The sequence below is a fragment of the Cibotium barometz genome, chromosome 44, assembly GCF_041138505.1.
Source record: "Cibotium barometz isolate CiBa-2024 chromosome 44, ASM4113850v1, whole genome shotgun sequence".
Lineage (NCBI taxonomy): Eukaryota > Viridiplantae > Streptophyta > Polypodiopsida > Cyatheales > Cibotiaceae > Cibotium > Cibotium barometz.
In genome coordinates this window covers 9,516,477-9,660,655 of record NC_141089.1, presented here as the reverse complement: position 1 = coordinate 9,660,655, position 144,179 = coordinate 9,516,477, and the positions used below count along the sequence as shown (strand labels likewise).

General features: G+C 43.1%; 3 protein-coding genes across 5 annotated transcripts; 1 reads left to right on the top strand and 2 right to left on the bottom strand.

The window, feature by feature from the left end:
• Positions 1 to 22,400: 22,400 nt before the first annotated feature.
• On the bottom strand, positions 22,401 to 25,178 carry LOC147612935 (large ribosomal subunit protein eL19y-like). Its single transcript, XM_086782212.1, has 5 exons — positions 24,941 to 25,178; positions 23,485 to 23,607; positions 23,086 to 23,399; positions 22,932 to 22,984; positions 22,401 to 22,655 (listed from the first exon to the last, which is right to left on the bottom strand). Exons 1-5 carry the CDS (start codon positions 25,050 to 25,052, stop codon positions 22,631 to 22,633), a joined length of 627 nt encoding a protein of 208 aa, XP_086638338.1. The 5' UTR covers positions 25,053 to 25,178; the 3' UTR covers positions 22,401 to 22,630.
• Positions 25,179 to 63,146: 37,968 nt separating this feature from the next.
• Positions 63,147 to 118,085, bottom strand: LOC147612933 (polyadenylate-binding protein RBP47B'-like). 3 transcript variants are annotated; one of them, XM_086782208.1, is made up of 8 exons: positions 117,724 to 118,085; positions 74,965 to 75,433; positions 74,681 to 74,775; positions 74,448 to 74,578; positions 64,218 to 64,314; positions 63,914 to 64,081; positions 63,732 to 63,817; positions 63,147 to 63,512 (listed from the first exon to the last, which is right to left on the bottom strand). In XM_086782208.1, the coding sequence occupies exons 1-8, from the start codon at positions 117,916 to 117,918 to the stop codon at positions 63,422 to 63,424; spliced, it is 1,332 nt and encodes a 443-aa protein (XP_086638334.1). In that variant the 5' UTR covers positions 117,919 to 118,085; the 3' UTR covers positions 63,147 to 63,421. The 3 variants fall into 3 exon arrangements, 2 of the variants coding, with proteins under 2 accessions (XP_086638334.1, XP_086638335.1); XM_086782209.1 differs by having other exon boundaries at positions 74,965 to 75,463; positions 117,724 to 118,024; XR_015263330.1 differs by having other exon boundaries at positions 63,374 to 63,512; positions 63,654 to 63,817.
• Positions 111,616 to 112,990, top strand: LOC147612934 (uncharacterized). Its single transcript, XM_086782210.1, has one exon. The coding sequence runs from the start codon at positions 112,066 to 112,068 to the stop codon at positions 112,840 to 112,842; it is 777 nt and encodes a 258-aa protein (XP_086638336.1). The 5' UTR covers positions 111,616 to 112,065; the 3' UTR covers positions 112,843 to 112,990.
• Positions 118,086 to 144,179: the final 26,094 nt, after the last annotated feature.

Sequence of the window (144,179 nt, the reverse complement as noted above, 5' to 3'; positions counted from 1 at the left end):
ACATCACTTAGGACTTCATCCTAACTTGCTACCACACGCTCTTGAAGCGGGAATCGCCATAAATACTCCGTCACACCATTGCCGGCGCTCGTCCAAGTTGTAGCTTTGGACACTATTGCTTTATATCTTGAATGTATGACCCATTGAAGACATTTGTGTGGGAAGAATGAACAAGCTTGTCGATGGCTTTGATGTTGAATGATGTTCAATGGTCTTTGTTTCTCTGGAGGAAATAAGAAAAGCTATTTAATAAATGAAGAGGTTAGTTGTGTATTGGGAATTCCTAAGGATTGGAGGGTTTTTCAAATAATTGCATTTTTATTTTTGTGTGAGCCCTTTTTTTGGCCCACTTTGTTTTTGGCAATCATTGGCAAAGTTACATGTGAATTTTGTTAGTGGGGACACTAAGAGATGTTAATAATGGGAGAGAAGAGAAAAGGATCCGGAGGAATGTAGACTTAATCATCAAAACGAGATGGTGATTCTCAGTTCCTCATTTGATTCATTGAAGCGACATTCATCATTTGAAGTAATTGGCTTATGATGATGTCTCGTTGTGTGGCAGGATTCTTGTCAAATGTTATTGAGTAGGACCTGATCCTATCTTCTTGTGCCCATGTGCTTTTTATGTTTTTATGCATAATTAAGTTCTCTTAGAAGCAGATTTTCATGAAGTACAAGAATTGAGTCATATAGACTCTTATTGAACTGCTCTGTGTTGAAGTAGCCACTTGTTGGTGAGAATTGAAAGAATTACCTCGACTTGCGAGGCTAATATAGATATCTTCACTAAGGATTGAAGATCATTGATTTTTGAAGATGGTGGCATCATTTGGAGAGGTTTATAATTTGAAGGAAAATTTTAGGCGATGGGTTGTGCCATTGACCAGGCTTCCACCCACCATGGCCCCCTCATCCGGAGATGTACCTAGAAGTTGTCGATAGTGAGGCTTTGGTGCAAATGTTCTCCAGTGCATGAGTATGGATATGTACTCATGGAGCAGCTGCTACATTAATTTAGCCAAAATAATAGTAAGTAATAAGCTTAACAAATATATAGTGGGTGGCTACTGTGTGATATAGCTTAATCGGTGATGAGGCTTAAATCATGAAAGTGCAGGTTCTTTAGTTGTGAGATGGAACTCCTTGAATTGTAACTCCGTGAGATGGAATTCCCTGGCAGGGTGCCAAAAATGTTATGGCTCACCCTAACCCTCCTTGAAACGCATCCAAAAAGAGATTACCTGGTGAACCACAACTGTCGTGAGGATCTTTCCAATGGTCGAGCTCATAACCCTTGAGGTCTCCAAGCTCTACAACTCCTTGAGAAGCAACTTGTCACACCGTCGCGTTGCACTATGGGTCCTCGTCCCTCCTCTCACCTCACTTCACTCACACACACTCACTAGCATGCATTAGGGAGAGAGATTAGCAAGAGTATTAGCAAGAGCGTTGCACTATGGGTCCTCATCCCTCCTCTCACCTCACTTCACTCACACACACTCACTATAGCATGCATTAGGGAGAGAGTATTAGCAAGAGCAAGACTCAATTGCACAATGGGAGAGTATGTTGTATTATGAGAGAAATTCACTTATATACATGGCCATAAGTGTTTACACTCACTTAGACTATGGCGGACTGGGCACTTTAGGCTCATAAGAGGCCTAATGCTATTATAATTTACTACTCTCATAATATATATACATGGCCATAAGTGTTTACACTCACTTAGACTATGGCGGACTGGGCACTTTAGGCTCATAAGAGGCCTAATGCTATTATAATTTACTACTCTCATAATATATCCATGAAGTACATCACTTAGGACTTCATCCTAACTTGCTAACACACGCTCTTGAAGGGGGAATCGCCATAAATACTCCGTCACACCATTTCGGGTACCTGTCCAAGTTGTAGCTTTGGACACTATTGCTTTATATCTTGAATGTATGACCCATTGAAGACATTTGTGTGGGGAGAATGAACAAGCTTGTCGATGGCTTTGATGTTGAATGACGTTCAATGGTCTTTGTTCCTCTGGAGGAAATAAGAAAAGCTATTTAATAAATGAAGAGGTTAGTTGTGTATTGGGAATTACTAACGGGGTGGATGGTTTTTCGAATGATTGCATTTTTATTTTTGTGTGAGCCCTTTTTTGGCCCACTTTGTTTTTGGCAATCATCCGCAAAGTTACATGTGATCTTTGTTAGTGGGGACACTAAGAGATGTTAATAATGGGAGAGAAGAGAGAAGGATCCAGAGAGGAACGTAGACTTAATCATCAAAACGAGATGGTGATTCTCAGTTCCTCATTTGATTCATTGAAGCGACATTAATCATTTGAAGTAATTGGATTGTGATGATGTCCTGTTGTGTTGTGGCGGGATTCTTGTCAAATGTATGTTATTGAGTAGGACCTGATCCTATTGTGTTGTGGCAGGATTCTTGTCAAATGTATGTTATTGAGTAGGACCTGATCCTATCTTCTTGTGCCCATGTGAGTAGGACCTGATCCTGTCTTCTTGTGCCCATGTGCTTTTTATGTTTTTATGCATAATTAAGTGCTCTTAGAAGCAAATTTTCATGAAGTACAAGAATTGAGTCATATAGACTCTTATTGAACTGCTCTGTGTTGAAGTAGCCACTTGTTTTGGTGAGGATTGAAAGAATTACATCGACTTGCGAGGCTAATATAGATATCTTCACTAAGGATTGAAGATCATTGATTTGTGAAGATGGTGGCATCGTTTGGAGAGGTTTACAATTTAAAGGAAAATTCCAGGCGATGGGTTGTACCATTGACTAGGCTTTCGCCCACCATGGCCCCCCCATCCAGAGATGTACCTGGAAGTTGTTGATGGTGAGGCTTTGGTGCAAATGTTCTCCAATGCATAAGTATGGATATGTACTCATGGAGCAGCTGCTACACTAATTTAGCCAAAATAATAGTAAGCAATAAGCTTAACAAATATATAGTGGCTATTGTGTGATATGGCTTAATCCGTGATGAGGCTTAAATCATGAAAGTTCAGGTTCTTTAGCCATGATATGGAACTCCTTGAATTGTAATTCTGTGAAATGGAATTTCGTGAATTTGTAAATTTTGAGCCCCTTTTTTTATTTTATTTTATAGGTCATCTAGGTCATGATTTGCAAAAGCAACAACTTCTTGTGCAAGCACTCATTTCTCACTTCTAGAAGGGTGACAAGAGCATTGTTATTTTGTTCTTGATGTGCTCCTAAGTATCCGTATTTAATCTTGAATTTCTTGCTGAAATGATGTCGAGGCAGTAGGGAAGACTGTTGATTGTGTGCTTGAACACAAGCGCTTGTGTTGGTGGTGAATGCACGACAGTGGTTGAGTGATTTGCTTGTTGTTGCTTGGGCCTCCATTCTTGTGTCGAACTTTAGGTGAAGTTGTTGGGATTGAAGTCGGTGGTGAGGTTTTCTTCACATTGTTTGATTTTGGCAACCATATGATGGAATTACCATCATAGTATCCTTGTTGTTGAAGTACATGCATAGGCACCCATCTTTCACGAACACTGAATGCTAGGAACTTCCTAGATGGAAGAGGAGGTCCTAAAACCTATTTTCCATCACTGTCTCAAGACAGAAAAATCGTCAATAAATTTTTCCCTGTTTCGCAACACGTTTTTTAGGGTGTTCCAAAAGGAATTTTGAAAAATTCTGTATGAGAGAGTTGTAGTATTTTTGGAGTACTATAACTTTGTTTCCCTAAGTCATCCATGATTTTGTAGTCTAGACCCTCAAAAAGTAGCCCGAATATGGCTCGTCATTGTTTTCGTGCTAATTTTTACGATTTTTCGTGGTTTTTGCGTTATTTTTTGACTCGATTTATGGGTCAAATTTTGAGGCTGCTGGTCAGAGGCCAAAAAGGTCGATTTTGACTTTGGAAGACTTGTCCAAAGTCGAAGAGCTCGATGCCAGCTTTCCGATGAGCCCTAGAGCGCCTTCATCGGATATATGGTTTAGGAGATACAAGCCTCCAAACAGGTGGTTTTTAGAGTTTTTTTTTGCCAGAATTTTTGGACCGGAGTTCTTTCACAGCCGGAATTTTTCACCGGATTTGCCTTTAACGGCCAGAAAATTTCACCTAATTTGCCTTTCACGGTCAGAAATTTTCACTGAAATTATTTTTCATGGCCAGAATGTTTCGCTGAAAATGCCTCACGGCCAGAAATTTTTGCCGCAATTGTCTTTCATGGCCGGAAATTATCGCTGGATTTCACTTCCACGATCGGAAATTTTTCATCGAAATTGTCTTTCACGGTCAAGAATTTTCACCGGATTTGCCTTTCACAGCCAAAATTTTCGCCGAAAATGTTTACCGCATTCACGGCCGAAAATTTTCACCAAAATTGTCTTTCACGGTTGGAAATTTTTACCAAATTGTCTTTCACGACCGAAACTATTTTGCCAGAATTGTCTTTTCACAGCCGGAATTGTTCACTGAAATTGCCTCACAATTGAAAATTGTCGCCGAATTCGCCTTTCATGGTCGAAAATTGTCATGGGAAATGCCCCGGAATTGTCTTTCATGGAATTGCCTTTTACGGCCGAAAATTTTTGCCGGATTTGCCTTTCACGTCCGGAAGTTTTTGCCAGATTTGACTCACACTCGAAATTTTTTGCCAGAATTGTCTTTCACGATCGAAAATTTTCACCTCACACCTGGAATTTTTCGTCGAAATTGTCTTACGATCGGAATTTTTCACCAGGTTCGCTTAGCGGCCAAAATTTTTCGCGAGATTTGCCTTTCACGCTTGGAAATTTTTGCTGGATTTTTCGGCCAGAATTTTTCACCAAATTTGCCTCACACCTGAAAAATTTCACTGGAATTGTCTTTCATGGCCATAATTTTTCACCAAATTTGCCTTTTCACTCACTGCCAGGGAAAATTTCGTCGGAATTGTCTTTCACAACCACAAAATTTCATCGGATTTGACTTTCAGGGCTAGAATTTTTTGTCAAATTTGACTCACGGCCGAAACTTTTCGCCAAATTTGCCTTTGCGGCCAGAAATTTTTCGTCAGAATTGCCTTTCACAGTCGAAGTTTTTTGCTGGATTTACCTTTCATGGCCGGAATTTTTCACCGGATTTGCCTTTCACGGCCGAAATTTTTTTGCCGGAATTGCCTTTCACGACCGGAATTTTTTGTCGGATTTGCCTTTCACAGCCGGAATTTTCGTCGGAATTACCTTTCACATCCAAAAATTTAATTTTTTTTAATTTAATTTTAAAAAAAATAATTTTTACTTTTTTTTAGTCTAGTGGGAAATTGTGAGATCCCCCACTCCGGCGGAAGTGGCGTTGGCCTCCCACGCAAGGATCCACACTCGAGGCCTCGCCCGCGAATGTTCGGGGGAGGACGAGAGGCTAGCCCGGGCGGTTCCTCCGAAACCAGGCCAGAAAAGACTCCCCTCACCCGGAAGGCACGGGCGATTCCTCCTTAGGAAAAATCTTCTAACATGGGAATTGTTCTAACGAGTCAAAGTCTTAGCTAGGTAAACTAATCTGACCGAACCTGAAGTCACATGGTCAAATCAAGAAGAGACTTGCACTTGGTCCATGGAATCACCGCCCTTTTCCTCCTTTACAAGGCACAGCCACTGATCCCCTCCCATAGAACAAGGTCTTCTCAAGATTTAATCTAGTTAACATAACTAATCGTATCTAGTTGTTTCACAGGAATCCTCTGATCCAGCCTATGGCCCATGGGTTAGCCAACCACCCGACCACTGTATTGGTGGGATTCCTTTATAAGATTTGGTTGTGTTTTTGCCTAGGTACTGAGGAAAAGAGTTCCCAGGCCCCCTAGCCGGCGATTCATGCAAAAATTAAGGTAGGCATACCACATACATACCCAATATGAAATTGCCATTTATAACAGGTTCGGCTTTAAACAATCCTTCAATAGAAATCATAATATTACTGATCATCATCTTCCAAAATTTCGAGCCATTGTATTACAAAATGTGTCCATTAGACTCTTCGTTGAAAACCAGCTGGCCAACCAACGAGATCCAGTATCAAAATTTGGTTCCCAAAAATCTTTCCTTTTAGTCCATCAGAATCTTCCTCGACGCACGCATGGGTGTCCTAGCAACCGCGAGCCCATGCATCGCCTGGTCAGAACCCTCTAGGATCCTCCTTAGGTGTCCTAGAACTTCACTCAGAGTCGGTCCTTGCCCATCGTACCGAAAGCACACCACTTTAACCGTACCGAGGCTGGTCAAGACCTCGGCACGCTTTGCCCCGCGAGCGACGTCCCTCAGCAGCTGTTGCAACAACGAGCCTCCTCTTAGTAAAACACATGCCAAATGCTTCCTGCAGCATTCTGGCGCGTAAAACAGTCCTTTAAATGAAAAAGAGAGGTTCCAATGCAAGTAAAATTCCCAATTTGAGATTGATTCCACAAAACCCCTTTTTCCATAATTCCTAGTTTCATAATGAGGATCCTTAATCTCTCATCAGGGTAATCTACCCATCATTGACTGATTGTCCAACTAGATTCTTGGTGATTTCGGACAAAGGAAAACTAGTTTAGTTCAACGGTACTCTACTCTTTGTATTTAGGAACTAGAATTGGTCACAAAGTTTTTGCTTGATTCAGATCGAGAGATGGACAAGTAGGTTTATTGTCTGTCCCTCTCGTAGTCTAACCAAATTCATTCGGTTTAGTTCTAACAAGGATTCCCTTCAGATAAACATCTATTTTTGGGTAAATACCGATTTAGTGATTTAACCAAATAAAATATCTAAAGATATTGTTTCTACCACTTAATTTCTCGACCTTAATTCCCTAAGTAGAATTATGGTGGAAATTCATCTTTTGACACTAAAAATTAATTCAAATCCTTCTTTTTCTCATTTAATGAGTGCAATCCAAATATCATGGGAATTCCTCTTTTATCATAAATTAAATCTATCTAAAAATTTCTCTTTAAATTAAATAAAAATATTCAATATTCCAATATACCAAGAATTCTTCTTTTTCCATTTAAATGATTGAATTCCAAATATGATGGGAATTCCTCTTTCATCATTTAAATCTATTCATGGATAAAATAATTTTAACTAAAATTTCTCTTATTTAATTCCAAATATGATGGGAATTTCTCTTTCATCATTTAAATTTATTCATGCATAAAAATAAATTTAACTAAATTTTCTCTTAAAAATTAAATAAAAATTATCCATTAATTCCATTATACTAGAAATTTCACTTTTCTCATTTAAATGATTGAATTCCAAATATGGTGGAAATTCCTCTTTTATCATTTAAATTTATTTATGCATAAAAATAAATTTAACTAAAATTCTTCTTTAATTTTAAATAAAATATCCATTATTTTAGTATTCTAAATTTTTCTCTTTCTCCATTGGAATACATGGATTTCCATTGTCATGGAAATTTCTCCAAATCATTTAGTCACACTTTACCTCTTGTTTTACTTGATTCTTTAGGCTATTTTGATTTTCTGTTTCAAGGAAACATATTTTTTATATTTGTATAATTTATATATCCAAAAATATCTCAATATTGAATTGCCACTCTCTAAAAATTTTCATCTCACTAGGCAAAAACAAGGAAAATAATATTTTCTTGTATTCAGAAATAGGGAATGATTACAAGGTATTGAGGTAAAGGCTTATTTATTATTCAAAATGAGGAGGAATCTTACAGAAATACAAATTTTCTTTTTTGGAGGGGAATATTTTTTTAATTTAAAATAAAACGGATATGGGCATTTTTCCAAAAAAGTAAGTGGGAATCAAAAAAAGTCAACCTTTTAATGACACCCCTTACACCCTTCATTAATCTTGAGTCATTATTCTTTTCCTCTTTTACACTAATCAAGGACTCTAATTAATCACTAATCCCTAATTAATTCACACAATTGAGCACATCATTGGATAGAGCAAGGGGAATCTAATCTTTGTGCATCAATAATTGTGTAAATTAATCTAAATTAGGAGATTAATTAGACTCTTAATTATAGTCTCCTCTTTTAAGGTAAATTTAAGCAAAGAGAGTCAAATTTCTCCAATTGATCAAAAAATTGATGTGATTAGGTGTTTTGATGCATCTAGATGCTCTCATCAAAACACTCAAAAACCCAAATTTCGACTACTCATATGATCAATTTAGACCCCAATTAACATATTTTCTAATTTTTTGGCCTCTTGAACAAGATTAATCACCCTTAATGACAAAAACCAATCCATTAAGAGAAATTGGTCAAATTCAAGGGTTTTTTGATGGTTTTAAAAAAAAAATTGAAAGATTAAGCTACTCCCAATGTTTGCTAGCACTCTAATCCAAACAATTTTAACAAAAAACACACAATTAAACTAGAATTAATAATCTTAGATCTATGTTTAAACTAAAGAGAGCTAACATTCACTAAAAATTGCATTCTATTGTGTTGTTTGATGCAATGGATGCAAAATAAGCCTAATACAAACTATGTGCAAGTCCTAAGAACGTGAGAAACCACCAAAACAACACTCTAATCCAAACAATTTTAACAAAAAACACACAATTAAACTAGAATTAATAATCTTAGATCTATGTTTAAACTAAAGAGAGCTAACATTCACTAAAAATTGCATTCTATTGCATTGTTTGATGCAATGGATGCAAACTAAGCCTAATACAAACTATGTGCAAGCCTAAGAACATGAAAAACCACCAGAACAACAACAAAAACAATAAATTAATCTAAAAATTAAGCAAAAAAATATTCTTTTCAAAAACAAAAAAGAGAGCTATTCTACACCAAATCTCACACAAATCACCACATCAAATACACATCTTTTTCATGGGAAACCACTAATCAAGATAATGGGCAATGGGTTATGCATATATTAGAGACAAAACGATGGAAAAAGCCAAGGGATGGCTCCCCGGCAGCGGCGCCAAAAATGTTATGGCTCACCCTAACCCTCCTTGAAACACATCCAAAAAGAGATTACCTGGTGAACCGCAACTGTCGTGAGGATCTTTCCAATGGCCGAGCTCGTAACCCTTGAGGTCTCCAAGCTCTACATCTCCTTGAGAAGAAATTCCACTGCGTCTCCCACGAGCGTTGTCACACTACCCCGTTGCACTACGGGTCCTCGTCCCTTCTCTCACCTCACTTCACTCACACACACTCGCTAGCATGCATTAGGGAGAGAGATTAGCCGGAGGATCAGCAAGACCAAGACTCAATTGCACAATGGGAGAGTATGTTGTATTATGAGAGAAATTCATTATATACATGGCCATAAGTGTTCACACTCACTTAAACTATGGCCGACCGGGCACTTTAGGCTCATAAGAGGCCTAATGCTATTACAATGACTACTCTCATAATATATCCATAAAGTACATCACTTAGTACTTCATCCTAACTTGCTACCACACACTCTTGAAGCGAGAATCACCATAAATACTCTGTCACACCATTACGGGCGCCCGTCCAAGTTGTAGTTTTGGACACTATTGCTTTATATCTTGAATGTATGACCCTTTGGTTTATCTACCATGACCTTTTGATGTAAGATAATGGCGGTAGCTCTTGTTAATCCTAGAATTGGATTAACAACACTCACGAGGCGCATGCATGACTGTTTGACATTTATATCACTGGGTGGCGGGTTTAGTAGCTAGCACCGACATATCTTTGCCAAAGATTCTACAGCTAGACTAGTCCACATCTACCCACTCCTCTTAGCGTATTCACATTATGGACCGCTTGTATATACTCTATTGTGTGTGTTAGTCACTTTATCCTCTTTGTAGACCTCTTTTGTTGCGTGAAGAAGAAGAAGAATTTTTAGCCTCTCACCTTGTGTGCTCTCTTCTAGGGTTTGTGTGAGTGTGTGCGCGCTTGCAAGAGCTCAATCTCTCTTCTCCCCTGCATCTTTTCATGGTATTAGAGCATGGTTCATGCTAAGGGCTCAGCAGCAAGCAAGAGAAGCATAGGAAGTGGTACAAGAAAAAGAGCTTCATCTACTCTTCCCCTTTTGTGTTGGCTACTACACCCTTGTCGGGAGCTCTCTTTGGGAGGAGGCACCGACAAATGAACTCCGATTGAGGATGTGAGATCCCTCTGCCCCCTCCACGCACCAGCGGACTCCCGATAGCTGATAGAGCGGAAGCAGCCCCCTCATGCGCGGGGCAGGGTTTCTCACTCGGGGCCTCGCCCACGATTGTTCGGGCACGAGACTAGGCTGGTGGTCACTCCGAAAACCAAAACCGGGAAAATTTCCCATGCCCGAAAAGCGGGGACGATTCCACCATTTTGAATTTTGTTAATAACGAATTTTTCTAACGAGATCAATTCTAAACTATCCTTCACCTGAATAAACCAGATAGACCTATCACTGATATAATTTGATCATCTGAGTAATTTCAATGCTTTTTTCCTAATCAAGATCAGGCACAGCCGTTGATCCACTCAATTGAGAAATTTATCAGAGACTTAACTAGCTACTCGAATCCTAGCGTAATCCTAAGATTTTTCAATTTGATTATTAAAACTCCACTGATTCCAGCCTAACCCCATCCGGCCCATGGATTAGCCACCACCCTACCACTGGAATCGATGGAACCAAACAAGTACTCACCCACCCATAATTGAAATACCTTTCTTAACTTTAGCTTTAGAAAACAGATATGCATACACTCCTCTTTGTTGAAACTTTAATATAAAAATAATCCATTGACAAAACAGATATGATCACAGATTTCATAATTCAAAATTTCCATTCAATCCCTTGTTTCACAAAAACAGTACCACTCTGGACTCTCTGTTGGGACCAGCTGGTCAGCAACAACGAGATCCAGTTTAACAGATTACAATAATCACTTCGTCAACATATATATATATATCTTCCTCGACATACGTATGGGTGTCCTAAGCACCGCGAGCCCGTGCATCGCCTGGTCAGAACCCTCCAGGATCCTCCTTAGGTGTCCTGGTACTTCACTTTAGGGACCGTTTCGTCAGCCCTCGCCCATCGTACCGGAAGCACACCATTTTTCACCATACCCATGCTAGTCAAGACCTGGGCAGGTTTTTACCGCGTGAGCTATCCCTCGAACACTCCCCGCCAGCTGTTGCAATCGAACTTCCCTTAGATAAACATATATGCCAAATGCTCCCTCCAACATTCTGGCGTAAGACAGTCCTTTAAGAAAACAGGGTTTCTATGCAAGTTTTCAGTTTTGATTTTGTTTAAAAACCATGAATAATCTCTTCAATTTTGATTTTGTTTTAAAACCATGAATAATCTTAAATCCATATCTCAATACTTCTAGATCTAGGTCTGAATTCTAAACAAAATTCCTCGAATTCTGTTAACTTGATCCTCAGATCAAAATCAAAAGTCTTAACTTAGTTTCAGATTCGGTGGGGGATTTGAGTACATTTTTCCTGAACTGGGCACATCGTCATTGATTGAAATTGACGAAGGAATTAAGTCTTGGTCAATAGTCTGAATCAGAGTTTGGATCTGGAAAGGTTCTTCCTAAACTATCTTTCTCGAAAGGTACTATTTCAATTTCTCTTTTTCTAAATTTCGTTCGACAAATATTTGCTTACAGATTTCTAAAACATGAATTTCTTATGAGAAATAAAATAATCATTTATCTCGATCTCCGACTTCGATAGTTAATTTGAATTTTCTCATTCCCATCTTAGTGAATATGAAACGGTAGAATTTCCTCTCACATATTATCTACTTATTCATTTTTCTAATTTTATGAAAATTAATAGAGAATTAAAGAGAACCCTTATTTAATTATAAAGATTCTATATGGATATAATTATGCATAAAATCCAATTCTGATGAAAGTCACACTTTTATCATCATAAAAATCATTTATGATGAAAATCACTCTTTAAACATGAAAGAATTTCTTTTATGCATATGTTTATGCATACAAATCATTTATGATGAAAATCACTCTTATAATAAAAAAAATATCCTTTATGCACCCATTTATGCATAAAATCCATTTATAATGAAAATCACTCTTTTAATAAAAAAAATATCTTTTATGCACCCATTTATGCATAAAAATCATTTATGATTAAAATCACACTTTTAATATATAAAAAATATCTTTTATGCATATGTTTATGCACAAAAATCATTTATGATGAAAATCACACTTTTAATATAAAAAACTATCTTTTATGCATATGTTTATGCATAAAAATCATTTATGATGAAAATCACACTTTTAATATAAAAAATATCTTTTATACATATGTTTATGCATAAAAATCATTTATGATGAAAAAAACTTTTAATATAAAAAAAATATCTTTTATGCATAAAAATCATTTATGATGAAAATCACTTTTTTAATATTAAAAAAATATCTTTTATGCATATGTTTATGCATAAAAATCATTTATGATGAAAATCACACTTTTAATATAAAAAATATCTTTTATGCATAAAAATCATTTATGATGAAAATCACACTTTTAATATAAAAATATCTTTTATGCATATGTTTATGCATAAAAATCATTTATGATGAAAATCACACTTTTAATATTAAAAAAATATCTTTTATGCATAAAATCATTTATGATAAAAGTAACACTTTTATAATTTAAAAAATATTCTTTTATGCATACTTTTATGCATAGAAATCAATAATGATAAAAGTAACACTTTTATAATTAAAAAATATTCTTTTATGCATACTTTTATGCATAAAAATCAATATGATGAAAGTAACTCTTTTATAATTAAAAAAATATTCTTTTATGCATTATTTTATGCATAAAAATTCATAATGAAGAAAGTAACACTTTCATAATTAAAAAATTATCAATATGTATCTTTCTATACATAGAATTTAATTCTATTGAAAATCATTCTTTTATAAAAATTAATCAATATGCATCTTTCTATGCATGAATGAAAATGACACTTTTTAGAATACTCTAACGATGGGGATTACTGTTTTTGATTAAATAAAGATAAAATTTATTTCACAATTTTTTAGAAAATTTTACCATAACCTCCTTTGTATGGTTGACCATTTTTCAATTTTTTACTCTCTAAAATTAATTAGAAGTTCACCAAGAGTATTTAATCATTCTAATGTAAACATTTTCTACTTCTTTAAGATAAACATTATGAAAAACTTGATTTTATCCAATAATCAATCATCTAGGATAAATAATGGTTGGATTTACTAAAGAAGAGAGGGGAATGCCTTTTTTCAATGAGGCATAACATCATTTCATTTTAGAGAAGACAAAAATCATAAAAAACCATAAAAGAAATAGAAAAGAGAAGAATCTCCAACTTACATGGATAATTTGAGAGCTTTCCTTTGGCTTGATGGTTTGAGGGTTCTACTCTTGTTGAAACAAGAGTGGCCACCAGTCTTTTAGCAGAGGGAAAGTCAAAAACTAATGAATTGTGAGTAAAATTCACAGTTTTTGGCACTTGGGAGAGGCAGGGTAACAGTGCAAAACACTATTGAGTTACAACAAAGGGAAAGGCTTCTATTTATAGGAAAAAGTGAGCTTCTAACCAAGCCAACTGATTCTAGAATTTTCCAGAGCAATTTGGTCAATTTTTGACCATTTTTGGGTCAGTTTAGTCCACTTTTTGGATCTAGTTGAAACAGGAGAGAGGAGAGAGAAAAATATCTCATTATTAAGGATTTTAAAACTCATTCAAGCATGTGAAATAGGTGCCTCCTTCATGAGGGAAATTCCCCCATACTGAGGTGTCAAAAATGCATCATTACTTCTAAATATCTCTCTTTTTTAACTATTAACCTTGTCCTTAGTCAACTCTTCATCTTATGTGAGTATTTACTCATTTTTGGGGGATTTTCCTTTTATTCTTATATTTATCCCCTCCCTACATTTGGATGAATCTTATTGGTCCATAGGAGCCTTAATTTAAAATTTTGAAAAAATCTTGACCCTCAGGATAATGCCTCTTGAACAGATTATACTTAATTTCTAATGCACCTTCTGAAAATCTTTTTGAACTTATGTTTTAGGGGAACTTATTTTAATATGATGAGATATTTTTCTATCCAAAACTATTTAAAAACTAAATTATCACTCTCTAGAAGATTTTCTCTCTCTAGGCCAAAACTTGTAGAAACAAGATCTTTTATATTTTTGAAGAGGGATTTGATTACAGGGGAAGATGCTGGACATCTTGAGAGGCTGTGGAGGAATCTTACATTCTCTTCCACTTGAAAAATGCAAGATGCCCTCATCTCTTGCAAACTGGGGGTAATCCCGCAACGACAGATCAGTTTCATTCTCCTAGGTGGCATCTTCAAAAGGATAGAACTTCCATTTTACCAATAATTCTCTGAGAATTCTGTTCCTGAGAATCTTTTCTCGAACATCAAGAATTTCTTCAGGTTGGAGTTCCATCTGCCCTTGGGTTGAAGAGGTTAGGATTTCATCATCAAGCACATGATTTGGGCTTGGCACATATTTCTTTAGAAGGCTTACATGAAATACATTATGAACTTTGAGATGAGGAGGCAGAAGAAGCTCGTAGGCTAAGTCACCTACTTTCTTTGTAATCAGATATGGCCCACAATATCTGGGGGATAACTTCTTGTACTTCCCAAGAGATAAAGAACTTCTTTTGGGCCGTACTCGAATGAAGACCATATCTGCTTCTTTGAATTCTCTGTCTGTCCTCTTCTTATCAGCATATTGCTTCTGTCTATCCTGGGCAGCTTTTATATCTTTACGAATTGCCTGCATCATCTGTTGCTCCATGTCGTCAAGCATCTGTTTGGACATCTCGACCCTAATCAATGAGTCGGACCAAGTTAATGGGAGTTAAGCAATCTTGTCCATACAGAGCTTTAAAAGGGCTCATCCCGATACTTCGGTGATAAGAAGCATTGTAGGCGAACTCAACTAGGTGCAGATAGCTTAGCCACTTCTTGGGTTCCCTGCTGTCACAGAGCATGACCGAAGTATATCTTCGATTACTTGGTTTACCCTTTCAGTTTGACCATCGGTCTCAGGGTGATAAGCTGTGCTGAGATCCAAGAAATTTCCCACTACTTCGAAAAATGTAGTCCAGAACCTTGAAGTAAACTTGGGTTCTCGATCACTTACTATTCTCCTGGGTAGGCCATGCAATCTGAAGATTTCTTTGAGGAACACTCTGGCCACATCCACTGCAGTGTAGGTTTCTTTTACTGGGATCAGATGGGCAACTTTGGTTAGTCTGTCAACTACCACGAAAATGGAGTTGTAACCTGATTGCACTGAAGGTAATCCAGTAATAAAGTCCATACTGATACATTCCCACTTCATCTCCAATGGATGTAACTCCCCAGGTATTTTTACTCTTTCAGCTTTGACTTTCTGGCATGTCAGACATTGACGTACATGATTCAGTACATCCTTTTTCTGACCAGGCCAAAAGAATCTTTTCTTTACAGACATGTAGGTTTTGATGAAACTTGGATGTCGTGCTATAAGGCTATCATGGGCTTCATTCAGAATTTGACCCTTGGTTCCCTCATCATTGGGAATGCATAGCCTATGATTATAATACATAATGCCATCATCGAGGCTGTACCCTTGAACTCTGTTCAACTCCTGAGGAGTTTTGCTTTCCTGCATAAGTAGGGTAGCAATAGGGCCAAAGAATCTATCCTGCATGATCTTCTCTCTTGCTTCAATAATCAAAGGATTTGATACTACAGTAATTGCAAAGCAAGGAGGCTTTTCTGCTGAGGGCATCTGCTACCACATTTTCTTTGCCTGGGCGGTACTTGATTTCAAAATCAAACTCCTGTAAGGTCTGCATCCACCTTCTTTGGCGCATGTTGAGGTCCTTCTGAGTAAAGATCCACTTTAAGCTCTGATGATCTGTCTCATCAAAGTGAATCTTTTTCCTAGTAGGTAATGTCTCCACAACTTTAAGGCATAGACTATTGAAAGTAATTCCAGGTTGTGGACAACATAATTCCTCTCATGCGTTCGGAGCTTTCGGGATTCATAGGCCATTGCATGACCTTCCTGCATGAGTGCACCTCCGAGGGCAAAACCACTTGCATGAGTTACTACCTCAAAGGGTAGAGAGAAATCTGGCAGCTTCAAAACGGGACTGGTGGTTACCAAGGCGGTCTTCAACTTATCAAAAGCACTCTGGCACCTGGCAGACCATTGAAATGGGGTATTCTTTTTTAGAAGGTTAGTCAAGGGGAAGCTATGAGAGCATACTTTGGTATAAAAATCCTATACCAACTAGTCAATCCCAAGAATCCTCTGACTTCTTTCACTGTCTTTGGTTTAGGCCAATCTATGACTGCTTGGACTTTTACGGAATCTGGAGAAATTCCATCTGGCAGCTTCAAAACGGGACTGGTTACCAAGGTGGTCTTCAACTTATCAAAAGCACTCTGGCACCTGGCAGACTATTGAAATGGGGTATTCTTTTTTAGAAGGTTAGTCAGGGGGAAGCTATGAGAGCATACTTTGGTATAAAAATCCTATACCAACTAGTCAATCCCAAGAATCCTCTGACTTCTTTCACTGTCTTTGGTTTAGGCCAATCTATGACTGCTTGGACTTTTGCGGAATCTGGAGAAATTCCATCTTTGGATACCAGAAAGCCCAAGTATTCAACAACATGGTCGGCAGAGAAAGTGCATTTGCTCTTTTTTGCAAAGAGTTGGTGCTTCCTTAGAATCTCAAGAACTTTTCTGACATGAGTCTCATGGTCAGCTGCATTCTTTGAGTAAATCAAAATATCATCAAAGAAAACAAGAACAAAATCATCTAAGTATTCTCTGAGAATGTCCTGTATTAAGCAATTGAATGTAGTTGGGGCATTTGTCAATCCAAACGGCATGATAGTGAATTCATAATGCCCATACCGAGTATTGATGGCTGTCTTCGGGATATCTTGCTCATTAATCCTGATCTGGTAATACCCAAATTTGAGATCTATCTTTGTGAAGATCTGGGCTCCATTTAGCCTGTCCAAAAGCTCATCAATTCTTGGGATAGGATGCTTATTCTTAACTGTCAGCTTATTTAGACCTCTATAGTCCACACAGAGTCTAAGCGTTCCATCTTTCTTTTTCTGAAAGAGAACTGGCGCACCCCAAGGTGAAACACTGGGTCTTACAAACCCTTGTTCTAACAGCTGTCTAAGCTGTTCCTTGAGTTTGATGGCTTCAGGGAACTAGCATTTTGTACGTGCGCAGGGCTACTAGCTGAGCTCCGAGGGTCAATTCAATCACATGATCTACTTCCCGAATTGGAGGCATTTCCGTTAGTTCTACTGGGAATAGATCATCAAATTCACTTAACCATTCTGGTTCTTTAGCCTTAAGCTTTGAGTCTACTGGGTTCATTTTGACAACATAAATTTACTGCTTCTTCCTAAGTCCTTTCAGCAACCTGGAAGCTTTTACTAATTGAAGGTCTGGGGATCCGAAAACTCCAGTTCCTTGAACTTTGTTCCCGTGAAGGTCGTGGTCTTTTTGAGCAAGCTTCCACTTTATTATCATTGCAAGACCATAAAAATATATACAAAATTTAATAATTAGAGATATCAATTTTGTTGTCATCACCTCTTCCCCTCCCCCCAGTAAATCCACATGCCTATCTTAGGCTTCTGCTAGCCATGGTGTACGAGGGTAAAATATCTTTAGTTGGTACTCATTAGAATGTCCAGGAACCTCCTGGGTGGCCATTTGCATATTTCCAAAGATAGGTGTTGTTTTTGAATTTTTGCTTAAAGGAGCCTTCCCAACGTTTTGAAGAAGCTTCTTATCTAGCCGCTTCTCCACACGGCCAACAAACCTCACGACCAAGCTTCCTTCCTTGGGTTCTAGCTTCTTCTTCTTATTTTTGAGAGTGTCATACTTGCCTTGTGCCATTGTTGTGCTACCTCTAAATTTTGAAGTGAAAGAAGCCCCGCTTCTCATCCAAGGTCTCAAATTGTACACTAGGCATTGGTGGGCATGATTTTCTTCTTCATTACTCATGCATGCAAAAGATGTATGAAGGCTTGTGATTTCCAATTGATAGCGGGTAGCTTTTGGAAGTTACCTTGACAAAATATCTTATAATTCCTAAGGTTTTATTTCATGTGTCAATGTGCACATTGTAACTACCGCAAATATGCTCTTTAAATACTTTGGTATGTTTGTTTAGTCTAGTGATATGGATATATAAGTGGGCCTTATGCCTACATGTCTTAGCAACTCTATTAAAATAAGATGGTAACACATGCCAACTTGTGGATGATAGCGTGTGGAGATCATATGGAGGAGTGTGGAAGGACTATAGTTCTAAATCACCCCCCTTGGCATAGAATAATCCAAATTCTTGAGTGCCTTATATCTAAAGATACATTTAACTACCTGCAAAATCTTAGTTCATGGGCAATGCATAAAATTTAAAAGCCGTAATACACCATATTGAATGTATGACCATGAGTTGCACAAATATATAAAGCATCCAACAGCTTGATCATTAGTGGTTATCTCGAATGGTTCTCCAAGATCTTGCAAACTGAGCTTTTACACCAAGTTCCATTGGTGTGGGGATTAGTTTATAACTTTCCATATTGAACCTTTTGAGAAATGCCTTGCTGTACTTAGATTGCTTGATGAATATACCATTATCTTGCTATATAAACTGCATACCCAAGTAGTAGTGCAAAAGACCAAGATCTGACATCTCCAAATTTGAGGCAAGGTCAACCTTAAAGGCTATGATTAAACCCTCTATTGGTTCTTATCAATAGCATGTCATCAACATAGAGAATGACAATAAGCAAATCATGCTTGTCCTTTTTTAACATATAATATTGTTTTCTGTAGGACTATTTTGAAATCTTTGTCCAATTAAATAGGCATGAATGTTTTGGGTACCAAGCTTGGGGACTTATTTTAAACCATATAAATCTTTCTATACTTGCATGCCTTTCTTGACTAGGTTGGGAAAATCCAATTGGTTGACTCACATAAACTTCTTCGTATAAATCACCATTCAAGAATGTTTTTTTGATGTCCACTTGGCACACTTTTCACTAGGATTGGTAACAAAGCATCAAACATGTCCAAGAAATTGGCATAGGTATGTTTATTGAATTCCATCATAGGATAGACAAAATCCTCAATAAAAAGAACATTCCTAGTGATAATGATTTTCTTAGTAAGAAGATTTATAGAGACGATAGCCTTTGGTTTCTGAACTATAGCTAATAAAAATGCATTTCACTGCCTTATCACATCAAGCTTAGTCTCTGGATCTAAGATAACACATGTACATATGCACAAAATAACCAAAAACATGTATATGCTCAACCTTGGGTGTTCTATTACCAAGCTTCATAAGGCGTGATGGTTTTCAAATCTTTAGTAGGGCACCTATTCAACACATAGGTAGCACACAAAGAACTATTTTTATCCAAAACTTGTGTGGAAGCTACTGACCTTTAACCATACATTTAACCATCTCCATGAGAGTCGTGATTCTTCTCCTAGCAACACCATTTTGTTGTGATGTATAAGAGTTGTGCATTGATGATTAATGCCTTTTTGTGCCAAATATTATTTAACAACATTAGATAAATATTCATCTCCTCTATAAGGCACCAACTATTTGAAGTAATTGCACCAAGGCAGTTGCACTGAGACATTAATTCTCGTCAAGATCAAAGCTACGAACATCCATAAGTGAGAAGTCTTCAAGGAAAACATTTGCACCAACTGACCCCTTTGAGGAGTTCTAGAAGCGATTGTTACCAGCGCGATGGGGTTCATCACCACTACATTGATAAGACCCTATAAACCCTTGGTAATTGAAGTTTTGGATCGAACGATTATTAAAGTAGAATTGGGCAATCGAATTGATCAAACTACAATAGAATCGAAAGATTGAAGACTTGCATCAAATGATTATTGAAGTAGAATCAAGCGATCGAACTGCAATAGAATCGGATGATTAAAGTCCTGGATTGGATGATTATTAAAGTATAATTGAGCGATCAAACAACATTAGAATCAGATGAATCAGACAATTGAAGTCCTAGATTGGATGATTGTTGAAGTAAATTTGGGAGAGACCAAACTACAACAGAATTTGGCGATTGACAAAGTTAAATTGCTCGATCGAAGAAGTTAAATCACCAATCAAAAAAGTTAAAGTATCGATAAAAACATTGAATTGAACAATCAAAAAAGATCAATCAATCGAGTGATGAAGATGAATTGGGCGATTAAAGAAGTTTAATTGTCGATTAAATTGGTCCTAAATCACACAGTTGAATCATGTTGAATCCCATGATTTCTGTAGGAATTGGACGATTGTAGAAGTTGGTTTGTTGCCGATCAAACTTGACTTGAATCGCACGATTAAATTATGCGATTGAATTGTGCTAAATCTCCCAATTTATGCAAGAATGTGATAATTGTAAAAGTTGGATCACCGATCAAACTAGACCTAGATCGTTGATTGTAAAAACTTATCTGTCATATAGCAAGTTATCTGCCACATGTCAACTTGTGGTGAAGCGATGAGTTGACAGAGATAATAACATAATCTTGGCCAACGACAATATTTGAGACAATGGATGAGCTGTTAGAGATAAACCCGACTAGATAGGAGTCATTAGAGGGAGTTGATTGTGCTACAAGAAGAACCCCACTATTGGAGATGAGCTGTTGAAGATAGACCCGACTTTAGATGAAAGCCATTGGATGGGTCTGACTGTTACAAGAAGAAGTCATTGGACAGAGCCATTATTCGAGTCAGTTGAAGCCGACTACACCTTGTTGAAACTGACTATAGCTTGTGAACACAGTGATGCTCGAGCTCAGAAGAGCCTACTGCCCTCACTCAAACAAAAAACACACACCTACTATAGACCAAATTTCAACCACCTTCACTTCACCAAATAGAGAGCTTCAATGGAATCTTGAAAAACACTAAAGATTTAACGATGGCTCTGGTACCATTGTTAGCTCACAATGGAGATAAAGTCACACACACAAAATGCTCAATGAGAAGAACATAAGGGTGTAGAGTGTGAGAGAGAATGCCTAGCTCAAATGGGAGAGAGATGTAGCTCTCTACAAGTACAAAGGAGAAAGTACAAATGAGCAACAACTCTAAACTATGGATGTTGGTTAGTTATATACTAGCTAACACTAAGGTGTTCGTTCACACCTAGATGGCCATAAGAAAAAACCCGATATAGGACAAAAGTGCTATGGCATCAATACATGGCCTCACTATAATACTACCATAAATATCTAACATTCTTTAGAGCAACAAGATTAGCAAAAATCCTTGCTTCTCACGAGCCTTTCAACTTTCCTTCCATGAACTATGACCTCACATTTGACATTTATATCTTCATCTTAACTTAGAAAGAGAAAGAGAGATGAGAAGGCTATGAGGTTTCTTGCACGTGAGTTGTTGATTGCAAGAAGTGACCAAAGTGATTTGAGTTTCTTAGGAAGGTGTAGATAGTGGATGGGATTCTTCTTTATAGGAAGAGTTAGTTTGAGTGTAGAAGTCGAGGATCACTCCATGTTTTATAAGGGAGACAGCTTTGGAGCTTTCATCCGAACCGTTGTCTACGGTTATGACATCGTCGTCCTTGACAAAAACTGATCATTTTGGAATACTCTTTGATGTCTTCTTCCTTTGGTTCAATCTTACTAATCATAAGACTCATAGCTCTTCAATTTTTTATTAAAATACCATGTGCATCTTGAGAATAGAGAGTACCACATGGCAACAAAAATAGACACTTGTTAAATGTGATATCCACACGTGTGTGTGTGTGTGTGTGTGTGTGTGTGAAAGCAAATATATATATTCATGCTTCCGTATTCACATGTGCTTCAATTTCTAAAACTTCTAGCAAAGTTATTAACGACTTACATTATTTGAACTCCACAGCATGTGACTAGTCCATTCAAACCATCATATTTTTAATATTTGACAATGAACCTTTGCTTAACGCTATACAAGTTGGCACACCAAGAACCGTATTGTTGGTGATGCTATTTAGGATCAAATGCACTAACCCCTTCTAACCCCTTCATTTGTTTGCCGTACCCCAATTGGCACAATCAAAAATAACCCACCAAATCTTTGAGCATGTTTCATTTGAGAAGATCAATGTATATCACTCATACACTACCATTTGTAATTATGGTTTATCTTGAGTATTTATCAATTGAGGAGAAAGATCACAGCACCTACGCAAAACTAGTTTGCCTCCCATCAACAAGATCTCTATAATTTCAACATCAAGCTCATCAAAATTTTGAACCAATCATTAGAAAAACGCAACAAGACCAAAGCGTGTAGAGACTAGCTCAACAAATAATACGTCTTAAAATATATATTTTTGTTCATAAGAAGTAAAACCCTCGTCTCAAAAAACTCTCCAGCACCTACACTCCTCCACAGAAACAACCACAAACTTGCCAAAAAGCAACCTCTCATGCAGCAAAGTTTGTTCAACAGTACGACCCCCCATTGACTCCCAACAAAAAACTATCCACTGTTGAGGATCCTGCCAAAGCTCCGCCCCCACAGTTTTTCTTTATTTCTTTGATTTCTTTGTTACCCTATCGACAATGACAAGATGTTAGTATTTATTTTCTGACATGCAGATACCATACACACACATTACAAACCTGCATGCATACATACATCTACATACACACGCACTTATGTGCACATGCACGCTGACACACATATATACACAAATATCTGTGTGTGTGTGTGTGTGTGTGTGTGTAAACATGCGCGCACATATTTAAAAAAATTTGCCACACCCACACACAAAACATGCATGAAAAATATAGTGTAAAAGCACTAGTGTAAAAACATGTAAAACATACTCAGGAGCAGAGCCAGTCACAGCAGCAGCAGGGGGCAAATCAGCAGTAAGTCCCTGCGACATCGAAAAACCCATGTGAAAGCAACATCAAGTCAGCTCTTTTGGCTCGCAATAGTGCAAAGCCATAATACACTATACAACAGAAACAAACAAACCTGTGCCAAGCGCTCTTCCCGTCTAGCACTTTTCCTCTCCCGGATGGCTTTGCCTTTGGCTCTCCGGGCTTCAAACTGATCAGACAACGTCTTCTCCCTAACCTTCTCAGCCTTAGACTTGTGAATGCTTTCCATTAACACGCGCTTGTTCTTAAAGACATTACCCTTGACCTTCATGTACATATCATGGTACATGTGCTTGTCGATCTTTTTGGCTTCTCTATATTTCCTCAACAGGCGCCGCAAAACACGCATGCGCCTCAACCACAGCACTTTTGATGGCAGCCTAGCCTCCCTGGTACCGCGTCTCTTACCTTAGCGAGAAATCCACAAAAGAGCCACTTCAGATGGACAAGCCTGTTGTCTGGGGAAAACTAACATAATTGAGAGAGTATGCACCATATCCGGAATGACGCCCTTTCCTTTTGGCCTCCAAGGCACGCCTAGCCCTTGCCCTTGAATGTATCTTTGTCGGTTTCCGTATCACAAATCCATCCTTCACAAGCTTGCGGATGTTTTGACCTGCATATGACAACGGCAAGTTTACAAACTCTCACAATCAATCTATGATTTGCACCTAAATGGTGCAATATGATTTAATTTACATTGCGCTACCCCTCATCTGGTGTAGGGTTGATTGAGGTTAAATTCATAAGAAAAGGTAAAATAGAGATTAAATGCAATAGCACCTGCAGAATTTCAATAATTCACACCGTTGATGGAGTAGGGAAAGAACACCAGGAGTCCTTTCCCGAGAGAAAAATGGTGACCAGCAGTGGCGGAAGGACAACCAACCTCCTATCTCAACCATCAAGGACGGAGGAGTGAGGTGTGCACCCCACCTTTTTGGGGAGTGGATTCTATCCTGCTAATTAGTCACGATCCAGGGTATATTCAGGGTAGCTTGTTTTACGGCCACGATTTGCATTCCACGACCCCCTCCTTGATGGATTAGGGGAAGGGCCCACCAAACCCTTTTTCAGGAGAAAAGGGCAACCGGCGGAGCCGGGAGCATTTTTCCTCTTGGTGGGAAACAGTTCCCCAGCAGTGTTCATAGAAAACCTGCAATTATATTTAAGCTCAAACATCTGTAAATTCTCAACAAAAACCTGCAAATGTTTAAAGGCCCAAGCTTTGTGATTTGTTGAGAAAAATCACTGTTCCCCAGGCCCTTGCCCGACCATCATGGTTGAGGGGAGGGGCAGATGATAAGAGACAACAGTCTTCAGAACATTAAATTGAAAATGACGTGAAGAGGCCTGGCCGAATGACAAATAAGAGTCCTCACAATATTAAATTGAAAATGAGGTACAGAGGTCTGACAAGCTGACAGATCAGGTCTGCAGGATTATAGCTGAGCTGTACAGATCTGGAGAAAATTCTGGTTTTTCTTGCAGGTGGATTCGATGGTTGAGATTCCTGCTCTACGAAGATATACAGGGATACCCAGAAATCACAAATGAAGAGACTCCAAGTATATAGTGCTTCGAATCTGTGGGTTAAAATGTGGAAGATTAAACCAAACAGCCTTGATTACGATTGATTAAGGCAGGTAATTAAACCAAATACCCATGATTAAATGCGAAATAACAATACCCATTATTAAATGGCAGTTTAAGGCAGATGATTAGCCCAAATCTCATGACTGGAAGCCCAAATGCATGATTACATGCAAACAAGGTTGCAAAAGTTCCTACTTTCGAAAGCAGAAAGGATTACTTGAGGCTGACCGGGGCCTAATACCATCATTATAGAGAAAATGTATTGATTAAGTCTTCTAATTAAAACCACAGTCCAAATCCCATGATTGATTGCCAACAACTTCTTCCATTTTTTGAGAACGATGGGGGCTTACGTGAATTGGCCATGGAGATTTCGTTGACCTCATTGGGATCCAGCCACACTTTGCGCTTCCCGCACTTGAGCACACTGGCCGCCAGGCGCTTCTGCAGCTTCAACGACACCATCGCTTCCACACTCGCAGCCAAACACAAACCCTAATCGCAAGAGTGAAGGAGAAGACACCAATCGTAGACAAGCGGTTCCACACTTGAAAGGCGGCCCCCGTGGTTCCACACTCGTGAGTCGCGGCCACAGAGCCTTGGGCTTTTGGAGCCCTTAATAAGGTTGTCACATGGTGATACCAAGTTGTGGTTGTGTCACGTGGCGATACCAAATTGTGGTTGTGTCACGTGGTTCCTCTAGGGTATATACTATATACACCGTGGTTTTGCAAAAATAGCTACAAGCCTAATAAAACTTCACCGCCCACTACGTTGCCGACTTCAGAGATTTGTAGTCGGTTTCGAGTGAACCAAGCCATATCTAACTTAGCTAAGATCCTCTACATACATGGAAGATGTGTTGTAGAGCTTTTTGCATGGAGTTTGCCACCAAGAATGTTGTTGTCCTTCGTTGTGTGGTGAAGTATCTAAGGCACATCAAAGGAGTATACCAAGGAGAACCTAGCTAGGCGAATAAAGGTTTATCTTAACAAGGTGTCTAGCAACAACCTGAAGAGGTGCATGGTGGTGTTACATGCCTATGTTTCGGTGGTTGGCCGAGAAAGTAGGTGTGTTGGAGTTGTACTAGGCAAAGCATGTTGTCATGAGCAGATGGCCCCGCGAGCTTTTTATGCTCGGATCTGAGTAACTCTTGAAGGGCATCCAACAACACATCAAGGAATGAGGTGCAGTTACATGGCATCGCGAGATGAAGACCATGTGTCTGGGAAGTGGGACAAGGAGCATGTAAACCTAGGTGCAAAGAGGATGGAGGGATTTTTGACAAGAAGATGATGGCAATGGTGATACACAAAGGAGGAGGCGACTTCGAATGGTCATGGAATAAAGACATTGAGGAAGAGGTAATAATCGACCTTTTACAACCCAGAAACATTTGTAATTATGTATAGGAAAATATTTTGATTTTTCCTTTGATTGCAGAGGGTGGTTGAAATTGATGCATTTGCTGGGAGAGGCGGCGGCAGCAAAGACCAAGCCAAGGTCCATGGACATGATGCTGTGTTGGCGCACTATCTTGGTGGTCGACTTCCTATGGATGGCATCGCCATTATCCACAGGGACTACACCCCTCAATCTGCCTTCACTCTCTTCTTTTTGAAAGCCCTCTCTAAGGTGCTCTGTGTAGCCTCTATGGCATAGAGCACCAAATGTATAGTTCTGATTAAAAAACCCCTTGCCTTCGATGTTTTTGGTTCTGGATTTAGGGGTAAGCTTCCTGCTCGTATAGGTATAGCCAAAAGCATAGGCATAGAGGATCCTCAAGAAATAGCCCAATCACTCCTTGAGCACACTCTGCCCAATAACAAGAGAAGGAAGCTCAATATTGAGGTCACTGGTTGTGACATTTGAGTGTAGTACAGTACCGTTGCAGAAAATATAGCAGTTTGTGTAGGACAAACCAGAGTGCTGTTTCTGGTAAATTTGTGTGTCTGGCAAGATGTCAAATGATGGCATAAACCAGATTGTTACTGAGAAGCTTGATAAGAACAACTTCCATGCTTGAAGGTTCAGGTTGACAAATTTCCTGATGGGAAAGTGTTACTAGGACTACATAGAAGGTGAGCATGAAGAGGCGCCGGAGATACCGGAGATCAATCCGACTGCTGCAGATGTGAAAGAGTTCAAGGATTGGAACCAAGGAGCCAGAAAAGTTATGTATTGGCTCTCTATCAGTATACAGGACACCATGATTGGGCACATACAGGATGCCAAGTCCCCCAAGGAGGCATGGGACACCTTGGTAAAACTCTATGAAATGAATACCAAGGCACGAAAGATACAGTTGAAGAATGAACTTCATACTGTGGAGAAAAAGAGTATGTCTGTGAATGACTATGCATTGAAGATCAAGGGTATTGTGGAATCCCTTGCATCTATTGGCGTTTCAGTAGATGATGATAATAAGGTGGAAGTCTGTCTACGTGGTCTTGGGCCACAATACAAGGCATTCAAGACGTCTATTCAGACTCGAGAAAATATTCCCAATTTCACAGATTTGGTGTCAATGTTGATTGTAGAAGAGAAGAGCTTGGGTGAAGACCAATAGTCTTCACAAAACAAAACATTTCATAGCAACAGGCCTTCTACACAAGTTCAGGAAGAGGACGAGGTAGAGGAGAGGCCGTGGACGCGGCCAAGGAGGTGGCTGAATAGGTAATCAAAATTATGGCCAGCAGAGCAACAACAACAGTCCCAGAATTCACAACAACAACAACACGTAGGTGGAAGAGGCCAATTCAGAGGCAGGGGGAGTCAAAGAGGTCATGGAAATTGGCAAAGGCAGTATAATGATACACATGGATGCTTTTATTGTGGCAAGCTTGGACATGTGCAGGTAGATTGTTATAAGAAGTAGGCTGACATGTAAAATGGGAAATTGCAGCAAAACAAGTATGCATCCTCGAGCAGAAACAATGTGTTATGCAGCATGTCGTTAATGCCATGTCTGAAAATGTTGAAGCAGCACATAAAGATGATGTATGGTACGTTGATTCAGGTGCTTCGAACCACATGACAAGTCATGGGAAGTGGTTCAAGGAGATGAAAACCCTTGAAAGACCAGGTTTTGTGGAAACAAGGGATGACACTGCTCATCCAATTGCCCATGTTGGAGATGTGCCATTGTCTATGCAGGATGGCAAAGTGAAGTACCTTGCAGATGTACTTCATGTTTCAAACATAACAAAGAATCTGGTTTTACTTGGCCAGATGATTGAGCGCAGGGTTTGCAGGTTCGGTTTAACCCTGATGGTGGTTGTTATGTTGAAGACTTTAAAGACAAGTGTAGGTTGGTTACAAAAGGCAACACAGTGGGCAGAATGTTTACATTGAATGTAAACATGCCTGAAGTGAGTGCTGCGATGTTTGCAAATGGTTCAGGAATTGTTGCAGACATAGACATTTGGCATAAAAGAATTGGACATGTAAATGTGCAGAGAATGAAGTCTATGCAAAGGAATTGTGATAGGGCTGCCAAAAAAATATGTGAAGCATGCCAATTTAGAAAGCAAACAAAGCATGTATTTCCACGTGACAAAAATGTGAGTAGAAATGCACTAGATGTTATGCATTCAGATGTATGGGGTCCTACGAAGACCATGTCTATGGGAGGTTGCAGGTACTATGTGACATTTATTAATGAGACCATACAAGGAAAGTGTGGGTATACTTCATGAAGGAGAAGAGTGAGGTGTTCACTCATTTTCAGAATTTCAGAGTTATGGTTGAAAAGCAAACAGAGAAACATGTAAAATGCCTAAGGTCAGATGGAGAGGGGGAGAGTACTTCTCCAATGAGTTCTCTAAATTTCTGAAGAAGAATGGTATTCAGAGACAGTTTACATGCAGATACACTCCGACAAAATGGAGTTACTGAGCAGAAAAACAGACACATTGCTGAGATTGTGCAAGCATTGATGGGAGAGAAGAATATGCCACATAGCTATTGGGCTGAGGCTGTTTTTATAGCAGTTTACATCATGAACAGGACTCTAACTGCAGCCATACATGATGTAACTCCAGAGGAGAGGTTTGCTGGCAGAAAACTTGATTTGTCTCATCTAAAAGTCTTTGGGTACATTGCATATGTGCATGTGCAAGATGAGCTGAGAACTAAGCTGGATCCAAAAGCTGAAAAATGTGTGTTTATTGGATATTCCCTTGAGCAAAAGGGATACAGGTGTTATAACCCTGCTACAGTGAGTTGAGGGTAAGCAGAGATGTTGTTTTTGATGAGATGAGCAGCTGGTATGCTGCTGAAAAAGAAGCTGTTGGGGCTGATGTGAGTGGAAATGTGGTTGCACAGAATGCAAGTCAGCAATCACAGTCTTTGAGTGGACCAGGAGAGTCCTCATGGCAGGCTGCGTCATAATACCACTCCTGCAAATGTGATTAGTACATCACATAAAGGCAAAGAGAAAGCGGTTGAGCCCCTTAGTATGCCTGACATTTCTACAGGGCATTCTCATGTTGATGGAGAGTCTAGTGGCTCAGAGATGAGCCTTGATGAGGATCTTGGGATACCAGCTACTATGAGAACACTTGGTGTAAAGAAGTCTATGGAAGCCATGATTGCAAAGCTGTGAAGATCTTGGAGAGTGAAGAATCCTGTGCAAAGGTTTACTTATGATGGTTATGTGGCACATCACTATGCATACATGGCAAAAGTTGTACAGGTTGTAGAGCCCACATGCATTGATGAGGCTGTTGGAAATGTGTGTTGGGAGAAAGCTATGGATGAGGAGATGGATTCACTATATAGAAATGAGACTTGGGATTTAGTGCAATTGCCTGAAGGCAAGAAAGCCATTGGATGCAAGTGGGTGTACAAAGTAAAACATAACAGTGATGGAAGCATAAGCAAGTACAAGGCTAGATTGGTAGCCAAAGGATATGCGCAGACATATGGCATTGATTATGAGGAAACTTTCAGCCCAGTTGCCAAGATGGCAACAATGAGAGTTGTGATAGCAGTGGCTGCGTCAAAGCAATGGTCTTTACATCACATGGATGTAAAGAATGCATTCTTGCATGGGGATTTGCAGGAAGAGGTGTATATGTTACAGCCACCTGGTTATGAGGATGTGAGTCACCCCGAGCATGTTTGTAGGTTGAAGAAAGCCTTGTATGGCTTAAAACAAGCACCAAGAGCATAGTCTGACAAGATTTCTGAATATCTTGTCACTATTGGCTTTTATATAGCCAATGCAGATTTTTTGCTGTATGTGAGACACAGTGAGCTCCTTCCTCGAAGCACTAGTTTGTAATCCAAGTTAGCAAGCAATAATATTCCACCTCTTTTTGTAATTTAATACTTTGCATTGTGGAGATCTTGTTTCCTCTATTATGTTTTCTTACATGGTATTAAGGCTTAGGATCTAGATAAATCTTTCTTGCTTTGGTAGGTTGCTATTTAAAGGCAAATTCAGAGAGATGGCCCGGCCGACCTACAAATAACACAATGGCTCAAGCTCGCAAATGACACTCTTTGGAAGTTTAAGATTAGGTTCATTCTTGATTCATATCTGTTATGGAAAATCGCAATTAGGTTGATACAAAGCAGGGTCAAGCAGTTGGAAGATGAGATTGAGCAATTTTTGGTAGTTTTTCAAAGACTAAGATACCCCTTGGGTGACAATTTCAAGTGGGCTGCCTACCTCAATCGAGGTTCCCGAACTTAAAAGAGAAATACATGTCCATCAAACACATACCTTTAAGGTATATGGCCATGCCACAATGCTAACTTAAACCTCAAACGAGGTCGCTAGACATGTCAACACAACACATCACGCAACATGTAGATACCTTGACCAAGGTATTTTTTCGCATCGAGAGTAATTGACATCATATGCCAGGTAGATACCTTGACCAAGGTATCTTTATGCATTGATAGTAGTTGACATCATATGCCATGTAGATACCTCAATTGAGGTTCTACGCTACTAGGTCATGCCATGCTAAAACATCCATATTAATTACCAAGCAAAAGTAAATATTCCAAACTTGGATGGCGAGGATGCATTAAATACCTCAATCAATGTTGATAATGCATATGGATATAAAGAGGATATCACCATTAACCAGACCTATTATAAACATTTTATAATTAATAATAAAAACTTCAAACCTTAGGATATCACCATTTGTAATTTATAATGTATTTTCAAAGACCTTGGCCTTAGGACATGACTAAAACCTTAGGACCTTAAAACCTTAGAACATGACTAGAACCTTAGGACCTTAAAACCTTAGAACATGACTAGAACCTTAGGACCTTAAAACCTTAGGACATGACTAATGTTTCTTGGCCCCTTAGTAAGGACCTATACACTACTCTCTTTAATGATAAATATCGTTGACTAATTAATTAGATTAAGTATTATATATAACTTTTTTTCTGTCCTCTTTTGTGTGTAACATGTGCAGTACTTGTTTTCCTTTTGCCCATTGCCTACTTGTTTTCCTTTTTGCCCATGCCCACTAGATTGTCCACATGGATTCATAGGAGCCTAGTGCTAGTGGAGAAGATAAGTAGAAGGCTAAAGGTAGTTGTGGAGATAGATTGTTTAAGTTAATTGAGAGGGAGTTAATAGCTATTAGGAGATCAAGCACAGACTCTACCACCACGATGCACATTATTGTTGATCTAGAGTCCATGCTTGCATCAATTTGTAGTAGCCTTGATAGATTTTGAGATGTAGATGAGTGGCTACAGAGAGTGCAGAAGGGCATCTCACATGGCATAACATACCAATAGGTGTCTAGGATCCCTAGGATTAGAGAGGGAGTGCTAGAAACTTTTGGGTATATTGGTGGAGTTCGGTTTGGATGAGCACCCCTCCACATATCTAGGTGTACACATGGTGGCATGGGGCAGCACATGTATATAGTTGATATGTTGCTACATATGGTTAGATGCCCATCACCATGAGATCCTTTTATACTTTATGAAATAATTATATGTAGAGTTTGTGTTGGGGCACTAGGTCAATTACACAGATGCTTGGCCTAGCTGCGGGTGGTAATAGGGGACATATGTAGGAGCATGCTAAGGGGACCTCATCTTCCAGCCCCTATCCATACAGAGCTAACTTTTGTTCCACTTAATAGCATTGAGGCACTTGATGATTATGAAGTGGGTGATGGATGCGAGATCGACCACATAGATGATCTAGCATTTGGTTCATCAATTCTCATAGTTTACCACCACCTCTTTAGGTAGCATTACACTATATATATATATATATATATATATATATATATATATATATATATATATATATATATATATATAGGGACACTCCATATGAATGATGCTTTATTCTTTGTGTAGCTCCTATAGCTATTAGTGCCGACACCATTGAAGTAGAGGGACGATTAAAACACTCACTTAGGAGCTACAAGAGGCGAGAGTTGAGATTGCTCCATTGTAGATGATACTCACTTAGGAGTTAGAGGCAATAGGCATTGTAGAGATGATAGAGGCAGCACGCTATACAAAGGCACTTTGGGTGAGAACTATTAACACCCACTTGGTAGGTCTCTCTATTTGTAATTAAATTATTTATAATATAAATTTCTTAAGTTATACCGAATTAGAGAGAATAATCAAATTTTTATGTGCTTTACTCTTTAAGCAGGTAGTTCATGAGATGGAGACACAACTTCAACAGGCCAGGGTAAAGGCAAAGAGTGCTAGGGCTGAGGTAGATAATCACAGGATTATAGAGAGAGGATTACCTAACATAGGGAGGAGTTGTTGGTCTTGCATGTTCGAGAGTTTTGCAGGTCCTCGAATGTGACAGTGTCTTACCTACTTGCTAGAACTCTTTATAGAAGAGGTATGGATGGCATATTGAGATGCTACCCCAAGGAGGATGAATACTTATACATCATCGAACAAGCACACCAAGGGGTAGCTGGTGGGCACTCTTCAACAGATATTACTAGAAGAAAAATTCTCCAATTGGGGTATTGGTGGCCCATGCTCTTCAAAGATTGTGGACTATTTATCAGAGGATGTGATGAGTGCTAAACCAGAAAAGAATTGGTGAAGAACATGAACAATAGCTCGGCAATTCAAAAGTTCAACTTCTCAACCAAAAAGACCATCATGGCATATCATCAGAGGGATCTTTGTAGTACGAAGAGGGATAATGGGCAATAAAGTTCAAATCCATCATAATTATCAAGACTCAAATACAAGGCACCATAAGATTCATCAAAGTGCACGAGTGGAGCAATGTCTACACAAAAAGGGTGGCGAGTAGCACATCACAACATTATGAACATCATTGCTAAAGCCACATATCTGTGGGACATGCATCACCAAGAAAATGCCACATGTCCATAGTGTAGATGGTGCTTTAATACTTTCATTACTATTTATATCTCTGTGATTCTTTTTCTATCTATTTTTCTCACCACCATGTGCATAAGCTCACTATTTTACAGACTCTTGCATGCTCTTTGCCCATCATTAATTCTATCAAGTTGCCAAATCCTTTGAAAATGATTTTTACATAGTCATGGCATTGGTTAATCACTTACCTCTACCTGCACAGATAAGGAAATAGTGGAAGGAGATGGCTAGCTGCTACTTGGTCTTGGTCACCTAGAGAACTTATATAACCTAGAGCGGTTCCCACCACCTTGACTTAATGTCACTGAAGAAGAAGTAGTAGGAAACTTCTACACACAGGGCACAAGGTGGAATTGTCTCGCTGTAGAACATCAAGGACTTCCTCTACTTGCAGGATTAGGAATCAAGCAAAGATGTGACAACATGTTGGTAGAAGCATTGCCCGAGAGAACTAAAAGAAAGCCTCACATCATGTCATTAACTTGAACAAAATGGAAAATCAAGGAGAGTCTTCTTTTTACTAGTTCATCCCACTGATCGAATAAAAGAAATCATGAGCAACTCAGTAAAGGCCCTAAAGAAGGTAATGAGAATAAAAATGGGACATACACTAAATTTTGCTTGGATGCTATTCAAAAATTAGAAAATTTAGATGAGGAATATTTAAGAAAATGGGCAGAGTGCTTGTAGATGCAGATAAAATTGGGTATTGTTATTTCTTAGTATGATTAATGGATTCCCATGGGCTAGTCTTACCAACAAGAAGAACAACTATCCAAGAGGGAAGAGAGTAGTTGATGATGAGTTGGCAAGAGGCAAGAAGCCCAAGAAGGAACAAGAAAAGGCTGCTAAGAAGGTTGAGAAAAAGAAAAAGGAGGAGGAGAGGGAAGAGAGCAGTCGATGATGGGTTGGCAGGAGACAAGAAGTCCAAGAAGTAACAAGCAAAGGCTGCTAAGAGAAGGCCAAGAAGATGAAAGAGGAGAAGGACAGGAAGTAAAAGAGAGGGCAGAAAGAAAAGCTCAGTATAAGCAGAAAGGAAATCCCAAGAAAAGGTAAAAAAGAAATAATGAGAGGAAGAAAAAAGGAAAGCTGAGCTGGGAAGTCAGCATAGAAAGAAAAAATCCAAGAAGAAAGAGACAAGAGGAAGAGGGAGGAAGAATCTAGGAGGAAAGAGTCTAAAGAAAAATAAAGGGGAAAATCTGAAGCTGAAAAAAAGAGGGAAGAGGAGAGGGACACCACACAAACATAAACAACTTAGGAAAATCTTGGGAAAGTAAGGGAGAACCTATAAAAATCTCTGCAAAGGCTAGATTAGGCAAGAAGAGATGTAAATATAGAAGAAAAAATCCATCCACCAAAAGCCTCAATGGGCCGAGCACAAATATTGTTCAGAAGCTAAGAGCAACAAATCATCAAAGAGGATGAGGCAAGTCAAGGAAAAGAGAAGGAAGAAGCAGAAGAAATCTCTTGAGAAAAAGCAAGGAGAGAAGTCAAGCACAAAGCTCGAGAGAAAGCAGAGAAAGAAGCCAAGCAGTAGGTGTGAGAAAAGGAAGTTGAGAAAAAAGCACAAGAAGACCAAAGGAAGATCGAAGGCTGTAAAGAGAAAAAGCTAAGAGAGAAAAGGCTGAAGCCAAGAAAGCAAGAAAGATGTCCAAAAAGAGACCAAGAAAAGGGCTGAAGGAAACTCAGGAGCACAACAGTCCTAGGAACATCGTCATCGACACAGTCAAGCAGGAACCAGCGGCGGCGACGACCAGAGTCAAGTAGGAGGACAAGAGATAGTTTATAGAGAGAACCTATGAGAAAGCCTTAAAGGAGGTAGATAGAAGCTTTTTAAGGGTAAGAAGAGCACAACCCAAACTAGATGAAGTGCCTTACCTTGAGGTGCTAGTACTATAGCCAAGGATTTAAAACCTTGAGAATCAACTTGTAGCAAAAAGTCATTTTGAAGGAATGTAGATATGCTATGTGACATTGTCACCACAACATCACTGATATAACATCTCACCAGCATCATTGATTCAGTGATGACCTTGATTTATCATACTAACATAGCTTCTAAAGCATGGAAAGTTCTTAAGAACTAGTTTGAGATGAAAAATTAGACAAGGATTCAAAACCTTGAGTAGATGAGTTCATATCATGGATAAATAATCTTCAAGATCAAATGACGGTGGTAGGGATCACTAAGACCAATGAAGAACTAGCACGTAAGTGGATCAAAATGTCATCCTTGAAGTATGATAGTTTGGTGAACACGCATGTGCACAACCCACCTCATCGTAATGTTGGCAGAGGAGGAGATGTGTTTGTAAAGCTAGAGATGGTACTAACTTTGAATTCTCTAGGGGAATCCCAATGCTAGAAGAAGAAGAAATCAAATGCAAAGTGTTTCTACTATGATAAGCAAATGAAATGTGAGGAAGCACCTTCTTACCACAAGCATTGTTATCACGATTTCTTTAGCCACACACATTTGTACCTTTCTTGCCTTGGCATGGTGGCCTACTCCTAACACCATGGACACCATTTTCTTTGTCATATAAGTTAGTCCCTTGGATGTGCCTCCCATACATTATGTTCATGGATACCAATGTGTATCATTAATCAGCTCATTGTCTCATCGGATGGCATCACATAATAGATGTAGCAATTGTAGTGATGCACATTGCAAGCATTGAGTAGTAGTGGCAAAGGAGACTTCTAGATGCATTGTTGCACTCCTCTCCATGGATGATGGCTATTGGTAAAGGTTCCTAGGGTTGAGTAAGATGTCTCCAAAATGGTTTGCTTAAAGGTGGAGAGAATGGAGACTTCCAATATTGCTCACAAAAGGGAAGAAGAGGATAAGAGAGACCCTAATGGTATGATTAGTGCAAATGATGCTAGAGAAGTGCTAATGAGAAGCTCAAGAACGGGGAGGCTTTGATACCATGATGAAATTCATGACACCTTAATCACTGGCTATGGAGCTTTCTAACCCTAATTACATTTATTAAGTTAGTCTAATCCTATGAAGGATGAAGCCTAATTACAAACATAATGATAAACTATTAAACTAATCAAGCTTGACTCAAGTTCGATTAGGTTACAAGATGGAAACTTATGCTCATAGGAAAGACTTGAAAGCAGCTTGTATTCATTGTGCTTGAAAATGACCCCTTTTATATGAGGGAGGTACACCTCTTACAAATGTGGCTAAATGCTCTTGATCCTGGTCCTCTCCTCATGCCTTGCCCTTACCCTGTGCTCAATGGCACCACAAATCTCAATAGAGTTCCTAATAGGTTTTCGCATGATAAACAAGTAAGGGGAGTTTAACCTTGTTACTCATGTGTTAAAAATGAACAAAGAACATATATGTGATCATTGCACTATTTTTTTTCCTGTGCATGCAATCTCGCAAGGGTGACTTTCACAATGGCACATGACATATTTATGATGGAACATGTTGGGCTAGCCGATCCACATTCGTTGTTGTTGAAGTTTAGTGGTGACAAGGATCGTGCATGCACAGAGAAAGCTTTACCACCTAGAGAGCCTAATATATCTTAATGGCTCAAGCTTCCCATGGCACTCCTCTCTCAACTGGTTTTTAAGGTATGCCCTTGCCTCAAAAACACCCTACAACACAGTATTTTGATTTACATGGATGTTGGTTAAATATAAATGTATTACAATTTAAATTTGATGCCACATAATAAAAGAAGATTCATCTTGTGCTATTTGGAAAGAGAAAACACAAGTATGATCTCTCCCTCATACTAGTTACAACACCCATTTGTCAAGGTTAGATAGTGCAAAAATCTTATATGTTGTGTTGTTCCAGGAATATTGCACTATTGTCACGATTCATATAATTGTTGATGAGGATGGGAACCATAGATTCCTATGATAGCCTTGGAGGCCTGCACTTGACAAGGATAGATTTTCCTATAATGAATCTTGCTCTCTCCAAGTCAAAGCATATAGTTCCCCGATGGAATGTGTTTGGGAGGCGCTTATGGAGTTTCCTTTGTACTTGTAGTGGAGTTTCTACTTGTCGGCACTATGGGGTGTACTTTACATACATAGCACTTGGAGATTGTAGTGCGAGAGGAAAAAAGTTGTAATTTAACCTTGTGTAGGACTTTATTCATGCCTCTCCCCCAATATATGTATCTCACACCAAAGATAGACAAGAAGAGATGAAAGGTGAGAGTATAAGAGTGTATTGCAGTTTAAGTGAACCACCATGAATTCCCTAACATAGTTACATATGTGTGCATACAGGTGTTTTTATTGGTCATCACCATCTTTACACACACCCATCACACCATGTCGATTCGTCTCTTGAAGTATGATAGGCAGGGGCAGCAAGGTAGATGCTAATCACCCAAGTTTCGAGGTTGATGATGATGTCTTCATAGAACTTAAACCTAGAGAGGGAACCCACCCATACATGTTAGATGCAGCTAGGAATCCCATTTCATACATTGTGGAGCATAGTGAGGCTTTAGGCTAGACTAGCTTTGTATATGCTATTCATTTCAATGCCATTTGTTTCAAGTAGTGGAATCATTCCATATTCATTGCCTTTTGTATTATTGTGTACATTCAATGGCCTTGTAATTGGCAAGAAGCGTGTATGTAGGGACGGACAAGGAGATGTTGTTCTAGATTACTTTTCCAAAACTGGGACCCTTGTTAGAGTGTGCAAGATACTAAATCGGTGTGGTGGCACAAGGTGGGCTTTGGTTTTTACATATGACCTCTTTTGTGTTGAAATTTGAGCATTGTGATGAGCTATGGTGGATCAAACACTAGAATCAACATCATTAATAAAGTGATTAGTAAATAATTAAGATATAATTAGTGGATAATTAACAAATAGATTAATGTAGGCATGGATACTCAAAAACCAACAAATTATCATTAGGGCTATGCCTCAATTTATAGAGTTTACATCAAGCATCAAATCCCACTGATTTCTCCATGATTCACTCCACCTCTTTTCCCTGATTCTCTCCACCTCTTCACTTTTCCCAGAATATCTCCCAAAATAACTCCACACTTCCCAGAATATCTCCACACTTCCTAAATCTTCTCATGCTACCCTTTATTCTCTCCCAGTAGATTCTTCTCACCTTTTCACAGGTTCTTTCACATTTACACATCCTCTTTTACAGCCTCTAACTAAGGGCTTGTTCCCACACACACCCTATTCACTTGTATTTTCAACACCTCCCCTCAAGTGAATACTCTCTAGCACACCTGGACCCTATACCAAGTTTCCCTCTTACTTGATAGCCCGCGACTAGTGCCTCAAGTCCCTAAACTCCATAGTCCTTGACACTCTCTCTCTCTCTCTATGTGTCCAAGGCTACTATAAGTGCCCGCGACCTTGACTAAAGTGCTCACATATACATCTACCACGTGGCCTACATCATCGGTGGCTCAGAGGTGGTTTTACTTTATTGGGGCAGGTTACATTGGGTTGTGGGGTCTCTCTCTCTCTCTCTCTCTCTCAGAAAAGATGATCCGACTCCACTTCCTTTGGAGCCTCCATGAAGTTTGCCGATGTCGTTCCTTCTCCACCACTGGGTTTGCTGTAGCAGTCTCTCGCCATGTGTCCTGGCTTTCCACATTTGTGGCAAGTGAAGGTCCTCCCTCCTACTCTGCCTCTTCCTCGTCCTCGTCCTTGAGAGAATCCTCCTCGGGTGAAGAATTCTTTTTCTTCTCCTGCTGTTGAGTCGAGCCATTTCTTCTCTTTGCCTCTGCTCTCTTGCTCTAGTAGAGCTGCTTCTATCTCGTGTAGCTTCAATTCAGGTACATTCTTTAGTGTTGCTACAATGTTTTCATAATCACCTTTGTCCACACTCTTCAGAAGCACTGCTAGTGCCTCATCATCTTCTACCTTTTTGCCAATATAAAAGCATTAAGCAATAGCTGCCAACTGTTGCTTAATGCTTTTATATTTGTTCAAGTGTGTGATTAAAGGTTCACTTTCCTTCATGTCCAATTTGTAGAATTGCATTAACAGATTTATCTTTGAATTTTTTGCTTGTGTACCAAATAATTTATTGAGTTCATCCCATGCATCTTTTGCCCATTGTATCCCTGTGATGTGATGAATGATTTCATCATTTAAACTGAGTGCAATAAGTCCCAATGCTTTTTCATTCCTGCTCTTCCACTCATTTTCCCCTCTCTCTGGGCATTCATCTCTCCCTTCAACTAATCCCCACAGATTTTTCCTCATGAGCAAATACATGGTTTTTGTCTGCCATGTATAAAACTACTCCCCATTAAATTTGGCTATTTCCTGTGCTGTACTCATGGTGATGTGAAGGGGGTCTTACCTCTTGATCCAATTTCAAGATTCAAGGGCAGTGTCTACCCTTTTACAACTCAATCTAGTGTTTAATAGATGATTACAACAAATTTATCAGCATAAAATCACCAGAAATTATATTAAATCAAGGGTAACCAATTTGTACGGAATGGTTGGAGTATCAAACCAGCTCTGAATTGCAATCTAAAGTTATAGGGATCTGTATCAGATACCTAATGGTTAATTTGAACCCTCAATTGCACCAAAATACAGTGATTAGTAATGATTAGCAAATTAATCCACTGTTTTGTGTGCAGAAAATAGAGTATACGGGGAGTCCAGATCTGGTGCCTTAGACTTCAAATGAGCTCAAATGCTTTCAAAGGCATCAATAGCAATGATTCTAGTAGAGGATTAAGCTAAGAAACACAAGATTTGACCAAATATTGAAAGCTTAATCTCTGTTTTACCAAAGTCACCCGCAGATTTGATGAAGAGCTTGGATCTCACTGTAGACTTCATGAAACTGAATTCTGTCTTCACCAACCTGTAGAGCATGCTTGAAAACACCTTGGGCTAGGAGGAATTAGAGACCTTTGATTTGTGGAAGCTGCAATGGTAGAAACTCCTCAAAAAAAGCGCCGACGAATTTCACGATTTCTCCTAAACGCCTTAGCAGTTTGATGCGCCGTTTTGATGGGTTTGAAGGCAAGTAGGTTGGCTACCATATGCTATAAGGGTTTGCCCTAATTTTATGTGTGCAAGGTGAATGAGATCCTCCACTGGCTGGGGGTGAAGGGGTGAAGTGAAAAATAACTAAAATATTGATTATTTCCTAATTATCTACTAATCCTAATTAATTAGATAATGGGCTCATAAATCTGATGGATTCTAGGCATGGCTCTGATACCATGTTGAAATTTGAGCATTGTGATGATGAGCTATGGTGGATCAAACACTAGAATCAACATCATTAACAAAGTGATTAGTAAATAATTAAGATGTAATTAGTGGAAAATTAATAAATAGATTAATGTAGGCATGGATACTCAAAAACTAGCAAATTCTCATTAGGGCTATGCCTCAATTTATAGAGTTTACATCAAGCATCAAATCCCACTGATTTCTCCATGATTCACTCCACCTCTTTTCCCTAATTCTCTCCACCTCTTCACTTTTCCCAGAATATCTCCCAAAATAACTCCACACTTTCCAGAATATCTCCACACTTCCTAAATCTTCTCATGCTACCCTTTATTCTCTCCCAGTAGATTCTTCTCACCTTTTCACAGGTTCTTTCACATTTACACATCCTCTTTTACAGCCTCTAACCAAGGGCTTGTTCCCGCACACACCCTATTCACTTGTATTTTCAACATTTTGCACTATCTCGATGATTTAGGGCATGATTTTTTCAAGGGAGACATCATAGATTATGCTCAACAAGAGTAGTAGAGGGATGTTGGGACCTCATCTCCACATAATCACCACTATTTTCCTCCACCCATTCTATTTTCCATGAGCCCAACAAGGTTGAGTTCTTCCTCATGGCCACCTGGTGTTCATAATGCCTCATATGTCACCCATACATCCTCAAAGGATGTCCTCATCATGGGGACAACAGAGAATTACTTGTGCATGAGCCTTGTTGAGCTCTTCATGCTCACACTCCAAATGTGCTATGTGGTGAACTTTGTTAACCCTTTGTAGCTTCTTGTTGCAAGTATCAAATTTTTCTTGTGTTTGCTATAGATGTGCTTTAAGTTCATTATCCTTGTTTTTCTCCTCATACTCTTCTTTGACTTCCTCTTGTTGACTTGTTTTTCTCCTCATACTCTTCTTTGACTTCCTCACGATGTAACTCTTGTTGACTTACCTTTTCCTTCAGCTGTGTGGATTCTTCATATTATACTTGTAGCTCTCTTTGGTTGGGGGTATACTTTGAGGCTAGTAAATCCATGTCATCATTTAATTCCTTGAGCTTACTTTCATGCAGTTGGTAGCTCTGTTATTGTTTTTTGATTGCCTACTTTGCTTTATTTCTCTTGATAGTTTATCATTTGTTATCTCTAATTCTTCTTCACAATACTTTAGGAGTGTTTGTGATGTGACAACACCTTGGTTAGGATATAGGGATTTACCATTTTATTTTGATGTTGGAGCAAGTAGGCATTGAGTTCTTTGTGAGGTAGTATGCCTAGTCATCCCAATAAGATTCATGTGATCAATTTGGTTGTACCAATCAAATGGCTTAATCTGCATGATCATTGATACTTCCCTTCTTGTCAGCTCATATATACCTTTTCCCTTATGTTGGTATAATCTACCCCATTGCTATTAAACACTTTTTCCTTTGGCATTCTATGAGAAGGTAAGTCCTTGCATTCCACCCTATCATCACCCTTCTCTTTGTCTCATCTTGAAGTGTGACTTCACTTGTCTTATTTCTCTTGCCATAGGACTTGATGCACCCCACACACGTGGGCACTGATTGTCATGGGAAGTTGCTCTACATATTGGTCCAATCCTATCACCTTAAGATTGACTTCTGGGGTTTCAACAAGCAAGAGTCACTCAAGGGGTTGATATTAGAAATCTACCTTGCCCTAATGGTTGGCATCTCCCTATTGATGATTCTGCTATCCTCATGTTCTTGAGATGTGGCTCCAAATGCGTCAGCCTCTTTTGAGCCCTAGAGATATAGCCCTAAATGAGTCAGCTTCTTCTAAGCCTTAGAGATCTTCTTCTTTCCTTTTTTCTTTATCGAAATGGTTCTAATGTCTTATGAGAACTTTAAATGGCATTGTTTATGGCATAGTGTGACTCATACTCTTCTTTGACTTGTAGCTAGTAAATCCATGTCAACATTCAATTCCTTGAGCTTACTTTCATGTAGTTGATGCTATTCTTTAAGTTCCTACTCTAATTTATTTCTAGGCATCTCCAAAGCAGTATATCATTTGTTATCTCTATTTCTTCTTCACACACTTTGAGCTTCTTATACAGTGGAGATATGGTTTAGGATGTAGCTAGTCAGCATGTGGCAATTTAAGACCAAGTCTTTTCTATATCATCATATGTATCTAGATTTTTAATGTAAGTTTTTCTATCCATGTACCTATTTCCAAGATAATGCTTGATGACTAACATGTGACTTACAAAGTTATCTTATGTGTGGCTTAGAGATAATGGTGGAAGAACTTTGACAAAATTTGGTGCAAGCATCCTAAAGCTTACATTCTTTAATGGGAATCTCCTTTTTGTAATTTGCTCGGACACAGCCTTTTCTGCTTCATCCTCCCTTCCATGCTTTTTGAAGGGTCCTACTACTTCAACTTCTATAAGCTTAGGAGTAGTTACATGTTCCTTAACTACTGGTGTCTCCTCTCACTTCTTCTTGTCTTCCCCCAAGAACCTATTCTTTTGACACCACTTCCTCTGTCCTATGGGTCTCCTCATCCTTCCATGCTTCTTATAGCTTGTCTTTTATTGGTTACTCTTATTGTTGTGGTGGGTAAGGTACCTCTGGTCCTTAAAAGCATTCCTCAATGGGTTGCCACCATTGTTACTTGGGGAACTAGCTCATTGAGTACTTGTATTCTCTTGCACTAGAGCTTGCAGGGTACCTACTCGTTGAGTACTTGTATTCTCTTGCACTAGAGCCTGCGAGGTACCTAAATAGATGGTGTGGCCACTAATGCCTCAGTGAACATAATTAATTTAACACCTATGATTCAATCCATTCTTCTTTCCATTTTTACAGGCTTTGATGGGTATGGTGGTAGATCCTTGTACACATATTCCTCACCTTCATCCTCTACTTCTTCCTCTTGTACACTTTGTGCTTCACCAGGCCTGATGGGGGGTCTTCTTGGTTTTAGCACCTCTTTTCTTCTTCTCCTACACACTTTCCAAAATTTCCTTTATGCTAGCTATTAGGACTATCAACTTCCTCTATGTCTTTCACCACTTCTTTTTATGTGAGTATCTTCTTGGTCTTAGCACCTCTTTTCTTCTTCTCCTACATGCTTGCCAAAATTTCCTTTGTGCTAGCTATTAGGACCATTAGCTTCCTCTAGGTCTTTCATCACTTCTTCTTGTGTGAGTTGTGATGGATCTACAAACACCTCACTTCAGTTTGTAGGTAGTGGAGTGCCTATGATGAGATAGGGATTTACCATTTTATTTTGATGATAGGGTAGGTAGGCATTGAGTTATTTGTGGAGATAGTATGCCCAATCATCCAATAAGATTCATATGAATCTTTTAGATTCTATGGAGATTAATTTAGTTGAAATAATTGATTGGCTTAATCTATATGATCATTGATATGGCCCTACTTGTGAACTCATATGTCTTTTTCCTTATGTGGGTATATTCTATCCTATTGTTACTAAACACCTTTTCCTTTAGCATTATATGAGAAAGTAAGTCCTTATTCTCCACCCCATGTGTCTGTGTTACTGGTGGTCGTACATGGCTTGTCGGTGGGGTTGTCGTCTTCCCTTTTCTCATGATCCTTTTCTTTATTCCATGGGGGTTTGTTCAAAAAAAAATCCTTATTATACTGATCAAGCTAATTCCCTTTTTAGCTCACTATTCTTCAAAATGGCCATAGAGAACACTAGCTTTACAAATAACAACATTACTTTATAATTGATTAGGGTTGAGATGAAGTGAGCTTGATGAGGAGGTGGGCTTGATCTTCTTTGGTGGTCTTCCTTCTTCTTCATCTTCTTCTTCACTTTCATATACTGAGAGATCTATTCTTGGCAGTTGCACCTCTAGAGGCAACAGTTCTGGAGGAACACACCGACTCTTTCTTGTCCTCATTAGATATCTTTTTCCATAAGGAGGCAATGTGTCTGGCTCATTAATTCCTGCCACAAGATATTGGGCTATGTATGATAGGTAGGAGAGGCATCTTAGAGCTTGACATTCATGCCCTTAACCAAACATGTGCAATGCGAACTGTTTCTCCACCAGCACTGCTTTCTCAGCATTCAAAGGCACGTCATATCCACCACAAAACCTGGAGAGTACTTTCAATGCGAATAAAGTAAATTTTGCATTGTCTTTTGAGAACTCTTTATGAAATATAATGATCTACGCATCAAAAATGTAATCATCATAATTCAAGTCAACTTACTATCACAAGTATAAGCAAGTGTCATAAAGTGTGCGTACATTTTGATGATTAATATGTCATATATTCAGCGAGACTAGCATCCTTTTGATGACCTATTAATTTTGAACTACTAGCATTGAATGATCTTGAGCCTCGTACTCTCTTCAGGAAATCATCATCATATACAAAAACCTAGAAGCATACATTTAAGCCTAAATTGGTTATCTTATCATGGGACTTAATGAACTCCGTGCACATTTAGGGATTAATCATCTTGGGAAGTTGCTTTGCATATTGGTCCAATCCTATCATCTCCAGCTTAGCCTTCCCTTATAGGGTTTTAAGAAACAATAGGCACTTAAGGGAGTGATATTGGAAAGCTAAGTTGCCCCTGGCAGTTGGCACCCTCTCTGCTAGGCTGATGATTCTATTGGCCACATTCCTGATATATGGTGCCAAATGAGTTAGATTCTGAGCCTAGAGATCTTATTCTTTCCCTTTTTCTTTGTTGGGGTGGATTCAATGTATTTTGAGGAATCATGCTCTGTTGAGGCATAGTCTAAGTCCCCGTGCTCCTCCTTTTGGGGAATCATCCTTCATAAAAATAATCATCCAATTTGTTAGTCAAAACCTAGCAGTAAGGTGGCATCCTTGATTTTTCTTTTGGCTTAGTAAGTTAGTGTTAAAAGCTATTGTTAGTGTATGTGAAGTTATCTGTATGCTTATATGATGATATGGTTGCTAGTGTGAACAACTAGATTGGTGTGAACAACTAGAGTGAACAACCAGAGTGGTTTTTCATGGCCATGAATATCTTGAGATATTCATGTCAAAGGGATGTCAACATTTTGAAGCACAACTTTGTTATAATAGTTTTTTTATGTAAAAGAATATGGGATCAACGTGAAAAGTGTCATTCCTAATAACTTTCACTAAACGAGGAAAACCACACTGGTTTTTTATAGCATGAATATCTTAAGATATTCACATTTAAAAAATATTAGCATTTGAATGTACAAAGACATTAGAATGGTCTACTAAGGTAATAGAAGATGGAAACCGTGTTAAGTGTTATTTCTTAACATTTTTTTGGTGTGAAAGACCAGACTAGTTTTCCATGAGGTGAATATTTTGAGATATTCATGTCGTAAAAATTGTCTTCTTTTGACCATTTTCATGCATGTTAGTATTACAACTTACTTAAATGATGAGGTGAATTTAGTAGATCATGTAATTTTTAAGATTTTTGTGGTGTGAAAAATCAGGGTGGTTATTCACACATGACTTTTTGGAGAAATTCATGCCATTGAAAATTAATATTTTGGTGTAGTGGTATTAGATGAATGTGTTAAGATTAGAGAAGATGAAAAATATGAAAATTGAGTATTTTTTTGAGGCTTTAAACTAGCGTGACAAACCAAGCTGGTGGATAAGGAGTATAGTTATGCTCAAGAATATGTAAATGTGTAAGTTCATGAATTTCCCCTTGATTTGAGGAAGTCATTTTGGCATGAAAAACTAGACTTTCATCGATTAAGTTTAGTAATTTCTCAATCTTTTTGGGGGTGAATGATTGTGAAAAGTATTATAAAAGACATGATAGCATATGTGACTCAAAAACTTAGGGTTTGTGGCGCTTTGACATGTATGGCCAAGAATTGAGAGGGGAAGAGTGACAGAGACTGACTGAGAAAGAGAAAGCTTTTTCATATTCACATCCATAAAAAATGATACACTAAGAGGAAGATGTTGTTTATATTCACGATTATGTGATAGCGAGGGATCATGTCAACACAATAAGGAAACCCCCTACCTTGGTGTTATGGGTGTAGTCAACCTGGGAGAGTGAAGAACCCTGTGTAGAGGTTTACCTATGATGGTTGTGTGGCACATCACTATGCATACATGGCAAAGGTTATGCAGGTTGTAGAGCCCACATGCATTGATGAGGCTGTTGGAAATGTGTTGGGAGAAAGCTATGGATGAGGAGATGGATGCACTATATGGAAATGAGACTTGGGATTTAGTGCAATTGCGTGAAGGCAAGAAAGCCATTGGATGCGTTGGGAGAAAGCTATGGATGAGGAGATGGATGCACTATATGGAAATGAGACTTGGGATTTAGTGCAATTGTGTGAAGGCAAGAAAGACATTGGATGCAAGTGGGTGTACAAAGTAAAACGTAACAGTGATGGAAGCATAAGCAGATACAAGGCTAGATTGGTAGCCAAAGGATATGCGCAGACATATGGCATTGATTATAAGGAAACTTTCAGCCCAGTTCCCAAGATGGCAACAGTGAGAGTTGTGATAGCAGTGGCTGCGTCAAAGCAATGGTCTTTATATCAAATGGATGTAAAGAATGCATTCTTGCATGGGGATTTGGAGGAAGAGGTGTATATGCTGCAGCCACCTGGTTATGAGGATGTGAGTCACCCCGAGCATGTTTGTAGGTTGAAGAAAGCCTTGTATGGCTTAAAAAGCACCAAGAGCATGGTCTGACAAGATTTTTGAATATCTTGTCACTATTGGCTTTCGTGTAGCCAATGCAGATTTCTCGCTATATGTGAGACACGGTGATAGAGGGGTTGTGCTTGTTGTCATCTATGTAGATGACTTGATCATTACGGGGGACCATGATGCAGAGATCTTTGATGTAAAGATCTTGCTTAGACAGAAGTTTAAGATGAAGGATCTAGGGGAGCTCAGATATTTCTTAGGCATTGAGGTGACATGGTATTGGATTACTGCAGAGACAGTATGGCTTGAACATGTTGTCCACCAAGTATGGTATGAGAGGTTGTAAGCCTATCTCAGTACCATTGGATCAGAATGGCAAGTTGAGTGCAGATTCAGGAGAGATTTTGGAGGATCCTACTATGTATAGGCGCATAGTATGAAGCTTGATCTACATGACGATCACCAGGCTAGATTTGAGCTATGCTGTTGGGTTGGTGAGTCAGTTTATGCAAGTTCCTCGGAAGCCGCACTTGGATGCATTGAGACGCATACTAAGGTATGTGAGGTCTACTTTGCATTGTGGACTGTTTTATGAAACTGGGACAGAGATATGTGTACATGGGTACACAGATGCAGATTGGACTGGTAGTATCTCATATAGAAGATCTACTAGTGGCTTCATGTTTTCCTTGGGGAGTGCTACTGTGACTTGGAGCAGCAAGAAGCAGCCTACGGTTGCTCTATCCAGTACAGAGGCCGAGTATAGAGGAGCTGCTATGGCAGCATGTGAGGTAGCTTGGTTGAGAAAGCTACTTACAGATTTGGGTCTATCAGTTGATAGACAAGTTGTCATTTTTTGTGACAACATTAGCAGTATACAGTTGGCTAGGAACCCAGTTTTTCATGCTCGCACGAAGCATATAGAGATCCACTACCATTTTGTCAGAGAGAAGGTCTTGGCAGGAGATGTTGACCTTGTTTATGTCAGCACACAGGATCAGGTAGCTAACATCTTCACCAAAGCATTGGGTACAGAGAAGCTCTGTAGATTCAGGGCTTCGCTTGGTGTACATGAGATGGAGTTGAGCTCGAGGGAGAGTGTTGAGATATCGAGCTCATCTAGTGAGGCGGCGGTGGACACTGATGACCCGCCTGGGGGATAGGCCCCACACTTACACCACTGGCATGGTTGCTGAGATCATGGGTGATATGCGGCCAGTGGGATGACAAGCTGTGTGATAGCCATTCTAGAGACTTGGCATAGTTATAGCGCCAGCTCATTTAGTTGGGTTCACACTATAGAGAACCCTATTATGTATTTGGTTGAGTACCTTTCATATGTGAGTACTCTTATCTTTGTATATGGTGTGTTGAGTGTTGAGTGAAGAAGAAAAAGATTTTCAGCCTCTCACCTTGTGTGTTCTCTATTATGTGTGCGTGCTTGCAAGAGCTCAAGCTCTCTTCTCCCCTGCATCTTTTCATCCACTAGTGGCTTTTTCTTTCACCTTGGTGATTCATGTATATCATGTCTTATCAAGAAGCAGTCATCGATAGTGGCCACTTTGAGTTGTAAAACTAAGTAGTACAAGATAGCTTTTAACTGTGTAGCATTTATGGCTTAGACACCTTTTGGAAGATCTTGGTGTTAGACACCGATTCCCCACCTTTATCTTTAGTAATAACAAGAGTACATTAGTCATTGACACGAGGAACCCAATGTTTCATGCTCGCACAAAGCACATTGAGGTGCATTATCATTAGGTCATTGCAAGAGAGATTAGCGTAGCTTGTGTATTTACACAAGACAATGTGGCTTATATGTTCATGAAGCCTCTCTCATGATAAAATATTAAAGCTTTATGCTTATATGTTCACAAAGCCTCTCTCATGGACAAAAGATCAAGGCTTATTTTGCCGCTGGGGATTGATCAGTCACATGATCCCTATACATGTTCACATCATCACTATAGGGGAGATTCGTAGCCATTTATATGGTAGTGATGTGTGGACACAGGCTAATAATGGGCTGAGGTACTTTCTCCCTCTTTAGGAGGAAATTTCCTCCAATTATATACATACACACTCTTATGATTGTGTATATGTGATCTTATCATGTCACTTCACTTGCACTTCACTCATTCTCTTTGAGTGTTGTGCTTCTATGTATCTCTCCTTGCTTGATGCATCCATGTGTGTGTGTATGTGTTGCTATCTTGATCTCCACTCCAACAGAAACCTAGCTCACTTCATCGTGATTGTGGCATTTCTAACCTATGATTAGTAATATGCAACCTAAGATGAGAGTAAGAGACTTGATTTTACTTTACATCAAAATCTATGGTAGTTAGCTTAATTTTATACACTTAAGTACATATTCTTTATCCTTAGCCTTTATCCTTAGTAAGGAAAATTATGCTATAATGAGAGTCCTATATTAAATTATAAATTTATACTTCTCTTAAAAATGAAATGTGCACACCTGTGAGGTATTGACATTATGTAATCATTTGAAATAATGAATCAAGTTTTAGTTGGTGCTGATTACCAAGGGGGTGAAATATAAGAGTATTAAAATGTACTCTACGAGAATCGGTTGTGATTTATCAATATAAACTTTCTTTTTACTTAATTTAGTAAAAAAACTCTCAAGTGTTAACAAACTAAAGAAAATAGATTATTGTACTCATAGATGGTTTTGACTAATAAAATAAAATTATGAGATGGTTTTGATTAATATAACATTTCTTTTCACTTAATTTAATAAAAAAACTCTCAAGTGTTAACAAACTAAAGAAAATAGATTATTGTACTTGTAGATGGTTTTGACTAATAAAATAAAAATTGTGAGAAAATTATGATTAACGAAAATAAAAAATAACAAAAATAAAAGATATTAAATGTAATATTGACTTATACGAAAATCTATTTTAATACTTACTCTTAAATTTAAAATAAAAGTGCAAATAATATTTAAAAAAACTATATCAATTTTATAAGGGTAAATTAGAGTGAGTAATAGAAGTGAATAGAAACTAAGAGAGAGAGTAGACACTAAAAAGAGAAAAAAAGAAGTTAAAATGAGCATTATGATATCTCAAAACCAAGAAATGAGAAGTGAAAACCTTAATAACTATAATTAAAAGCCTCAATAGTTATCATTAAGAAATATTTTTGTAAATATATTAAAATTTACTTTTTTTAGCATGCTATATTATAAAAAGAAAATCTTTATATGAATCTTTACTCTTTGGTATGTTTTAATAAACTGTTAGTTTTTTTTTTCCCTTCTGCTTCATGTAAGTTTAGACTAAGAAGAGAATAATAATAAGAATATAAGTTCCTTTTCAATCGTGTCTCATTTCAATTAGAAAAAACACACTCTTTCCTTTTGTTATACCCACACATCATACCAATGAAATAAATGCAGTGAAATTATTTGAATCATGTCATCTTCTTAAAAAGTTACAAGTATGACAACATGATATTAACAATGAACAAAATTTACGGTCATGCAAGTAAAGCCAGTAGACAGATATAACAGGGTGCCCCTAAATAGGATAGGCAAGGCACATGAGGAAAAAGAGGATGACTGGGCTTATTACATCCACACAGAGATGGAAATTTATCTAAAGGCCCACCAGTCAAAGATCTACAACCCTTACCTAATGACACATGTGTTGAATATCACGTAGCTCAGAGGCATCTTCCAGATCCAAAACTAAAAGAAAGGATGCAACTGGCACTGCTGACAGAACAACCACCACTTACTGCTGATGAAATGCAGGAAGGACAGGCCGTACTAATGGAAACTAAAGAGATCATAACGTCATACAAGAAGTACTAGGGCAGCAAGAAGCAAGTCTCACCTTGACAACACCTCAAGAGAGGACGGAAGTACATCATCTAACTCCCCCTCAAGGTTCGACACAACTAATATTCAAGAATCTTTCTCCCCTCAAGAATTCAACAATGTTAGATACACCTGCTTCTTCTGGGCTACTACAGAAAGAGTCTGAACCGGAAGCGTTGCCACAAGTAGAGCCCCAAGGGCATGAAGAAGCCACATCACTCCCAGTATGACTAACATAAGAGCCACTGGATACAAGAAAATGACCAAGGGCTGAAGAGACACCAAGTCCCAGTAAAAGGCAAAGTTTGGAGGATGAGGAGGAGATACCAAAGACATCCTTCCTCCATAATTTGGATTATGAAAGATTCTTTCAAGAGACTGTGGAAGGACTGGACAAACTCTTGCTCTTGCTAAACAATGGACTGGAAGGTGCCGCAGCAACAACAAGTGCTTCCCTTTGGGAACAAGAGCAACGTGTATGGCGATGCTATCTCCTTACAACCCACATGCTTCATTCATCATGACCGAAATGCAACGTTATGGAAGCAGGTTCAAGAGGCTACCAATCAAGTTCAAACATTGCAAGAGTACCTAATAGCAGAGCAGAAGCAACCCACAAGGATGTTATCCTAAAGAGTCTAAAGGCAGCCGAGAAGCAAGAAGCCAAATATAGCAAGCACTATCCATGCTCAATAGCTACAGGAGCTAAAGCACACCTCCCAAGCCAAGGAAGAAGGGCTACAAGGACAACTACATTCACTATTCTTAACTCTGAAGAAAGCCGAACAAAGAGTGCTCTAACTATAAGAAGAAAGGGAACAGAAGAGCAACAAAGCAAATGCCAAAAAAGTTAGAGCACTCAATGAGACCATCAGCACCAACAATAAGTCCGAAATGGAGAAAATGATGGCTACACACCAAGAAGCTATGATATGCAAATAACACAGCAGCTCCAAGAAAGTCAAAATTTGGCTACAAAAAGACTTCAAAAGATTACAGAGGCTCAGGGAAGGGAGGCTGTAGCCAGACAAGCACAAGAGGAAGCAACAAGGCATTTTAAAGAGCTGGATGCTACAAGGATGGTGAGAGAAACCGATATTTCCGACCTTCTCACCACCAAGAACTCGAACATACAAGAATTGGAATGCTAACTGGCCATCCAAGAACGCAGCCAATAACAAGAACCAACAGACAAGATGCGACAAATCCTTGAGCCAGCCTCAGAGATAGGTTTGTTGCTAGTAACTCCTCGGGCCCCTCTTCAAACTCTGACTCTCTTTTTATCTACACTAACCCTCTCTTTACTTCAATATGATGTAAACCTGTTTGATGACCTTAGCCTAGGAGAACTAACACTTATTAAATAAAACATAGAATGTGATATTGATCCTACCATCATCATGGGAATTTTTTGAGGGGACTTAGTACTAACTAATCCTAAAGATATTTACTTTTATCCTTTGCACCTTCGTAGTTGGTGTCGAGTGCTATAAAACTCCAACATCCTAGACAACAAAGTCGATAAATTAGACGTGTTTATTCCAAATGATATTCTTGAAACACCGGCCAACTACGAGGTTGTAGCTCAAAGTTATTAATGGATTATAAGCCATGGGTGGTTAGAGGTATATAACACTCACTAGCATTTAAATCTATGTGAGTCCTCATTATATCATCCTTTTGGTATTCTCAAACTATATCAAAAGATCCACAAACATCTAGAAGCCATGTTAACCACCGTACTTTATAATTTTGATAAAACACATATTGAGTATCCTAACATATCTCCGGAGGATATCACTGAGCTACAAGAAGGTCAAGAAGAAGCATTCAGTTCATCCCTTAATCCTACTTACCTTGTATATTCAAATGTATCCCCAGTAAATTACTTAATCCATATCCAAATGCTCCGCCTACTACTAACAAATCTCAAGCCGACTGTATATTTTCTACTCTTCCTTCTCAACCCTTAGAATTTCCCACTAACACTCTCGCCCCCGAGGAGTTGTTGGCACCTAACCCATCTCCACCCACGGCCAACTCAAGAGGTTAGTCACACTCTACCCACAAGATACAGTTGAGCCATTCACTGATGATTCTAATCTTGAGCCCTTGTCTTCCTACAGAGTATGAAGGTTTAATAAGAGCCAGGAATCTGCTACTCAAACCAAAGCTCATGTTCAAGGTGTTAATGCAAATAACACCCTTTGAACTGTTAAGAAAACGTGGTGCTCATGATAGATCAAGTGTGTGGAGAGGAGAGACACAAAATACAAGAATAATATCTTGCTTATTAAGTTGCTTATACATACAACTAGGCCTTGCTCTCATACAAAATGCCTCATGGCCTCACCTTTAAATAGGTGAACAAGTGGACCTCAAGTCCATTCACACTCACACCCTTCTCTCACCCTTCTACATAACCTTAGTCTCTTAATACCCCCCCTCAATACCAACTATGGAAGGATGGAACAGGTGGTATTGGATATAGGATGCCTTTATAACATTAGGCGTACAAGGATGTCATGGTGGTGTGGTTATCTAGGATTTACAAATGTGTTCCTAGAGCCTTAGAGTCTAATACAATGTTGCCTTCTAAGTCTTTATTTTTTGTCGATGAAGATGTACACCTTGATGATGGTGCACCCCACTCTTTGTATTTGCTCGACTTCTTGTAGATGACATGCTTTAGACGTACATGCCATTGTTTCCACCACATGCTTTCCACCTTGACCATTCTCACACAATGATCATGACAAGGCTGCCACCCTTGCTTAAATGGTTTGCTTATAGATGTTCCTCCATCATGCTTTATGCTTCCTTGAATAATATATCTCCTCCATGAGTAATGAGGTAGATTTAAATAGGGAAGGGAAAGGGAGGGTCTTACCATTTGCCTTATGGATTGGTCATCAAGGGCAGTGTCTACTCCACAATTACAATAGCTTTTATGCATGTTGGTTAAATGATACCCTTCAGGGTTTGAAGTTACAAGCTTAATGAGTGATTGTTTGAGGTAAATACTCAAACAAATAAGGTTTATCATCTTTGGCTCAAGAAGGATAGGGCATGGCTCATAATGTTGCCAATGCCTCTTACAAAAGTAATGCCAAAAGATGCTTAAAATATGACAAACAACAAGGTAGAGCATTTAGGGATTCTATGCTCAACCTTACAACTCATCTTATATGATGAAAATGCAGAATATGCAGCGGAATGAAGTGCCTTGGGCTTGGGAAATGAGAACATATGGCTTATGACTTGCCTATGTCTTTTACAAATAAGAGCCTCAAGGGTAAAACACATAAACATTGAAAATGAACACTTAGTGTACATGTGTTCAACTATAAGACCACTCAAAAATCTGAGTTTGATGATGAAAAAACCAGAATTCTTCAACCTCTTTAGCTTATGAGATGAAGACAATTGGTTCATGGTTGCACCATTTCTTTTTGGAAGAAGCGGTTTGTCGATGAAGACTTGAATGTGGCACTTATGGTGTGTGCCCGACCTCCATGTTGATGAAGACGAGCCTTCTTAATGTAAATGACCTCCTCCTTTGATGGTTAAGACCACCTTAGTGTTGAACATCACTTTAGTTGATGATTAATATCACCATTAGTGTGTATAAAAGACAATTAGTGCTAAAAAGCATATTTTTAGTATCAGATGACACTTATTTTGGTGATTAACTCACCATTAGTGTTTAATAACACTATTAGTGTTTAAGAACACTTTCCCTTTGCTAGATTAATAGAGTAATTAGTGTTAAATAATACAATTAGTGCTTGGAAGCACACTTAATCACTTTCAAAGCTTAAAAATTGATGTTGATGTTGAAGCTTGACGGGCATGAGGCTTATGGCTACCTCATGTGGATGAGAGCCACTTCAAAATCAAGATACAGATCAGCAATACTCATTCACACTCACACTTGAATGATTAGAGGAAGGGAGTAGTTGATTAGAGCAAGAGAACCCAAAAAACAAGCTTTAATGGAGAGCTTGAGGGAAAGGAAGAACCACCGCCTGGTCTTTTGCTGATTGCCGGCGCGTTTGTGGTCGTTTTGGGCTCAGATTGCAGCTGTGGAGTGCTCATACATTGGGCTACCAAAGCCCTAAGATTACTTGCCTTATTGTGGTCTACAGCCAAGCAATGGCTGTACGACCAGCGCAGCAGCAGGCGACGGCTTTAGACAGCAATGCCGCGTCTAATGCAGGACTAATCACCCAATTGGCAGTACGATTAGATGCGCCGGTAGCTCCTCTACAACTTTCATGAAGAATTCATGGAGAGATATGCCCTCTACAAGCTTGTGGAAGGCCTCCAATGGCTGGGGGTTGAGCTCCACACAAGAAAGATGAGCAAAAAATGGATATTTTTGACCTAATCTACACCACAAGTGGTTCAAATCACCTAGGCTCTAGATACCATGTTAAGAAAATGTGGCGCTCATGATAAATCGTGTGTGGAGAGGAGAGACTCACAAAATACAAGAATAATATCTTGCTTATTAAGTTGCTTATACATACAACTAGGCCTTGCTCTCAGACAAAATGCCTCATGGCCTCACCTTTAAATAGGTGAACAAGTGGACCTCAAGTCCATTCACACTCACACCCTTCTCTCACCCTTCTACATAACCTTAGTCTCTTAATATGAACCTACTCAATAGATTCTACCCAAAGCTTACTCAGATGTCACACCAACAAAGTAGTCGTATGTACCGTATCCTCTCCAAGCACTAAGACCAGAATTAGAAGAGCTATTGCCTTTGGCTAGAGAGGGCACCTTATGGTCCAACGTGGCATGACACACAAAGCTGGCAAATCCACATTTGGTAGATCTATTGGAAATAAGGATTGTTAAATTTTTTACTGCTTCTATAAGTGGAGGAAGGCTAATCCAGTACACACAAGAGGGGGTTATACAACGATTATCACAAATGATGCCAACCCCAAACTAGAGGATTTCGGTATACTGCCTGACTAGAGGAAAGAGTACCTTACAATTCCAGAATATAGCCATCAATATATGTGTGCACCACCAACACAAAGAGTAGATCCTTTGTACATGTCACTGAAGAGAAGGTGGAGACCATTGGAGTTTCAAGAGGCAAAGCAAAGAGATTCACATGTCTGTTACAACTTCCCCATATTCATGCCAGCAACATTTACAGATATAAGAGAGCAAAGAAAGCAATGCTGAATTGGATACATGCATGGCGACGCATTCCATACCCAACAATTGTAGAAAGTGTTCGATTCCTGAAACTGCTTGTGGTCCTGATAGATCAACCCAAATAAAGATATAATGGATATGGTGCTGATTAACTGGTATTTGACATGAATCAAGGACCAGGTGATAGAGGCATGATGTTATATTATCATCGCCTAAGGTGTCTACCATCATGCATGTCACATTCAAGGATATAGTCGACATTGGGTTCTAGAGATCACACGCTACATTCAGAAGAACCTTGAAAAAGCTTCAGTCGAGCTGGAACTTCTATCGTCCGAGTTTGGCGACCAGGTCTTCAACCTTGGTAACAGGTTCTGAGAATAGAACCTACATCAAGTAGGGGGATGTTAATCCCATTTTGGATTAACAAATATGCTCCTCCATTTGAGGACATTAATAAGTGTCATGCAAAGGCACTATAAAAGTTGTACATTATGAGATATTGGCCACCCAAGGCCTTAGTTAAGTAAGTCTTAAGTGCCCAAGGCCTTAGTTAAGTAAATCTTAAGTGCCCAAGTGTGAATAAGGGCCAATTGTATATAAGGCATGTTCTCATAATGAATGGACACACCCCTTTGTGCTATGAGAGTTCTTGATTTTGTCTTGAGAGAGAGATTGAGAGAGAGCATTCTAGCACTTGTGCCTTCTCTATACCTGTATGTTGCATGCTTGTATTGAGGAGTGAGAGAGAGTGATTACCTTGTGTGTGGTGGTGTGAGCGACTCTACGGTGACATCGTGGAGGTGGATCTTGGAGGATTGGAGCTTCTCAAGCAAGCTTGAAGACCTCAAGGGATAGAAGTTTGAAGCATTGGTAAGTGCCCTACGATAGTTGTGTTCTATTGCTCTTTCTAAAGGTGAATGCATTGAGTTCCCTTGGAGGTGTGGTAGCCCATAACAGTAAGGACATTGTATAGACTATTAATAGTCTTTGAATGGATTGATTAATGTTAGCAAGCATGTAATGAACTAAAGAGGTGAGTTCTCCCATCTTGAGACCCCCAAATTGGGATAAAATCTTTCATGTGCATATATTGATGCTTCAAAATTTACCATTGGTGGGTATGTGCTGGCATAACCAAGGGAGAGAAATTGGATTACCATGTTTGTTTTGCTAGTAGGTAACTTAATGAGATAGAAATAAATTATACAACCACAAAAAGAGAAGTTTTGGCCATGGTCTATGCCATGAAGAAATATAACACTATCTTTTGGTCAACAAGTTTGTGTTTTTTTATGGACCTCATCAACAAGCCTTTCATGATGGGACGATTACATGATGGTTGCTTTTGCTCTTAGAATTTGGCTTTATAATCACCGTAAGAAAAGGATTCTCAACACCTTTTAGCATGAAGGTTCTCCTACAATAGTCTTTCCTTTGTTTGAATTTGAGCTACTGAAGCTTTTTTCCATCACTGAAGGAGAGTTGGGAATTTGTAAGCAGTGGGTGATGCTAGTGGTATACATTTATGTTTTGGTATCCAAAAACAATGGTTACTCTCGTAGTAGCCTTGAGATTTTAATAAGCACTTGGGTATCCATTTTGGGGTAACCTATAATTTGGACTTCTTGCATTAGTATGTTAAGGCCTTCTTGCTTTGTTGGTTAAGGTGGTACAGATGGAGAAATCTTGGAAACCCATTTCAAGGTAGATTTGGGTTGCGACTTTTTAACTTATTGTATATGTTTGTCCTGTGGACATGGAGGTGTTTGCCGTGTGAAGGTAAAAGACTCGAGAGTTCGTCGAACAATGCACAATGAAGTGGAGGGGGTTTCCTTAGATTTTGTGGAGTCGAGACTTTCTTCTCGTTTATGACTCTCAACAAGAGTGAGAGGTGGTAGGGGGTTAGTAGAATGTTTCAGCCATGGCTTAACCCATAGAAACATGCCCTGTTGTGACCAATCAATCATACATCCAACAGGCTTCAGATGTCCATACTCGACCAAGGGGGAATTGTTTTTGGCAAGCATTTAGCGACAAGCTTTTTTTGGGCGAGATTTGGTTCCATGGGTTTTGCTTATGTGGACTACCCTAATGATGTGGCAATTGACGTGTCCATGTCAACATGTGACAGGTCCATGTAAGCATGTAACATGGCATGGACACATCATGGACATGCATGCTATCATGTGCACCATGGACATACATGCATCATCCACATGATGGCCATGCATGATGTCATAGATCATGGCCTTAGATGGTCCATACATGTGTGGAATGGGTTGTATGGGGTCTCCACATGCTTGGCCTTCTCCCGATGTACTCTATTCGATCCATGTTATTCGCATATAATCAGAATGGCTCTATGTGATTTATATATGCCTGGTCTTCTCAAGTTGTGCTCCGTGTTATCCTTAAAGATATGTACATGATCCAAATGGGTTGCCCAAGACATTAACATGCCCGGTGTTGTGTTGGTGTGGTTTGCATGGCCTTGGATTATTCATATTACATGTAAATGTGCGAGATGGGATGTATGGGATCTCCACATGCTTGGTCTTCTCCTGACGTGCTTTGTACAACTCTGTATATGGTTGGTATACACTCTACGTGATTTCTATATGCTTGATCTTCTCAAGGTGTGCTCTATGTCACCCTTTGTGATTTGTCCATGGTCCAAATGGACTACTCGAGACCTCTACATTCTCGGTGTGGTCTACATAGCCTTGGATGGTCCATACATGTGCAAAATGGGTCCATGGAATCTACATGCACTACTTTCTACTTTTAGTGCCTGCTCCAAGAGTTCTTCTAGTCTCCTAGTCGGGTGAAAGTATTCTACATCCCATAGTTTCTTACTCTTTAACCTATTCAGGAACCAGGATCTTAAGTTCTCCTCGGTAGAAGGATCAGTCAACTATCTAGATAGCTCTTTGATTCTTCATGAATTCCTTCACTAACATAACTCCTTGTCTAATCTTTCCCAACTTATAGAGCAAGTCTTCATCACTACGAGTCTTTCTGTACCTTTTCAAGATAGCTTGCCTCTATAAGTTTTATGATGGAATTCTTTCAAGAGGATATTGATAGTACCATTTTTTAGCCTTTTTCAACAACATTTGAGGAAAATAATCTTTCCACTCCTCCTTATCTATACCTCATAGCCTTGCCCAACGTTCAAAGGCCAGTATATGGATGCCAAGGTCCTTCTTGTCCCCTAGTAGCTCTGCTTTTACCTTTTTTGATGTAGGTTTGGCTCGTTCTCTTCCCTCGGTAAGACTTCTACAGCTTTGTCTGTTGGATGTCTCTGGTCTTCCTTCATTGAGTGCCTAATCTCTTCTAGAGCTTTGTCTGTTGGATGTCTTATGGTCTTCCTCCATTGATTGCATGATCTCTTCGTTCATCCATGAATCTTTTACACTCATATCATAGTTTTGTTCTTCCTCCACATCTCATTGTTGAGCTCTTCTTTGCACTCGTTCTTCACTCTATTTGCCTTGCTCCATTTTCTTAAATGTGTTGAAACTTTGTTACACAGCCACTGATTCTTGTCTCTTCCTGCAAAGAAGTTATTACCATTCCTTTATCTATGTTCTCTCTATTAGTCCTATTTTTCGTTCCTATAGATGCAGTCTTAACCTATAATGCAAATTCTAAAGCTTACCTGATACCTCCTATTCATCCCTGATTATCTATACTAAAACGTTCTTAACCTCTGCTAATTTTGGCATAAATCTACTATAATGATGGATGATTCTCAATAGAATTTTGATATTGTGGATGGATTGCAAATCCATTTTGAAAATTTTTATTATATTTTTGGTGTCTTCTTGTTGTTGATGATTTGATCTCCCCAGCAAGATCACCAAAATATAGGTGGTCCCTCGTCAACAAAGCTTTTGCTCGAATTTCGGCTAGCACCCGTCCTCGGCACTCGTCGGTGCTCAGTGCGTTCACCCGAGGATTAGCTCGTCATATCAGCATTCTGCTCCTCTCTTTGGATTGAGAGAGGATCGGGTCCAGATCACTAAATAGTTGTGGCTACTACTTCTATAGGTACTCAGTAGATGCGTTTGCAGAGTGATAAGCACTCGTGGAAATTAACAAACACACTCTCGTTCTCTCTTTCTCTCTCTCAATGCAATCAAGATATGATAATGAAGCTTGCCGTTATATTCATGAGTGGAGTCATTGTACATCTGAATGTTGCAATGATAGCAAGAGTACAATCAGTCAAGAAGGCTCACTAGTCAACTTGCTTAATTGGCCAAAGCTCAGAATAGATAGTACAGACTTGAACCCTTTTTACAAAGTTTGTGGGGTTTTTATAACCTTCTAGGATCTTGGCAGCCACTATCAACTTGCCACGCTTCATTCTAAGATTGGTTATATTTATTAGACACATGATCCTATTCTAGATTCCCCCATCAGTTGCTTCCACCTAGGTTTGTGCTTCTTTTGTGTGTTTGTTGTGTTTCTTCTTGGTCTTCATTCTCAAGTCAACCTCAGTCTAGATCTTCATATTCTCAAGTCAACCTCAGTCTACAGGTTGTGCGAGTAGACTCCGCCCGATGGTCTTGATCTTCTTGCTATGGTCGCTTGCAAACATGCTAAGGTTGTACCATCCATCCCACTCACTTGGTTGGCTCTTTGTTCTGTACTCCGGCTTGGAATAATTCTTCAATTTCTCAACTGAGGCTTTCAAAGATGTACTACAACACTTGTGACCTCACCCCACTCCCTTTTATCTCATTCTTGTACTTCGCATTTCTCTACTACTCCCCAATCTCCTACACTCACCTATTTGTCCTTCAAGTGACCTTTTTTCTTTCTTTCATGGTTTAATCTTGTTCTCTCTTTTCAAATTATTACAAATGTTCCTTGGTACTTATGTACATTGCATTAGGGTGTGCAAAAGATATGAATGCTATTAGGGTTTTTAATCAAAGCTTATAGCATTATGGTGCATTGAAAATCCTAAAAATAATAGTTTTTTCTTTCCATTGCAAACCCTCGTTGCTATTTCTATTACAAATCCTTATAACATAAGGGTTTGTAAAGAAGCACACACTCTTTAAGAATTAGGGTTTTTAATAGAAAACACAAATATACATGTAGATTTGGTATACTCACCTCTTGTTTAGTGTTTCGGCTCCTCATTCTTTTCTTCTTGCACTCTTTTTCTTTATTTTTTCCAATATGCTTTTTTGCAAAACTTATATTGGCATATTTGTATAGAATTTTCTCGACTTCTACCTTTTGCTTGGCTGAGTTATAATGGTTACCTTTTCTATAGGTAAGAATATTCTTCTCCTTCATTGGCAATCTTCTGACATACTTTGAGGCTAAGCGCACTTCATGTATCAAAGAGCTCCATCCACCTTCTACTTATCCTAAACACTTAACCTTTCATAATGTGAATATACATGGCTTCTTAGGTAGGGTGTAGCTTGCCAACATTTACTCTTTAGACATTATCAAATGTGCTGGATTCATAAGGGAGCGCTAGTCCCAACATCAAGAGAACATGGGACCTGAATTTCATTCAAAAGTCTCCACCCAGACAAGGGACATTGCTCTCTTCAAATCCAAGTCAACCAAAATTGGTGTCCAACAATGGCTAGGTGCGCAAGGTGACATCCACGCACAATTCGTCAACTCGTTCATACCCTTGCTCAGAATGATGGGGATTTGGCTATTACATTATTTGACCACCCTATCCAAGTGGCTATGTCTGAAGCCCCTTAAAGTTTTCTCTTGATACATTGAGCTTGTTGGACATAACAGTAAGTTTTATATGTAAACCCTGTTTTAGAACCCTCAGTCAGTCTACATTGTTAGCATATGTAACGTGTGTATGTTACAATCACTTCTGCACACAAAAATACAAGGAACCCTTTAAACCAGATACAATCCCTCAAAGCCCACAAGAATTTCATCTTCTTATTCATAAACTAAAACCATGTCACGAAAATCAGGCCATATCGAATATGAAACATTGACATGTTTCTTTTGGTGGAACTGTATACAACTTGAAGAAACCTCACTCTCAAGCACGTTCACTGAAATCATTTACACTATGGCATTGGTAAACTAAGTATGACATTGATAGTAATAATTCAAGATCTTTGACAAACCTAATCCACAAACATTTAGACCTTGACTTCCAATATAACTCCCCTCACCCATCCAAAAGCTATCATAACCACATGCCCTATGTGATAACTGTGATGATCAAAAAGTACACTTATATAAGCCTGCATTCACAGCAGAGACCTATGTGAATCATCATCCCACAATCCATCCATGTTCGCAATTCTTTTGATGCTTGCAATCAAAACCGTCCTTGCAACCACATTTCAAAGGAGGTTGCTGGCATTAACAACCAAAGACATAGGCCACATGTATCATCCCACAGTGTCGTAATGAAAGCCTTGGAAGTGATCATGAACACTTATTAGCAACTCTTAGATCATGTATTATATTTACATGTATAGACATAGTCAAAAGACGATCTCTTGCTTACCATCTTGCCGACCATGTGGCAACGTTGTTTCCATCCTAGATACCTCTCAACTTATCTTCCTCATATCACATCCAAGCTCGCAGTTTCCTCATTTGGTTTTGATAAGAAGCATGGACTGTGTGGGTGTTGAAATGAAGTCGTAGATTCTGATCAGTTTCGTCTGCAAAGGTCTTACCAACCATTTCAGCTTGTCTGCCCATTTTTTGAATATCATGTATGGCAGTACAGCTCATGGTATCGTTTCCCTTGGTGCGGCGCTGTCGCCAAAGTGAGCACTGCAAACATCTCAAGCATTACCACACTTTCCGTAGTATGTGTTTCATTCATGAAGCTGCTGAGAGAGAGAGAGAGAGAGAGAGAGAGAGAGAGAGAGAGAGAGAGTAACGATTTAGAGAAACCTTGAAGAATTGAATCATTTGCAACATTCGCTGAAGCAAAACAAAGCATCCTGTGAGAACTGTGTTGAAAAAAACTGGAGGGAGCAATTTTTAAGGGGAAGTGGGGGAGACGTTTACAACCCAGTTGGTTCAAAGATCAACATATCTCTCAGTCAAATCCTTGAACACGTATGAAGACCAGTAGCTGGACCACTCAGTTTTCCTAGGGCGAGAACTACTCCAGATCATGAGTAAACTTAGTCCCACCTGGTTGATACAACACATTGATGGCTAGACTACCATAACACTTACATTACTCCACATTTTCACCAAACATAAGTATAATCAAAACCAGCTAGATATCTCAGCAGTATCTACAAGATTGGAAATTTGTAAACACATTTTCCAACCAGCAACCTTCAAGGCAGGACATACACGGATTTGTATTCGATTGATGGAGAACATAAAAGAGATTATGGTGATATATACTTGATTCCCCGAGTTTGTCGACTGTGGCACTACCCAAGGTAGAATAACAACCATTTTAACTCCTTCCACAGATATTATATGGCATAAAATGTATTCAGATCTCCAAATGTCATACTGAGATGTATGCACTATGCAGGTTGCACCTCCTCTGAAGTCCTCAGCCAGAGATGATGAGCCACTGCTGGCCGCTCATGCAGAGTAATGTACGCAGCATTCAACCTAGTATACCAATGCACATCCATAGGGAAGCATAAGATCAATCCAATTAATCTTTACTGTTATTAAACCACCTTAAAAGGAGCTAAGGGTGTTAATGCATATACCCAAAACCAAAAGTTCGCATTAAAACCCTTCATTCACTTGTCAACATCTGGAGGAGCTAAGGGTGTTAATGCAGATACCCAAAACCAAAAGTTCACATTAAAACCCTTCACTCACTTGTCAACATCTGGAGGAGCCAAAGGATCAAATACTTCTTCCTCCTTGTACTCAGCAATGCTTACTGTGTTAGATTGAAGCTCAGTCTGATACACATGCCAAATTAGTAGAAAAAAAGTACCACTTTGAGAGATACAAAAATGCTGTTTATACAAGCATTAAGTACTAGAATTCTGGCTTACTGGCTGTTGCTGATAGTTTCCATAGTCAGGGTAGTTGTTATATCCATATGAAGCGTCTTGTGATTGGGGAGTATAACCATAGCCTTCATATCCTTGACCGTATCCATAATATCCCCCATTCCATTGATTTGGATCAACTTGACCATGCCCCCAGCTTGCTGATTGCCACTGCTCAGAAAATTACAAGTCAAGATACAGTTACAAAATGGTTAAATCTTGGGTTTGAGGCACAGCTTAGAAGAATGTGCTACCAGCACTATTAGCCCTTTTTGTATCATAGTTGCTGTAGGAAGATAAAGCACACCTGCTTATTTGCAGGACTTTTGCCCCAGGAAAGCCTGATGGTTTGCTGACCAATAACTGTTCCATGCAATTTTTGAAGAGCTTCCTCTGCACAAGACCTGCACAGAGGGCATAAACCTCAGCAAACTCCAGGAAAATACTCAATAGCTGTGACTTTCAACAACCCTAAAAAAGGCTCCTGCCATGGAATCCATTCAGAAGAGCTTATTCAGCCGACTACCCTCCTAAAGCCATAGTCTTAATACCAGACTAGACCTAGTCTTACAAAGCCCCCTCCCAAAAAACAAATCACCACAGCATCGTGATTACAACCATAATAAAGATGGTCATGATCATGTCATCATCGTCCAAGAGTAGGTGCAGGTTGCTGGTCGGGCAACTGCTCTGCTTCGGATAGAAGCAATTAGCATAAACCAGCTGGCCACAACCTAGACAAAGACTTCAGAAAATGCCGTGGAAGATATACCAATTAAATTATACTATATTTCCCAAACTCAACAAAAACTAAATTGTGATCCTAACTCCATTAAAATCTACTCAGAAAGTTAAAAATCATCAACTCCATCATGTTAAAAGGACCATTAGTTGTTAGCAGTCATCTCCTGTCTGTACACTATACCAGGGCCTCTGTTGTGGGTGTGCCCACCCATTTTAGAGTTTTCCCATTTTTCCTCACTCTCTCATGTATTTTTCCCATTTTTCGGAGGTGTGGCAGGGCTGTCGGCTATCCCCAGATGCTGGCCGACTGCTTGCTCAGGCACCCGACCTGTCCAGGTGACCTGGCCGACTCCAGGCACCTAGCCGACTTGCTTTTTCTGGTCGGGGAGCTGCCCATTGCTGGTCGGCCTATTTAAGGCTGGCCGACCAGCAGCTTGGGGCCATATAAAATGACCCCCTTGCCCCCACACTTCCCATTGTAGTCTCCAGGATTTTCTTTGGTGTATATAGCAAAGTTACACAGCTTCTCTCTCTCTCTCTCTTTCATCTGTGTCTTGCTCTCTACAACAATTGTCTTCATTTCCGCTATGCATTCTAACATGGTATCAGAGCCCCAGGTGGCGAAAGGTTGGAGACAGTGGGACGTCGAGGGTTTGCTGATTTGAGGTGCTGATTGGAGATTATTTGGGCTGTACGGGACTTGGAGATTGGGTAGAAGGCGGCCATCACCGTTGGACAGCCACCTTGCATATTTCTTGCAGCCTCTTCTTTTTTTCCCACCCACCGTCCCTTCACAAGACCTTGTGAACCCTTGAGATGGCAGACTTGCTTGAGATGGCTGAGAAGCACGTGAAGATCCCAACATTCCCCACGTTCCCGGTGGACCGACTGTTGGACGGGAACAACTACGGCATATGGAAGGTAACGATGGAGTCCGTTTTGGAGTCTTATGACTTGGCTGATTTCATTGTTGTTGGGGTTCCACGGCCGGAGTTGGAAGACGGGGAGTTACTCTCTGTACGGAAGGAACGGGAGGCACATGCACAGTTATGGAATCGTGTTAATGCCCGCGTCCATTCTTTCATCTTCCTGAATTGCACATCGTAGGTGATCAATCACATAAAGCATATGACGCTTGCTAGAGGGATTTGGCATCATTTAGCTTTTCGGTACAACAAGGTATCACCCATGAAGAGGATCTCCTTGTTGGAAGTTCAACTCCTATTTATTTGTCCAAAGCTAGTCGGCCAGCCCTAGAGGCAATCGGTCAGTTTCCTCCTACACTATATAAGGAGTTTCCCATTATTCACTCTATCATCCACTTCCCTTGCACATAGTTCAACATTCAGTTGTTGGCCATTGCCATTGTAAAGCTTTACTGCTGTTATAAAAGGTGATCTTGTCCAACTCTCTCGATCTCCTTTGCACTCTCTCATATGGTTACTGTTTATGCTTACGCCTGTGCTTTCTCCTTCATGGTATCATACACTTAGGTCCAGGCTGCTCCAAACTCTGCAAATCTGCCCACTTTGCTGTGTGTTTTGCTTCCATCACTTCTCTAGCTGCAGATCAGTCCCATATAGTAGCTGCGTTTCAGTACCTTGCTGCGTTTCTTTTCCAGCCCTCTTTTGGTTGCTGTCGGCCAGCCCTAAAGGCTGTGTTTTGCTCTTTAGAGGCAGGTTTTTAGTTTTGGCTGCATTTTCTTCTACAGCATCGATTGGTGGTGTGTTTCTTGCTCGTGGTGCTGCCAGACAAGTGGCTCTACACTGTCTTCTTCCTCCACGAGTCCCTTCCCTTCCAGTAGAAGGTTCCCGGTGGATCTTGGACTGTTTTTGACTATCCCGCCTCTTTCTCTCTACGGTTTGAGAGGGGGCTGATTGTTCCCGGTGCCTCGCTTCGTTGGAAAGCACTTGAGAGAAGTGTTTGAGAGCTGAGATTTGTTCTTTGTTGCTATGGATATGGCTCCCCCCTTACGAACAAGGATGACAAGTTGAAAGGACCCAACTATGCTCATTGGAAGCTTCAGATGCGGGTGGTTTTGTTCATCCACAAGGGTTTGTGGGACATTGTTCAGGGCACTGAAAGGAAGCCCGAGTGTCCTCAAAACTCTAGGCGGTGGACTCACGATCAGGAGGATGAATTTGCTGTGGAATTACAAGACTGGGAGAATCGGGACTCGAAGGCGCATTCTATGCTTGTGCGGACCATCACCGAGGAGGTCTCACCGACAGTGCCAACTCTCACCAGTGCTCATCAGGTATGGTCAAAATTCGAGGATCTCTTTTGCACGAGATTCATCAATGAGGGCAGTTACCTTGCAGGGACAGCTCTACGGCTTGTTATTTCCTAAAAACAATTCCATGCAATCTTTTCTCATGAAGGCCAAGGTTATCCATGACCAGTTACTGGCTATGGGTGCTGCTTTGTCCTCTTCTCAGCTGGCTGCTCTTATCCTCACCAAGCTTCCTCCGGACAATGATGTGATTTCTCGATCTTTGCGGTGCCAAGTCACATCCACTCAGTTGGATTTTGATGATCTTAGTTCCCTACTTTTGGAGGAGTCCGTTCTCATCTCACAGGATAAGTTGAAGGTGTCAGTCAACAGTTCTGACCAGGCACTTTCCTCAGTTCAAAAGAAAGGTCGGAGTCACTGCTTCTCTTGCGGGAAAAGAGGAGATATGTCCAAGGATTGTTTGTCCAAGAAGAAGGACAAGACCAAGGGCAAGGCTTCATCTCAAAGAAAAGGCAAAGACACAACACATGATAGTTATACAAATTCTAGTACCACTTCTAGGGCTCCCATGGCGCTTCCAGGTCAGGAGACCTCAAATGATGTGCTTCTCTAGTACACATGCAGTTTCTCCCCATGTGCTTCTAGCCAGAAGAGGCTTGTGGGCGGGAGAGGGGGTTGATTCCAGCTCCACCTACTGGTGCATAGGGACCGTGATTCGGAGTTCCAAGCATTAGACATCTGGCAGGACATGGTTATCTTTGGTACATTATGAACTCGATCTATTCCAAGTTCATTGTTCGAGGCTTTTTGGGACGTGATGTGTTCCATCCACTGTTGCGGATTATGGACGCGGTATGTCCAGCAGCTCATCATCTATTTTTGGAGTTCGCTGCACACTTGTGTGGGAATTCGTAGCCAAGCAAAGTTCCTTGTTGTTCGTGGTGGCATCTTGTTTCAAGATTACCTTCAATGCAATCAGGTTACAACTCCATCTTCGTGGTAGTTGATAGATTAACCAAAGTTGCCCATATGATTCCAGCAAGGTGATTCCACTATTCGCGGTACTGGAGGGTCCATGGTTGCATCTTCATCGACTTGTCTTCTTTCGACTCTTGCACACTATGAGCTGCAGAGGGGGTGTTAGAATTGTGCATCTCAGTGTTTTGGGGCTTTACTATTTATCTGGGATTTTACTGGATTTTCTCCTATTTCTTTGTCCAGAGCCAGTCGGCCAACCCTAGAGACAGTCGGCCAGTTTCCTCCTGCACTATATAAGGAGTTCCTCATTATTCACTCTATCATCCACTTCCCTTGCACATAGTTCAACATTCAATTGCTAGCCATTGCCATTGTAAAGCCTTACTGCTGTTATAAAAGGTGATCTTGTCCAACTCTCTCAATCTCCTTTGCACTCTCTCATATGTTTATTATTTATGCTTCCATCTGTGCTTTCTCCTTCAAAGGGAAGTCTTCATCGTAGAAGTCTTCTGAGAAGAAGTCCGATTCAAACCGTGAGAAACTGAAGGCCGAGCGGACCTGTACCGATTGTGGCGAGAAAGGCCACTATTGGAGGAAGTGTCCCAAGCAGAATAACGGGAAGAGTGCTGATTCTTCAGCTTCAGCTGCAAAGACTCTAGTCTTTGTGCATTTGGAGATTTTGGACACCAATGCTTCATCTTCTTCGAGCGAGGAGGCAGTCGACTCCACCGCCAGGGATACTCAGGAATGGATTCTTGATAGTGGTGCTTCCAGGCACATGACTCCTTCCTGTGATTTCTTACAGGCTCTTAAACGGCAGCCAGGTTGCATTTTCATTGGCGACAATTCCACCATACCGATTCACAGTGAGGCCCGGATGGAGATCATTCCCGATGGCAGAGGAGGGAAGCATTCCTCTCGTGTTCTTTACGTCCCCGCACTTGGTTTTCATCCGTTGTCAGTGCATAAGGTTTGCAAGACTGGCTTCCAGGTGGGGTTTTAGGAGCATTCTGTTGCTCTACGGGACAGAGAGACAGGCCAGGTTGTTTGTGAAGGCGGAGTGGAGAACGGAATATACAAACTCTCAGCACTTTCCTCTCTTACAGGCTCTTAGATTGGTGACTTGTGGCACTTTCAGTTTGGTCACTTGAACATGGATGTGCTGCGGCGAGCTTTCCGAGACCAGAGGGTGGTTGGCTTGCCACATGTTGGCAGCAAGCAAGGACGTTGTAGTTCTTGCATTCGTGGTAAGCAGCACAGGGAATCTTTTCCGAAGCAGGCTTCCAGGCGGGCTTTGAAACCTTTGGAGTTGGTACACACTGACTTGTGTGGACCTATGCACACGCCATCCTTGGGAGGTTCTTTGTATTTTATGCTGCTTGTTGGTGATTGTAGCAGATTCACTTGGGTTTATTTCCTTTCTCAGAAGGACCAAGCTTTTGCTCGATTCAAGGAGTGGCATGTGATGGTCGAGAAAGAGTCTGGCTTGCACATAGTAAAGACTCTTAAGGCTGACAAAGGAGGAGAGTTCTCTTCCAATGCATTTGTGCGGTTTTTGCGGAGCATGGCATCAAGCGGGAGCTAGCCAATAGAGGTTCGCCTTCAGAGAATGAAGTAGTTGAGCGTAAGAACATGACTATGGTGGAGATGGCGAGGACGATGTTGGAGTATCGTGATCTTCCTCGTCCACTTTGGGAAGAGGCTGTGGCTACGGTTGTCCATATCCTCAAACCATTCTCCGACGACTTCAGTACCGAACATGACTCCCTTTGAGGCGTATTTTGGCAACATAGTTGTCAAGTACGAATATACGAAACGAGACAAGGTACGAAAAAATGGTACCGGTACGAAACTTTTTATTTAGGAAATATAAGTTCGATAGAGGTACGGTCCACTTTAAAAAACACTTGAAAAATAGATATTTATACACATTTAGAGATGTAAAGTCAAGAGAAGGTGGCAAGGTAGAAAGCCCCCATTGCCCAAACGGCCTTAAAAAACAGTAAAACAAAATACGCATTAAAAAATGGGCATAAAAAAAGACGGCCATCTTTATAAAAAAAAAACAATTTCGCATTAGTTTCGCTTGCATAGTTTCATACCATACCGTATTTTACGTACCTCATGAGCGGGACGAGTTTCGCATACAACTATGTTTGGCAGGAAACCAGATGTCTCCCATTTCTGTGTGTTTGGGAGTGATGCATATGTTCACATTCCAAAAAAGCAAAGGGGGAAGCTTGACTCAAAGTCCCAAAAGCTTGTTTTTGTGGAATATAACTCTCTTTCCAAAGGATACAAGTAGTATGATCCAGAGAGGAAGGAGGTCGTTGTCAGCAGAGATGTGGTTTTTGATGAGCATGTTCCAGTTTCCACTGTTGATGAGCCGCCACTTCTTGGAGACCCAAAGGATTCTGATGATGATTCCCAATCGATTGTTCCAGCTAGACAGCCTCAATCAGTTAAGGAGGTTGAGCCCGTGGCCGGAGATGAGCCCCCGAGCAACAAGGAACTCTGCGTTCTGTTCAAGTACCCAGGTGGTTGTTAGACACCCTTCGGGAGTCAAGTGTTACGGAGCTTCCCTCCGAATGGACCACAGAGGACGGACCTCGAAGATCGCATAGAGTTTGTGACAAAAGTCATTCAACGGAGCTCTTACAGGTAAACTATGCTTTGATGTCTCGTATCATGCGGGACAAAGAGCCCACTTCCGTCAAGGAAACCCTTGCACAGGATACTTGGAGGAAAGCCATGCACATGGAACTGGATGCCATAGAGAAGAATAAAACTTGGGAGTTGGTTCCGAGGCCGTTGAAACGGTCTGTCGTTAGTATCAAGTGGGTCTTTAAGACCAAGTATACGTCAGATGGGTCGGTGGACAAACACAAAGCCAGACTTGTGACTAAGGGTTATGCTCAGCAACCTAGCATCGACTATGAGGATACCTTTGCACCGACAACGAGGATGACCATGATTCGGACCGTTCTTGCCCTTGTTTCTTCTCAGCGGTGACCTGTATTTCAGATGAATGTGAAATCTGCGTTCCTTAATGGTGACCTGCACAAGGAGGTGTATGTTGAGCAGCCTCCAGGCTTTGAGGTTCCAGGATCAAAGGGGATGATGGTTTACAGGTTGCGGAAGGCCTTGTATGGTCTTAAGCAAGCTCCTAGGGCTTGGAATCAAAAGATTGATTCCTTCTTTCTACGGACTGGATTTCAGAGATCAGTTGCAGATCCTAACTTATATCTCTTTCGAGAACGCGGCATGGTCACATTGATCATTGTTTATGTGGATGATCTCATTCTCACTGGCGATCATGTGGAGCACATTGCAGTGACAAAGGCTTCCGTGTCAAAGAAGTTTGAGATGACCGATTTAGGCTTACTCCACTTCTTCTTGGGATTGGAGATCTGGCAAACCCAGCGGAGGTTCTTTATCTCTCAGCAACGGTATGTCCATGAGTTGCTTGAGGCCTTTGGGATGGAGAGCTGCAAGCCTATCACGTCACCGATGGACCCGAACACGAAGCTTACAGTGAATGATCCTTGTGAGCCAGTTGATGCCTCTCTGTACCGGAAGCTGGTTGGTTCATTGACCTGGTTGCTGAACACCAGATTGGACTTGAGCTTTCCTGTGGGACTGTTGAGCTCATTTATGCAAATGTTGTTGGAAGTCTCATTGGGACGCAGGATTGTGGATCTTGCGGTATCTGCAGGGTACGAAGGATCTTGGACTCTTCTACGACACTGGAGGTGAAACGAAGGACCGAGTTCGACTCCAAGGTTGGAGTGACTCAGATTGGGGAGGAGATCCAAACACGAGCTACAGTTTTACCCTCGGCTCAGGAGCTATTTCATGGAGCAACAAGAGGCAGCCAACTATTGCCTTGTCGTCTACAGAGGCAAAGTACCGAGCTATTTGTGGTGCTACTTGCGAGGTTGTGTGGTGCTATTTGTGGTGCTACTTGCGAGGTTGTGTGGCTGCAGAGGTTGATTGGCGAGATTGGGTTTCCACAGAAGGAGCCCACCGTCATCCGGTGCGATAACCAGAGCTGTATCACTATTGCTCGGAGCCCAGTCTTCCATGCCCGGACCAAGCACATAGAGATACAATATCACTTTGTTCGTGAGAAGATCTTGGCTGGTGACATCTTGCTTCTTTATTGTTTGACGGAGGACAATGCGGCGGACCTCTTCACGAAGTCTCTACCTCAAGCTATGCTCCGGCGGCACTCCAACTCACTGGGGTTGGTTACACATCCAGGAGCTGAGAGGGGGTGTTAGCAATCATCTCCTGTCTGTACACTATACCAGGGCCTCTGTTGTGGGTGCCCGCCCGTTTTAGTATTTTCCCATTTTTCCTCACTCTCCATGTATTTTTCCCATTTTTTGGAGGTGTGGCAGGGCTGTCAGCTGTCCCCGGATGCTGGCCGACTGCTTGCTCAGGTACCCGACCTGTCCAAGTGACCTAGCCGACTCCAAGCACCTAGCCGACTTGCTTTTTCTCGTCGGGGGGCTGCCCATGGCTGGTCATGCTGCTGTCAGCCTGTTTAAGGCTGGCCAACCAGCAGCCTAGGGCCATATAAAATGGCCCCCTTGCCCCCACACTTCCCATTGTAGTCTCCGGGATTTTCTTTGGTGTATATAGCAAAGTTACACAGCTTCTCTCTCTCTCTCTTTCATCTCTGTCTTGCTCTCTACAGCAGTTGTCTTCATTTCCACTTTGCATTCTGACATTAGTAACTGTTTGCAATTTAATCACTTGAGAAGGCGGCCACCAATGTGGCGAATAGAGCACATTTGACGGAGTGGACATCACTATTGTACTGAAAACAATGATGTATGTATTTTTCATAATTTTGGTTAATATAGCCAAGGAAGTATTTTCTTGAAATGCAAGCACATAGGCATCCTCATTTTCCTCCGGTGTCCACACATTGTATACATATTGTAACCAACTGTCTCATAGGCCATTCAGCCCTTCCTCTCACAACAATGAAGCTCTCTCTCTCTCTCTCTCTCTCTCCACACATTACACACTCACCTACCAGTGGGTTCTCAACCTCAGAATCGGTGGTACGATGGTCAGTGCCGGAGCACTAGATTGCACCTCATACGTGAGAGCGAACTCAGACAGATCAGAATACACTAGATGCAATGTAGCGTTTGCTGACTCACCCAGCGCAAGAACAGGACTTTCCTTGCCAGATGGGAACAGGAATTGTATCAGCTCTTCCTAAGTGAAGACAACTCAGCACATTTTGGATGACAAGAAAACCCCCACCCCCATCAGAGACCCTATCATATGGGAGGCGTATGCGAGGCAGCTATATGATGTGCCGGACCAGCCTCTAACACAGATGGCACACATCCCCAGGCCCCCACATCATCCCATCTTTTCAACACTACTACACATGTCACCATGGCCCTATAGAAGCTGAATAATGAATATGACCAAGATCTATGGGGCAGTGCTTGAGGACATAATTAGCTCTGTGGTAGAGTATCTGGGTTAGAGGGCAGTTGGTCATGCAGGTTTCAGGCGATATTTCTCCACATTGGACCATATATTCACTCTATGGGCTCTCATAGAGGAAGCATGATCATGACGAAAGCATGTGTATTGCTGCTTTGTGGATTTCTGCAAAGCTTTTCATTTGGTCTCTCGATCCCAGCTCATTGGACGCTTTGCAGGAGCTCCAATTTCCACATGATGCAATTTGGACTGTGATGTAGGATTAAGCAAGGCTGTCCACTCGCACCGACACTATTTAGGCTATATATTGATGAGATTTCATCCTTTGTGCACAGCTTTGGAGGTTGAGGATCACCTTTGGCCCAAAAAGTGGTGCCTATATTGCTATATGCCAATCACATTGCCCTCATCTCAGATTCAAGGGAGGGACTGCAAAAACACCTAGATGCTTTCGAAATATTTTCCAAGGAGAGACCTTACACTCAATTTGGGCAAAGCCAAAGTGATGGTATTTAACACCAACCGCTTGACCACCTCACGGATATCCTTCCAATTCAAAGGGGCCCAAGGACATTGTGCCAAGATATGTCAACCTTGGAGTCACATTTATAGGCCCCGTGTTCAATATGACTACCGATGTCACGTGCACGGTGCACCCTGCACTGGGGTACACAGTGACATTTTGGCATCATCATCAATGCAACATTTGTACAAAAGTAATACCTTTCTTTAGGAATATTTGTCGTGTGCCGTGTGCAAGAGAGGGATCTAGGAATAGGGTAGAACTTAATGGTTGGAATCCTCACAACTAGACTCAAGGGCTGGAGTCCACATAGATTGCTCCTAAATACCTAGAGCTGCCATCATGAAGAAAGCCATGTAAGCTTATGCAAGAAGCTAACACCTCCAAGAAGATAAAGTGTATAATGATCAAAAGGTCCCAAATACACAGGACATGTACCTTTTATAGTCCCAAGGCCCATGTACCTACATGTATAAATATCCCTAAGCCCCATGTGCCTAGGCCCAAGCCCCATGTGCACGTGCATCCTAAAATTACTTCATGACAACTTGACTAGAAAAATTCGAGAGTTTGAAATGGTTTACCTATGTGTAAACTGAACAAAACCACAGCCTTTTCCAAGCGGAATCTTTACATAAAGGACCTCACCAAACTGACCAAAAACGTGCCTTAATTCTTCCTCGGTCACATTTGGATCCAATCCCCCAACAAATATCTGTGAATCAAAAGGAAAGGGGGCAAATCATTCTTCCAAAATCTACCTAACATAATACAAAATGCAAAGAAGGTATAGTTGCAGAGAGGCATAGCTACTTACTGTAGAATTGTTTGGATCACTATCACTTGTAAAAGCCTGAGTTTGGTGGGCAGCCAAAGCTTGGGGGGCTTGGTAATTGGAAGCTGTAGAGGCACCTACACAAAAGATTAATCTCTTACTAATAATTGTCGAGGGTTAATATCAACCTTTCATGTTATTAAATGCTAGATTGGATACCTTTAAAATACATGGTTAAAACCTTTAACATCAACACCACAGCTTACATGATGACAGCTGCTTCACCTTTCTTGTGCATGCAGCAAACACAAAACGAAGCGGCTTACCTTTATTGTACTGTAGAGGAAGGCCCTTTTTGGGCGTTGCAGTACTTATGCGCATTGGTCTGCTCAAGCAATAGGCACCATTCATTTCTGCCATAGCACGAGCCTTTTCATTCTCATCGCCAAACCGCACAAAGCCGTAACCTTTAGAACGGCCCGTAGCAGCATCTATGACCACCTTAGCACCTTTTACAGAGGAATAGCAGGACCGGAACGTCTCTTGAAGCAAGTAATCTGTGACATCAGGAGCAAGATCACCCACAAAGATAGAGTGGTCTCCTTCTGGACGCCTCTCACCGAGACCAAATGAAGCCCAATTCAACCTGAAGGCTTGCTCTGTTTGTGGCATGAGTGTACCATTGTATGTCTGAAGCACCCTCTCTGCTACAGCATGGGACATGAACTCCACAAAGCCATAGCCTTCCGAGTACAAAGTTTGCTTGTTTCGTATGACCTTGGCAGAAGCAACTTGCTACAACCACCAACAAAAGCGATGACTATGCTGCAACCCAGATCAGAAACGCCAAAAACAAACTTTATTTGCTTGGAAAATAATATACCCTTGTTACAGCAACAAATATCTAAAGCTTTGAACCTGTAGTACGCACATTTCTGTCCATGTGCATATATATGCATTTATATCCTTCATGTGTATAGCTACAAGGTAGGGTTACTATCATGGGTCATGCTATGAACAACATGGATTAGCAGTTGCCTATTGGAAGAGTTAATTAAAAAACCCCATAAACGCAAGGTCATTAATAGGGCCTATGTAAGTGAGTGGTGTGCACATAGGTGATGTGTCAACAGTGTGTGGATCTAGATCTAGCCTAGCCCTTATAGCGAATAGTGGATTGCCAGACCCCCGAGTGGATGCATGTTACATGCAGAAGCTTCTAGACAATAGCTGGCCGACAACAGTCGGCCAGGTAGTCAGGTCATAGGAAGGTACTTTAGTACCTCTTTTGGAAGGCCAAAGGCCACTGAATACATGTACCCTTTTTGTACTATATGAATATACTAAATATACAGCGCTGATTCTTCTTGCATCAAGAGTTCCTATGCAGTGCTTAGGGAGTGAAAGAAGCTCCTAGCCGACTGCTATCTTTGGCCTTTGGCCTTCCAAAAGAGGTACTAAACTACCTTCCTATGACCTTACTCCTTGGGGAGTGAGATAACTAACAATGATCAATATTATGCCTTATACAAGCTCTGGCAACCAGACCACCTGGCTGACTACTGTCGGCCAGCTTACATGGACAAATAAATCACAAATATCCTACCAACCTGAGCTACACGTTTGCAATGTCTAGGTGACGTTAGCTGTGTCCAACTTGAGCTTTTCCTGAGCCTGGCTAGTGCCCTAAACCTAATGTTTATCTCTACAAATCAAGGATTGGCCTGGGTTTAAGCATGTCCATGTGTATGCACAACAGCATCTGTAAAATGTATCTTTGTGGGATACGGCTGTGACAACAAGGATTGCAAGTTGTATAACTTGGCTACTCACAAAATCTTCACTGGTAGAAATGTGGTTTTTGTCGAATGACCACTTCAGCCCTTCTCTACTACGGACAAGGAAGATATTGCTCGTACCGATGACACGCTTAGTGGTGGTTTGCCCCTTCATATGCTTAAAATTTCAATCAGCCTGCTGAATTTCAGCAAATGCCTCATGATGCACCTCTGGATCAACCTGAAATGCCTCATTCTGCTCTATGGTGATGATGACATGATTTTGACAGGGAAAATTTCAAAAATAAAGGCTGATTTAGGGGCAGCCTTTGAGATGATAGATCTCAGCATGCTGCATTATTATTTGGGCATGGAGTTTGTGCAAAAAGAGGATGGCATTGTCGTGTCTCAATCGAAGTGCATCAACAGGATTTTGAAGCGATCTAATATAGATAATTGCAAGCTCATTGCAACTCCTGTTGAGACATGCATCAAGCTTAGCAACTTGGATGCATAGGATTATGTGGATGCTTGTCATGTGCATGCACATGGACATGCCTAATCCAAGGCTAATCCCTGATGGACAGCAAATAAATACAGATTGTGGACATGATTAGGGTCTCGGCAGGCACTAAAACAGATCCAAGTGGACAAGTATCAAGTTGGCCAGGTGTGAGGAGTCGTATACCGGTGGTTGACAACTTTTAGCATTTATTTGTCCACAGGACCTGGCTGATCAGCAATCGGCCAAGTCATTATTGTTGGACATGTCATCTCTGTAGTATTATATGGTAGTGATGTGTGTGAACACACTTAGGACCACTGGGGCACTTTTTCCCCTCACTAAGAAGTTTTTTTCCCCGTGCATATGTGCACCCTCTTATCTACTCATTTTGGGGTGTGTACTTATCTTTAGTATATGGCACACATTTGTTGATTCTAATCTAGTGAGTTTGTGTACTCTCAAGCTTCTATATCTTGTGTGTGTGCATTGTTGCAACCCTAACCCTAATTCCAACAATTGGTATCAGAGCTAGATTCCTTGACACTTGATCTAGTAGTCGGCCTCCCTCCTCACGACCCTGTTTTTCTGTCTCCGATTAAGATACCCTCTTAAGAGAAGAAGGTATATACTATAGTGTGTTGTATACAAAGTATACGGAGTTTTCGGGATCCGCGGCGCGTTTCGGGCGCGTTTTGGGCACCGCAAGGTTTCTGCGGACGTTTTGGAGAGGCGTCATTTTGGATTGGTTCTGCGCGATTTTGGGTGTTTGGACTGTGCAACAGCAAAGATTTGGTGTGCAGCAGCATCTACAGTGTCTTCAACAACATCGACCATCATACTTTCGCCAGTAACACTCTATTCTCTACTCTATGTTATTTTTCATACACTTTGCAAGTGATTTAGTCAGTTGGCAGCCATCCGGGGTTGCATTCAGTGAATACTGAGTACTTGCAGTGTGTTGAAAGATTTTACATTTAGTAGACTGTCATGGCTGGCAGTAGTGATGTATTCAACATGTTGTCTATTGAGAACAAACTTGATGGGACTAACTATCCATTGTGGTCCTACATGATGAGGCATGTACTGGTTACTAAAGGCCTTTGGAATATGGTCAGTGGTGGTGAAACTCGTCTTGTTTCACAACTACCAGTGCAACCAAGTGCTATAGGTACATCTAAAGTAGAATCTAATACAGATGTGGCTCCTCCACATGTACCACCAGTACCTCCCACTACTGCTCAAACGAGATGGGATGGAAGAGATGCACAGACACATGCATTGCTTGCACTTTCTGTGAAGCGAAGCATTATTCCTCATATTCGATCATGTAAGACTTCAAAACAGGCATGGAATGCACTTGGTGCATTATACCAGGTGCACAATGAAGCACGTGTTGCATATATGCGCAAACAGTTGGAGTCTGAGCACATGAATGAGGCAGACTCAATGGACAGCTTCTTGACCAAGATCAAAGATTTTAAGGAGCAGCTCGCTAGTGTGGATGAGATATATCCTGATAGTACATTGGTGCCCATAGTTCTCAATGCATTGCCAGATTCTTATCAGAGTTTTGCCTCTACCCTTAGACTCATGATGAAGGGAAATCCAAATGCCCTTACATTTGATGAACTGGTTTCAGTACTCTTACAAGAAGAGCAGTCTAGGCAAAACAAATCTGTTATGCGAGTTGGTGACCAAGCTTTTGTTGCCACTTAAAAAGGCAAAGGTAAAGCTTCTTCGTACGGTGGCTATAAGCCAAAATCAGAATCCTCGGGTAAGGATGCAGAGAAAGAAAGTGATAAGCCTAAAAAAAAGGACAAGTGTCACTATTGCAGGAAACCAAGGCACTATATAAATGAGTGCAAGAGAAAAGGCTAGAGAAGGAGAAAAAGAAAGAATCGGACATGGCTGGCTGATGCATCTGCACCAAGTGCAGAGAAGAAGGAATCTACCAGTTTTGCTCAAGATAATTGGGCATGGACTGTACATTGTAGTTATGACCCTTCTGTTCATGATGTATGCATGTCAGTGGTAGAATCGAATGCTTGGTACTTTGACAGTGGTGCTAGTAAGCACATTACTTCACAAAAAAATTTGTTCTCAGCTCTGGAATCTGTCCCAAGTGCAAGAACCGTCACATGTGCAAATGGTTCCTCATATCTTGTCAAAGGAGTTGGTAGAGTTGCGCTCACTGCTGCAAATGGAAACGCATTTACTCTTTCTAAAGTTTTATATATACCAAGCATTAAGAAGAACTTGCTGTCAGTTTCAGCCTTAGCCTTGTCAGGCTGGATGGTGAAATTTGTGGATGACAGATATACAATTCAGGATAGAAATGATAGTTATTTTATCATTACCTCAAGTACCTTGTTTCAACACCTATACAAGGTGGATGTATTTGAGAAGTTGCAGCATGATGCTTGCTCAGTCTCTACGACTCGTGCTAAGAGTGATGCAGAGTTTGGCATGCACGATTTGGCCATCTGAATTATGGCCATTTGTTACGCCTTCAAAGACATGATATGGTGTCTGAGTTGCAACTCTTGAGACCCCTGTTAGACATGGATGTGAGGGGTGTATTCTTGGTAAAATGCATCGGACATAAGTCCCAAAGGATGGATTTGTGAAAGCTGTTAAGAAATTACAGCTTATACATAGTGATGTATGTGATCCTATGTCACATGCACTCTGCACTCAGTGCATGGTGACAAGATGGCTCATCATCAGAAGTGCAACAGTTGTGCAGTTTTAGAACCCAATAGGATGATAATTGTCGTACGCCGTGACCCCATTGTACATCCTCAGTCCAGGATAAGTCAAGCACGAGCTACGTAGGTCATTCCTCAGCCTTAGTGGGTCAGTCAGTCAGTCAAGTCCCTTAACCCACTTGGAGAGAATCATTCATGCATGTAGAGTCAGTAGAAGCCTTAGGGTTTGCATCAGAAAGCACTCTGCATCCTGCATAATATGCATTCATATGCCTGTGCATCATTTAGAACATCCCCGAAGCCTTAGGGAATTTACTGGGATTTATCTGGTATTTTTTCCATATTTATTAGTATTTATTTAGCATTATTTGCATTATTGGGCATGTATAAATATAAACTTTATTAAATGACCAACCTCCAGTTAGTATAAATAGGCTTGCATAGAGCCTATTTTCTCATTCAGTCTTCATTGTGCTAGGAGCTCTTCTCCTCAGCCCTAGGAGCATCATTGCCTTCAGCCCTAGACTAATCGAGCCCTCGGAGCTCATAAGCTTGCTTCTCCAGCCCTTGAGAACCCTTGCTTCAGATCAGCCCTAGGCGCCCTGCTATCAACCTCCAATTCAGCCTGTTTTCAGCATCAAAGCAGTTTGGATTCAGTCCACCATAGTCTCTAATTCCGCATATAGTCCCACCTCAGATCAACGCCAGAAATCAGCAGCAGTCCATCAGCGTTTCTGTCCAGCAGCCTGCGTTTTCCAGCAGCAACAGATCCTTAGCGTTTTCTGTCCAGCAGCTCAGTACTTCATGCGTTTTCAGACCAGCAGCTTCCTACAGGTCTGCGTTTCTGTCCACAGCAGTCTCCAGCCCTGAATCAACAGTTTGCAGCAGTTTCCAGCCCAGTTTGCATCAGTATCCAGCCTTATGTGCATCATCCATACATGCAGCAGTCATCTGGTGAAGGTAACACAGCATTCATAAGTGTTTTCAGCATTCTAACATAGTGTAGAACAGTCCACCTTCTTCTTCTCTCAGCCTCAGGTGTGCAGCCCTTCCTCATGCCCTTGGGAAGAGTGCATAGGCTCGAGATCAGGTCATCGAGGTGTTTCTACAGCAGTGTACAGATCAGCCACTCTCCGATCCTCCGAGATCTTGCGTTTGGCTTATCTACAGTCCACACTCATTCTCTCTAAAGAAATAAAGCAAATACTATCTCGTTATCGGGATAGGGGGCCCTTCAGTGGGTAATTCGGGACCGAATCTGGTGTACAGTTTTCATATCTCTCTCTCTCATCTCTTTAAAGTTTGAAGTATTGAAATGGATTGCTAAACTCACGAAACTCAGGATACAGAAGACGGTGTGAGCATTTGTGTGACAGGATCTTCCAATACAAAGACTTCCGCTGCATATCACATTGGTATCAGATTCAGATTGTCCACACACACCGTATCCTAGCGTGGGGGCATCCTTGGATGGTTAGAGTGCGTTCCGGCACGACCACCGACTTCAGCATCATGTCTACAGGAGAGAGTACTCATCAGCCGGAAGACGTCTCCCCTGAAGGAGACCTCGTTCTTCCGCCTACAGCAGACACCATAGCTCTTCTTAGAGCTCAGAACCAACTACTCATGGAGCGTCTCCAACTCTTGGAGGCAGCAGCAGCACGTCCTTCTACACCTCCAGCAGCACCCGACTACATCTCCCTCTTCTTTCAGATGGAACAACAAAGGAGAGAGGACGAGGCCCGAAGGAGAAGAGAAAAAGAAGAAAGACGGGACTATGAGAAAGCCCAACGCAGGATCGACGAAGACTGGCGTCAGGCTGACCTCACCACTCGAGAACACCAACATGAGCTTGATCGAGAACGTATGTTACTCGAACACCAACGGGAAAAGGAGGCCATACACTTGAGGTATCAGCAGCTCTCCTCAGTCTCCCCAGTCATAGGTGTCACCAGCCAGCAGCCCGCAGCAGCATCAACCACCATCATTCGCAGTCAACCAAACTTCAGTAAGTATGATGGTAAGTGTGATCATTCATCAGTTAATCAATTTGTTCATCAGTTTAATGCTCATTTTCCATTAGCTAGGATCACAGACCCACAAGACAAAGTCCACTTAGCGGCTCCCCATCTCACTGGTGAGGCAGTCACTTGGTGGCAGCATTGGTCTAGTATTCATACAGACCAGGCCACAGGTGTCACAGCCTTTGACTGGGACATCTTTGTCCATGACCTGAAGACCAGATTTCTCCCGCCCCAGTACATGACCGGTCTGAAAGACGAGTTCTATGGACTTAGACAGAACGGATCCCCAGTGCTTCAGTTTTCCGGTAAGGTTATTACTTTAGCACAGCAGTTAGGGTTATCTGAGCAGGCCAAGATGGAGCAATTCATTCGTGGATTGGACTCCAACATTCGGTTCACAGTACGTAACTTTGAACCAAGTACATATGACCGGGCTCTGACTCTCGCTCAGAATGAAGAAATGAAGATGAACGGAGGCAAGCCCAAGCAGTCATCTCAGTCCAGTACCAAACCCCAACAGGGGAAGGGTAATTCGTCTTCTAAAGACACTAAGACAAACAACAGTCCTAGCTCTAGTTCAGGGGGTAAGGAATCCAAGCCTAAGAAGACCCCTGAGGAAAAGGCTCAAGCAGGCATCATTGGAGGCTATCTTCCTCCAGAGGAGCAAAGACAGTATCAGTCAAAAAACAGATGTTTTTTCTGTCATACTATTGGGCATGGTAAGAAGGATTGTCCAAAAAGACAAGCGGAGCAAGCCTCCAAAGAGCCTTCTGCCAGAGTTGCCGCAGTATCCCCCGCTCCTCCAGACCTGCCTGCTATCACCAATGCGGTTCAGATCTTACCTTCTATGCATTCCATGCCATCCATGGTACTTGATGCTAAGCAAGAGGGTGAGGCAGAAACCACACAGAAAAGCCTGATCCGAGCTTATGGCTTTGCCAAGGACCGACAGTTCATAATCCTTTTTGACATGGGCAGTTCTGAGGACGCCATCTCTCCCCAGTTGGCTACCAACATGAACTGTACCTTAGCGCCCTATCATTTGGAGGTAGACGGGTTTACACCTAGTCTCCGCACCCACATCTCTCAGAAGGCACAACAGTTTTCTTTTCAAGTTCAAAAGGCCTCATTCCAGCGAGATTTCATTGTCTCTCCTCTTTTGGGATGTGACATGATCTTAGGAATCCAGTGGTTTCGTCAGTATGAACCTATTCCCAATTGGGGACAGGACACCTTTATTATCTCTAAAGGTTTTCCTGAGCCTGTCATGATTTGGGGGGATAGGAGCATTCTTGGCGTTCCTATAATTTCTCATCTCCAGGCCCGACGAGCCATGTGCAAGGGAGCAGAAGGAGCATTAATTTATGCTCAGACATCTTCTATCTCATCAATAACCGCTGTCTCATCATCTTCAATCCCTCAGTTAGCAGATCTCCTTTCTCATTCAGACATTTTTAAGGATGATCTCTTACCCAGTATCCCACAGTTAGCAGAACCTCCTAGCAAGTTTCCCTCTTGTCTTTCCAAGACTTTCAAGGGCAAGCTAGAACAGCAGTCAGTTCTCAAACATTTGAAACATGTTCCTTATGGACACATTTTCACAGTCACCACAGACCACCAAGCACTTAAGTGGCTCCCGACGATGCCAAGTGCCCAGTGGAGTGCTCAGCACACTAGACAGGGTCAGCTCTTCCACCAGGTTGGAGGAATGATCAAGTACATCCCTGGTCAACATAACCCAGTAGTAGATGTTCTTAGTAGAAAGACCAGCATCCCAACCAGTCAGGAGTCTACCATTCTCAACATCTCTGGAAAAGACTTAGAAGATCAGTATGTCGATTCCGCAGAGTTTGGTACTCAACCCAGGTTGGCCCTCAATTTTGAGCCCGGCCATCATTCAGTTCACAGACAGGCATGTAAGTTTAGACGAGATATCCACTTCAAGGAAGGGGGTTGGGTCTCTCAGTGCATCATGAAACAAAGATTGAAACAAGTGGGCAAACATTGTCCCAAGCTTTCATTCCATAGTTTTGGCCCTTTTCCAATAGTTAAGAAGATAAGTGATGTCTCCATGAAGTTAAAGTTGCCTGCCAGTTGGACAATGCATGATGTTTTCCATGTTTCTTGGCTAAAACCATATGTTGGTCCAGAAGTGTTTGATGTTTCAGATGAACAGCAGCCAGACATGGTAGACGAGGCAGAAGTGATTGAGCCTGAGCAGATCCTTCTTCATCGATGGAAGCATGGTTCCGGTCGACGGATTCGTCAATTCTATACGAAATTCCGAGATCGAGGCACCCACGAAGCCGTATGGCTCGACGAGAAGTTCTTCCAGGAGTACACCCAGTTATTGGTGGACTACTTGGAAACCATGAACCTACCGCCAAGCTAATCAAGAGGGAATGTCACATGCACTCTGCACTCAGTGCATGGTGACAAGATGGCTCATCATCAGAAGTGCAACAGTTGTGCAGTTTTAGAACCCAATAGGATGATAATTGTCGTACGCTGTGACCCCATTGTCCATCCTCAGTCCAGGATAAGTCAGGCACGAGCTACGTAGGTCATTCCTCAGCCTTAGTGGGTCAGTCAGTCAGTCAAGTCCCTTAACCCACTTGGAGAGAATCATTCATGCATGTAGAGTCAGTAGAAGCCTTAGGGTTTGCATCAGAAAGCACTCTGCATCCTGCATAATATGCATTCATATGCCTGTGCATCATTTAGAACATCCCCGAAGCCTTAGGAAATTTACTGGGATTTATCTGGTATTTTTTCCATATTTATTAGTATTTATTTAGCATTATTTGCATTATTGGGCATTTATAAATATAAACTTTATTAAATGACCAACCTCCAGTTAGTATACATAGGCTTGCATAGAGCCTATTTTCTCATTCAGTCTTCATTGTGCTAAGAGCTCTTCTCCTCAGCCCTAGGAGCATCATTGCCTTCAGCCCTAGACTAATCCAGCCCTCGGAGCTCATAAGCTTGCTTCTCCAGCCCTTGAGAACCCTTGCTTCAGATCAGCCCTAGGCGCCCTGCTATCAGCCTCCAATTCAGCCTGTTTTCAGCATCAAAGCAGTTTGGATTCAGTCCACCATAGTCTCTAATTCAGCATACAGTCCCACCTCAGATCAACGCCAGAAATCAGCAGCAGTCCATCAGCGTTTCTGTCCAGCAGCCTGCGTTTTCCAGCAGCAACAGATCCTTAGCGTTTTCTGTCCAGCAGCTCAGTACTTCATGCATTTTCAGACCAGCAGCTTCCTACAGGTCTGCGTTTCTGTCCACAGCAGTCTCCAGCCCTGAATCAACAGTTTGCAGCAGTTTCCAGCCCAGTTTGCATCAGTATCCAGCCTTATGTGCATCATCCATACATGCAGCAGTCATCTGGTGAAGGTAACACAGCATTCATAAGTGTTTTCAGCATTCTAACATAGTGTAGAACAGTCCACCTTCTTCTTCTCTCAGCCTCAGGTGTGCAGCCCTTCCTCATGCCCTTGGGAAGAGTGCATAGGCTCGAGATCAGGTCATCGAGGTGTTTCTACAGCAGTGTACAGATCAGCCACTCTCCGATCCTCCGAGATCTTGCGTTTGGCTTATCTACAGTCCACACTCATTCTCTCTAAAGAAATAAAGCAAATACTATCTCGTTATCGGGATAGGGGGCCCTTCAGTGGGTAATTCGGGACCCAATCTGGTGTACAGTTCTCATATCTCTCTCTCTCATCTCTTTAAAGTTTGAAGTATTGAAATGGATTGCTAAACTCACGAAACTCAGGATACAGAAGACGGTGTGAGCATTTGTGTGACAGGATCTTCCAATACAAAGACTTCCGCTGCATATCACATCCTATGAGGACACCATCTATTGGGAGATATCTCGACTTCGCCACTTTTATTGATGATTACTCCAGATATAACTGGGTGTATCCATTAAAGCAGAAGTCACAGGTTTTTATGTACTTTAGGCACTTTGTATCCATGGGACTGAAAATGCATGTGAATGTAAAGTTGGCACCCTTTGTTCAGATCGAGGGGAGGAGTATATGTCCAAGGAATTTCATGCATATATGGCTGAAAAATACATAAGGCATCAATGTTCAGTGCCATACACACCTTAGCAAAATGGTGCGGTTGAGAGGAAGAACATCTCTCTCATGGAGATGGCACGATGTATGGTGAAAGCCCAAGATTTACCTCATGGTTTTTGGTTAGAGGCAACTATGTGCGCAAACAATGTATTGAACACATGTCCTACCAAGGCCTTGCAGTCAAATTCCTTATCGAGCTTGACATGGCAAAAAGCCTTCTGTGGCTCATTTGCATGTTTTTGGTTGTCTTACTTATGCTCTTGTGCCTGAGCAACAACACAGTAAGCTTTATGATTGTTGGGTTTTATGCTGTGTATGCACCCAGAGGAGTGGTAGTGATCATCAATAGATTACTGGGGCACTTTTTACTTCAGTTAGTGGAGGTTTTTTCCCCCAGATTAGCTTAGTTACACTTATAAACAGTTTATAAGTGTTTTGGTCCACCCGGCACATTTTATGGCCGGACATGTGAACACACATCTTTTTAGGTCACTTATTATGTGGCGATTGTACTTCACATTTTTGATCTGAATACATACAAGAGTCGTGTTCTCTCTCTCTCTCTCTCTCTGCTTCTCGACGCCTGTTTTTGCAGCACCTTCAAACCCTAACCCTAACAATCCAAGGCCTTTATTTGGTATCAGAGCATCGTAGGCCTGCCTTGCCCTGCCCATACACTGCCGCCTTCAGGTTCTGTCCAGCCCCTACATCAGTACCTGCCCGTACACAGTCAGCGCCGCCTTCAGCAGGTACACTGCAGCTTCCGTACAAGTTCGCCGCCTTCAGCAGGTACACTGCAGCTTCCGTACCAGTTCGCCGACAGCAGCCATCAGTATCGTACTGCACCTGTTTGCGTCGTCTACAGTACCGTACTGCACTTGTCAGCGCCGCCTTCATTTGGTATCGTACTGTACCTGCCTGCATACAGTCGACTGCACCTACCTACGACGTGTACCAGCTGTACCTGGTCGCCCTGCTCCGTACTGTGCTCAGTACAGTCAACGTAACTGCACAGTACCTGCTACGCATATCTATCTACAGTTGCCTCATGTTCCGTACTGTACCTGCACGCCCAACTTCAGTACTACTTCCGTACAGTACCAGTCGACTGTACCTGCACAGTACAGTCAACTGTACTTTGCACTACAACTACCACAACCTACTCAGAACATTACAACTGTGGTAAGCATTACAAGTTTTGAATACTGGGCATTTTGTTTTTCTCTGTGAAAATCTAGAGGCACTACAGGCAGACTTTCTTGCAAAGAAATCTACAGGTTTTTTGCAAGGTTTTGGGTGCAGTAATTTTGGGCATTTTTGGAGCATTTTGGCACTGTGTAAGCCATTTTTTGCTGCTCTACTCAGTCACTAGTGCATTGAGCTGCACATTCAGAGGATTGAGAGTGCAGGCATATTTGGGTGAACTGTATTCAGTGGAGTACAGTTGTTTTCAGGGTTCTTGCTATTGGGTTTTTTGATACACAGGTACAACATTGTGCATAGGCATAATGGCAAATCAACAGCAGAGTGATGTATTCACGTATTTGTCTAAGGAAGACAAATTGGACGGCACGAACTACTCCTTGTGGAGTTTTATGCTGAAAAATGTGCTTGTGGCAAAAGGTCTTTGGGATTTTGTTAGTGGTGATGAACCACGTCCAGGTCCATTGGCTCCAGAGACTCCTCCCCAAGGGGGTGCTCATGGACGAGGACAACAGGTACAGGCTCCACGGCAGCCATTGCCTGTTCAAAGAACAAATGCTCAGAAGACATGGGATGCCAGGGATGCACAAGCCTTGTCACTCATTGCATTGTCAGTACAGAGGTCTATTATACCTCATATTCGTTCAGCTGGCTCTTTACAGAATGCATGGGTGACTTTGGAGCAGATGTATGCTGCTCGTAATGAGGCTCGGATCTCATTTTTGAAAAGAGAGTTGGAAAATCAGAAAATGCATGAAGGAGATGATATGTCGAGCCACTTAAACAAGCTGCAGGATTTGAGAGAGCAACTCATCAATGTGGATGAGATTATTCCTGAGACACAGCTTGTGTCCTCCATCTTGCACTCTTTGCCAAGATCTTACTTGGCTTTTCATACCTCTTTGAACCTCAGCATGAGGAATGCTGCTGAACCCCTTAAGTATCAGGAACTTGTTGCTCTCTTGCTACAAGAAGAGCAAATGAGGAAGAATATGAATATGAACACAAGTGCTGAACAAGCATTTACTACAGGTCAAAAGGGGAAAGGAAAAACTCAGCCAAAGAGTTCAAATCAGAATTCAGGTGATGGTGGTTCATCTCAGGATACCAAGAAAGGTGATGGACAGCCCAAGAAGAAGGGCAAATGTCATTACTGTAAGAAGCCAGGTCACTACATCACAGAATGTAGAAAGAGGATTGCTAAAGAGAAGGCAAAGGAAGCTGGGATGTCTGTAAATGATGCCTCTAAAGCTCCTCCAGAGACTGCTTCTTTTGTTGAGGACAGGGATTACTGTTTCTATACATGCAGCTATGATGCCTCTTGGTCTTCACAGGCACTCAGTTTGACAGAGCATGCATGTACTTGGTATTTTGATAGTGGTGCCTCAAAGCATATCACATCTCGCAGGGATTTGTTTTGTCATGTTGGCCCTGCCCCTGTTGGCAAAACTGTTCAGTGTGCCAACAATGCTTCATATCCAGTTCGTGGCATTGGGGAGATTCAACTCACAGCCATTGATGGCTCCATTCTCCGCCTTACAGATGCCTTATATGTACCAGGGATAAAGAAGAATTTGTTGTCCATTTCTTCTTTAGCACATTGTGGTATGCAAGTCCACTTTGATGATGATAAATGCATGGTCAGAGACAAAGCTAATGCTTTGACCTTGATGCTTACTGGTACATTATGTCATGGACTTTATCAGTTGGATGCATTTCAGCCAGTGGATCAGTCTACTTATAATGCATTCACTCTTACTCCAGCTATGGTTGATGCGGAGTTATGGCATGCTCGCATGGGGCATGTAAATTTTGGTAGTCTTATGCTCTCTAGACAGATCTTGGGCGTTTTTCTGAGCAAGAGGGTGAGCGTTAGGCTGCTGATTGGTGGACTGTTTTGGGCTGAACGGGAAGAGAAGGTGCAAGAGGAAGGCGGGCCAAGGTGCTGGACAGCCACTTGCAGGTTTTCAGATTTTTTTTTCCCACCCACCCACCCTTTTCAGGTTACTCTCCGCGATGGCAGATTTACTAGAGATGGCTGAGAAGCACGTGAAGATTCCGACTCTCCCCACGTTCCCAGTGGATCGTCAGTTGGACGGGTCCAATTACGGCATCTGGAAGGTCATGATGGAGTCGGTTCTGGAGTCATATGACCTTGCTGATTTTATTATCATCGGGGTGCCACGGCCGGAAGCTGAGGAAGGGGAGTTATTATCGACGAGGAAGGACCGAGAGGCAAAGGCACACATGTGGGATCGTGTCAACGCCAGGGTCCGGTCGTTTATTTTCCTCAATTGCACACCACAAGTGATCAATCATGTGAAGCACATGACGCTGGCGAGAGGCATATGGGAGCACTTGGCTTCTTTGTATAACAGGGTGTCACCCATGAAACGGATCTCCTTGGAAGTGCAGATGCGGGTTATGAACCCTGCAAAGTCTTCGACGATGTGGGAACACATTAACAAGCTGCATGCCCTTCAACAGGAAGTCCTTCAAGCTGGGAAAGAGATATCATCTGAAGACATGGCCATTACCTTGCTTTCCCACTTGCCTGGTCAGTATTCTGCTTTCTATTCCTCGTTGATCACGAGTGGCAGGCTCAGCACCATTACTTGGGAGGAGCTTGTGCCAATGGTCTTGGACCAGGAGGAACGTTTCAAGAACCCTCCTCACGGCGGAGGTTCGGAGGCCTTAACTGGCCAACGGTCGAAAGGCCGGAATACCAACAAGGGCAAAGGGAAGGCTTCACCGGAGAAGTCTTCTGAGAAGAAGCCTGATCCAGAACGAGAGAAGCTGAAGGCCGAAAGATCTTGTAATGATTGTGGCGAGAAAGGCCACTACTGGAGGAAGTGCCCTAAGCGGACAGGGAAGAGTGCTGATTCCTCAGCCTCAGCTGCAAAGATTCCGGCATTTGTGCACTTAGAGATGGTGGACTCCGATGCTTCATCATCTTCGAGCGAGGAGGCAGTTGGTTTCACCGCGAAGGATACCCGGGAATGGATTCTCAACAGTGGTGCTTCCAGGCACATGACTCCATCCCGTGACTTCTTTCTGGATCTGAAACGGCAGTCAGGTCGTATCTTTATTGGCGATAACTCCACTATTCCGATACATAGTGAGGGCCGGATGGAGATTATTCCCGACGGCAAGGGGGGCAAGCATGCTTCCCGTGTTCTTTATGTCCCTGCTCTGGGTTTTCATCTTCTGTCAGTGCATGAGGTATGCAAGACTGGCTTTCGGGTGGAATTTGAGGAGCATTCAGTTGCTCTAAGGGACCGTGAGACAGGCAAAGTTGTTTGGGAAGGCGGTGTGGAGAATGGCATCTACAAGCTCTCTGCACTCTCCTCATTGACAGGCTCTCAGGTCGGAGATTTGTGGCACTTTCGTTTTGGCCACTTAAATGTGGATGCTTTGCGGCGCGCCTTCCGGGACCAGATGGTGGTTGGCTTGCCAGATGTTGTTAGTAGGCAAGGACGCTGCAGTTCTTGCATACGTGGTAAGCAGCACAGGGAATCCTTTCCGAAGCAGGCTTCCAGGCGGGCTTCGAAACCATTGGAGTTGATTCACACTGACTTGTGTGGACCACAGCAGATACCATCCTTGGGAGGATCTCTCTACTTCATGCTGCTTGTTGATGATTGTACCAGATTCACGTGGGTCTACTTTCTTTCCCAAAAGGACCAAGCTTTTGCTCGGTTCAAGGATTGGCACGTGATGGTGGAGAAAGAGACTGGATATCAGGTTAAGACTCTCAGGGCTGATAAAGGAGGTGAATTCTCCTCGACTGTATTTTTCAGGTTTTGTGCAGATCATGGCATCAAAAGGGAATTGGCCAATACCAGATCGCCTTCGGAGAATGGAGTTGTTGAACGTAAGAACAGGACTGTGGTGGAGCTGGCGAGGACCATGCTGGAGCATCGTGATCTTCCTCGTCCACTTTCTGTGGCAACGGCTGTCCATACCATTAACCGCTCTCCGACGACTTCTGTACCCCATATGACTCCATTTGAGGCATATTTTGGCAGGAAACCCGATGTCTCGCACTTCCGTGTCTTTGGGAGTGACGCGTATGTACATATTCCGAAGAAGCAGAGGGGGAAGCTTGACTCCAAGTCCCGCAAGCTGGTATTTGTGGGGTATAACTCTCTTTCCAAGGGATACAGGTTGTATGATCCAGAGAGGAATGAGATTGTTGTCAGCCGGGATGTGGTCTTTAACGAGCATGTTCCAGCATCCACTGTCGAGGAGCCGCCACTTCTTGGAGATCCAGAGGAGTCTGATGATGATTCCCAGTCTATCACTCCAGTTGATCCACCTCAGTCATCACAGGAGGTTCAGCCCGCAGCTGGAGTTGAGCCCCCGCGACCACAGGAGGCTCCACGATCTATTCGAGTACCTAGGTGGTTGTTAGACACCCTTCGGGAGTCAGGTGTCACGGAGCTACCCTCCGAGTGGACCACAGAGGACGGCCCTCGAAGATCACATCGAGTCCGAGATAAAAGCAACACGGCGGAGCTTCTTCAGGTGAACTATGTTTTGATGTCTCGTATCATACGGGACAAAGAGCCCACTTCCGTAAAGGAAGCCCTTTCACAGGATACTTGGAGGAAAGCCATGCAGGTGGAACTTGATGCCATCGAGAAGAACAACACTTGGGAGTTGGTACCGAGGCCGTCGAAGCGGTCAGTCATTGGTGTCAAATGGGTCTTTAAGACCAAATACGCGTCTGATGGGTCGGTGGACAAACACAAAGCCAGGCTTGTGGATAAAGGTTATGCTCAACGGCCAGGCATCGACTACGAGGATACCTTTGCACCGACGGCGTGGATGACCACGATTCGGACCGTTGTTGCCCTTGCTTCTTCTCAGAGGTGGCCCGTGTATCATATGGATGTAAAATCTGCGTTCCTTAATGGTGACCTGCAGGAGGAGATGTACGTTGAGCAGCCTCCCGGCTTTATTGTTCCAGGATCGGAAGGGATGGTTTACAGGTTACGTAAGGCCTTGTATGGTCTTAAGCAGGCTCCCAGGGCTTGGAATCAGAAGATTGATTCCTTCTTTATTCGGACTGGATTTCAGAGATCGGTTGCAGATCCGAACTTGTATCTCTTTCGGGAACGCGGCATGGTCACACTCATCATCCTTTATGTGGATGATCTCATTCTCACCGGCGGTCATGTGGAGCACATTGGAGTGACGAAGGCTGCCTTGTCAAAGGAGTTTGAGATGACCGACTTAGGCTTACTCCACTTCTTCTTGGGATTGGAGATCTGGCAGACCCAGAGGGGGTTTTTCGTCTCTCAGCAGCGGTATGTTCATGAGTTGCTTGAGGCCTTTGGGATGGAGAACTGCAAGCCTATTACTTCGCCGATGGACCCGAACACAAAGTTAACCGTTACAGATCCTTGTGAGCCAGTTGATGCCTCGCAGTACCGGAAGTTGGTTGGCTCATTGATCTGGTTGCTGAACACCAGATTGGACTTGAGCTTCTCCGTGGGGCTATTGAGCTCTTTTATGCAGACGCCATTGAAGTCTCATTGGGACGCAGGATTGTGGATCTTGCGGTATCTGCAGAGTACGAAGGATCTGGGACTCTTTTACACAAGAGGGAATGGAGTCAAGCTCCGAGGTTGGAGTGACTCAGATTGGGGAGGAGATCCAGACACGAGGAGATCTACTTCAGGATACAGTTTTACCCTCGGCTCAGGAGCAGTTTCTTGGAGCAGCAAGAGGCAGCCAACTATTGCCCTTTCTTCGACAGAGGCAGAGTATCGGGCTGCTTGTGGTGCTGCTTGTGAGGTTGTATGGCTGCAGAGGCTGCTAGGCGAGATTGGGTTTCCACAGAGGAAGCCCACAGTCATCCAGTGTGATAACCAGAGTTGTATAGCTATTGCTCGGAACTCGGTTTTCCATGCCCGGACCAAGCATATAGAGATACAGTATCACTTTGTACGTGAGAAGATCTTGGCTGGTGACATCTTGCTACTTTATTGTTCGATGGAGGACAATGCGGCGGACCTCTTCACGAAGTCTCTACCTCAGGCTATGCTCAGGCGGCACTCCAGCTCCCTTGGGTTGGTTTCACAGCCAGGAGCTGAGAGGGGGTGTTAGAAGTCACCTCCTGTCTATATTCATACACCAGGGCCTCTGTTGTGGGTGTGCCCGCCCTGTATAAGGTGTTTTATCATTTTTCCACACTCCCCGTATTTTTCCCTATTTTTTCCCATTTTTCCTAGTGGTGGGAGGGCTGCCAGAGGATGCCAAGAGCACCCCAGTGCTGGCCGACTCCATGTTGATCAGTCGTGGGCTACTGGGCTGCTGGCCGACTGGATTTCATCAGTCGTGGACATTCATGTGCTGGCCGACTGCATTTATGCAGTCATGGGACTTTTTCCAGCAGTCGTGGGCACTTTATCTGCTGGCCGACTGCCCTCTGTGGGATGTATATATAGCCCCTTAGCCCCCACCACTTCCTCATTCAGTTTTTCCGGGATCTTGTGTATAGAGAAGAGTTTACACACCTATCTCTCTGTGTTTGTGCTGTTTATTTTCTGCAGTCTACTTGCTCTTGTCTACCCAAGTTTGGTTATCATTTCCGCTGCATATTCTGGCAGAGACATGTAAGCTACTGGATGACCATTCTGTTGTAATACACCTCCAATTGCAATGTTACTTGTATCGGTGATCATCTCGAATGGCTCGTCCCGCGAGGCAAGTGCTAGACAAGGCACCTCTGACAAAGCTACCTTGAGGTTCTTGAATGCCTCTAACGCTCGTAGAGTCATTCGAATCCGTTGCCTTCTTGTCTTGACACCCTTTAGCAGATCGATGAGATCCGCCAAGATGTTAGAAAACTTGTCTATGTGGGTGGAGTATGCCTGGCATATATCCACAAAGGATCTGATGTCATAAAGCAGTCTGTGGTACTTCCCAATCGACAATCTCGGCCACCTTGGCCAGATCAAGTCGAATGCCTTTTGCACTAATTATATATCCAAGGTAATGAACCTCGAACAAATAAAATTCCGACTTCTTCTCATTGATGTAGAGCTCGTTGCTTTCCAGCAACTTCAGGACTTTCTCCACATCAATGTCATGCTGCTCAACCGTAGCTGAAAATACTAGTATGTCGTTCAGAAATATGAACACACTTTCCAATCAATTCTCGGAACACCCGCATCATCATGTGGTTGGATGATGCGGTTGAATGTGGCTAGGGTGTTCGTCAAGCCAAAAGGCATGACCACAAATTTATAGTGGGCCCGTTTCGTACGGAAGAGTGTCTTGGGAATGTCCCCCTCAACAATCCTCACCTGGTGGTATCCACTCTTCAAATTGAGTTTCGAGAACACCTCAGCCCCATTCAGCCTCTCGAGAATATAATCTATTCGAGGCATTGGGAATCTACTCTTGATAGTTAGCTTATTGACTGCACGATAATCGACAGACAAACGAGAAGACCCATCTTTCTTCTTAACAAACAGGATCGGTGTTGCAAATGGCGACACGCTGGGGCGGATGAAGCCAAATTGCAACAATTCTTGGAGTTGGCGGTCCAACTCCGATTCCATTGCCTTTGAAAGGCGATATGGGAACTTGCTTGGAGGTTCCGAGCCGGGGAGGAGATCGATCTTGTGGTCCTTCGGTCTGGACGGGGGAGGGAGACTGTCCCGAAGAAAAATCTTCTGGAACTTTTCATGGAGAGCCAAATACTCTTCGGAAGCACTGCCACCATCTGGGCAATCTGGATGTATATCATCACACAATGTGCGCCTTTCTTGATTGCTCGTTTAGCTTGCAAGTGGCTTATGAGCAGAAAGTTTGGAATTCTTGGCTCACACTTAACGGTCACTGGGACGTTTGACACATTCCGACTAATCTGGAAAGTTTGCTTGTTCCACTTGACATCAGAAAGGAACTTGTGAAACCATTGAATGCCCAATATTATGTCTGCTCCTACAAGAGGGGTAACCATAAAATCACGCACCTCTATGCCCTGAATAACTAACTTAGCACCTAGAGCTTCATACTTAACGCTCGTTGTCATGCCTATGCTAAAACCCTCAATTTGCTTGTCCACCGAAGTTAGGACGAAACGGGTACGCCGAGCGGCTTTGTTCCGTGACCACGTTCTCCGTGCTGCCGCTATCAAACAAGACGACAACTCTATGGCCACCTATGTAGCCAAAGGTCTTGAGCAATTCGTTGCGCTCATACTTCTGGTCATGGGCGCCCTTTAGCTTATCTTTGAGCTCTCGGCTAATGATTGCTCCAGCTGAAGCATTGGGATTTGAAGAACTAGGGGCAGCCACTGGGGTCTGTGTGGGAGCTGGGCTCACCACCACTGAAGCTGAAAAGGCTGAGGCGGCGGTCTTTGGAGCGGTAGTCTTCTTAGGACACTCCCGAGAAGTATGACAAAAGAAACACCTACCCTCTTTCTTGTACTGAGCAATCTCCTCAGCACTCAACTTGCTACCGGTCTTGCCTGCCTCTGCTTTCTGGTCTAGAGTAAGCTTGGGCGCATCGGTCGAGTTCTTGGAGTCAGAGGCTCGTGTGCTCTATCCTGGTGAAGACCCCGTCTGGTTCTGGTAGCCTTGGGAGTAGTTGGCTGGGAAGTCTTGGGCTTTCCATCATTGTGCTTCATTTTAGCACTCTGTGCAAGCGAGAGCGCGTCTTCAAAGGTGGCTGGTCTAAACATACGCACCTCCCATTGGATTTGCGTGTCAAGACCATACAGGAATTGCCCTTTCTTGTCTGTATCAGATAAGCGTAATTACAAACATAAGTTCAAAATTTTGTTGGCAAACTGAAGGACAGGTTGCACGTTCTGACGTACTCCCCTAAACTCGTCTTTGAGTCGCTCAAGGTAATGGGGCGGTAGAAACCGCTGCCCAAGGTCGCGGACAAACTTGTCCCAAACATAAGGTGCCATACCTAATATGGTGTGAACATGAGCCCACTGGGTCCACCGAGAAATGGCCTCACCTTCCAAGTACCAACCGGCTAAGATCACCTTGACACCTTGTTAGCATCATTTTTTCTAACTGTGGCAAAGTAAGCTTCAAATTGATGCAATCACAAATAAAGAGTTGTGGGGTCGAGTTTACCATTATACTTATTTTCTTGGGAAAATGATTTGAGGAAGCCGTTGGTGTTAGTCTTGCGTCCAAAGCCGCAAGGCATCGCTCATGTTCCACGCGTCGCATGGTGTGGTCTTCTCGTTGTCGAATCTCCAATGCACGCATTTGCAACTCAAGCATTGAACTTGGCTGCGGTCATGACCCTTCGAGAGGGTCCTTGTGTAGAGGATCTAGTATCTGGGAAACGGAAGGAGAGGGAGGAGGAGACGAAAAACGCGGAGCTGGAGAACGGGTGCGCTCTTCCAGAGCTAGTATCTGTGCCTTTTGCTCTTCCAACTTGGTACTCTGGTTTGCGATTGCTCGCATCATTTGTTGGAACATCTCTTTAACACTCATGCCTGATGCCCTAGTTGGGTTGCTTGGTGCACTTTGGTCCCAAGATTCTTGGTCTCTCGTCGTCGAAGCTCGCCATAGCAAGAAAATGCACCTCCTTTCCGGAGCACAATTTGACCATCCACTATGTGTGCGGGAGACTTCCGGAGCCTGAAAACCAACCATCCTTCGAGGGACAAGTGTCACTCCGAAAGGGGTGGTCCACCGGAGTCTAAAAACCAACCACACGAGCGAGAAAAAATTTCTGGTTTCTTGCTGAATCTTTACACTTGAAGTAGGCTTTGATACCACTGTAACATGCGGAAGCTTCGGGAGAGATCGGTAACTTCAATGCTCAGAAATCAGCACACTTTTCATGACGAAAATAACGCACAAAACTGAATATAGATGTGCAGAAAATAGAGAGGGAGAGGGAGAAGAGGACATAGTATTGGGTCCCGAATACCCTCTGTAGGGCCCCCACCACAAATGCTGTATTTGCTTTTATTAGAACGATGCAAATCTGAAAATAAAAGACTGAACCTGAACCTTCTTGGCTGAGGAGAAATCCTCTGCCCTTGACCTTCAATCCTTCACCCTTTGCGTTAGCTCTCCTTGGCTGTCCTGGCCCTTGAGTTAGCTCCAGCACTTTGTGAATTATGAGATGATTGGGACTGATTTATGTGCTGGGTATTTATACCCCTATTTGATGCTGGTCGGCTGGTTACTTTTTCTCTCCATGGCTTGTTAAATAGCATTTAATGCTGATATTCATGCATGTTCACACTGCCTTTAATTGCTGGCCAGGCTGCCCATTGAATGGACTGCTGGGCAGTCCTGCGCAGCCTGTGTGAGCTGCCCAGCCAGGTTGGCTGGCTGCCCATGGCTAGCCCACAGTCTGGCCCAAGCCTTGAGGCTGGCCGACTGGGCTGCCCAGGCCTGCAATGGTGTGGTGGCCGACAGCCCATTGGGCTGTTCTTGGGCTTGTTGGCCCTCTTAGGGTAGCCTCAAAAGGCCTTCCCATGCACAAACCTAATGCATACCTACTTCTACACAGTCGTTTGACATCTAGTCGTAGACCAAACATACAGAGCAACTGACATCATTCCATAGGGAGACTCACAGCGTGGACTGGCACTGTTTCATGTGTAGGACAATGCACATTTGACCTTGGGCGCGTGTGCAGTCGTCTGACATCTCGTCTCGCAGACCAAACATACAGAGCAACTGACATCATTCCATAGGGAGACTCACAATCGTCTGACATCTAGTCGGCAGACCAAACATACAGGGCAACTGACATCATTCCATAGGGAGACTCATAGCGCGGACTGGCACTGTTTCATGTGTAGGACAATGCACACCTGACCTTGGACGCGTGTGCAAGACAATGCACACCTGACCTTGGACGAATGGAGTGGAACCCTGGCTGACTCTGGGCACTCATGGGACCAGTTTCCCACCCAGGTCGTGCACCTTCTTGTACTGATATGTCTACGTGGCATCCAAGTGCAGGATGCACGTGACAAAGTGGCACAAGGGGGCTAGCACTGGTTGTACTAGTGAAGCACAGATGGGTGGCTCAGGTATACAAGAGTACGGGCAGCAGTCGGTGATGATAGTGTTAACGACGATGATGATGATGATGTTCTCATATACTTCGACGATCTTGATAATGATTTTGAAGATGAGGATCTTCAAGCTTTGATGTTGGCTACCACCCTACCACCCTTTAATGATCTTGCTCATGGTGCTACAAGATAAGTTCAAGCATTTTTATACTCGAGGAGGGCCTTGCTTTTTGCCAAAAGCAAAGCTTTTGCTTTGCTTCCTTCTTTTACTTTGCTTTTGGTCTTTTTTTTTTCTCTCTTTGCTTTTCCCTTTTGCTTTTTAGTAATAAAATATTACTCAACTTTTGGCAAAGTTCTTGATTTATGCTTTTCTAACTTCAGGGCCTTGCTTTTTGGCCCTGGAGTTGCTTTTTGAAAAAGCAGCTTTTAGCTTTTTGGTCCGGCTAAGTCTGCTCTTTCCAATGGTGCCCTTGGCTCGCGGTTAACCCTGTTTGACTTTTTGCTTTTTCTTGCTTTTTGACCAAGAATGGTGCTTTTTCTTAATCAAACCTTATGGACCCTGTCCCCATGTCTTCTTCCACCTGTCTGGTGTCCGTGCATGGGTTTCATCATGTGAAATAGATCTAGGAGGGCCAAATAGTTACATAAGGTGCTAATCAATAGTATCTCGAGGAAGAAGCTTGGTGAAGAGATCAACAAGGTTGTCCTGAGAAGGACAGTACTCCAATGTAATGATGCCATCGACGACCAGCTCACGAATGAAGTGAAAGTACCTCAATATGTTTGGTCTTGCCAGGGAAGGATGAAGTTCGAGCCAATGCCAAGGCACTCTGGCTGTTCGTAAGAATACGGATCGGAGAATCTGAGAGTACATCAAGATTGCTCAACATTTGGAACAACCATAACAACTCATAGCAGGTATCGAGATAAGCACGGTACTCATAGTAGAAGATAATGAAATTGTATTTTGCTTCTTGGATCTAAAGGAAATAAGATTGGAACCAAGAGTAAAGCAATAATGAGAAGTGGATCGTCGAGTATCTTGATCACCTGCCCAATCAGCATCAGAGTATCCAACAAGCTTAGTGCCTCCTCTGAAAGAGAGACCATAGTCCAAGGTACTAGATAAGTATCAAAGAACCCTCAGAGTGGCTTGCCAACGAGAGTGTTGAGGAGCAGAAGGAAACTGACCGAGAACATTGACACTGTAAGAAATGTCGGGCTTGGTTAAGTCAAATAAATAAAAGAACCAACAAGCCAACGATACTGTGTACTGTCCTTGAAGAGGGGAGGGAGATCATCACGGGAGAGCTTGGAGGAGCAAAAGTTTCCTCATAATCCACACCCTCAATCTAGGAGTATCCCTTTGCAACGATGCAGAGGCCAGTCCACAAGCTCCCATGTACGATTCCTCTTAATGGAATCAATCTCGGCCTCCATGGCTGCCCGCATCTCAAGAAAAGTAAGAGCTTCTTTAGCTGTAGTAGGCTCATATGACTGTATCACTGTACTCATTAGGGCGAGGTTACAATAACGACGAAGCTAGTCATCGTGTCAAATTTTGTGCCGAAGAATCAACAAGCGGATGAAGTTCCATATCGGAGAGATGAGAATCACAAACAATGGTATCTAGACATCATGGAATCTTGGGGACAATCCTCCGTTGCATAGGAGCAGGAGAAGGAGGAGAAGCTGGGGAAGGAGGAAGTGGGGGTGGAGAGGCACGGGGTAAAGAAGTTGATGGTGGAGAAGCTGGTGGTGGAGTTGGGGTGGCCGAGGAAGGAGGAGGGATCTCGATGGTAAGCTCAGGATGAGAGCGAGAATCATCTGAGGGTTCAACAAAGTGAACATTGCGAGAAATCACCAAGGATCGCGACTTCAGATCCCATAATTTGAAAGCTTTGGAATGAGAGCTATATCCAAGGAATTTGCACTTCTTGGACTTGGGATCAAATTTGGATATGTCAGAATCAAGAATATGGACATAGGCATCACAACCGAAAACCCTGAAATGAGAAACGGAAGGTTTCTGTCCAGTAAAAGCCTCCTCTGGAGTCGTATGAGAAACCACCTTTGTAGGAGAATGGTTGATGATGTAAACAGTAGTTCTTAGAGCTTCTCCCTAGAAAGGAGTAGGAAGATCAGAAGAAGAAAGCATGGTACAGGCCATCTCCTAAACAGTCCTGTTCTTGCGTTCAACCACACCATTTTGCTGAGGAAAATTGACGGCTTATACCTTTTTGTGAGCAAAAATTATGGAAGGCTTTGGAGATGAATTCTCCTCCATCGTCGGATTGGACTTATCGAACCTTTTGTGTGGTCGTAGTCTCGACCAAAGTTGCCTGCTCTTGGAAGCGGGAGAAAGCTTGAGATTTTTGCCAAGAGATAAACCCAAACTTTGCGTGAGTAATCATCAATAATAAGCATAAAGTACATGGCTCCTCCTTGGGTAGTAGTCCGCATGGGGCCGCACAGGTCCGTATGAATGAGCTCCAGAATATGAGGAGCCCACAATTGACGGGGGCTTGCACAAGTGGTGGAGCATGTGGTTTAATTCGATACAATGCGCAAAACTGTCAAATCCCCACGGATCTCCTCGTGATTGATCTTGGTTCGAAACTCGAAACCTGCAAACAAATGAACAAACAAACAAGCAAGTGGGTGAAGGCCTGACTCACCTCCCAACCATGACAGCCGTGGGCAAGCCCACAGTCTTGGCTGTCCCCACCGAGCCACGAGCTAAGCTAACTAGGATGACGTACCGACCAATCTCATCCTCGCGACGTCCCATACCGCCATGAAGCTGCCCTCGCGGGCCTCGAGATTGCTATCGGCCTCAGCTGCGTAAAGCAGGTGCACGTCTGCACTGGATCCAGGCTCCGAGACCATAGAGCTCTCATAAACTCGCGAGACTCTCTATAATACAATAACTAACCTTGGCCACCCTTTTATAGGCTCTTGGCCGGTCATCGAGCGTCCACACTTGGGCGCCCGCCCGTCCATACTTGGGTGCCCACCCGTTAGTATTTCCCTAACTCAGCTCGTCAATCAGCCTGCCTAGCTCCAAGCTTCCCCAAATCGAAGCTAGTCTTGCATGCGTGTGGCACACGGTAGATACACACTGTGCACATGACATACTCCCCTTCCTCTAAGAGCTCACTCCTGAGCTCACTAAAAAGCCAGGGTAATCTCTCTGAAGAGTAGTCAATGTCTCCCATGTAGTGTCCTCCTCGACACGATCCTTCCACTTGATCTTGTATTCCGTGATAAGCGTATTACGCAATCTTCGTTCACGAAATCCAAGAATCTTTTCAGGTTCGTGCGGAACAAATGTCATGTCCTCGACATCTATAATTTCTTGAGGAGTAACTAACTGATCTGCTCCACCCAGTACTTCCTTAAGTCTACTGACATGAAATACAGGATGAACTTTCACATGAGAAGGCAAATCCAATTCATATGCAACTGAACCAATCCGTCGTGTAACACAAAATGATCCACAGTATCTTGGGGATAATTTCGGAGATCTACCTGTCCGTAAAGTCTCGGAACCTTTCGGAACTCGCAAATACACCATCGTTCCTTCAGAGAACTCTCTGGGTGAACCGATTTAGACTGGGCGCCTACGCTAGGCTGGTCGCCTAGCTGCGTAGGCCAAGGCGCCTACGTGGGCCTGGCTGCCTGGCCGCCTAGCTTGGCAGGCCTGGCCGCCTGGCTACACAGGCACATGCGCCTGCCTGCCTACCAGCCGCCGATAGCCAACCAGCGTCTCCCGCCAGCGCACAAACCTGCCCGCATATAAGCGATCCAGCACTTCTCTCGCTCTCGCTCTCTCTCTTGCGCCAAAAAGCAACGAACATGCCTCTTTTTTTTTTTGTTTTCTCTCATGCGACTATCTTTCCTCTTCTTTGCAAAGCAACGACCCTTCTAAAACTACCATCTCCCATCAACATGGGTCTCTTTGATGAAGAAAAAACACATACTATTCTGAAATTTGCAGTATGCAGAGATACTCAATGGTAGCACACCTCATGAGCTCTCAATGACTCAATGATGAATGAATGATCAATGGATGATGTTCACAAATCCTTGAGTGAGTAGGAAAGCATCTATCTTTGCATACCAAGCTCGTGGAGCTTGTTTCAAACCATACAAGGCCTTTTTCAGCCTGCATACTTTCCCTTCATGACCATGTTCTGCAAAACCTGTGGGCTGATATACATAAACTTCCTCCTCGAGGTCCCCATGTAGGAATGCAGTCTTTATGTCCAACTGATGAACAACCCAACCACGATGTGCAGCCAATGCAATGACACACCTAAGTGTCAACATACGGGATGTAGGAGCAAATGTCTCCTCATAATCAATGCCCTTCTTCTGTGCATAGCCCTTTGCAACTAGACGGGCTTTGTACCTGTCAATGGATCCATCTGCATGTCTTTTCAACTTATAGACCCACTTAGTACCAATTGCTTTCTTGCCTTTGGGCAGATCAACCAAATCCCATGTTTGATTCCTTTTAATAGAATCAAGCTCATCCTGCATGGCTTTGTTCCAATGCACATTGTCTCGTGCATCCACAAATGAATCAGGCTCATCATCATCCTGTAAACTGGCTGCCATAACCAGATTCAAATCCATGATGTGTGCATGCTCATTGGTCCGTGTCTCCCTACGAGTACGACCAGCAAGAGGACCCTCTAAATGGCTGTCCTATAATGTCCTCAAATACCATCTAGGTATGTGTCTGACCTGTGGTGCCTGCTGCCCCATATTTGGTTCAGCTTCTGGCTCAATTTGCTGCTGAATTTCTGCACCACCTTCATCATTTGCTGGCTGTCCTGTACCCTCATGAGTTGGATCACCAACTGTGGAATGAAACTCCATAGGTAGTAGACCTTCAAACACATCATTTTCAGCCTGATTTGCATGATAACCAGCCATGGATATTTCTGATTTTTCATCAAAAATCACATCCCGACTAGTGAATATCTTCCTGGATAGTGGGTCATATAACCTGTAGCCCTTGCTCTCACGGCTATACCCAACAAAAATGCATTTTGTGGCTTTATCATCCAACTTCCTCCTCAACTCTTTGGGTATGTGTGCATATGCAAGACACCCAAAGATACGAAAATGTGATACAGAAGGCTTGCGGCCATGCCAAGCCTCAAAAGGAGTAATGGAAACCAATGCCTTTGTGGGACATCGATTCAAAATATGACAAGCACACATGACAGCTTCCACCCAAAAGATATGTGGTAGCCTCTTTGCCTTTAGCATGCATCTGGCCATCTCCATGAGTGACCGATTCTTCCTTTCTACAACCCCATTCTGCTGTGGAGTATAAGGAGTAGTATACTGATGTTTTATACCTCTACTCTCAAGAAAGGAATTCAACATGTGTGACATATATTCCCCCCCTCGGTCAGAACGGAGAGTCTTAACCTTGCATCCTGACTCTGTCTCAGCAAGTGCTACAAAGGCCAAAAATGCATCATATACCTGTAATTTCTGTGTCAAAGGATAGACCCAGCATATACGAGAGAAGTCATCAATAAATGTTGCAAAATAGAAGCAACCACCTAATGCCTTCGTCTGCATGGGACCACAAAGATCACTGTGTATAAGCTGCAACTTTGCAGTTGCTCGTAGAGCCTGATCACGTGGGAAGGAAAGGCTCTGATACCATGTCAGAATATGCAGCGGAAATGATAACCAAACTTGGGTAGACAAGAGCAAGTAGACTGCAGAAAATAAACAGCACAAGAAACACAGAGAGATAGGTGTGTGAACTCTTCTGTATACACAAGATCCCGGAAAAACTGAATGAGGAAGTGGTGGGGGCAAAGGGGCTATATATACATCCCAGAGAGGGCAGTCGGCCAGCAGATAAAGTGCCCACGACTGCTGGAAAAAGTCCCATGACTGCATAAATGCAATCGGCCAACACATGAATGCCCACGATTGATGAAATCCAGTCGGCCAGCAGCCCAGTAGCCCACGACTGATCAACATGGAGTCAACCAGCACTGGGGTGCTCCTGGCATCCTCTGGCAGCCCTCCCACCACTAGGAAAAATGGAAAAAAATAGGAAAAAATACAAGGAGTGTGGAAAAATGATAAAACACCTTATACAGGGCGGGCACACCCACAACAGAGGCCCTGGTGTATGAATATAGACAGGAGATGACTTCTAACAGTCTCGTAAGTTACTGCTCGTAGAAAAGAATTACTCAGTCTACGATCGGAAACTCCTTGCAGCTATACAGGCCTTGAAACATTGGAAATATTTTCTTTATGGCCGTGACTTTGAGGTTCGTACTGACCATCAGGCATTACGCTGGATTCAGACAATGCCAAGTGCACAGTGGAGTGACCAACAACACCGCTAGAGCCAGATAATCCAATGGCTGATGCTTTGAGCAGGAAGGAATAAGTGACTTTGATTCAGACCACTAGACTCGACCTTGCTGGTACGGGACTAGTCGACATGAAGCACACGTACGCGGATTCCAAGGAATGCGGTACACAGTGGGAACAAGCATTGGATGCCACAGGACATGCCACTTTTTGATACACGATGGTTGGCTTTTCTACAAAGGCTGACTGTGTGTCATGAAGTTGTTCAGGGCAGCTCTTCTCCATGACGCCATTACTGGTGGTCATAAGGACATGAATTTGACTTTGGAGAAGTTGGAACGGCAATATTATTGGCCAAAGATGAGACGAGATGTGTTTTCATATGTATAACACTGTGATATTTATCAAAAGGTGAAAGCTCCTCGTGAGAAGAAGATAAAGTTGTTACATCCCTTGCCAATTCCTGAGGGATCTTTCCAAGATATTTCGATGGATTTTGTCACGAATCTGCCTCGCAGTCCGGGTAAGCGCTCAATGCTTAACTATAGTTGATAGATTTAGCAAATTTGTTATGCTTATTCCATGCAGGGCCAATGTGACCGCCGAAGATATTGTCCATTTGTTCAATGGGCATTGGTACCCGATTCACAAGATCCCTAGGATCATAGTATCAAACCGAGATGCAAAGTTTACCAGTCATTTTTGGAGGGCATTGTTTGATAACTTTGGTACTAAATTGAATTTTTCTAGTGCATTTTACCCACAGATGGACGGCCAAACAGAAATCTACAACCAGTTGGCCTTTGATGTGCTGAAGTGTTATGTCCACGATCAGCAAGGTAAGTGGGAATCTTATTTGCCTTTAGTTCAAGCTGTTTTGAATGATTCTTTTTCTTCAACTATTGACAGGACTCCATATGAGGCAGTGTTTGTAAGACCATTCCAGTCGCTATTGACCAGGACCTCGTCTTTAGTACCTAAAGCGAATAGATTGACAAAATCTTACCAGGAGATTTTGGAGTTAGTAAAAGACAGGTTGGCTAAAGCGCAAGAGGCCTACACTGGACAGGCCAATAAAGACCAAAGGGATATGAAGTTTTCGAAAGGTGATTGGATTTATCTTCGGATTATAAAGCAAAGGTTGAAACAGGTGGGCAAGCGATACCCAAAGTTGTCATTTAAGAGCTTCGGACCTTTTCCCATCCAGAGAAAGATTAACGAGATTTCAATGAAGTTGAAACTACCTCCGAGTTGGACTATGCACGATGTGTTCCATGTCAATTGGTTAAAACCATATGTGGGTCCGATCCCTTCAGAAGTGAAAGACGAGGTGGAACCAAATATCATTGATGAAGCTGAAGTTATGGTTTTAGAACAGATCCTTTTGCACCGCTTCAAGCGTGGCTCAAACCGAAGGCAAAGACAATTCCTCACAAAGTTTCAATGACCGAGGGACCCACGAAGCGATATGGCTTGACAAAGTTTTTCGACAACTATCCGGCGTTATTGACGGATTATTTAGAGGCTATGCAGCTTCCGTCAAGTTAAGCACAAGGGGATGTCACGTGCATCCCGCACTTGGATGCCACGTAGACATATCAGTTCAAGAAGGTGCAGGACCTGCGGTGGAAAACTGGTCCCATGTGAGCCCAGTCCAAGACGAGTCAGCCAGGGTTCCACTCCATTCGGTCGAGGTCAGGTGTGCATTGTCATGCACACGCGTCCAAGGTCAGGTGTGCATTGTCCTACACATGAAACAATGCCAGTCCGCGCTGTGAGTCTCCCTCTGGAATGATGTCAGTTGCTCTGTATGTTTGGTCTGCGACTAGATGTCAGCGACTGTGTAGAAGTAGGTATGCATTAGGTCTGTGCATGGGAAGGCCTTTTGAGGCTACCCTGAGAGGGCCAACAGGCCCAAGAACAGCCCAATGGCTGTCGGCCACCACACCATTGCAGGCCTGGGCAGCCCAGTCGGCCAGCCTCGAGGCTTGGGCCAAACTGTGGACTAGCCATGGGCAGCCAGCCAACCTGGCTAGGCAGCCCACACAGGCTGCACAGGACTGCCCAGCAGTCCATTCAATGGGCAGCCTGGCCAGCAATTAAAGGCAGTGTGAACACGCATGAATATCAGCATTAAATGCTATTTAACAAGTCATGGAGAGAAAAAGTAACCAGCCGACCAGCATCAAATAGGGGTATAAATCCCCAGCGCATAAATCAGTCCCAATCATCTCATAATTCACAAAGTGCTGGAGCTAACTCAAGGGCCAAGACAGCCAAGGAGAAGCTAACGCAAAGGGTGAAGGATTAAAGGTCAAGGGCAGAGGATTTCTCCTCAGCCAAGAAGGTTTAGGTTCAGTCTTTTATTTTCAGATTTGCATCGTTCTAATAAAAGCAAATACAGCATTCGTGGTGGGGGCCCTACAGAGGGTATTCGGGACCCAATACTATGTCCTCTTCTCCCTCGAGATGGCAATGAAGGCACTAATCAAGGAGAACAAGAAGACAGCCGATTCCAACCTCAATGAGGTGGAAAACAAACTACATCGGCACATCATAGCTCTCGAAGCACGGGTCACAAACCTCGAACAAGAGAACACAGCACTCAAGGAGGAGGTGAGTGCATTGAAAGTGGAAATGGTAGCCATCAAGAATGCTGAGAAGGAAGAAGGGGAGATCAATGACAACACTCTCACGGCCATCAAAGAAGAGATCTCCAAGGAGATCACCAAGGACATGGAGGGAAAGCTCGAAGCCAAGCAATCAGGATGGGTCGAGGTGGTGAAGAAGAACATCCGAAAAGAAGTGAGGGAGGAGACTCAAAGGGAAGAACACCAAATCATTCACACCACCATTGAGGAGGAGAAGATGAGGCATGCTCGCCGCCTCAACATTCGAGTCACAGGTATAGCCGAGACACCCGACTCCACCCCCGAGAAAGATGGACAGCTTCTATGCATGAAGCTCGGCTACAAGGAAGAGCACCCTCTCCCCTTCACCAAAGCGTGGAGAGCCGGGAAAGACTCAACACGCAAGCGAGCCCTCATCCTGCAGTTTGCAGGAGAGATGGAGAGGGTCACCTTCATGAGGAAGAGGGTCGTACTACGGGGTTTAGAGGGAGCTCCTATTTTCTTGGATGATGATCTCACGAGGATGCAGCTTGAGCATAGGAGGACTTGCATGCCACGAGTCTTACACGCGAGGAGAGAAGGCAAGAAGGCCTTCTATCGAGATGGTCGGGTCATCATTGATGGCCGGCCCATGGATTAGCGGTTTGGGGTCTATGGGACACAGACCAGGCCACTGACAGAGATACACATGGCAGTATGGAACTGTAATGGTTCACTATGGGTGCAGCCTGGACGACTGGAGCATGTTATGGTGGGGAGAGACATCATACTTCTGACAGAGACACATCAGAGCCCAGAGAGAGGGCTACCTCGAGTAGAGGGATTCCAGTGGGAGTCAGCATACAGGAGGACCACACGCCAGGGTACCTCGAGAGGGTCGGGGGGAGTAGCAGTCCTATTCAGACGGGAGCTACAGGGGAGACTGAGAGTGGTAGCACAGGATCCAGAGGCTAGATACATGTGGATCAGCTTACAGCTCTCACAGGACAGGATTATATACATAGCTTTATGTTACTTTTCTCCATTAGGATCATCCTATGTCATTACAGAGGACATGCCACAGGAGGAGGAGACAGGAGCCTCGCCATACACTTGTCTGTCAGAGGAGATTATGCATTATTCTACACTAGGGGAAGTATTTCTTACGGGCGACTTCAATGCCCACACACAGAGCAGACAGTGTGAGGTGTATGACTATGATGACATGGAGATCCTCCACCCTGTGGATCCAGAGGAGATAGGGGCTAGTCGGGCATCAGAGGACACTGGACCAGATAGAGGACATTATGGGGACCACTTACTAGAGTTGGGAGCCAGGCATCGTCTCGTTATTTATAACGGGATGCTACAGTGGCCGGGATCAGGAGGGCTGACATGCTTTCCACATGGGGGTCATACACGGACCGGAGGCACGGTGGTAGACTACATTATGGGGTCTTTGGAGGCATCACAGCTTGTCACCTCATTCTCCATTCCACCTCGTCCTATTGGGGCAGATCATACATACTTGGCATTTTCACTAGCCGGATCACCAGTATCACTGGCCCCCCACATACCGACGCCACACACTACCATCTACTTCACACATGACATGGCAGACATATACACTGGCAGAGTAGAGGATGGGCTCCTACTCATGGATCCCCTGGCACCTATGGATACCATTACAGCCCAGCTCGCATCACTCCTACACACGGCTGCATTACAGAGCTTCCCACATCGTGTACACTCAGGAGAGCCTGCGAGACCTGGGACTATGCCCCAGAACAGATGGTATGATGACGAGTGCAGAGCCCTATACTCACGGCTGCGCATACAGAGAGCCTTGGGAGCCATCACAGAGCAGGAGTCGAGGAGAGAGATGAGGAGACTTACTCGCCGCAAAAGGCGGGCCTTCGCAGAGATACAGGAGCTAGAGATCTTTCATTTCTTCATGAGTAGAGATAGCCCTGTCTCATGGCGGCACTTTAGAGAGCCCCGGACCCCGACACCTATTGCAGACCCACAGACATGGCACACATATGCAGAGGGACTATACCATGCCCCACAGCAGCCACCTATACCTCAGCCACAGGAGCCTCGACCTACCACAGCTAGCTTCTTTACCCACTCGATGGTACAGGAAGCTATCCGCCGCCTACAGCATGGACGGGCCGCCGACCATATGGGCCTGCAGGGTGAGCATCTCATATATGCAGTAGATTCTTTAGCTCCTTTTCTTGCACACCTGTTTAACAGGGCACTAGCAGAGGGTTTGCCTGCAGAGTGGACGATGCATACCATTGTGCCGATTCACAAAACAGGGGATATGCTCGATCCGAGCAACTACAGGACGGTTATGGTTGGCCACGTGCTGGCCAAACTGTATGGTGCAGTGCTGGAGCAGGAGCTTAGCTTATATGCTGAGCGAGCAGGTTTACGCTCATCAGGGCAGGCAGGCTTCAGGAGAGCTTTCTCTACCACCGACCATGTATTCACTTTGAGATGTATGATTGATCAGGCCAGAGTGAGGAAGAGAAAGCTCTATTGCTGCTTCGTGGATTTCCGCAAGGCATTTGACACAGTACCACGAGAGAGGCTCTTTCAGCGCCTGCAGTCTCTTGGCATACCAGCAGATATGACATGGGGCATCTATGCATTATATGAGCAGGTTTTTGGGCGAGTCAGATGTCCAGGAGGCATGTCCGAGACTATTGCTAGCACCATTGGTGTGAAGCAGGGATGCCCACTTTCCCCCACGCTATTTGGGTTATACATTGATGAGGTGGCTGACTTCATTACACGGGGAGGCGGAGATGGAGTTGATTTAGCAGGTACCTCAGTACATATTATGCTCTATGCTGATGATATTGTATTAGTGTCTGAGTCTCCAGGTGGTCTACAGCAGCATTTACATGCACTCCATGATTTTTGCACACAGAGGGGTCTTACTGTGAACCTTGGGAAAACCAAGGTTATGGTCTTTCATACATCGAGACAGGGCAGGAGTCAGCTGACATTTACTCTCGCAGGATGCCAGGTGGAGGTGGTGACATCATACGTGTACCTAGGGGTTACCTTCTCTGCAGCAGCCACACGCTTCACCATGGGTTCAGCAGCCAGAGCTAGATTGACACGGGGATATGCAGCATTGGCTATGCTAGAGAGACAATGCCACCAGGCGCATTTTCAGGAGCCCCGGACGAAGGGGTGGCTATTTGACACATTAGTCACACCGGCATTGATGTATGGAGCAGCGGTATGGGCGCCAGGCCTTGCTACCCATTGGTGGACACAGATAGAGAGACCACAGGCCCTCATGATGGCACGCATGATACGCAGCAAACCGTCAGTACCTCATGACATTATCCGAGCAGAGTTTGCTGCGCCTCCTATGATGGTAGAGGCCATATTTCAGACTATATGCCTGCTAGACAGATTCAGAGAGATGCCACAGGACAGATTGTCATACAGAGCTTTTGAGGCATCTAGACAGCTGGCTGAGGCAGGAGACAGAGGATCATGGTATGCACAGGTCACACATTGGTTCTCACAGCATGGCCTAGACATGGATCATCTACCACCATTCCAGTATGATAGGGATGCACCACATATCCGTCTCTCTCATAGTGAGAGGAACAGAGTATTGAGACAGGATCTATGGCAGCTCTATACACGAGAGACATGGATATCGCCTACACAGCCTCTTCCACCGAAGATGCTATACTACAGAGATCACTTCATGAGTATCACTGATGATGGATTTATAGAGAGGCCTAGATACATGGAGGGCTTTTTATCACACGGCTCCCGAGTGGCTATTGGTCAACTCAGAGTTTCATCACACCGATTGGAGATTGAGACTGGCAGAGCAGCACGGATCCCCCGAGAGGAGAGGGTATGCAGATTGTGCAGAGAGGAGGTGGAGAGTGAGGAGCATTATGTATGCAGATGCAGAGCATATACAGCCATCAGAGAGAGATATCCCATTCTATTCAGAGAGCCACGTTCCCTACGCCAGATCTTTGAGGCAGCAGACCAGCGCATACTGGGGAGATACATTCTAGACATACAGCGCCACAGAGAGACATTATTACAGGCTCAGACAGCTCCAGAGGGGGGGAGACAGACACAGATTACTGCATTTTTTCAGAGATCCATCCCCCTCCCAGCCCCTACACGGCAGGGAATTACTCTCCAGAGAGCAGAGACACTTAGAGCCCGCAGGAGACAGAGGGCACCTGGCTTTCGGACACCACGCCTATACCAGAGAGAGATGACAGAGATCAGAGCTCAGTTTCACAGAGAGGGTGCGGAGCGACTGGCTCGCTTCAGAGCACACCCAGGCATGTTCTTCAGGGAGCTGTGGACACCCCCTTCACTGATGTATACCATTCTATACCCCCAGTATGGTACAGGATGGAGCTAGCTAGGTTGCATATCATGATTGTATACTCCATGCATATAGCTTTGCATTTTTCTCCTAGTAGTAGAGCTCCATCCCCCGCACACCCAGATTCAGCTTTTTTTTGTTCAGTACTTTTTCATTTTGTTGGGATGACAGAGGATACCCCATACAGGTACTCCGATTTGTCTCATAGGCCGAGTTCGGTCTTTTGGAAGACGTTAATAAAATCTTTCTTTCTTTCTTTCTTTCTCTCTCTCTCTCTCTCTCTCTCTCTCTCTCTCCTCGTAGCCCCCTCCCGCCACTCTCTCTCTCTCTCTCTCTCTCTCTCTCTCTCTCTCTCTCTCTCTCTCTCTCTCTCTCCCGTCGCCGCTGCAGCAGGGCCTGCCCCTCCCGTCGCCGCTTCTCTCCCCGTCACTTCCTCTCTCTCTCTCTCTCTCTCCCCGTCACTTCCTCTCTCTCTCTCTCTCTCCCGTCGCCGCTGCAGCAGGGCCTGCCCCTCCCGTCGCCGCTTCCTCCCCGTCACTTCCTCTCTCTCTCTCTCTCTCCCGTCGCCGCTGCAGCAGGGCCTGCCCCTCCCGCTGTAGTAGCAGCCCCCTCCTCTGCTCCTCTGCTCGCCCTTACCCTCTCTTGAGTAGGGTTTAAATTCAGTACCCCCCTGAGGGGGAGGGGGGGGGCTCCCTGTGGGCTATTTTCAGCACCCCCGTGATACAACATGGCCCCTAAACTGAAGTCATTTGCAACCATGGCCTCGAACCCACCCCCCCTTCCACCCCTTATCAAACCTCAATCCCCATGGGAGATCTTCATCATGGGAGAACTGAAGAAATTGCAGCAGGAGGTCTCCACCCTCAAAACTGAGCTGACACACAAGGAAACAAAGATTGCCAGTCAAGAAACAAGGATTGCTGGCCTCGAAGCTCAATTGCAGGACATCAAGAACAAGCAGGAGATTCAGGAAGCAGCCCAAGAAGCAACCCAAAAAATACAGGAAACACAACAAGAAAGCACAAAACCTCAGGTAAAATCAGAGAACTTTGTCAGTGAAGTACTGTCAGTCCTGAAAGAAAATGAAAGGGTCAAAAGCCTGGAAACTTTTGTTCGAATTGGGGGCTTGCCAGAAGATTGGTCAGTAGGTACCAACACAGATGAACAGCTAGAGGGATACATCTTGGATGTAGATATCATAAAGGAACGACTCACTAAAGTGGTACCTTTTATAGACCTTGGTGACCCAACTGACATTCAAATTAAAGGGAAACAGGCTAGGGTTCGATACTATGATATGATTGATAAGATCAAGGTAATGAAGCAGACTAAATCATTGCAAGGTACCTCGGTGTGGATTTCTGATGAGTTGACCCCACTACAACTAAAGAATAGAGCGGGGGAACTGGCCAAAGTCAGAGAAGCAAGGAAACAAGGGAAGTGGGCGGTCTATAGAGGAGGAAAAGCTATCATCAAAGATTTTAAAGGTCCACCCTCCTTTTGAAGGACATGAACTTGATACTTATACATATCTAATCACATTAAGCACATGGTGATTTTACCATTGTAACATGTAACTCTCATGAGTCATGAGAGCTTTGAAGTTAGTTTCTTTTTGATCCCACATGCACTTTTCTTTAACCGATACCCCGAAGTGGATTGTAACCAAAGATGTATTCTGATCTGTCCTATAGGTCAGCTTTGGCCTCGACAGGACGTTAATATATCTTTCTTTCTTTCTTCTTTCTATTTTCTGCACATCTATATTCAGTTTTGTGCATTATTTTCGTCGGTCGCGAAAAGTGTGCTGATTTCTGAGCATTGAAGTTACCGATCTCCCCCAAAGCTTCCACATGTTACACACTTGTTGCTAAGCGCCGCCCAGCACCTGGTTGTGCCTCCTGAAGTGCCAGCCAGCAGCACCCATGCTTGCCCTTATTGCTGATTTGTCTACGCTGCCTCTGTTACCTGCGTTTCAGTGGGTTGCCACTTTCAGCCAAGCAGCCAGTCAGCTAAGCGCCAGCATCGCCCAACATCTGGCCAGCACCATCCTCGTACCTGCTGCCTGGCCATCATCATTGCTGCCGCCTACCCTACTGCTGCCTGTACAGAGCGCTGCAGCCTGAGCCATTGTGCGCTGCTGTCTTGCCATATTCCTGCAGCCAGCACTGTTTGCAGCCATCTCTTCCACCTGACTTGGGCCACCCCTGCCTACTGCCTAGCCTTTGCAGCCAGCCTTGACAGCGCAACTAAACAGCAGCATTAATATTTCCACCTATCACCTGGCTGACGATGGCACCTAAAGAACTACCACTCTCTCTATATCTTTATCTCTTGGACACATGGTTGAGTCTGTCACTGGACACCCCGCTGGGCTTACACCTTACCTGTATGGGAGTCGGACCCCCATGTTGGAGCTGAGAGGAGGTGTTGGACATGTCATTTCCAGCCCATTTTATGTCGACTTTTTATCCAAATATTTATGCTCTACAGATATGTATATAAGGCATGGAGATGGTTGATTCATAATTCAATTCAATATTTCAATTCTTGGTTGTTTACTTTCTCTTGTTTGATCTCTACTTGCTTCCGCTTCATATTCGCATATTCTCACAATTATGTGTTCCAAAAGTTTCAATCTATTCATCTCCCCCCAAGGTGGGGCAGGTCTAGATTTAGGTATTAAGTTTCCTTTTTGCGAAGGCCAAAGCCCACAGAAGATATACCTTATTGTACCATATGAATATACTAAATACACGGCCATCTCTCGCTCTCTCTATTCTCTGTCTATGTTGATTGTTCTTGCATCAAGTGTTCCTATGCAGTGCTTAGGGCTGAAATAAGCCCTGGAGCTTCTGTGCATGTAACAATGCTACTCTTTGTGGTCAAACTTCTGGATGCATAATTTAACTATGCAACACCAAACCAATATATCTTATGGTGTTTCCCTATTGAACAAGTTTATGCACAGCCCATGCACTTCACATTGGAAAGCTGTGAAGAGGATTTTCAAGTACCTCCAAGGCTCTCGGTCACTTGGATTGTTTTATGCGAAAGGAGGTGCTATTCAATGTATGGATACAATGATTCAGATTGGGCTAGCGATTTTGATACTTGACAATCCACTAGTGGAAATTGTTTTTAGTTGGGCAACTCGCCTATTTCTTGACTTAGCAAGAAACAACCCATTGTGGCTACATCCTCATGTGAAGCTGAGTTCAGAGCAGTCTTCTCAACCATGGTAGAATAGTTGAGCAGGTTATTAGCAAACATGGAGAATAGACAAAGTGGGCACTACCTATTCTCACAAATAGTCAAAGTGCTATTGCCGTTGAAAAAAAATGCACGGACAAAGCACATAGAGGTTCATTAACAGTGTCACGTGCACGCCCATGCCATGGCTTAATCTTCAACATGAACATCATTAATCCTTGATTAAGTCAGCATCAAGCATCAGTAGCATCATCAACGTCATCACGTGAGGGCATGGAACCATGTCGGTAGCCAGCCTGATAGCAATCAACAACCAGTATGTGGTCCCAGGCAGCAAGCCGCAACACCCTGTGGAAGGCCAGCATGTTTGGGCAGATCATGAAGTCAGTGCAGGAATTTAATACATAAAGTAAGCATTTTATTTGTCCAAAGTGAGCCGACAGTTTCTGCAGCTAGTTGACAAACAGCCTCAACATATATATATAAGCATGAAGTTCATCATTCATGCATTCATCAAGTATTTTCAGTAGTTCATCATTAACATTAGTACAAGTCATGTAGAAAGAGGCCAAGGTCACCCCTATGAGGGGGACCATAGGCCTAAGTCATGTACAAGCATCAAAGAAACCTTTTTGTACCATATGAATAAAAGAAAACCCTGACACCCAATCTCTCTCTCCTCTGTCTTAATCATCTTAATTCAACATCAATTTTCTTAATCAAGCTTTCCGCGCATGCAACATTGGTATCGGAGCATTTAGGCTCAGCCCACTAAGTAATGTCCCAAGGAAGGTGCACAGTACCAACAAAAAGGATGCAAAGCAAGGTCGCAAGAGAAGTGGTCTACAATAGGCGAAGCTAGAGGAAGCATTCCTCAAGAGTATGTCCGCATAACTAGTACATCATTAAGCTCTCATATCATTTCCAAAGGCCTAGCAACAAGCATGATCAGTTCCGGCAAGTGACCCAACATTGTGTCAAGGTTAAGGGAAAGCAGGCATGGGAATAACAGTGACCAGATGCTTAGTTCTTCAGCAAGACTTGGAAGTGGAGATCAAGAGTGAAGGTATTCAGACAAAAACATCAATCAGTTAAGTAGAAGTCAAAGTCGGTAGAAGTCCAAGGAGGCAGGATGACAAAGTGTCCACCCCATCATCAAGTTTAGCAGAAGGGAATGTCACGTGTATGCTTATGCCATGGCTAATCTTCAACATGAACATCATTACTCCCTAATTAGGGCATCATCAGCATTCGCAGCATCACCATCATGATCAGCAATCACATCATCTACAGCATCAGAATCCTCATCGGCATTACCATCATCATGGGGGTTAGGGCTCCTGTTGACAACCGTCCAGGCTCTCAGCCAACAGTCGGCAGCCCATGGAAGTACCTAGCAGCCAGCCGACAACATCCACACAATGGTCTAGCAATGTGGGCAAATCATGAAGTCAGCGCAAGAATTTAATACAAGAATGCATTTTATTTGTCCAAAGTGGGCCGACAGCTTCTGCAACTAGCCGACCAGTAACCTCAACATATATATAAGCATGAAGTTCATCATTCATTCATCAAGTATTTTCAGTAGTTCTTCATTAACATGAGTACAAGTCATGTGGAAAGGAGCCAAGGTCACTCCTATGGGGCTGACCATAGGCCTAAGTCATGTACAAGCATCAAAGCAACCTTTTTGTACCATATGAATAAAAGAAAACCCTGACACCCAATCTTTCTCTTCTTCTCTCTCCTCTATCTTAATCATCTTAATTCAACATCAATGTTCTTAATCAGGCTTAGGGCTGTGGATCAGTACGGCAACGCTTCTGTGCATGCAACAATCAATATGTGAAAGAGAGACTTCATGCATGCAACATCAACCTCATCATTGTCCAACTCATGACAACATGGCAGACATCTTCACAAAGAGACAAGTTTGAAGCTTTCCGAAAAGCTTTAAGCTTGATTCAATTTGTGACTTGATGTCACTCTCTACATCTACAATTCTATTGGGGGGGCGGGGGGGATTGTTACTAGAAATGTGTATTAGCTTTTAGGTAATAAGTTTGGCGTCATTCTCCTAGTAAAAGATGACTATAGTTACAGTTTTTTATCGTGACCAATTGGATTAACCTTCTTTCAAGATGTGAATGGGAATTAAGGTTACAATAAACTTTACACCCATGTACATGCAAGAAATGCTTTCTACAAATAAACCTTTTTTCACAAGCATATAATAGGATATACCTAGATGAATCCAGGAACATGCCCAAATTCACCTTATAAGAAAGTGCAATTTATAACCTCATGGTAATCATCCACAAGACAATAAACCATCAAGTCCATCATGCACAGTATGGACTAGATACTACAACATCTCCACTAACGTCATGGTGAAATAAAATCTAAAAACTGACACACTGACATGCTTGATATGAGACCATTATGATCATCAACATATGGTAAAAGATTAAATGAATTCTCACATGCTAGATGCAAGCCACATTGTGAGACACTGAGACCATTAGGACCATTAGCATCATACGGATTGAGCTAATAAAAGGCATGTGGAGGTGCTGATGTTTTTAGTGAAAAATGACTCTCAACAAGAATACACAACTTATGTCTAGAATCTAGGTTTAGGAGTAGGTTAGATTGTTATTATTCTTGGCTCCAAGGTTGCATAGTAGACTAAAATGATAGTTCTAAGTTTGTGAGATAGTGAATAAAAGTCAACAAAAAAAGAACAAACACACTACACCTTTGAATGTTCATATGTCACAATTGAAACAAAGTGGAAGAGAAAGCATGCAAGAATGTACAAGGTATGTTCAAAACTTGAAACATGATGGCATCCTTAGGTGATGAGATGTTGAGAACCATGATAGTTGGATGTGATCACATCAATCTTTGGATGTGTTGGTAGTGTATATGTTTTGAGTATGTGTTAAGATAATTATACACATGATGCCATGCATCTTTGAGCGTATCCTGCAGAGAAGGTGACACATGATGGCATCCATCTGAGACCCATAAGGCAAGATGGTGCAACCCCTGATGGCATTCATCTTTTGATGCGTTATGACGCTGAGACCCATGATGGCATATTCGAGTAAATACAAATTAATGTGCAAATTTATTTTTTCTGAAGAACAAAATGGTGAGGCTTTTTTACCTCTCCTGTTGGAGAAAAACAGCTTTGAAGATAGCTCTCGTCCATCCAGTATTGCAGGTCTCCGATCCACAAGGTCCTGACCTCTTCGTGAGTCTGCGGCATGTGGTAAGGCGTGTGCTGCTCCTGCTGCATTGGCTGTTGCATCATCGCCCACTGATGCTGATCACTGGCCTGTTGATAAGGTGGCTGCATCATTCAATACTTGGAGCAACGTTTTGCCCTAGGCTGCACCTAAGACTAGCAAAAACAACGTGCAAAGTAATGAACAACGTTTTGGCCTCGGCTGCACCTAAGACCAGCAAGAACACTGGCAGAGAACGTTTCACACTATGGGCGCCGGCAGCGCCCACCATGAAGTCAGGACCGGGGATACTAGTTATTTAGTAACGCAAGTAAAATTTCTCTTACATGAAGTGAAGGCGACCGACCCAACGACACTAAAAAATCGGTTAAAATATATTTTAATCGCCTTCAGCCGACCGTCACCTTGATGAACTTTACCTATTGCTCAAGCGTCCAACGAACAACCAATGCATAACCTCCTGGCTTTATTACATAAGCATGTAAGCGTAAGTTATGTGATAATGTATGCAGAAGCATGTCATCTCAACAAGGCAAGGAGGTACCTACATGGGCTATGTTTAACACTAAAACTAGCTCTCCATATGAGAATGATTGTGAGGAGAATATCCCTCTTTCTGACCACCCATGGCCGAACACTTTAATGTCTATGTTGACAACACCATGGAGAGGACTTCCTACTGAAAGTAAGCCTTTAAGTCCGACTGAGTTTGCATCTATGCAACTCTGTTGCTTCTCGACATAGTTCACCCATAGCCCCAATTACTAGTCTCATAGCCTTGCCATCTCGGCCACCGAGATCCACTCCAAATGTTGGGACTCAATCTAGAGTGACCTCAAGTGCTCCATCCAACCCAACTCAATCTCTAAAGGATGGACCCCCATCAAAGAAGGCTAAGGTTACAGGAATTGTATGGTCTAATAGCACAACGTACACTTTATTACATCATTATAATGAGGTCTAGACACACATCAACAAAGGAAACTTTCGAGCGAAGGATTGGAAAGTCACAAACAAGCTGAACAAAGATACAAGTGGCTCATCAAGCCAAGACCAAGTCAAAAATAGAATAGACACCTTGAAGAAAGCTTATAAGAAAGAAAAGGTAAAGCAGAATTCCACAGGGGCTGAGCCATCATCATGGCCTTTTTATGAGAAATGTGATACATTGTGGGGAAGTACTTTAAAATGCACTGGCTTGATGAATTCTTTCGACACCGATGGAGTGGCAGAGACAGGAGTTGATACTAGGGTAGACGTAGAGATACTAAATGAGGAGGAGGAGGATCCAGTTATGAACGGAGGCATTAAAGCAGCAAACAAATCAAGCTGGAGTGAAAAGCAAAAAAGGCAGCATCGTCCATGATGGTGTGAAAGGCCAAAAAGTGAAGAAATTGAAGAAATCCTCAATAAACATTCTTAGTCGATTGATGGAGATGGCGATGAAAGTAGTGTCAAATAAACTAGGCGAGATTGAAGCAGTTGGATGATTCATGAAGAGATACTATTTCAGATAAGACAAGAAGAGGAGACAAAGAGGCAAATAACCTATTTAAACACGCAAGTGGAAATTGCAAAGATTAATTAGGCAAAGAATGGTAAGGATTTAATCATGGTATTGATGTGTTACTTTTGTATTCTTGTTATGTGTCTTAGTTATTTGAGAAATCTTTATGACTTGTGCGCAGACATTTGGAGTCACTCACCCCAAAAGGTAACATAGTAGATTGATCAAAGGTACGCATCAATCCATGCATCCTCTTGTGATTTTTGGTTTATTGTTGATGCTTAATTCTCCTCCTTGTTAGACTATAGTTGAAATGCAACGTAATTGTATTCCAGTAGGCACTTTAATGCTTATTTTATGTGCCTTTATGATGCAAAGTGTAATCATTGAATTCCTAGAAAAGGAGGGGTGGAGGTACGGTCCTCAAGAATGGTGGTGTTTCCCACGATATCGAATGTCATATGACTTATTCCATGTTTTGCGTAAAACGAATGAACCCCATTTGCCATCCACACATAGTGAGAACATCGTGCATGGTGATCCTATACCTACTGACCTTGTATTAGCAAATGTTCTTTGGAGACTAGCGCATGGTCATTCTAGTACATCAATTTCACATTTATTTGGGATTGGGGAGTCCACCATTCATAAATATATGGGCATCATCATCCATATTTTGTGCCTGCCAACAATGTTTGCAAGACATGGAATAGTGGTGCCTACAGGAAATCGCTTGGTTAAAATTATTTATGAGTGTCACGTAGGCTGTAACGCCTGTGTGACCGACGGCAGGCCGGATGGCCATGTCCGGGGTTCAGTGGGAGAGGACGCCCATGCGGAGTCATGGGCGGCCAGGCTAGTGTGGACGGCAGGCCACACACTATATAGCCTAGGGGATGAGGGGCAATCCTCATTCTTCCTCTATGGCTGGGTGGTGAGCCAGAGGCCGTCCCCTCCTGTGGTAGCGCCCGTAGCAGCGTTACGGGTATCTAACACTGGTATCAGAGCGTCGGTTCGATTGGGTCGTCAGAGTCCGCGCCCGTGACCGGGGGACCGAATGGTTTTCAACCATTCATCTTCTCATCCTTATCTCCACAATGGAGTGTGTGGAGGGAGGCGGCCAGAATTGAAAGGAAGACATTTTTGAAGGGAAGAACTCTCTCTCTCTCTCTCTCTCTCCCCATCACACACAACAAGCGAATTGCAGGTAAGCATCTCGTTTTTTTTTTCTGCGTTGAAGCTTGTGTGCGAAGTAAATTTTCGTTTGGTAGAGAGAGGAAGCTTGTCTGCGAAGCAAATTTTCATTTGGTGGGGGGGCGAAGACCAGCCCCACGACCTGCGTTGAAGCTCCGTCTCTCTACTGTGTGGGGGGGGCGAAGACCAGCCCCATGACTTGCTGGAGCAATGATGCCTCGTTTGAGGGGGGGGCGAAGAGCCTGGGAGCGACTTGCTGCCTCGTTTTTGTTTTTGTTTTTTTAATGGCTGCCGTTTTGCTATGATGACCGGCTGTTGACTGTTGCACAGAAGTTGGCCGACTCTGTAGTGGCTGTAGGTTTGACCTCCTCCCGGCTGCGAAGAGCCTAGGTCGGCCAGCCCTTAGGCGGCCAGCACAGCGGGTGGCCCTCAGGCGGCTAGCCCAACAGGCGGCCTGCCCAGCCCACAACAACGGGCGGCCTGCCCTGACGAGCGGGCGGCCAGCCTGCCCAGCACACAGCTGGCGGCGGCCAGCCAAACGACGGCCACCTAAAAAAACCAGCAGCCAGCCGGCGAACCGCCAACAACAAATATATATATATATATATATATATTCATTATTCATTTTTAATAAAATTAAAAATGAAAGTAAATTCACACGGATCCTCTCTCTCGGCTGGGGAGGGATAATCCGACTGTTTCAGGCACAGCCTCCCGAGCAAAATTTATTTTTGTTATGAGTTGCAGGCATTTTTTCTCTCGGATCGGAGCATCCCGGAGAAGCGGCGCTGTCTGGAGGCTCGCAGCGCAACACAAATTGACATGCGACCGTAAAGGGGGGTGACTATTCTCTCTCCACCACTGCTCATTTTATTAGCGTTCTTTTTTTGTAATTTTCGAGTTCTCGCATTGTTTTTTGCAAGAATTAAAGATGTCTGCTAGGCGTAGTGTGTCCCCACCGCCTTCTACTTCTCTAGGTTTTTCAGGTCTCTTGTCCTCGGTCGCGGGTTTGACCCCGACCGAATTGTCAGGCCGTACACGCCCGACCGTTGTCCGGTCCGGAGTGCGCTCGTCGATCACGCGTGATCCGCCAGCGCCCTCCTCGTCTATTGACCCCGCCTTAGAACCCAGCGAGCCCACGCGGTCGCATTAGTAGATGACCCCTTTCTGGCCGATGAGCCAGAGGACATGAACACCGACGTCGCCAAGGGGACTGAGGAGGACCTCTTGGAGTACGACGACGATGATTATGACCTATTGGACCCTATCGACGTCCTGACAGAGACGGAGCTCTCTAGTGGACTGTTTAAATATCTTAATGCCAAACTGAACAATATGGGTAAAGTCCAGGCTGATCTAGTCACGATGCTACAGAGCATCTCCACATGGTTAGATGCACTGATAGCCGCCTCGGCTAGTACTCCAACTCCTCGTGGTAGCCGAGCTCCTACGGCACGGGTGAGCGTAGCCTCGCCAGTGGTTGCTGGAGTATAGGCCGATGCGCCGGGCCGTCCGTAGCGACAACTTCGTCGTTATTAAAAGACTTAAAGCCGCCTAGTTTTGGTGGCGAGGAGAAGGAGAGAAACAAGGACTCGGTCAATATGTTTCTAGCGAAGTGGTCAGATTTGCACGCGCTGCGATAGCAGCCTGGCCGTATACAGCCCGTAGATGCTAGCCTCTCATTAACCGGCAAAGCGTACAAGTGGTGGATGAGTTTGACAACTCGCCCTGCCACTTGGACGGAATTTGAAACGATGTTTCGAAAAGAATTTTTGCCTGTTAATGAGGCAGAGAGAAGCTGGGAGTTATGGGACGAGTGCTCGATGGAGAACAAATCCCTAACTCAGTACATCTCAGACTATAGGGAGATAGTACTCAAGCTAAAGGGAATCGATGCATTCCAGACATTGCGAGGCTTTAAGAGAGGCCTCAAAGATGATTACCTTGAGTACGTAGAGCCCTTACAGCCTAAAGACTTAGCAGAGGCAATTAAGTATGCGCAGATATTTGATGACATCAAGCGCCGTAGTGCGCGTGGTGGTTCTAGCAGGGCCGAGGGTAGTGAAAAGAGGAGGTCAGGCCTCAAAAGAAAAGGGTTCCGCAGTGATAAACAAGGGGATAGGACGGACCATGAAGGACAGGGTGGTCATTGGTCTAAAAAACCGCGACCATCCAAGAAGAAAAGAGACAGCGAAATCCAAAAGAAAGAGTAGTATATTAAAGCGCGAAAGGAAAATCGATGCTTTAATTGCAATGAAGTAGGGCACACGAAGGCTGAGTGTCCAAAGCCTAAAGCCAGCACGAGTGGCAACGAGCCCAAAAAAGATGGTAAATCTTCTAGGCAGTTGCATACAGTGCAAAGACTCCCTCTCAGTTCCGCAGAGTTCAGAGAGGTGACAGTGTGTCATTGTGATGAGCATCACGCTTGTTCAGTGACACCAGCGATGTGGCAGCCTACTGTAGGTCCACATGACATGGTGCGCATGTATGGCACCATAGGTGGCCGTAGAGTCACAGTTTTTATTGACGGTGGAGCTAGCCACAACTTCTTGAACTACTCGTTAGTCAAGAAGTTGGGGTTGACTGAGACCCCCGGAGTGATCATGAGTATACTGTTGGCCTAGCCAACGGATATGACAAAACGGTATGGAATACCGTAGTATTGGGTGTCCCATTATCTATGCAGGACTACGAGGCTCCGCTTGACTTTCAGGTCGTGCACTTAGCCAGAGCAGACGTATATCTAGGCAGGGAGTGGCTGTATGGCTTGGGCCCTAGTCTAGCTCGGACTTACTTACATAATACGCTATGTTTTGAGCATGGAGGTAGAGTCATTACCCTGCAGGGCGACCGTACTATCCCTGCCACACCACTTATTTCCTCCATGGAGCTGTGTACAGCGGTCCGCAGAGACCAGATAGCAGAGGTATATGCTTGTTACCCTCTTTTGAATTCTGTTTCCGTAGATGAAACTGTAAATGATGTTTGCGTAGACAAACAAGAAAAACAAAATAGCCTTGGATGAGACCCACTGTTTGAAAACCCTGTTTGGCATGCATGTAATTCAAACAAGAAAAAATCCAAGGTGAATGAGACATTAAAGAAAAAGTACGTAGATACTTTAATGAATTTATTAGAGGAATTTCATCTAGAGAAGTAGACCATGGCATCGAAGTTATGCCAGGATCAAAACCTATAAGCAAACCTGCTTATAGATTAAGCCACTCCGAGGCACATGAGGTGGAAAAACAATTGACGGAATATTTGAACAAAGGCTTTATTCGGCCTAGTTCAAGTCCGTGGGCATCGCCTATTCTTCTGGTAAAGAAGAAAGACGGATCTATGCGGATGTGCATAGACTATAGGGCTCTTAATCAGATAACGATTAAGAACAAATATCCAATGCCACGCATGGATGAGTTGTTTGATCAACTCTATGGATCTAGATACTTCACAAAAATAGACCTGAGATCAGGATATCATTAGGTTAGAATTAAACAAGAAGATGTTGCGAAGACAGCATTTAGGACCCGTTTCGGGCATTTTTAGTTTTTGGTTATGCCATTTGGGCTAACCAATGTTCCAGCGACGTTTATGACGTTGATGGACAACATTTTACGTCCATATCTGGAAAAATTCGTAGTAGTTTTCCTAGATAATATTCTTGTGTACAGTAAGACACAGAAAGAACACATAGAGCATTTGCGTCTAGTGTTCGAGTTGTTGTGAAAGCACAAACTATTTGCAAAGAAGAGCAAATGTGAATTTTTTGAAACAGAAATTCACTACCTTGGCCATATTATATCCGCTGATGGTATGCGGATGGAGCCAGAAAAAGTAGAGGCTATTCTTAAATGGCCAGCGCCAAAGAATCTCGAGGAACTACAGATTTTTCTTGGCATGTCGGGTTCTACCGACAATATGTGAAGGACTACGCGAAGATCGCAGTCCCGTTCATTGACCAGTTATATGGTCAAAAACTAAAAACATTAGTTGGGGGGAAGCCCAACAGAAAAGCTTTGATAAGCTCAAGGTAACCGTAGCAGCTGCACCTATTTTGACTATTGTCAATCCAAATGAGCCGTTTGTTTTGGAAACAGACGCTAGTAATGAGGCCATTGGGGCTGTACTTATGCAAAGGGGACGCCCAATTGCATTTGAGAGTAAAAAATTAGATCGTGCGCAACGTAACTACTCGGCTTACGAGCGAGAGTTACTAGCGATAGTTCATGCATTGAAAAAGTGGAGACACTATTTATATGGTGCTACTTTTGAGGTCCGGACGGACCATGAAAGTCTGAAATGGCTTTCAAGTCAAAATGAATTGAAGGGTAGAAAAGCTCGGTGGACGGAGATTCTACAGGAGTTTGACCTTCAGATACGTTACCAGAAAGGTAAGTATAATGTGGTGGCAGATGCACTTAGTCGCATGCCACAGATTAATGAACTTAGTTTCACAGTCTTCAAGAATGATTTCTTGGAGTCCCTACGTGGTTTATGTGAGCACGATCTATCTTTTACAGAGGTCTGGTGCGCTGTACGCATACGCACTTCTTCACAGACGCGACCACCTCCCTCGTTGGCACGTAATGCTAGTCCAGAGAGACTGGCCGAAGGTGCAAAATGGGAACGGAAGCGAGAGTTAGTCCGGAGAGACTAGCCGTGTCTTCTGGGTATAGTTTGGAGAAGAGCTCTGACGTAGGCCCTTCATCACCTTTGACTGCCACGGCTTCAAAGGGGAGTGATAAACTTCGTCGGGGGGAGAAATATGCTAATTACTCCAGTGACGAGACGACGGGTACTTACTCTACAAGGGTAGAATATGTGTACCAACTATTGGTGACTTTCGGGCCCAAATTCTTAAAGAAAGTCATGATAGTCCAAGTGCGGGTCATCCTGGGATTCAGAAGACCTATGCACTAGTAAAAAGACAGTTTTATTGGCCTAGTTTGTTTAAGGACGTCCAGACTTATGTGCTGAAATGCAGTAAGTGCCAGGTCAATAAACATGAACGTCTTAAGGTTGGAGGACTACTCCATCCCCGCTGGAGATTCCTCGAGGGAAATGGGAAAGCATTTCCATGGATTTCATTACCGGTTTACCCAAGACGAGTCGAGGGAATGACTCGGTCTGGGTGGTAGTGGACAGGTTAACTAAAATGGCAAAGTTTATCGCCACGAAGAAAACTGTTAAAACGCCAGAGTTGGCAAAACTCTTTATTGAACATCTCTACAAGCTATATGGCCTGCCCGCAGATATAGTGTCGGATAGAGATAGAAAGTTCAACAGTCATTTTTGGAGGGAAGTCTTCAAAAAGTTGGATACTACTCTGAGTATGAGTACGGCAGATCATCCGGAGTCTGATGGTCAAACTGAAAGAGTTAACCAAATTCTAGTGTTAAAACGCCAGAGTTGGCAAAACTCTTTATTGAACATCTCTACAAGCTATATGGCCTGCCCGCAGATATAGTGTCGGATAGAGATAGAAAGTTCAACAGTCATTTTTGGAGGGAAGTCTTCAAAAAGTTGGATACTACTCTGAGTATGAGTACGGCAGATCATCCGGAGTCTGATGGTCAAACTGAAAGAGTTAACCAAATTCTAGAGGATATGTTGCGTTCTTATGTTAAGAAGCAATCTAATTGGGAAGAGTACTTGCCCTTATTGGAGTTTGCCTATAATAGCTCCAAACACTCAGCGACTGGATTTACACCATTCATGTTAATGTATGGATTCCAGCCGAGATCTCCAATGGCTGTAGGCCTAGAAAAGGAGAAGATTCAATCTGTCAAGGATTTCCTTGAAGATATGAATGATATGCTCAGAGCCGCACGTGAGAGCATTCGTAGCGCTCAGGATCGCGCTAAAACTTATGCGGATAAAGGACGTAGAAAGGTGACCTTTGCAGAAGGTGACTTTGTATTCCTCAAGGTTCCTGCGTAGTCAGAAACCATGAAAACGGGAAAGTGTGATAAACTTTCTCCGAGATATGTGGTCCTTTTAAAATCCTTAAGAAGATTGGGGACGTAGCATATAAACTTGAGTTATCGGAGAGTTCTCAAGTCTATCCTGTCTTCCATGTTAGTAAACTGAAGAAATCAGTTCACGGGTTAGAGAACGCAGTTTCTCCAAATATTTTGGTGGACTTGATAGAGCCACCAAAGATACCACATGAACCTGAAAAGATTTTACAGTATCGTGATAGACAAACCCGACATAAAGTGTACCAGGAGGTACTTGTTAAATGGACAGATAGGGATGAGGAGGTAGCTACCTGGAAACGCCATAGTGCAATTTCCAAAAGGTTTCCCGAGTTTGTTTTCGAGGACGAAAACTCTTCTTAAGGGGGGGTAATGTCACGTAGGCTGTAACGCCTGTGAGACCGACGGCAGACCGGATGGCCATGTCCGGGGTTCAATGGGAGAGGACGCCCATATGGAGTCATGGGCGGCCAGGCTAGTGTGGACGGCAGGCCACACACTATATAGCCTGGGGGATGAGGGGCAATCCTCATTCTTCCTCTATGGCTGGGTGGTGAGCCAGAGGCCGTCCCCTCCTGTGGTAGCGCCCGTAGCGGCGTTACGGGTATCTAACAATGAGTTTGAGGAAATCATGTCTTTGCCAAATATGTGTGGTGCCTTAGATGGGATACACATCAAGTTACAACGAAAGCCACCACAAGAGTGTTTTCCGGCTCAGTACACGAGTCGACATGATTTTCCGAGCATTGTGCTTCAAGGGATTGTAGATGCTTGTAAGATGTTTTGGGGTGTTGTGTGTAGTGCTCCCGGTGGTATGCATGACTCTACACATTTTCAGGGGTGCTCACTTTACAAAAGTTTGAAGAGGGTGAGGTATTGGACACTCCAACAGTAAACTTGTATGGGCAAATTATACGACCTTATATTGCTGACTCGGTATAAGCCCACTAGTTTCCCATTTAGGCAAGTTGCAGGACAAATGCTTGAGGCCAAAATAGATTTTGATAGGCGTTTGTCCAAAGGTAGAGTGAGTTGAAAATGCCTTTGGAATTTTAAAGAACAGGTGGCGCATATTGAGAGAGTTGAATGTCACATTGCATTTTGCCCCAAAAGTGGTTGGTGCTTGTTGTGTGTTACATAACTTTGTGCAAATGAGTAGTGAGGTAGAACCACAGGAACAAGATGATCCTCATCCAAATGGTGGTGGTGGCAATAGTGTTGACATGGGGAGACAACGAGTACTTGGATGGAAGTTGCGTGCCGCCTTGTTTCATCATTTTTGTTTGCGATTGAGAAGGGAGATACAAAGACAAATGAGGTAATTTTTTATTTTTTTGATCATTTGCTCTCTTTTTAACTTTTACTAACTATGGGGGGGTGGGTAGGGGAGCCTCTTGGTCATAGAGTGGCCTACCATGGCTACTTAGGGGTTCGATTCCCCTCAAGCTTGATTACTTTGTTTTTGCATGTTTACATGTGCAGCGGTTGACTGGTTGGACTTTCATGTGCGAGCGGCCAGCGATGTCCATCAGGTTCTTTGCCCACGAGTCGGACTTTTTGGAGATCATGTGTGAGATACCACTCCGTCCAGTGAGGTTCGATCGATCACTCTTTTGCCAAACGGAGCCCACCGATCGGAGACATGTGCGCAGGCTATTGAAGGCGATAGCACTTGCTTTTTGACAGGCCTCATGCCCGTTCTTCTTGAGCATTTTGGTCGTAAAATACTTGCAGATTTTTAAAATGCCCATAAAAATTTATTAAAAAAATTGCTATTTTTCACCAAACCCATCAATTTGGAAGGACAAGGGTGCCCGTCAAAAATCAAGCATGGCACTCATGCCTCTCAAAGTGGAGGTACTCGATTTTCGAATCTACCCTAGAGGCACCTATTTTCAGTGCGTACACTCTTCAAATATATGTATATATAAATTTTCTCATGAACCACCTAAAGAGGAAAGGAACTTTTCACCATGGGCATTATAGATTAGGGTGTGATGTATTAGCAATTTCTCTAAATCAAATCTATCATTCTCAAGGATCTTTTATAGTCATATAAAATATCACCGAGCATCCAAGTCGAGCTACAAGCCCATATCATCTTCTATAGTGTGCTCCAAGAACCTTTTCCGCCTTTTGTACCCTTCTTTACTCTCTTGGGAATGTTGATTTCTCCATCTTTAGAAATGTTCATGCAACTCTAATTGTTGTATCGTAAAGTTCTCATCACCCTTATTGGAACTCCAATGTCTACTATAATCTTCCTATTGCTTCACATGTAGCAAATAGGCAGCCTTGTACTTTGCTTCAGTTGAAGAAAGTTCCCTTGTGGGTTGCTTCTTTTGTTGATCCATGAGAACATACCAGATCCTTGCGCGAAGAAATATCAAGAAATTGATTTCCTAGTGGCACAATCTCTAGCCCAATATGAGTCACAATACCCCACTAAGGAGTCACATGACTTGTACATAATGCCATACGTAATAGTACCTCTAACATACCTATTCAAACCAGACTTCGCTAGGAAAACGAACGTGAAGTGTTAAAAGAGCCCCCCCTGGGTTAACCATTGACTTATTGAAACACACACATTGTTGTACTCTAATGACTCTCTCTTGGTTTGTTAAAGAACCTCCTCAACACACCAATTGCATAGAAAATGTATAGTCTAGTGATGCACAAGAAAATTAAACAACCAACTTTCTATATAACCTGATACTAATGAAAGGTGAAGAATCTTCTACAGAAAGTTTAGCATTTAACTCCACATGTGCACCTATAGGTTTAACATTTTCATCCAAAATGCCTCCAAATCTCCTAAGCATATTTTTGCGGAGAGGAAGATTTTGCTTGGTTCTTGCCAAACCTCAATTCCCAAATAATAGTGAATAAGCCCCATCTGTCATCTCAAACTTAGAGCCTCTCTCGTGTTTACTGGTGGATCGAATCTTCATGGTCACCTGTGTGATAATTAAGTCATCCACATCACAGACAAATATCACATACTTGCCATCCTTTCTAAGAACATAAAGATTAGCATCAGATGCACTTCTTTAAAATCAATATATATATATATATATAGCCTTGGTACCATGCCCTTGGTGCATGTTTTACCTTGCACTACAACATATTGGGCACTTAGCAACATTTTTTTAAAGGAGGACCCCCTTGAAAATCTGTAGCCAAATTGGGCGAATATGCCCTTTTTGAGGTCATATAAACTAGAGCCCTACCATATACACAATCTAATACAAAAGAATTACATAGGCCTATTTTAAAAGTTTTGGCGACAATCTACTATTTTTATGAATTTTAAAAGATTTTTAGGTGATTAAATTCCAAAAATATAAAAAAATAGTTAAAAAAATCACCTATGGGGTGAATACCATTTGATCAATATTTGCCCAAAAAAACACAATGTTAGTAGCAGTTATAGCATCGCTTTTAACAAAAGGGCTAGAAATTAAAACCGCTACTACTATAAACATTGATACAAGGAACCATTATTTGATCGTAGCATGCCCCTGAGCTCCCCCCTGAGTGTGGTCTGCTGCATACGCATTTGTCTCCTTATGCCCCCAGCTCCTGCCTCCCCTATTCTTTGCTCCCTCTTTGTTCTTCGCCCCCTCTCCTACCTTCGCAGAGAGCAGCTGTGCCAGCCCCCCTCATCTCTGCGCCTTTCCCGCCTTCCTCTCTCCGCTTGCATATGTGCTCCCCCCCCCCCCCCCAAATTGTAGTTTCAGCTGCCTCTATCCCCTCTCCACCAGCCCTTCCCTCACCCTCTCTGCCTGCGCGCATCCCCCCTCTCGCCTCTCTCCACCTGCGTGCACCCCCCCTTTCCTCTCTCGCTCTCCCTGCTCTCCCTGCTCTCCCTCCTTCGCCTCCCCCCTTTCCTTCCCATTTGTGCCCCGCCTCTCCCCTTTCCAGCCCTATCTTGAGCCCCCCCGCCCGCCCCCCCCCCCTTTTTTTTTTGTTTTTTCTTCTTTTTCTCTTTCCCTCCTCCCCCCTCCCGTTGCCTCTCCTCCGTTGCCTTAGCCCAAAGCCTCTCCCCCATTTCCTTCGCCCCCTCTATCTTCAAGCATATTTCTCAGTTCTTGGGGTTAGTTCTTCTCTTGATGAGTTGTGGCTTTTTCTCCTCTTCACCCCTAGGAGGACTCCATGGCAGCCACTCCATCATCCACAACCGAGGCCGCTGTTACTTGTTTATCCTTTACAGAAGTGGACCTTCAGCTTCTCGCTATGATTGTTGCATCATTAGAGGCCTCTACTCTGGTATGCAAGATTGTCAAGTACCCACCTAGCACAAGGACAACTCAAAGATGTCTTACAGATGAGTCACTTTGGTGGGCCGGTGAAGATCATAGACATTCATCCTTTGTTACTAGGTTAAGTTCAATTCACCCATGGTGTCAAATTGAGCCATATAGCTGAGCCCTGTTGCACTACGTACGGCCTAGGCCTTCTTTGCATGACGGTAGCACAGCTTTGAACCTAGGTCTGCTGACCCTTTGGTTGGCGTTTCAAGCTTCCCAATTTGACAACTTGCTTCATAGGCCTTAGGAAGGAATACCTTCCTCTTCTCTCGCGTTGATTGGTGGTGCCATCGAGAGACTGATGGAGCCCCCCCCCTTGTTGTCTCGACCCTCGCACGGGTAGTCGGGATTCCATCCTTTGCATCTGTGTTGTCTTGTCGGATTTAGTACATCATGTTATATCTATTCCATGCTTTCGAGGAGATCCCATCATTCAGTGAGAGTGGAGTATTTAGGCCTTCCATGCCAATGCTTCATTTGCAGGCAGATGGGACATCTAGCCAGAGTTTGCCCTCAATGTTAGTCCAAGAGACCACCTCCTATGGCCCCCTCCGGTTTCCCATTCAATTCCTCACGAGGGGGTAGAGAGAGGCATGTTCTCAGGCAGCGGAGCACCAGGTCCCGACCGCAGACGACCCAGCTGTGCTAGAGAGTGGCAGAACTCGGGTTGTCAGCTGACCACAGAGCTAAGCGTCGTCACCGCGCGTGCGAGGTTGGCAATGTTTAGGAGGATTCAATTTTGTCAAAGAACCGTTTCAAGCACATATCAGCACATCACCCACCTGTTGACGGGCGCCCTCCAATCTCACAGAGCGGGCCCTTTGGCCCCTTTGGTTAGGCGATCGATCCCCCATCGTGATTGCTCCCCTAGCTCTCAGTGTCCAATTAGGTAGTAGACCCCTTCAAGCCTTTGACGAGCCTCTCCTAGTAGCCTTCCTCTCCAATGGATCACTCCTAGCAATGCCCCTCTCCAATGGATCACTCCTAGCAATGCCCCTCTCCGCCCCCCCCGCCCCCTCCCTCCCCCTCCTCCTCCGTCCTCGCCCCTGTTCCTGTTATAACAGTTCCTTCTACCCCGTCCTCCTCATCAGAGCCCAGCCTCCCCCCCCTCCCCCTTCTGCCTCTCCAAAGCACTCCCGTCGACCCCGTCGACCCCCAACCCAGAGCAAAGATTGTCGATGAGTTCCGTTCGCCGCTTGACTCACTGTTTTTCTAAGCCAACAGAGATGACCATTGCCACATCCCCAGTGAGGGCTCTCCCGCCAGAGTCCCCAGGTGGGTCCCTTAGGATCTTGGGGCTACTTGTGGATTATAGTTTCTTTTGATGTCTTTCGGCAGTAGGGACATATATGTTTGAGGAGACAGTAGCCCTTATTTGGATATGGTGGTTTTTCAGCACTCCATGTCCTCTACACCAGAGAATGGCACAATGATCTTCTTTTTCTCTTAGAGTGGGACTCGGAGTTGGTGGCTGTCACCATTCAGGGACAGACAATTGAGCTCTCCCACCAGCTTCACGAACTTTGTATCACCGACGTACTCACCCATCTATGGCCATTGGCTAGGATGTAGCTTGGAGGATCATGCCACGGAGACCAGGACGGGGAGATGGTGGCCTCCAGTCTGGAGGTGTTGCTTTTTGTGTTCATGCATATTTCAGTCAGAGTACCTCTCTCCCCTTCTTACAAGTATCTCCATTGTGATCGATGGAGTTCGGAGTATGTATACTCTCGCGCTTGGATAGATTGGCATCACATGGAGGACATGATCCGTGCCTACTTGGCACGCCTTTGTCCCAAGACGGATTGTGATTATTCCCTACCTAAACCCTTGCCCAAGACTCTTCGAGTGGAGGGCAATTTCGCTAGTTCCGCTTCCCACAAAGATTGATATGTAGATAGTTTCATGGAACATTCAGGGTTTAGGAGGGCCTTAGTGTATTTAGAGATGAGGCATCCTCAGAGGAGAGCTTCAAAGAGCTACAATTGGGGGACCTATTGACATTATTTTCCTCTGGGAGCACCACCTTTCCGATGTGCACACCTGCCATACGGGAAGATTTTACTAGGCAAGAGTCACACTTTTTGGTCTCCATCCTTTGGCCCTTCAGGGCATAAGGAGGACTTTGTATTTCTATGAGTGAGCAGCTTTTTTTTGGCAATGACATGCACATGGGTCCTAGTTCTTGGGCGAGCACAGTGGGTTACCATTTTGATTAGAGAGGATTGTGTTGGCTTCCTCAATGTTTGATAGGACTGTCCCCAAGTTGACTTTTGGTGCATGGGTGGAGACTTTAACATGATAGAGGCAACAGACGATAGACTTGGAGGAGGCACGGCCAGAGTCTAAAGAGCAGAGTACTTTGTCTGGGAGGAGATGATACTGGCACTTAGGGGACAGGACCCTTGGCATCTTCTAGAGTTTAGGCGCAACCCTGGGAGCCTTAGCTTCGCGATCATACGAGGACGCAGCCCAGAGAAAACTGGAGGGATTTTGGGAGGAGGAGAGAAGTTTGAGGAGGGGTCTGGCTTCTCTATAGCGGCTTCAGGAGAGTTCCCTAGATAGCTTGTGGATTGAGAGTCAGCTTGCTGCCACCCGCACGAAGATTAGATCCATAGAGGAGAGGAGGGTGGAGTATAGGTACCATGCCCGAGCTTCCTTCTGGACCCAGGCCAGTTACAGAGTCACAAGGGATTTCTTTAAGATAGCCAACCCCCATAGGACTTGAGAGACAGCTTTCGTAAGTTGCGTGGCGAAGATGGAGCTATTATTTCTGATCCCCCCCATGTGAGAGCCATCGCCATGAATTTTTTCCTATCTCTTCTCACACTGGTGCCCCGTTATCCCCATAGGTGAAGGACGTGCATGAGAGGGTTTGGCGGCACACAAGGGAGGTGGTTCCCCTCTCTCTCTTCGGTCCTTCTTATTGACTTCATTTACTACTGAGGAGCTAGCGGAGGCACAACACTTCCTAGAAGCAAATGCCCGGGGCCAGATGAGCTTCTAGCCTCTTACTTTCTTTGCCACCACTAGGACCTCATGGAAGGCGGCCTTCAGGTTGCTGTCAATGAGATTATGCTTATAGGTACCATGCCAGAGAGGCTCTCAGAGGGTTTGATACACTTTATTCCTAAGGAGGGTGGTGACAGGTCCACAGTCGTCGAGACCCATCACTCTTCTAGGGACCGCCTATAAGATCTTGGCCAAGGCCATCGGCAGGAGACTTCAGCCTTTCCTCCCTAAATTGATTTATGATACACTCAAACAGGCTTTGTTCAGGATCAGAGTATTTTGGAAAACATCTTCACCTTCTGGGAGGCAACAGCTTCGGCCAAGATGCGGCAACAAGACCTCATAGTGCTACTCCTAGACTTTGAGAAAGCTTATGATAGGAAGGATTGGAGATTTCTGGAGGGCACGATGAGCCGGATGGGATTCCCTGTGGAGTGGATTCGTGGGGTTTTAGGACTTTACTTAGCCTCACACAGCCAGGTTCTCATTCACGGAGCCCATTGGTGACAAATTCCCCCTTTCCCGCTCGGTACAGCAGGGCTGTCCTCTGGCACCTTACCTCTTCCTATTCACCTAAGGCCATGAGTAGTTTTCTCTCAGCCCAAGAGACCAAGCTTCAGGGAGATTATGTCTCCCCCTCTGCACTCAAGAGGAGCTGCTTGACTCAGAGTTTGCAGAGGACACAACAGCCTACCTTTCAGGAGATGTGGGGAATCTCTAGAGATTCTCGGAGGCGATCGAGATCTTTTATCAAGCATCAGGAGATCAGATCAACTGGCACAAGTCGTGTGGTTTTTGGGTAGGCTATGTACCCACCCCGACTTGGTGCCCAATTAAGGCTTTCCAGCAGGGGATCATAAGGGGCACCCCAGTTTGCTATCTTGGATGCTAGGTGGGCATTGATATTTCTTCTAAGCCAGCAGCTCACCCCTCTTCTTTAGAGTATTTGGAAGAAGCTTTTATATTGGAGTTCTGTGAGGCTCTCCCTAGCAGGTAGAGTGGTGGTGGCGAACTAGGTTTTTCTTGCCACCATGTTGATCTAGAACTTCTTATGGGTTGACAGTGGCGGGAGGCCTGCCAAGGCCAAGGTGGCATGGAGAATGATCATTCATTCATGACATAGAGGGGGGTTACACCTCATCGGCCCTGTTATTCAGAGCCTGCCCTACTGTGGGCAAGCTGATTGTTGGAGGACTCCTTCTCGGATGGGGTGAGTCTTGGCCCAAATTTCAACCTGCACCGAGTCTAAGGGGCCCTTGGCCACGTAGAGTACCAGATGGATCTTCACAGAGATGTAGGCTCACAGTTTTAGTCCAGCTTTGAGGATAGATTTACAGCCAATTTACTATGAACTTGGGTTCACTTTAGGCAGATAGCTCTGGTAGCTTGAGAGGAGCGGCTTTGACAACCATTGGTTGGAACCCCCTGATCCATTTACCTAGTGGCCACATATTGGGGGCCCAACCTCATGTATCATGGGGCACGTTGAGCATAGGACCTACCAGGTCCCTTAGAGATTGGATCGCACATAGGCAGTTACCTCCAGAGGTGCAGGAGAAAGGCCTGACAAGGATCCGAGGTGGAGATAGGCTCAACATAGACATCGACTCAGCTATTCCTCAGGAGTGGTTAACTCCTATCCTAGATCCGACTCCCCGAGTGTGGCTAGGCGTGTTTACCAGGCATGATATTCTTGTGGCAGTCCACGGTTCAGATGAGGGTAGTGGTCTGCTCACTTTTTCTGTTGGATCACATGATGGTAGATTAGAGAGATCCGAGATCTCCTTAGAGGATTTCAGTGTGGGCAACACCTTACAGATGATGCAGGTGATTGGATTTTAGGCATGAGAGTGGCACTTAGACCCACCACTGGCCAAGGTAGCCAGGGAGAGATTCTGGCGGCTTTGGATATGGGAGTGTTGACCTCTCACGCGCCTCCAAGTGGGACCCGGGCGAGTGGACTTAGCATGACCCTGCTGATCGAGAGGAGACTCTGGATGCCCCCTTCTTTGCATACACAACGTGGCTAGGTTGCAGGATCCAAATGCCAGAGATTGATGGAACCCCAGCCTAGCAGCAGCCAACAGCAACACATTGGCAGTCAACAGGGCCTCTCACAGTGTTTTCTTTTAGATTTTTGGAAGAGGCTTTGGGACAGTTTTTGGCCTAGAAAGATCAACCTCTTTCTCTCTGTCTGCTTGATGGCTCATAGAAGCTTGGCGGTCGGCACTTGGCTAGAAATTGGAGATCGACCAACAGGTTGCCCAAGGTGCCCAAGGTGCGGCCACCCTTAGGAGTCTTAGCAAAATTGTCTTTGGGATTGCCCGAAGGCTTAGCAAGTTTGGTGGGTGAATTCTTCGCATTGTCACTATGGATAGGGCCTCGACCCGGATTATTACATGGGGCACTATTGCTTAGGCCACAAAGGCTGAGGTGGTCAAGGCTTACGAGGAGGATGGTGGAGGGCTAGCCCTTTAGGTCTCTCACCACTGCATTTTTGGCAGTATCAGTCACAACCCCACCTACAGATCACTGGTGTGACCAGGTTCATGCCAGAGATGGGAGATTTGTAGTAGCATTGCAGCCTAGCACATATGGTGAGCTCGATGTAGCAAAGCCATTGAGGGTACCCACATGCCGCTAGAGCAGATTCTATCAGGAGCATCTGGCTCAATATCATACATACCCTCCATAGGGGCAGGTCAGGGTGGATCTCATCGCATACGGAAGTCGCGGTCAACGGGGGAAGTTGTAGGGTGGATTTGACCGCATGTGGAAGCGGTGGGAAGCTTTCTTGAGGCTCTAGCGACCTGACCCTTTTCTCACTGATAGAGGTGGTGACCCCACTTGGCATCACAGACCACTTGTGCGGTTGTTCCCCCGCCCTCCCCTTGTATGAGATAGCCTTCTCCTCATAGAGCGGCCAATCGGAGGAGAAGCATCTCTTTCCCCCTTTTTTGATTACTTGATTTCCGCGCTATACATGAGGCAAGTTTTCATCTAGCCCTTCGTGGTTGTTTTTAGCCCTTCATGGTTGTTTTTTGGTAACTAATAGAAGGATCTTTTTTTTTGAAAAAAAAAACATTGATACAAGAAGTGCTATAAAATGTAGCACCTTGTTGTTTTTTGCATAAATGCTGTAATTTTCCATGTTTTAAAACATTACAAATACACTCGCTTGTAACTACTGCAATTACCCATGCTTGCACATAGCTATAAATAGCAATACAGTCCACATTTAGAAAAATAGAATGGTGTGTGCAATGCACACCATTCTGCCCAGCCAAGGTGTCAACATGCCTAGCTGGTTTGTTTAGTTATGTGAAACAAGAATATACATACAACACATAGATGTAAAAGGAAGACATATTTTTATTCATGTAGATTGATAGTGTTAATGAACTTCTTTTTACTCTGGCATTGTTTGCCAAACTTTTGGTTTGGTAGCCCCTAGCATTTTAATCCTAAATTTTGATTTACAATTCTTATTTTCTACCATGATGATATGTATACAAATTTTGTGGGGTGGGGCTTTAAGCATTGAAGTCATATGGGATAGACACATCTAAGATCCCCTCTGCAAGGTCTTCCTCAATGAGGTCACATTTTTCCTCCAAGCTAGGTGTTGCCTCATCCCCCTTTAGATCACTAGAAGGCTCAAAGTTGTTGTCATCATTGTCTGTATCCTCTTGCTCTTCAGGTTGTGATTGCAAATCATGAGCCCGCTGCTTGCATTAGTGTATAGTCTAACTCACTTGGATGGGGTCCTTTCCGCTGCTTGCATTAGTGTATAGTCTAACTCACTTGGATGGGGTCCTTTCCGCAAAAACTATATGGCTATGCTTAGTACATAATGCATGCAAGATTCAGGCAAGTTGATGAGCAAAAATATGAGAGATCAAGATCACTAGCCATCCTTTTGATTTGAATAACAGAAGTGCAAAGAGCATCAATGCATGTCATGGGCGCTTTATGTCCCATTGACGAGTGTTTTTGCTCTTCAATTGGATGTAAAGCATCCAGGCTATGCACATACGCTCTTTCACTAGCGTCTGTGCATGGCTTTATGTCCAATCAAAGAGCAAAAACACTTGCCAATTGGATGCAAGGCGCCGACACTCTTTGAGTAGCATATATGCATGGCATAGGTGCTTTACGTCCAATTGAAGAGTAAAAACGCTCGCCAATTGGATACATAGTGCCCAAGAAAAGCATAAAATCTCTTTGAGGAGTGTTCATCGACAAGAATTTTTGCTCCCCAATTGGATGTAAAGCACCCACGTCATGTATATACACTCTTCAAGTAGCATCCATGCTTTGCATGGGTGCTTTACGTCCAATCTGAGAGCCAAAATTCTCGTTGATTGGACCTAAAGTGCCAATGCCTCCATGCATGGCATGGGTGCCTTGCATCAAGTCAGAGAGCAAAAATGCTCATCGATTAAACATACGATGCCTATGCCATTGGAGTGGGGTATATGCATAGCATGGGCGCTTTACATCCAATTAAAGAGTAAAAATGCTTTCTGATTGAATACATACTGCCCATGCCATTGGATTAGTGTATATGCATAGCATGGGTGCTTTACATCTAATCAAAGAGAAAAAATGCTTGTTGATTGAAGCGCCCATGCTATGCATATATGGTACTCAAAGAGCGTCCATGCATGGCATGGGTGCCTTACTTCTAATTGGTGAGTGCTTTTTCTCTTTGATTGGATGAAAATCACCCATGCTATGCATGGATGATACTACTCAAAGAGTGTTTATGCTTTGACATGGGCACTTTAGGTCTAATTGGCTAGCATTTTTGGTTTGAGATTTGACGTATAACACCCATGCCATGCATGTATGCTACTCAAATAGCATATATGCAAGGGATGGGTGCTTTATGCCCAATTGGGGAGCTAAAATGCTAGCCAATTGGATACATAGCACTCACATCATGCATGGATGCTTATCAAAAGATTCTATTCTTGGTTTGGGCACTATGTATCCAATTGGGTGAGTGTTTTTGTTGTCTGATTGGACATAAAACTTTGTTACCTTAATAAAAAATCATGAATCACAGAAGGTATTTTTGAGAGAGAGAGAGAGAGAGAGAGAGAGAGAGAGAGAGAGAGAGAGAGAGAGAGAGAGAGAGAGAGAGAGAGAACTTCATTCACCTTTTCATTTTGTATGGGTTTAAAGACAAAAAAAGGCCGATAAATATCTCTTCTAGCTCCTCTAGGAGTGGTAGTGGATTTAATTACAAATTTTTTTGGCCTAGGAATAAGCCAACTCCCATGAGATAAGAACTTGGAACAAGATACTCAGAGGTCACATATAGGACTAAAAAACTAGCATTACTTGCCACTTTTGTCGTCAAAAGACTATACAAAAACATACTCTACGATTGGGCATAAAGCATCGTGCATGGATACTACTCAAAGAGCGTACATGCATGGGATGGGTAATTTATGTCCAATTGGGGTTCAAAAAATGCTTCACTTGAGTTCCACCTTGTAATGGAAATGCCAAGATAGAGAGCCTAAAGGAGTGTAAACACACATAGACACCCAAAAGGCCTTGGGCACTCGAACATATGTGAATACCTAACCTTAGGTATAAAAGGCATGTTGTAAGTGTGAAGACTCATTCTTGGAGAGCTCACTTTTGTGAAGAGTAAGAATAGTGAAGTTCCTTTTAGCTTTCAAAGGCTCTTGCCTTTTATACCTAACCCTAGGTCAAAGAGTGTATATGTATGGTATCGGCAATTTATGTCCAATTGGGGACTCATCGATTGGATACATAGCACTCATGCTATGCAAATTGGACATAAAGAGCTCATGGACATAAAGTGCTCATGGAGACGAGTCATGGATATTCCTCAAAGAGTGTCTATGCTTGGCACGAGCTCTTTGTGTGCAGCTGGAGAGAATCCATGCTCGTTGATTGGCATAGCACTGATGCCATGCATGGACCTTGGGGGGTTACTTAATGTACATGTAACATAGCACCTTAGTTAATAGAGGGGTCTTTTTTTATTAGGCAGACTTACATGGTGTAAACATGCAAGGTGGGATATAAGAAATAGCCATGTAGTGTAAAATATATATGTAGATTGGGGGTTTAAAAAATCAAAATGGAAACATGTAAACATACAATCTGGGTGTAAAAAATTACCTTAAAATTGTAAAAGTTTAAAAATAGGGGTATTTTAAATATGGGTCAACTTGCATGTCATATATAGGTTTTTACAAATTGACCCCCCCCCCCCCCCCCCCCCCCCGAGGCATTAGGTTCTACTCAATATGCTCTCCAATTGGATGTAAAGCACACATACGCACATGGACACTACTTAAAGAGATTCTATACTTAGCATGTGTACTTTAGGTCCAATTGGGGAGAGAAACTACTTATTAATTGGATACATAGTGCTTATGCCATGCATAAATGCTCCTCAAAGAGCGTCTATACTTGGCAATAGCACTATGTATCTAGTCAATGAGTGCTTTTGCTCCTCAATTGGACGTATAGCACCCATGGCATGCATGGACACTGCTCAAAGAGCACCTATGCATGGCATAATGGGTGCTTTAGTCCAATTAGAGAGAAAAAAATGCTCTCTAGTTGGGTGCTAATCAAATGCATGGCATGCATGCCTTATGTCTAATTAATAAGAAAGAACACTCATTGTTTGAAAATAAAGCACCTGTGTGTTAAGGAAACCTTACCCTAACGTGTCGTGGAAAGTTACCTATCCATCAAGCTCGAGCAATGCTCCAAAGCTCCACCGTAAGTTGCTCTCCTCCCACACTCATTGTCACCCCGAGGCGGTTGCTCTAATCTGACGGGTGGTGCAACATCTCTCGCGAAGATTGTGTGGGATCTCTGTAGAAGACAATCGCGTTGGTAGCCAAATCACTCAAGCAAGAGGGAGAGAAGAAGCAAAAGAGAACGAGTGATTAATACTAATCACTCCCAAAGCCTAACCCTAAGCACACCACACATGATAGATTAGAGTTGCAAGAGAGAGGGAGAGAGAGAGAGAGCACTCCACTTCTATTGCACAAATGGGAGAATGAGTTACAAATAAGAGAAATTGGCTTTTATAGTTCCAAGCCTTTTCCCACTAGGCCGCCTGCCCAAGGCACCTAAAACATAGTTACAAGGCTTTTCTCTATGGTTTGGCCAACTGACCAACATCCTCTTGTCTTTCTTTCAAAGCTCAATACTTGGGAGCGTCTTTAGGGTGTTTCCCTCAATGACGGGATTTACAATATAGCGTGGGCACCCATTATATAAGTGTGCGGACATAGTTGTTATAGGAATGTGTTAACCAACATGTGGTTAACATACTTCGCTTTCTAAACTCGATCGTGTCCTCGTGATCAGTAAGAGGTTATTGAGGCATGCTAGGAAGTGTCGTACTTGGTTGGTGCTCCCGTCTCTCCGAAAATGAGAGGGGGTGGGGGAGTTAGTAAGATGGAAAGAAGTTAGTGGAGTAGTGGTGATTAAGTATCCATCCAGTCTCATGGGCTCTTATGAGTTTGCTTGCTTGTATGGGCTCTTATGAGTTTGCTTGCTTGTATGGGCCCAATATTACTCTTTATTTTGTTTTTAGTGTGTGTGTGTGTGTGTTTTTTTGCCTTTGCGGTTGGACATCCTCTAGAGTACTTGAATGAGTAGACTAGCATAGAATACTTAATGACTAGTATCCAAGTGGTAGGTGGTGGCATGAAGGAGAGGTTAGTAAGGGGGGAATTCCGAAGAGGGCAAAGAGGCAACACGCATAAAAACTGCTTGCACTCCAAGATGTATGTCAATGGTGATGTACATGAAGTTCTAGCATCTTTATCAAGACACTATGATGGGTATCTTGGCTCCCGTTATCTATTGAGTTATCGGGGCACGATGTTATCTCTTTTCCTTTTTGTGCTTTGTCTTCTTTGGTCATTATAGTTTAGGGAACTAGGATCCTATTTTGATAGGAGTGGTAGTTGATGGCGAGGATCCATAGGTATTGAGCTGAAGAAGAAGTTATGGGTAGGATGGATTAGGCATGAAGCATGAGAGGTGATTAAGAAGATCCAAGTGATGGGTTGTACCATTGACCAGTCTTGTGTCCACCATGGTCCCCCCATCCACCAGAGATGTACGTGGATGGCTATCGATGTGAAGCTTTGTGCGGTGTGTGTGCATAGGACAGAGCCCAGTGAGAATTGCAGGTGTTGTGCGTGGGTGAGGGCAAAAGGTGTGCCCGTGGTCCTAATCCCCTAGATATTCCTAATCACCTAGAGACTCTTTTTTTTTTTGGTCCTCATATGGGTTAGGACCACCCCTAAAGAGGGTTTTGTCTTGAGTAGCCCATTTGGATAGATTTGTGAGCTGACCCTTGAGTGTATCCTTGAGTGGTTGGATAAGCTCTGACATTTATAGCATTGCCCCTTGGTTCGATGACGAAGTTGAGGGGTGGGGTGGAGCATTGTGGACGGGGATCCTTTGGTTGAAAGGGATGGGAAAATTGAGCTTTTGAGTGCCCGTGGGTTGGGGAGGGCAAGTCCATAGGAATTAGTTGAGGAAGGGGGGAGTTGCTTACCCATTGGTCGCCAAACCATCTTCGTCGATTGGATAGGTACTGGCTTGGTTGGTATGGTTGGGGCCAATTGTTGAGGGTTATGCCGCCATGGAAGCCAAATGATGGAGTTGCCATCATGAAAGCCTTGAGCTCTTCAAGGAGACATTTGGGGTTGTCGAGTGACAAAGGATCGTGATTGATGAGGCTTTTTGGTTTTTTGTTGTGACGAGGCTTTGAGTGATGATTAGGTCGAGGCGGAGGACATGGTTTTGATTGTGGCTTTGGGAGCCATAGGTTGGTGTTACCTTCATGGAAGCCTTGAGCTTTGAGCACGTTGGTAGGCACCCAACGTTGTAGGCTTTGTTGTGCTTGGGGTTGCCTAGCTAGTGGCCTTAGGGCCTTTTGTCGTCGCGCAACTTCTTAGGGGGTTGTTGTGGTGGAGGATGTTAAAACCCTAAGATCTCTCTAGATAATTGTTATGCATAGACATGCATAAATCAGGCATAAACTCATCCACCCGACCACCCCCGAGCCCAAGGGATGCACACATGAATTATAATGAAATACATCATACCTTTACCTTGATGTCTCATACCATCCAGAGATAACTCCAATCCAATAGCATGTAGCTATAGTGTGAAATGGTAGGTGAGTAGTTATGATCCTCACAAGAGAGCATAACATAACCTAGCCTCAAGCTAACATCAAGAGACCATAGCCTAAGCCTCAAGATAACATAACCTTGGTCTCAGAAGCCCCCAAGCCCCCAAGCCTCCAAGCCTCCCTTGAGTGTGCCCCATGCCCCTATTATATAGGAGGGCCCTCAAGTGACTCTTGACTCTCCATTTCCCATGTGTGACCCTTGGATGCCTGACCCTAACCTTAACCCTTAAGGTTAGTCCTAACCCATGCTCCACTAGAGCTTGCTCCCATGCTCCCATGCTCACAAGCCTAATGTGGGTTAGCCTCCTAGTATATGCACTCATAATGTGCATATAACATACTTCCCTTCTCTCAAAACATTGCACTCTTGAAATGAAAAGAAGGAGAACTGCGCTGAACAATCTCAACCGACTTCCAAGTCGAGTCCTCTATTTCCCTATCTTTCCACCTAATTTTAACCTCAAGTATTAGACAGCTACTACGTTTCATTTCCCTGAATTCAAGTACCATATCAGGTTCATGTGGAACATAGAATAATTCTTTGACGTCAACGAGTTCTTGAGGAGTAACTGTGTTATCCTCACCTCCCAATTTCCCTTTCAATCTATCGATATAAAAGACTGGATGAACTCTAACAATTGGAGGTAGTTTTAGTTCGTACGCAACCGTGCCAATTTGATGTATAAATTGTAATGGACCACAATATCTAGGAGATAATGTGGTCCACAATTGGAATGGAGATAAATTCAAGCATTTTCCTATTGACAAAGTCTAAGAATCTTTAGGAACTTTTAAATAAACCAATGCTCCTGGTTCAAAAGACCAAGTTGAGCATTCTTTATCAGCATAGAACCGTGCCCTTTCCCGAGAGCACGTCTGATAGAATCTCGAGCTTCGGTCAGCATTTCCTGCATATCACACAAGAAAGCCCTCGATGCATCAAGCTCGATGTCCTTAAGACCGACATCAATAGGTGCCCTGTGTTGATACCCATACATAAGTATGCATAGACCAAAACCGACATCAATAGGTGCCCTGTGTTGATACCCATACATAAGTATGCATAGACCAAAACCAATAGCCGTATGTTTAAAACTGTTATAGGTAAATTCCATCATTGGAAGATATTTTTCCCAATTTGATG

Excerpts from the sequence above, each read along its gene's own strand:
- LOC147612935 (XM_086782212.1), bottom strand. The coding sequence starts at position 25,052 with ATGGTGTCGTTGAAGCTGCAGAAGCGCCTGGCGGCCAGTGTGCTCAAG. Across the intron at positions 23,400-23,484 it reads AGGGCGTCATTCCGGATATG|GTAAGAGACGCGGTACCAGG; the intron begins GTGCATACTCTC and ends TTTCTCGCTAAG. Across the intron at positions 22,985-23,085 it reads GGGAAGAGCGCTTGGCACAG|GGACTTACTGCTGATTTGCC; the intron begins GTTTGTTTGTTT and ends TCGATGTCGCAG.
- LOC147612933 (XM_086782208.1), bottom strand. The coding sequence starts at position 117,918 with ATGATGCAGCCACCTTATCAACAGGCCAGTGATCAGCATCAGTGGGCG. Across the intron at positions 63,818-63,913 it reads GAAACTATCAGCAACAGCCA|ACTGAGCTTCAATCTAACAC; the intron begins GTAAGCCAGAAT and ends CATGTGTATCAG. Across the intron at positions 63,513-63,731 it reads GCTCCTCCAGATGTTGACAA|GTTGAATGCTGCGTACATTA; the intron begins GTGAGTGAAGGG and ends TTGGTATACTAG.
- LOC147612934 (XM_086782210.1), top strand. The coding sequence starts at position 112,066 with ATGGCCCCTAAACTGAAGTCATTTGCAACCATGGCCTCGAACCCACCC.